The 144,179-nt window shown below is 36.9% G+C and overlaps 3 protein-coding genes, 4 long non-coding RNA genes and 1 other non-coding gene across 8 annotated transcripts; 2 read left to right on the top strand and 6 right to left on the bottom strand.

Annotated features, from left to right (window-relative positions):
* Positions 1–1,799: 1,799 nt before the first annotated feature.
* On the bottom strand, positions 1,800–1,906 carry LOC145560946 (small nucleolar RNA R71). The gene has a single exon (XR_014093537.1). It is a non-coding gene; the product is annotated as a small nucleolar RNA R71 (small nucleolar RNA).
* Positions 1,907–26,545: 24,639 nt separating this feature from the next.
* LOC145557434 (uncharacterized) lies at positions 26,546–27,078 on the bottom strand. The gene is made up of 2 exons (XM_081618617.1): positions 26,704–27,078; positions 26,546–26,563 (listed from the first exon to the last, which is right to left on the bottom strand). The coding sequence occupies exons 1-2, from the start codon at positions 27,076–27,078 to the stop codon at positions 26,546–26,548; spliced, it is 393 nt and encodes a 130-aa protein (XP_081474743.1).
* An 18,773-nt stretch (positions 27,079–45,851) lies between these two features.
* On the bottom strand, positions 45,852–47,221 carry LOC145559545 (uncharacterized). Its single transcript, XR_014092761.1, has 3 exons — positions 46,972–47,221; positions 46,663–46,737; positions 45,852–46,072 (listed from the first exon to the last, which is right to left on the bottom strand). It is a non-coding gene; the product is annotated as an uncharacterized LOC145559545 (long non-coding RNA).
* A 2,563-nt stretch (positions 47,222–49,784) lies between these two features.
* LOC145558387 (uncharacterized) lies at positions 49,785–59,411 on the top strand. Its single transcript, XR_014092454.1, has 3 exons — positions 49,785–50,236; positions 51,033–56,820; positions 58,956–59,411. It is a non-coding gene; the product is annotated as an uncharacterized LOC145558387 (long non-coding RNA).
* Positions 59,412–61,425: 2,014 nt separating this feature from the next.
* LOC145559546 (uncharacterized) lies at positions 61,426–64,299 on the bottom strand. Its single transcript, XR_014092762.1, has 3 exons — positions 64,132–64,299; positions 63,229–63,290; positions 61,426–62,193 (listed from the first exon to the last, which is right to left on the bottom strand). It is a non-coding gene; the product is annotated as an uncharacterized LOC145559546 (long non-coding RNA).
* A 1,558-nt stretch (positions 64,300–65,857) lies between these two features.
* Positions 65,858–77,423, top strand: LOC145558388 (ABC transporter A family member 7-like). Its single transcript, XM_081619615.1, has 18 exons — positions 65,858–65,995; positions 66,739–67,102; positions 67,186–67,262; positions 67,342–67,486; positions 68,326–68,445; positions 68,519–68,643; positions 69,693–69,851; positions 70,899–71,061; positions 71,159–71,284; positions 71,380–71,463; positions 72,068–72,435; positions 72,963–73,163; positions 73,624–73,733; positions 73,835–73,919; positions 75,150–75,278; positions 75,370–75,475; positions 75,758–75,846; positions 76,997–77,423. Exons 1-18 carry the CDS (start codon positions 65,918–65,920, stop codon positions 77,294–77,296), a joined length of 2,829 nt encoding a protein of 942 aa, XP_081475741.1. The 5' UTR covers positions 65,858–65,917; the 3' UTR covers positions 77,297–77,423.
* Positions 77,424–77,511: 88 nt separating this feature from the next.
* LOC145558389 (4-hydroxy-3-methylbut-2-en-1-yl diphosphate synthase (ferredoxin), chloroplastic) lies at positions 77,512–89,085 on the bottom strand. The gene is made up of 20 exons (XM_081619616.1): positions 88,886–89,085; positions 88,068–88,298; positions 87,251–87,408; positions 86,034–86,140; positions 85,804–85,904; positions 85,635–85,711; positions 84,241–84,360; positions 83,865–84,095; positions 83,241–83,357; positions 83,069–83,143; positions 82,902–82,979; positions 82,289–82,348; positions 82,107–82,169; positions 81,828–81,972; positions 81,575–81,713; positions 79,418–79,495; positions 79,165–79,324; positions 78,961–79,059; positions 78,754–78,858; positions 77,512–77,867 (listed from the first exon to the last, which is right to left on the bottom strand). Exons 2-20 carry the CDS (start codon positions 88,273–88,275, stop codon positions 77,766–77,768), a joined length of 2,223 nt encoding a protein of 740 aa, XP_081475742.1. The 5' UTR covers positions 88,276–88,298; positions 88,886–89,085; the 3' UTR covers positions 77,512–77,765.
* Positions 89,086–94,042: 4,957 nt separating this feature from the next.
* LOC145559547 (uncharacterized) lies at positions 94,043–95,576 on the bottom strand. Its single transcript, XR_014092763.1, has 3 exons — positions 95,275–95,576; positions 95,124–95,183; positions 94,043–94,281 (listed from the first exon to the last, which is right to left on the bottom strand). It is a non-coding gene; the product is annotated as an uncharacterized LOC145559547 (long non-coding RNA).
* Between the last annotated feature and the right edge of the window lie 48,603 nt (positions 95,577–144,179).

The raw sequence follows: 144,179 nt of genomic DNA on the forward strand, positions 1-144,179 counted from the left end.
TGTTTTAGTTTAGGATTTTTGTACGGAGTATAAATACTCCTCCGTAATACGATTTTAGTAATTTCTTTCGGAGACTTTCTCTCTCTACTTAGTTTTCTCTCTCTTAATCTCTCTCTAAACCTTTGTTCTTAATTCTTTCATTAATTCCAGATTTATTTTGGTAACGATTTCTCTTCCCTTAATCTTAGTTATTTATTTTATTCCTCTCACCATGATTTATTTTATTACTTTGATTAGTTTAGTTTTTAATATGTGTGAGTAGTTTAATTTCTAGGGTTTATGGGGATCTAATAAATAATATGAAGGGGTAAATTATTGTTGTTGATTATCAATGCTAGATTAATTTCCTATTGATTGATTTAATGCTCTGTGACTAGATTAGGCCTATCTTTTATGCATGAGTTTGACAATATTGATTCAAGAATCGAGAGATGAGAATTAATGTTTAGGTCTAACTTCAATAGGCAAGTTAATTTATAAATGGTTAAGTCAAGATTCGAGAGATGAGATTTAATACCGGTAAATTAATTGTGTGATTGCAATACGTAGCGAGAGCCCTTTACAATCTGGTTAATTGATGCATTGATGATTGACTATTATTGATTATTGGTATTGCATGATGATTTCTTATTGGATTGTTTTAATGTTTTACAATTGCGGCTTGTAAAAGTATAGCAATATTAAATAGATGAATCGAGCAGATGTTAATTTGATATTAAAGGCTATTTTCAATAAGGACTTAGATCTAGTAAATTGCGAGAGCCTGTTAGATCTATGTTGATTAATAAATTGCGAGAGCCTGTTAATCATGTTATTTATGCAATGTCAATGATTGATTACTATATTTTACCCTGGAATATTATTTATTAGTGAACCTATGCCCTAGATCCTTTCATATATTATTTTCTTCCTATTCTCAACCTTAGTAGTTTAGTTTCTTGCTTAATTATAAATATTGGTTACTTAAATAATTTAGATTATAATAATTAATTAGGAGTAAAAAGACTTGTTTCCCTGTGGAGATCGACCCTACTTCCCTATCTACCTTAGTTAGTGATTTAGGTATTACTTTTGATTAGGGGATACGACTTTACCCTGTCAAAATTTAGCGCTGTTGCCGGGGAAACGGTTTTATTTTTATTTCTGATTGTTTTTGTAGTCTAGATTATTTCCTTTTTTTTTGTCTCAGAGAGCGTTAGTTCTCTGAGACAAATCTCATATTTGCTTCTAGTTTTTGTTTATGCCCAGGTGTTCCAGATCAGGTTACATCCCTTTCGATCCTGAGATCGAACGTTCCTTCCCTAGACAGAAAAACTTCTACAAGCAAATCCTGGCGGATTCTGGTGATACTAACAATAATTTTGGATCCTCCAACTGATTCTAACAATTCAGAGACAGCATCAGACGCAGAATCAGAGATGGCGGCTCCAAAGAAGCTTAGTGATTATTCACAACCAAAGCTCAGGGATTTTCCACATCTCACCCCTACTCCGGCTCTTGATGGAGTTCAATTTGAGATTAAACCTCAATTTATAACGATGATAGAGAGGAAGCAATTCGGTGGAGCCAAGGGTAAAGACCCAAATCTTCACATTGCCGACTATTGTCAATATTGCAACACCATCAGGCAAGCCGGGGTCACTCAAGACCAAATCAGGGAGATTCTCTTTCGATTCTCTTTAACTGGAAAAGCTAAATTGTGGTTTAACGACTTAAATAGAACTACACTTGGTAAAACTGACTGGGAAACTCTTGTCTTGAATTTCTATAACAAGTATTATCCTGCGGAGAAAACAGCAGTACTACGAAGTGCGATTCAGAACTTTGCCCAAGAAGCCGATGAGTCTTTATATGAGGCTTGGGAGAGGTTCAAGGACTTACAAAGAGAATGCCCTCACCATAATTTAGCCCAATGGCAGTTAATCCAAGCCTTTTATAACGGCATTGGAAATTCTTCTAGAATAATTTTAGACTCTGCAGCTAGTGGGAGATTTATGAATCTTAATGTTGATGATGCACGTCAGGTTATTGAAGATATGGCGATACAAAATTCCCAATATGGGAATCCCAGAGGATTTGCGAACAAAGGGAAACATAGTGTCGACTCAGTATCCTTTTTGCAAGCTCAACTGACCTCTATTTGCCAAAAATTAGATAATCTGAGTACTGCTAATGTAGCCAATGTTTCTACGATCAATAATAATTCTAATGAGGCTTTCTGTGAAAATTGTGGTATTGTAGGTCATTGGGAGCAGGATTGCAGGAGTTCCGTGGAGCAAGTTAATGCCTTCCAAGCTTATAGGCAGAACAACCCATACTCCAACACTTACAATCCTGGGTATTGGAATCATCCATACCTTTCCTACCGGAGCACTAATGTTCAAAATCCACCACCACAAGAACCACAGGTGCCACAGCAACAGCAGCAGAAATATTATCATCCCAATGCTAGCCAGAAGAACCAACCACAACAACCCCCCTCATCTTCCGACCCTTCTTTGGGGGAAATTAGAGCAATGTTGGTCAATATGCAAAAGCACATGGAGAGCAGGGATGTGACAATTGATCAAATTCTAGCGCATAATAAAATTGTAGATAATCAAATTTCGCAACTCTCCGCTACTCTACAAGCACGCCAACAGGGAGCCCTGCCGGCACAACCGACTAGGCCTACGGATCAAGCATTTGCAATTACTCTAAGGAGTGGTTCAAACTATGAAGGGCCCTCTATGCCCAGAGTTGATGAACCTATTTTATTAAATAATGCTAATCTTGATTCCATTAAACCAAACAATGTAGTTGATAGCCCTGCAGGGCTAAAAGATAATACTAACATATCTAATTCTACATTGCAGGGTAAAACTCCAGAGAAGGTGGCTACTCCAGACAAAGATAAGAATGCTCCAAAGCCAATCATCAAACTTCCTTTCCCCAATCGTCAATTGAAGACAAACTTGGATAAGCAGTTTGGTAAGTTCCTGGAGGTGGTAAAAGATTTGAAGGTAACAGTCCCCTTTACTGAATTGATCACACAAATCCCCTCATATGCAAAATTTATGAAAGAAATTTTGACGAGAAAAAGGTCTATTAGTGAGGTAGAGACAGTAGCTTTCACTGCAGAGTGTAGTGTCATACTTCAAAATAAGTCTCCACCTAAATTAAAAGATCCGGGTAGTTTCTCTATCCCTTGTCATATTGGAAATCTCTTTATTGATAATGCATTATGTGATTTGGGTGCTAGTGTTAGCGTCATTCCATTATCCGTGTGTTCTAAGTTGAATATGGGTAAATTAAAAGCTACCAATATAACTCTGCAAATGGCCGATCGTTCTTTCAAATACCCCCTAGGTGTTTTAGAGGATGTCCCCGTTAGAGTAGGTAAGTTTTATATACCTGTAGATTTTGTTGTTCTTGATATGGCTGAGGATATACAAACCCCAATTTTTTTGGGTAGACCATTCCTTAACACTACAGGAGCAGTCATAGATGTAAGAAGTAGTAAGTTAACACTATCAGTAGGGGACGATAAAGTTGTTTTTAATCTGAATAATGCCCCCAAAAGCTCCATGATTGAGGAGAAATGTTTCAGTGTTAATGTGGTTGTAAATTATTCTAACAAGCCCCAAGCTCTTGAAAAAGATCCCTTGGAGGCGGTATCTTGTGTTGCATCCTTTTCAAATGAGATAGAAAAATGGCAGAAGGAAGTCGATGCAATAGAAAGGGCACTCTACAATGTTGGTCTTGGTTTCGAGGATGAACAAGTGGAACCGATCGAGCAAGTTGTGCAAATCGAGCCTACGGTAAGTGTTCCGCCAGATCGAGTTGCAAGTGTTGAACGCAATGACAATTTGAAGCAACATTCGATCGAAGAAGGGTTTTTAGTGCGTAGCATTGAAGATCCCCCAATCCAAGTCAAGGAGGATCCTCCTGATAAGGTGATTTGGCGTCCCACAGGGTATGTCAGGAAGCCGCATCGTAGCCTAAACACCGCTAGACCGGGTGAGAAACCACCCGATCAAGCGTTAGGCCAAGGGTCCTAGACATTGTACTTGGTAAGAAGGTCGTGCGGGACCTAGATAAACCAGCGCTTTGCGGGAGGCAACCCGTATTTTTAATGTTTTTTAGACTAGGTTTTCTTTTCTTTTTCTTATGAGAGGAGAGATGAGGGAATTTAATGAGTTTTATGAGTATTTGTACAGATTTGAAGGAAAGAGTTAGCCAAATTTTGGAGAAAAGAAGAACATATCGATTGGACAATTTAGCCTCGGGCCCGATCGGGCGAAGCTCGCCCGACCGGGCGCGAGAGCATGGTTCAAAAATAAAGAAATTTCGCCCGACCGGGCGAGAGTCGCCCGATCGGGCGCGAAACTTGACGTTTACAGACTTAATTGTCCGCCCGATCGGGCAAGCCCCGCCCGACCGGGCGCGAGAAGAGCAAACTTTTGGCATAAAGATCGCCCGATCGGGCGAATGGCGCCCGACCGGGCGCGAGAGCAAGAAGAAAATCAGCTTGAAGATCGCCCGACCGGGCGAAGGCCGCCCGACCGGGCGCGAGACTCAGACAAGAAATATCCCAGATCGCCCGACCGGGTAACCCTCCGCCCGGCCGGGCGCGAGCGAATTCCGCCCCTTCTTCTTCTTTCTTTCTTCATTTCTTCTTTCCTCCATTACTTTCTCTCTCTAAAAACTCAAATTTTCTCTAACTTCTCTCTAAGAATTCTCCTCCATTACCAATCCAAATTCAAAACTCTTTACATATTCGTGATCCTCTCTTCATCCTCTTCACTCTCATACAAAAAATTTTCAGTTTTAATTCAATAAATTTTCGACCCATTTTTTCTACATGGCTTCAAAGAGGGCAAGATCCATTTTTGGTAGGAGCTCCAGCTCGAGGGAGGAGTACGACCCAGACTTGCAGCTCCCGTATTGGCCGACGATCCGGATCGTGAGCCGGGAACAAAAGGAACGATTAGAGCATTTGGTCGGTCGTGAGGTAATTCCTTCTCGGTGGTTACACCGCCCTACCTTAGAATCATATGGTTTGTTTGATTTTGTTAAACGATTTTTGAATGATATTGGCATGAGAAAATTTGTTGACATGCATTATCCTACATACCGAGAACTCACCTGTGAATTCCTGTCCACTTTTCATGTTGTTAGTAGTAGGAATGGGCCTAATTTATTTTTCAGGTTAAATAATAGAAATATTAGTTTAACTTTTGTTGAATTTTGTAAAATTTTTGAATTAAATTCTGAATTATCTCACCAGTGGCATGCAGACTATAAAATGGGTGATTTATATTATTTTTTGACTGGTTTACCTGCCCCCGACCCCCAACATGCTAGTACCAAACCTATTCACCACCCTGTCCCGAAAATCTGGCAAAGATTTGCGGGTCTGTGTTTTCTAGGTAGGGCCGAGCCTCATAACGCTCAAACCAACGAACTAGCCATCATAGGACACTATGTATACGGGTTCGGGAAATTAAACATAGGGAGGTTTATAGTTCACCACTTGAGTCGGCATGCCACAGCCAGCACCACTTCCAAGTCCCCTATCCGTTTAGGTGGCCTTATCACTCGAATAGCGGTGAAAAAGGCCGGTTTTGTAGTAGACGGACCCCACCAGCTGACCAACTGCGGACCAGATATCTACATGACTGCTAGGTATTTTGAGGATGTGGGGTGGGTTAGACCGGATAGCGAGCAGACACCCTTTTGGTGTATACGAACTGGGAACGAGCAACCTTTGCCCATTTTTCCCCTTCCCAGTCCAGACTTGACCGCCTTTCCCTTAGGGCAACTTTCTTACACCTATGATGCTTTAGTTGCCAACGCTAGGGGGCAGGCTCCACCACCAGTTCCACCACCCCAGTCTCAGCCCGAGGTGGCTTTCTCTCCACCTCGTATGTCCCATTCCGTCCCTCATGTTGACTCTGACCCAGTTTGGGATTTTCAGAGTATAGGTCAGGCCCTAGGACGTATTGAGCATTCACAGACTGACCTTAGGAGGATGGTAGGCTCTATTGACCAGAGGTTAGGGTACCTAGAGAGGAACCAGGGTAGAGCTCTCTACCCTATGTACGATGATTATGCTCGTCGGGGCAACATTCCCGACGACGCTATTCACCCTGACTGGTTTCAGCCTCCACCCCAGGGATACGATAGGGATCCCACTGCCCGTGGTATTGACACTGACTATTCTTCCTTTTTCGGGTATGGGCAGGACATTCCTTTCGGGGGACCGACGGGGGGGAGTTTTCACGCTGATTATTTTGGTGGTAGCTCTTCTGGTGCAGGTGGTGCAGGTGGCAGTGGAGGTGCGGGCTTCGGCTCGATGGACGAGGATGATGAGGACTAGCTATGCTGGGCTAGTTTCCGAGCCAATGAGGACATTGTCTGATTCTGGCTTGGGGGAGATTTTGGTTTGGTATTTTTCCTTTTCTCTTTTCTTTTATTTTTGGTGTGTTTTATTAGATTAGTTTTCTTGCTTTCTAGGTTAGATTTCTTGCTTTCCTAGTGTAGTTTTTTATTGCTTTCTTTATTTATAAAAATACAAAAAAATTGAAAAATTAAAAAATCCAAAAATACGTTCCAGTGAATTATAAATTATGCTTCCCTGTGCCCCATACTTGAGAAAATCGTTTTGATTCTTGGTAGTTGATGATAGGCATTGTGGATTAGTTGATCATGATTTGATGTTTGATTGCCTTGAACCCTTAATATGCGTCAATTTCGTCCAACTACTTGTGAATATAGTGCTTGACTAGTTGATTTGGTAAGGAATGTGTGATAGTTCCATAGTTCCTGGTATGTCAATTAATTTGAGTATTGGTTTGCAACTATTAGTAATGTTTATATGATTCATTATTATGCACATTGAGGAGGATGAAGGCATTTGTTCTTTTAGGTGGCCTCCAGATATTGTAGATACATTTGTTCCCTTCTTGCTACCCATGTTGTTGCCTTGACCTTTTGTTGTTTATTAGCCACATTACAAGCCTATTTTGCCCTATTGGTTACTAGTCCCAAGCTTGGCTTGGGGGAGCTATTAGTGAGTGAGGTAAGGGAGTTTGTAGTGTCCTTATTATTTGCACAATTTGGGTGGGTTTTTGAGAAGTTGTTTTGTTGTTATTCATGTTTATTTTTGATGAGTTTGAGAGTTATATTTTCTTGAAAAAATAAAGCATGATGTTATGAAAAAAAGAGAAGTTCAAAGAAAAAAATGTGAGAAAAAAATTAGTGAACTTCGAAAGGAAAAAAATGTTCAAATGTTCTATTTGGAGGTTGATCAAAGGAAAAAAAAGAGCTTCATTGAAAAAAAATTCAAGTGTGGAAAATAAAGTTTGTTTATTCACTCTACTTCTTCATTATTATATCTTATGAGTGAAATTGTAAGTGTTGGGATTATTTATTATGATTGGAGTATATTTGGTTGATGTTAGAGTTGGTTATGTAGGAGATGTATGATCATTATTTGTTTTGATCATGGGCTTTATTAGGATATGGCTCCTTTAAGCATAGCTTTTCTCTCACTTATTCCCAAATTTATCCTACCCGTTACCCTAGCCTTACATTACAAGCTTTAAAGACCTTCCGACCTTTGTGCATAGAATTGTATGAATGTAAAAGTGTTGTTTATCAATGCAAGTTATGATTTGGCATATTTCAAGTCGACTAGTAGGATTGACCATTCATTGTTTTAAACACACGAGAGTGTGAGTTGGGAGGGCATTGTTCACATAAAGGGGTTGGATGGAGAACGATCGAGTACATCTTTTACTCGCCACATAAATGAGAGTTGAGTGTGTGAGCACTAGTCTTGAATTCTATATGCTCTTCTGGTTTGCTCTTTTTGAAAATTGTTAGGGAAGAAAGGTAATTAGATGGATTTGATTGGTTGACTTTGAAGCATGTTTATTTGATTTACCCTGGATCGTTTGTGCTTGATTTTTACTTATTGGGGTGAAGCATATTTATTGATTCATTGATGAGATCTTTGCTTAGGGACAAGCAAAGGTTTGGCTTGGGGGAGTTTGATGTGTCCATTTTATATATTATTTTACCCCCGTCCCTTGGTCATAATTAGTAGTGTTTTTGGCTCTTTAGAGCCACTTTTATTACTAATTGGTGTTTTCCAGTGTTTTCGTAGATTTGGTTGACTTTTTCAGGGATTTATACTTTTGAAGTATTTTCCCGAGATATTTTGGAGCAATCACGAGCATTGGAGAAGCACGACCAGAGTTTATAGCCCAGGGCCGGTTAGAGCCATCGAACCAGTGATTAAGGGCTCGGTATAGGTGATACCGGGGCATTTGGACCGAGTATTCAAGACCCAAAGAGGAAACCCAGATTGGCCCGAAGAATTGGAGCCCAATCGAAGTCCAAATAGTGGCCCAAATGAGCCGCCCGGCCAAAGTGGCTGGCGCCCGGAGGCGCGCCCGGCCGGGCGGGAGAAGCTTAGTCTGGCGCCCGATGACGCGCCCGGCTGGGCGCGAGATTAGTGTTAGAGTCAAAAAGGCGCGCCCGATCGGGCGGTGCCTCGCCCGATCGGGCGCGTGTATTTTTAGGAGATGATTAGTGTCGTTTTAATTTGTTTTAGTTTAGGATTTTTGTACGGAGTATAAATACTCCTCCGTAATACGATTTTAGTAATTTCTTTCGGAGACTTTCTCTCTCTACTTAGTTTTCTCTCTCTTAATCTCTCTCTAAACCTTTGTTCTTAATTCTTTCATTAATTCCAGATTTATTTTGGTAACGATTTCTCTTCCCTTAATCTTAGTTATTTATTTTATTCCTCTCACCATGATTTATTTTATTACTTTGATTAGTTTAGTTTTTAATATGTGTGAGTAGTTTAATTTCTAGGGTTTATGGGGATCTAATAAATAATATGAAGGGGTAAATTATTGTTGTTGATTATCAATGCTAGATTAATTTCCTATTGATTGATTTAATGCTCTGTGACTAGATTAGGCCTATCTTTTATGCATGAGTTTGACAATATTGATTCAAGAATCGAGAGATGAGAATTAATGTTTAGGTCTAACTTCAATAGGCAAGTTAATTTATAAATGGTTAAGTCAAGATTCGAGAGATGAGATTTAATACCGGTAAATTAATTGTGTGATTGTAATACGTAGCGAGAGCCCTTTACAATCTGGTTAATTGATGCATTGATGATTGACTATTATTGATTATTGGTATTGCATGATGATTTCTTATTGGATTGTTTTAATGTTTTACAATTGCGGCTTGTAAAAGTATAGCAATATTAAATAGATGAATCGAGCAGATGTTAATTTGATATTAAAGGCTATTTTCAATAAGGACTTAGATCTAGTAAATTGCGAGAGCCTGTTAGATCTATGTTGATTAATAAATTGCGAGAGCCTGTTAATCATGTTATTTATGCAATGTCAATGATTGATTACTATATTTTACCCTGGAATATTATTTATTAGTGAACCTATGCCCTAGATCCTTTCATATATTATTTTCTTCCTATTCTCAACCTTAGTAGTTTAGTTTCTTGCTTAATTATAAATATTGGTTACTTAAATAATTTAGATTATAATAATTAATTAGGAGTAAAAAGACTTGTTTCCCTGTGGAGATCGACCCTACTTCCCTATCTACCTTAGTTAGTGATTTAGGTATTACTTTTGATTAGGGGATACGACTTTACCCTGTCAGTTTCACTCCTTTTGGAGTCTGGACTGAAAACTTCACGTTTTGTGAGAGATTTTAATTCAACCTGAATGGCTTCTTTCCATTTTGGCCAATCACTCCTTCGTCGACATTCATCTACAGATGATGGCTCGGTGTCCTCAACATCAGTGATGATTTCTGTGGCAATTGAGTATGCGAACACATCATTGATATAGGTTTTTACTCTATCCCACTGTTTTCTAGTGTGGATGTAATTTATTGAAATTTCATGATTGTCGACAATTTCGTTTTCACGCTCCCCCTCAGATGTACTATCCGACTCTTTAGATTCATCTTGGGGGTTGATGATATTTTCATCAATTTGGATTTGATCCACTTTATTTGAGGAGTTTTCACTCTTTTAATTCCTCATTTCCATTCTTTTAGATTTTCTCGGCTTTAGATCTTTAGCTCCGAGGGGTCTGCCACGTCTTTTGCGTGCTGCAATTTTATCTGAAAGTGGATTATCCATTTTCTTTGTTGGGATTTCAACCCTAGCAGGGGCATTCAGTGAAGGTATATGTGACTTTGTCACTCCTTTTGTATCAGTGAATGCGTCTGGCAATTGATTTGCGATGTTTTGCAAATGTATTATTTTTTTGCACTTCTTGTTCGCACGCATTTGTCCTTGGATCAAGGTATGATAGATTTTGGGCATTCCATGATATTTCTTTCCAGCATGGGCCCTCTTTATCTCCCCTTAAGGTTGGGAAGACTGTCTCATTAAAGTGACAATCTGCGAACCGAGCTGTGAAAAGATCACCAGTCAATGGTTCGAGATATCGTGTGATGGAAGGCGATTCATAGCCAACATAGATTCCTAACCGTCTTTGTGGGCCCATTTTAGTATGTTGGGGCGGTGCTATGGGAACATAGACTGCACATCCGAATGTTTTTAGATGTGCCAAGCTAGGTTCCTTTCCAACTACTAGTTGCATTGGAGATAACTTATGCGTCGCGCTTGGTCTTAGTCATAGCAAAGCAGCGGCATGTATTATAGCATGTCCCCATGCAGAAGATGGGAGTCTTGATTTCATTAGTAATGGCCTAGCGACTAATTGTAATCGCTTTATTAATGATTCTGCAAGGCCATTTTGTGTATGAACATAGGCTACTGGGTATTCCACGTCTATCCCAATTGACATACAATAGTCATTAAATGTTCGGGATGTAAATTCTCCGGCATTATCTAGCCTAATCCTTTTGATCAGATAATCCGGGAATTGAGCCTTTAAACGTGTGATTTGCGCAAGAAGTTTTGCAAATGCAACATTCCTGGTGGAGAGAAGACTAACATGTGACCAACGTGTTGAGGCATCAATTAACACGAGGAAATGTCTGAACGGTCCACATGTCGGGTGTATTGGCCCGCAAATGTCTCCTTGTATTCTTTCTAGGAATGCAAGATTTTCACCTTCAATTAAGTTTACCTTTTGAAGGTCTAATGATCAGTTTGCCAAGTGAACAAGCTTTACAATGAAGTTCATTTGATTGTGGGATCCATATATTATTTAAAGGATGTCCATTTGAACTTTTAATTATTTTTTATCATCATGCTTGTTCCAAGATGACCTAAGCGGTCATGCCTTATATTAAACATTTCCTGGTTGTCTACCTTGTGGTTAGACACCAAATATGTTTCAATTGGGCTGATATAAGTAAAGTACAATCCTGAGGAGTATGCTTCTAATTTTTCAAGAGTCTTGTTATTGCCAGATTTTCTTTTGACGAGGTACATATACTCCTTTTTATTTTTATTAACGGTTTCCATGTGATAACCATTCAGATGTAAATCTTTAAAGCTCAATAGATTACGTCGTGTTTTGCTAGAATATACTTTTGTACCTTTTGGTAATATTACGCAAGCTTTTCCTGAGCCCTCAACCATATTGACGGTGCCGGTAATTGTGTTGAGATTGGTATTTATTGGCTTGATATGAGTAAAGTATGACTTGTTGCTCAAAATGATGTGTGTGGTTGCGCTATCAATCAGGCATTTTTCAGCATTTGTGTTTTTATTTTCCATTGTCTTCACATGATTAGAGAAAAGATCAGTAAAACTATCATCTATACACATATGAGAAAAGACATCTTTATTATAGCATATTTTACAATATTAAAACATACTTGATACTAGGAAAACATGCTTAAAGAAAAATTAGGATTCTGGATGAAAAGGAAAAACAAATACAACAGACAAAAAACTTGAAAAAATATGACAATGGCGATGAAGCAAACACCACAGGACAAGCACATGATCGATATGTAGTCTAGACATTTTCTATGTCATCAACAGGATAATCGGCTACATCGAGTTCTGGTTAGGGGAACTTTGTGTGACAAAATTAGTTTCTGCTTGTTTCCCTTGGCCTCCTCCTGAGACAACATATAGGTCCACAAGGTGTTTTTCCGTATGACAATCCTTAGCCCAATGGCCTTGTATTCCGCATTAAAACACTTTTCTTGTGGCCTTCCTTGGTTTTGAAAATTTCCCCTTCCTCTACCGCCTCTACCTCTACCTCTTAGGGTGGGAGTATTGGAAGTATTTTGACGCCAGTTTTGACATCCTCTACCCCTTCCTCTACCCCTATTGTGGTACTGACCTCTGCCCTGAAAACCTCCTCGTACAATATTGTTATTCCCGCGCCTGCCTCTTTTTGTGGCATTTGTTTCTGATATTGCACTGGTACCTGTTGGTCTCTGATTATGATTAGACAACGGGATTTGACTGTTTTGTTTAGCGACTAATAGTATGGAAATTAAGTCACAAAACCTTTCACAAAGCCTTTCTCGGTATTGTTCTTGTTGTACCATATTATTTGCGTGCATTGTAGTGAGAGTTTTCTTAATCATGGCTCTTTTAGAGATTGGTTCTCCGCATAATCTCAATTGTGAAGTTATGCGGAGTACAACGGAGTTATATTCACGTACTGAGCTAAAATCTTGAAGTCTCAAGGTATACCGTTCATGTTGGGCCCTTGGCCCAATTATTCTTTGTAAGTGTTCGAATCTGTCTTGGAGGCAAACTCAAAGTTCTCTGGGATCCTTAATGAGAATATACTCAGTTTTTAATTCGTCATGAATGTGGTGTTTGATATACACCAAAGCTTTAGCTTGTTCTAGAGGAGTAGGGTTTCCCTCTTCGGCGATAGCGTGTTCTAGGCTTTGTGCCCTTAGGTAGGTTTTGCGTCCACCCGCCATTCCAGGTATCTTCTTCGGAAAAGTCTAAAATTTCAAAGTCCCGGTTTGCAATTCGAGCCATTTTTTATTACACGAAAATTTTTAGAAATTAGTAAAAGAGAAGTCAAATATTTTTGTATATATAAGGTTTTAAAGATTAGAAAATATCACTATAGAATGCAAGTTGTGGTGGTCCGAGTACCCAACTTACAAATAAAAGGTTGGGGGTTCGAAACTTGGTAAAAGCATAAACCCCGCAAAAATTAATAAAGGCTGCATATTTTTATTTATTTTTAATTATTATTAAAACTTTGATTATTTAATATTGTAGGATTATTAATTGATAAAACAAAGTTTGAATTGTGTACTGTTTGGGAGTTAAAACACAATGGGCATTATATAATCGTTGTAAGCTGACAACGCATGCAAGTTATAACACAAAACGAGAATATATTTGCATGTTGTAGCTGACAATACATACAAACAACAAAAAAAACAAGACAATGCATGGTGTAAACCAACGCATGCAAATTACAATATTACATGCACATGTATACATACTTCCAAGACAATTGTATAAAAGCATGTATTTATGCCAGACAAACCACACATATGCGGTTGAAATATATATATATTTGTAACAGTTTTATTTCCTCTCTCTTCATGCATTCTTATCCTTTCTCTTCATTCATACTCATCCTTACTCTCTTCCTTCCTTTTTAAAGAAATATTCATACAAAATAATCAGGAGAAGAAAATTGCTTATAGTCAAAAATAAATTTGCTTCATGAAATAATAGGCAAAATTAAATTCATAATAAACGGAAAATTTGTCTTCGTACTTCCGGCCATAAATTGCCTACCATTTTAGGTGGCCTTGTTCTCAAAATAAAACATAAGCTGACCATCAAGGCGGCAATTTAAAGTTTGGCCCGTCCATATAGGCGGCTTAAAATGCAAATCTTGCCCTCCATAAAGGTGGCTAATTTGCTTAAAGTGGCCTATTAGTCGCCTTGGCGACGTTTACTACGAGTAGTAGCGGTGGTGGCGGTATCTGTTTCATCTCTTCCTCTCTTACTAATATTTGGAGAAGGGGATTCGGTTTTGGTTGGTGGTATTGGGGGATTTACATTGAGGTTAAGGACAACTTGTGGAATTTCGACAGCTTCGGCGGCGTTAGTGTTTCGGGCTTGATTTGTACTTTCTCGAGCTGGGTGTATTGTACCGCAAGGTATGGCATTACGCTCTACTACGAAATATATATGCGAAAGTGATATATTATTCAAAAATGTATTAACGCCATTATATTAGTGTTCCATTTTTAGTAATGAATAATTTTGGTAGTTAAATTTAAAATTTGAAAAGCAAAAGTACGTTTTGAGTAATTTGAGCAAATTGGTGCTGATAACGTGTTTTACAACAAAGGATTTCAAAGAGATCAAAAGAAAGCTTTTAGATACTCCGATAATTGTTGTGTATATTTCCTTCAGATTATGCGGGGATTTATAATACCCTTGATAAACAGTGTTTACTCGATATTTAAATACGCAGTGAAATTAAATGTCTAATCGAGCATGAGGTTCTGAGCGGCGATATTTACTTTTGCATGGGAAGCTAAACGGTGATGTTTGGCGGTATTCTTAATCCGTTCATATTACGCAATACGGTGCGTATTACAACAATATCTAATAAGTAGTATTACTTAGTTCCTCTGTTCTTTTTTACTTGACCTGTTTCTTATATCACGCTTGTCAATGCAAAACTTTACCGATAAATAACTTTAATTCTTCATAAGTAAAAATTATAAATTTTGTATATTACAATAGTACTTATTGAGACGAATTAAAAAAGATATTGTAGACACCCATTTGTGTCTCCCCAAAACCAAACCCGGTGATGAATACCTTTCACGTCGAATCATAATCGAATGAAGTGAAAGTGTAGAAAGTTTAGTGTTGCGGATAGTTTTAATTTCTTTTCTCTTCTCTCTATTTTTGAAAACTTATTTTAAGAAAAAAGCCAATCCAATTTGGTTGGTCCATGATATGGGTCCAATAGTAGTGTAATTGGATGGGGCTTGACAAGAGCTTTCTAACGATATATTATAAGCCAAATTCCGATGAATATTGAGGAAGTTATGGCCAATTTACTAAACTGGGCCCGTTTTGAGCCTTATATGCGGCCCAATGATCTAGGGGAGGACCTAATATAGATTTATCATTCCTAATGTAATTGGGAATGGTTTTAGTCTTCTAGATTCTTTTACAAGGTTCTTTTCATTCCTAATTCGATTAGCATTGATAAATTGACTTTTGTTGACTTTTTAGAGTTTTAATTAAAATCAAAGAGCATTTTTGAGGGAAATACGATTTTATCCTCCTGTACGGCAATTTTTATCTAATTTTAAGAAAACGCGTGATTTTCTGAATCAGCGCCAAACGCCAGCTGTAGCGCCTGGCGCCAGCATTGGCGCCTGGCGCTAGTGTTGGCGTCTGGCGCCAATGGCCAGCGTTGGCGCCAGTTCGGTTTTACGTGCGCCAGACTCTGTTTTGATATTTTATCTTTTTGGCTGATTTTCTTTATAAATAACGTCGTAAAAACTCCGTTTTCGATAACCAATTTTCATCTAATAACCAGTGCTCTCTATTTTTCACCAACTCTCATCAAGATTCTCTTGATTACTCTCTCTCTCACTTTTTCTAAACTAGCTTTTCTCAAATACAAAAATTCCGCATTCATTAGATCTAGATACACCTATCCATATTCGAAGTTGCCTTCGCCCTAGACGTGAAAGGTTTAATTTCTGAGGGTTTGGTCCCAAATCTCTATTTCCATTATTTAATTTAATTGTTTTGTTTATTATTTTCCTTGAAGTTACTAACGTGTGTATTTTGTTATTAGAAAGAGGTACGAGACATCAAAGTAAGTACTTTAATGGTTTTTATTGATATTATTATGTAGAAATCATGTTTAGGTTGTTATTATGATTCCTAGTATCATGTCTAGGGTGACTTTAATATCAAATATGATTATTACGATGCTTCTTATGTTCTTCCTAATATTTATGATTGTTAGTATCATGTTAGGGTTAAAGATTTGATTTTTATTGCTTAGTGACATGCTAGGGTTTGTTATTAATCTTGTTAGTATCATGCCTAGGATCTTGCTATGCTTTAACATGATTATTATTATTGTTAATATGATTGTTATTATAACAATTATTGTTTTGATTATTATTATGATTATACTTTATGATTTATGATTATAATTGATATAATTATTGTTATGATGATTATTTTTAATTATGATTGTTATGGTTATTATCATTATTTATTATGATCATGTTGCTTGATTATTTATTGTTATTGCTTGATCACGCCTTTTATGCATGTTTAAAGGAAATTGGTACTTGTAATCACGCTTAATAAGATAATTAATAATCTTGTTAGGTTTAATATGGTTATAATTCAAGTGATCGCCAATAATAGATTTATTTGTGCATTAAATTCAACCAACATAGATAAACAGGTTTAGGGTTAATCCTATTGATTGCATGTTAGTCAAAAAGTGCACATGAATACGATCAGAATAAAGTAGAGGCCTATTGTTAGGGCAGGTTCAATCTCTTTTAGGTTGGATTTGTACCTTCATCCCCGAACCCTTATTTGGTTCAAGACCTTATGGAGTTGACGATCTCTTGGATCGTTAAGGGGTGTAACCTTCACCCTGTGAATGGTTTACAAGTTCCTAAAACTTGTTGGCGACTCTTTTGCTCTATCTTCTTCCCTTTTGGATGCCACCGTACTTTAATGTATGATCACAGTGGGGTTCAAGCTAGGGGTTAACACTTGAAATTATTCCCTACATTTTTTGGCGACTCCACTGGGGAGGATTTCTATTTTAATTCCTGAATTTGTTTCGGCAATGATTTAAAATGAGTGGATGAGACTCGAAACGTTCTAAGTATTTCATGTGCGTAATTTTGATTAACATTATTGTCATATGCATAAAAAAGATCTCATTGGAAAGACCACCCGTAATGAGTTAAAAACATAGGATTTTACACGTAGGAAATTTGAGAAATATCTTTCACAACTAGGACCGAAATAACACTGCGCGAAACTGGAAAATTTTATCGAGCACAGAAAGCTGCTGAGGCATGTAGGAATTAGCGCCAGAGGCCAGAGCATTGGCGCCAGAATTTTAACTGTAGCGCCAGACGCCAGCATTGGCGCCAGGCGCTACAGCTAAAACCTGGCGCCAGTCTCTGTTTGCTGGCGCCAAATTCTTCCAATACCGAGCCAGAAATATGCGTTCTAATTTCGACTAGTTTTTCGTATTGTTTGCTCGATCCTACTTCCTGATTAAATTTTTTTCTCACTTTTCTGAAACCCATATGTGTTCTACATATGGACATAACCCTCTGGGAATTCATGCTCCATCTACCTGATTGAACGCTCTGAGCAACAAAGGGTACATCCGAGATTGTTGAATTCACCAAACCATGGAAGCGAGTTTTTTCTAAAAACTCGCGGTGTCCCATCCACTCGCGCCAACCCTTCACGGTTAGGCTTCCGCGCGGTGCATCCGGACAATTAACCATGGACCCTCTATTGACTAAACCATATCCCGAACTTTAGAGAACTAGAGCCATGGTTAGGTTGCAAACTCATTGCATCATATTGTGCCTACTTGACTAATTGTGCATTATTTGTTGTGCATATATTATATGTTTTCTTAACCGTTTGTTTGACTTGTGTTGAGATTAAATAAATTAACGACTTAAAGAACTTTGCCTAATTAATTAATTAATTAATTTGAGTCATTTAAGTCTAATATTTTTATCAGAATTGACCTAGTACGACTTTAGGCATACCCCTGTTGATTAATAACACCGAAAACAGTCCCAGATTGAAGCTCCAGCATTGGCGCCAAAGTCTGGACTTTAGCGCCACTCTGTGGAGTGTGGCGCCTGGCGACAACTCTGTCATCTAGCGCTACGCTACACAGTGCGACGCCAGTCCTGTCGTTTTGCCGACAGTTCGGATTATTGGTCGAGTCATCACCTAGTGTCTAATTAACCAGTTTGCTAATTAATTTGGTTAATTTTCGCTGTCAATAGTACTTGGTTGAGTCATTAATCGATTTTAGGCACTAAGTCCCATGGTCTTAAACAAGAGTCCAAACATGTCACTTACACTCAATGCACACACCAATACACACACTTTGACCGTGTCTAAGGGAGTCTTGCATGCGCGTTTTTTCCGTCATTTTTTTAGGGGGGTAAGTCGGATATTAATCCTCCAATTTAAAAACTATACTTAGTTCCCTAAAAATAAATATGTACATTATTTTTGGCAAAAATATGCACCCATTTTTTTATTTTTTCCTCTTTAAAAACTGTAAAGTCAAGACGATTTGAGTCAAGTAATTAAAACGCAAAATGGTTTAAATTACAGCGCGTGGTCAAGAAAGGAAGGACGGTTAATCAAAGACAACCTCTTCGTACAAGTCCAACTTTTCGATAAACCCATAGCTCGTAAGAGGAAAGCTAAGACCATAATGGCAACACAAGAAGAAGTCAATGAGCTTAGGAACCAACTGGTTACCGTGACTGAAACACTGAAGCTCCTCACACTTAAGATCGATGATCCCGTGAAACAACAACAGATGGACCTCATGCAAGAGAGTCTAAGAAAGCTATCTAACGACTACAAGTTTCAAGGGCTTACTTCACAAGGGGTCTCGGTTAGGGATGTCAACGGGGCGGGGCGGGGCGGGTTTTGGCATTTCCATCCCCATCCCCGCCTCCCATTTTCATCCCCATCCCCACCCCCATCCCCGCAGCGGGTCTGGAAACTTTCCCCATCCCCGCCCCGGCGGGTCTAACTTCAAAACCACCCCCGCCCCATCCCCATGTGGATATCCATCCCCGTTTTAGCCCCACATAATCCCCGCCCCATACCCACCAAATCCCCACCTGAAATCCACCACAAATAATATATTTAAATCAATTCCAAAAAAAAAAAAAAAAAAAAAAAATTCTATACTACAGCAGCGTACAACTCAAATACAAAGAATGCAGTACATACTTCACATATTGAAAAAAAAAAATAACAGTAACTCAAATTGTCCAAAGTCCAAAATTAAAAATACTACAAGTTTACAAATATTAAAATACATAATAAGAAATCCATTATTCGGTGCAAACTCCACTTGTTCCGGAATCGATATCCCATGTTTCAAATTCTTCCTCTAATTCACCCACTAATTTGGCATACTCATCATTCCTGAATTCTCCACAATCTGCAAATACAACAATGTGACTTAATTAAAAAATAATAATAATAATAATAATAATAATAATAATAATAATAATAATAATAATAATAATAATAATAATAATAATAATAATAATAGTAATAGTAGTAATTAAATAAAATGTTATTTTAGCTATCTACCTTTAAGAGTAGCCCATATCCAATTTTGAGTACACATTAAAGCTTCGACTGCTTCCGGTAAAAGCCGACTACGATAAGGATTAAGAACCCGACCACTTGTGCTAAATGCGGACTCCGATGCAACAGTAGAAACAGGAATGCTCAATATATCTCGTGCTATTTGCTGAAGAATGGGATATGTGCCTCCATTTGTCTTCCACCAATTAAGAATATCAAAATCTTGGACTAGAGGCACATTAGCAGCATCTAAATACTTATCCAATTCAGAAATTTCATTACTTGGATCCTTATCTTGTTGCAAAAATTCTGCAAATTCTTGCATAAAGGCCTCTTCATTGGCTTTGCTACTACTACCCAAATCAAAAGGTTGTTGGCTACTACTACCTTGAGTTTTACCGATCTTAGAGCCATATTCTTCAACCAATCTTCGTAGAAGATCACTAATTCTACCAACCTCAATTTCAAAGTCATGCTCATCAAAAATTTTTGCAAAATAAAACCGAATAAGAGCCATTTTGTATCTAGGATCTAGTATTGTTGCCACTCCCATTAAACCATTCACATTAGCCCAATATTTGTTATATTTCAGCAACATAATGTCAGCCATTTTCCTTACATAATCATGAGGAGATAAAAGCCAACCAGAAATAGCAATTCTCAAAGCACAAATTTTAGGAAAATAAAGATTGGCAGTGGGGTAATTTGTTCCTGAAAAGTTAAGGGTAGTTTTACTAAACACTTCTAAATGTTCACATATTTTCTCAACTTTTTCCCAATCTTCAGGTGTCGGTGGATTCTTATATAAATTATTTCTTGCACTTAAAACAACAAACACTTCTCTATAACAAATAGCAATAGAAAGCATTTCATAAGTAGAATTCCACCGAGTTTTGCAATCAAGTGCTAACTTTCTAGTACACTCAGGAGCTATTTGCTTAGCAACTTGTTCAAACTTTTGTACTCTCTTATCAGAAGCAGTCCAAAACACAACACTATCCCTAATCCTTTGAACACCATTTGATACCACAGCACTTAAACCATCTTGAACAATCAAATTTAAAATGTGAGCACAACAACGCATATGAAAAAAATCACCTCGCAATAAAAGTGAGCTATATGGAAACACTCCTTTCAAAATTTCCATCATTGCATCATTAGTCGAACAATTATCCACAGTTATAGAAGACAACCTAAGATCAAGATTCCATGATTGAATGCTTTCTTTCAATGCATCAGCAAGGACTTCGGCAGTATGAGGGGCAGGGACATATAAAAACCTATCAACACCATTGAAATTGACAAATAAAAACCTATCATCATCACTTATAATTACTATGATATTTTCCAGGGAACATCAGTATAAAGGTATGTTTTCATTTTAAATCTCACACAAAAAACTATAACAATACAAAGGCAACCAAAAAAATAAACAAGTTATAAGTAACTAGAAAACAATACCTTATGATCCGACTTTGCAACTTCCATGTATTATCAATGAAATGTGAGGTGACCGCCATATAACCTTTTCTCTGGTTGTCAGCAGTCCACATGTCAGTAGTTAAGGCAATCTTGCCCTTTGCTTTCCTCAACAAGGTTGCAACATTCTCCTTCTCAAGCTCATATCTTTTCATAATATCTTTTCTTGTTGTGTTGCGAGATGGCACTTTAAATCCAGGTTGGAGTGTCTTGCTATACTTTCTAAAACCCATATGTTCAACCATGCTAATTGGATACTCATGCAAAATAATCATCTCCGCCAAGTCTCTTCTTCCATCTTCTTGGTGGAATTCATAAGGGGCCAATGTCATCGTTTCATTCTTATCATTCAAGTTTTTTTGTGTACCAAACAATCTTGATTGTCGAATATCTTGACATACTCTCTTTGGACATATTTTTAAATGATCTTTCAAATGCGTAGTTCCTGCTTTCGACCCACCAGCAAGTAGCTTAGAGCAATGGTTGCACTCAGCTTTTACTGCATCACCAACCCTCTTTCTCTTAAAGTCAGACCACACTGCTGAAGTATGCCTACTAGTTATTGGTAGGACAGAAGGATCGGAATTAGTCTCCATGGGACTTTCATCGTCATCCAATGTAATTGGAGTATTACTAGCTGAAGTGGGAACACTAGCATTATTGTCATTCTTTGATGTCATTCTCCCCTAAAAACAAATTGCAGTAATTTAATGGTCAATTCATGAACAAATTAAACTACTACTTTCAACAAGTCAACACAAAACTTTTGTAAAAAAAAAAAAAAAAAAAAAAAAAAAAAAAAAAAAAAAAATTGACAATCACGCATCATCAAGTTAATCTTTTTTAATATCTATCCTATAATATCCATCCTAATATCTATATGACTTTCCTTTTTTACCAAGTTAATCTTGCATATAAATAAGACCATCACGCATCATCAAGGACATCAACCCCACAATTTTATTTTATTTTTTTTTAAATAATCTCCAAATTTTTTATTTTTAAAAAAATTGACAATCTCAATTCTCTTTCTCTTCTACAATGAAGAAGGACGCAGAGTTGAGTGTTTCCTGTAAAATTTCTGGTGCAAATGAAGAGAATGAAAGGGAAGATGATGATTGGAGTATCTAACCCTTGAACCTCCCAATTTCCCATACAAATACAAATTATCAACATATACTTTGAAATTATCAACATCTATGGTTAACAGTAGACATAATTGAACATACAAGTACAAATTATTCTATATCATGCAACTAGAAATACAAATTATCGTCATACAAATACAAATACAAAATAAAATGCAAATAGACACATGCAACTCAAAAAACAAGTAATCAAACATAATAGCAAATTATTCAAATTATTTTTCATAAAAAAAAAAATGTTTTTGTTACCTAGGAGTCTAGGACATACTCACAGACGCAAATCAATTTAATGAACTCATACATAATCAAACTAATGGCTTCTTAATTAATTTCTTAGTTGATTATTTAATTTATTTTTCATATGATAAAATGATAAGGGAAAAAATAATTGGGGGAAAAAAAAGAGAAAGAGTTAGAGAGATTACCTGGAAGAAATTCTGGTCAGATTCTTCGTTTACCGGCGACGAGATTCACAGCCTCAAAGGTGGAAGTAAGGTGACAGCCTGAGAGGAGTAGATCTGTTTTTTTTTTTTTTTGACGGAAAGGAGTAGATCTGTAGATGATGGAGGAGAAAGTGAGAAATGGAGGAGAAAGTGAGCCTGAGTGTGTGACGGCTAGGGTTGAAAGTTTGAGAATGAGAAATTGAGAGTGTGTGGGCTTTTTCCAGAAACTTCATTAATTAGTTTTTTTTTTTTTTTTTATATACATAATAAATAAATTAATGATATATGTACATATGGGTCGGGTATAATGCGGGTATGGGGCGGGTATGAGATGGGTCAGGCGGGGCTGGGCCGGGTATGGGGTGGGTCAGGCGGGGCGGGGCGGGGATGGGGTGGGTCAGGCGGGGCGGGGCGGGGATGGGGCGGGTATTGCCTAAAATCCACCCCCGCCCCATCACCCATGGCGGGTATGGATTTTAGACCCATCCCCGCCCCGCGACCCGCCAAAGCTATACCCATCCCCGCCCCATCGGGGCGGGGATGGGGCGGGTCTCCTACTAGACCCGCCCCACTGACATCCCTAGTCTCGGTGGACAAAGATCTTCTTCCGCAGAAGTTCAATGCCAATGACATCCCGAAATTCAGAGCAACTGATAATCCTTATTTTCATTTAAGAGCATTCGAAACGATAATGAGTATTAAGGGTATCGATAAGAAGGTTTTACCCTCTCTGTTCTCACTATCTCTCGAGACCGTTTGCCAACAATGGTTTTTTTTCTCTCGAGAAAGAAAATACCTCTACCTGGGAGTCCATAGCAAACGCTTTCGTTGATAGATACAAGTGCAACATTCAAGTTGAGACTGACCATAGGGAACTTGAAATCCTCAAGCAGAAAGAGAATGAAGGCTTCACCTCTTTCTTTAACAAATGGAGAGAAACCTCAGCTAAGATGATTGAGGTGCCAAGTGAAAAAGAGTCTGTAAGGTTGTTCATCAAGAACCTTCAAGAAAAATATTCCAAGCATCTCAAGTATCAAAATAATCTCCATACCTTCAAGGCCGTCTACGACATTGGGATCAATATTGAAGAAGACCTGGCTAAGTTAAAAGCTGTCAACAATAACTCCAACAGTGGCTGGAAAGGAAAGAAGAACGACAATCCTTTGTAACACCCCAATAATTCTCTCTTAAAAACCTGTGAGAAACCTGTATATAACCTGAACAATTTCAAGAGAATTACTGGCGTGCTACCGCCACGTGTTCAAACGTTAAGGCTATCTCAGAAATTTGCAGCGGAAAACCAAAACAGTTTTAAATAAACCTCAAAACAAAGGAATTAAATCAAAATAAGTATTACAAGTTGGAACCATTAAGGCCCTTATTCAAACCCCAATAAAAGTAGTAAGTGATTAAATTCAGAGTTCCAATAAATTCAAACCCAAAAGAATTAGTGTCAACTAAAATCGAATTAAAATAAATTCAAACTTTGCAAAATAAATAATATGGAAACAACCAACTCTCTACTCAAGATCCCACAACCCTGATGAATGCTGCATGTGTAAGAACCTGTGGTTATTCTACTCCCCAATATTACAAGTGTAAAAATTGGATCGTCACAGGGTCATTGAAAGGCGAAGGCCATGACCAAAGAAAGACACACACAAAAGCACGCAGTCAGCAAAGTTGAGTACATACAAGCTGCGAAAACAAATTGAGAAAATACCTAACATGCTACTAATATTCAAGCACAAACATCATTAAATACAGACTCAATTCACGACTCGATTGTCAAATTTATTAAGACCTCACTAATTAATATTAACTGACTCATTTATTTATTTCATTGGATTTAGCAATAGACAAGGTTGTCCAACCCATGTCCCATTTGGAACATCAATAAAGAAAAACCCCATGCCTCCTTTCGGAAACATCAATAAACATCCAACGACCACGGGCGCGACTCCGTGACCGTAGTTAGTATGAGATCTCACCTAACTCCTAGTTTTTAAAAAAATATATTTGAAATAAGAGACTCGGAGATCAGACGGCCTCGAGAAAAGTACACGGCTAATACCCCATGTACCCCAACCCCCGATTGCCATTACTCCAAATGTGCACCATTCCAGAGTTTTATTGCTCTTCCATCTTTCACTTTACGTGATTTACAGGTTTAGACTTAGTAATGACTCATATACATATCAATACAAACATCCCAAAAGCAATTCAATCAAACATGGCAAATTCTCAATTTAGATTCTTAATTTATTAGTGACAAACAAAATTTATTAATTATTCCATTACTACCTCGGTGTATAAACACCTTGAGTGCATAAAGCACCCCAAAACCTTAACCTCGTCTTACAAGACTTGAATTTCTCCTTTACTCATCCTGTTTACATAATCATGAACGAGTAATAATTTGATCTTTACACCAATCACATACCTTTGCCTTTAAGCGCACCTTGCATAGTTAAAGCACAAATAATACTTGCATTATAAACTAGTGCACATCATTTGAAATTCACAATGTATAACCAGACAATTTAACCCAGTCAATCCTATACATGATACTAAGTTCTCGATCCGTCCTTAAACATGCACCTACAAGCAAGGTTTCGTATCTTGTACGTACCTTGTGTAAACAATCCGGTTGGCCACTTTAAAACTAGAAGTCGTCTTCTACAAAGTCCTCTCCTAAACCAAACAATTAGAAATAAATCAATACCAAAGCAATTAAAATTACAGCAATACTAAACTACTTTAAAACCTCTTAAATCACCAAAATAAAGTCTTTAGATTGTCCCCAAAAATCAAAGTTAGTAATACAACATCCCAACTTTAAGTTTACATGTTAGAATTATGAAAATATAGTGTTTATATCAAATTACAGCAACTTTAAAGTGGGTAAATAAATCTGGAATTTTGTTTTAAATATATAAAATAACCCCATAAGCATAATTACTTGAATTAGTCATTATATAGCAAGTTAGTGTGTTAAAAACCCAAGAATATATCAATTCAATGCAATTAGAGGCTTCAAAATAAAAGGTATGAAATCTGAAAATTATTTTTAAAGTTAGAATATAAAGTTCAAAGCTTTTTCAATCACAAAATACTCACAATGATTATTTTGTAGGTTTAGAAGCATAAAAACACGAAATTAACACTACTTGTTCATAAAGATTGAAACTTTAATAAATCTGAAAATTTATTTATGATTAAGATAATTATATTTTAATGTAATTTAAACATAGTATGATTAGATAGTTTGTTTAACACGTAATCAAGCCTTAAAACATGAAAAATCAATGTTTTAAACCCTAAAATATGCAAAATACATAATCTAAAATTTTATATAATAATTTAGACATACAAAATCCATAAATTTATAATCTTTTGTAATTTATACATACTATTAAAGCCTAATAACAATAATTTTATAATTTAAATCAAATAAAAATTGTATCTTTAATCAAATTAATAAGAAATAAAGGAAGAGAAATAAGAGGAAGGAGAAGAGGGGAGAGCAAACTGCAAGTGCGGCGGCAGGGGGGCGCGGCGGCGGTCAGGTGGCGCGGCGACAGTCAGGTGGCGTGGCGGCAGCAGGGGAAAGCTTCGGCTTTTTTTTTCTCTGTTTGAGGCTCGTGAATGAAGGGGAAGAAGAGAGTGAAAGCTTCTTGTTTTTTTTTTTTTTTTTACGTGAGAGAGGAAAGAAGGGTAAGGGTTTTTATTTGGGCTTTATTTGGCTTTGTGTTTCCTAATTAGATTAGGAGTAATATTTGGGTTTTGGGCTAAAATGTTAAAATTGTTGTAAATTAGTTAAAAACATATTAGTTTACTTAAATCTTTTCATAAAAAAATAACTTATTTAATGAAACTGACATAAAAATATTTGTAAAAATAATATATAAATAAATTATAATTAAGTTAAAAATATGGGGGATTACAATCTACCCCTCTTAAAAGAAGTTTCGCCCTCGAAACTTTACCCAAAATCCATAGTTCCTCAAAAGTATTCAAACCTATGCGTTTTGTATTGCTGTAAATGGCTTGCTTCTCAACAAACACACTTAACAAATCGAACTGTGTACTCAATGAACTCATATTTGGCCAGAGTTTACATACTTTTATTGTATGTAAACGCACTAATGATGCATAATGATAACCAAAACATGCAAAAACGTGCAAAATCAAGCAATAAATGGTATAATTGAGGTAAAAGCGCGCGAAATTACATCGCATTCTTCCCCCCTCAAAAGAAAAGAATTACGCCCTCGTAACTCACCTCGTCAAACAACTCGGGATATTTGTTTTTCATCTCTTCCTCGGCCTCCCAAGTTGCCTCTTTGTACTCATGGTTTGACCAAAGGACTTTCACTATCTTCACATCTTTGTTTCTAGTACTACGCACCTTGTGGTCTAGTATCTTGACTGGCCTTTCTTCATAAGTTAGAGACTCATCTAGTTGAATAGTCTCCGGCTGCAAAACATGGGTTTCACTAGGCACATACTTTTTCAGTTGGGAAATGTGGAATACATCATGCATTTTCTCGAACTCCATTGGCAAAGCCAATTTGTAAGCCACTTTCCCCACACGTTGGAGAATTTCATACGGACCCACATATTTTGCACTAAGCTTCCCTTTCTTGCCGAATCGCATCACACCTTTTGTTGGAGAAACGTTTAGAAATACTTTGTCCCCAACATTAAACTCATCATCTCTCCTCTTCAAGTCAGCATAACTCTTCTGTCTATCTTGTGCTGCCTTGATACGCGACTGGATTAGTCTCACCTTGCCCACCATATCCTCAATGAAATCTGTACCCAAAGTAACCCATTCACTGTAATCATTCCAGCAAACTGGGCTTCTGCACTTCCTTCCATACAATGCTTCAAAAGGTGCCATCTTGATGATTGCATGGTAACTGTTATTGTAGGAGAATTCGATCAAGGGTAGGTGATCCTCCTAATTTCCTTGGAAATCTTAAGCACAAGCTCGCAACATGTCCTCCATGGTTTGGTTTGTTCTCTCAGTCTGACTATCGGTTGCAGGGTGAAAGGCAGTACTCATCTTCAATGCTGTCCCAAGGTTCTCTTGCACTTTTTGCCAAAACTTTGATAGAAACCTCGAGTCTCTATCTGACACTATGTCCTTGGGAACTCCATGCAACCGAACTGCAGGTGCGGCGGCAGGGGGGCGCGGCGGCGGTCAGGTGGCGCGGCGGCAGTCAGGTGGCGCGACGGCAGCAGGGGAAAGCTTCGGATTTTTTTTTCTCTGTTTGAGGCTCGTGAATGAAGGGGAAGAAGAGAGTGAAAGCTTCTTGTTTTTTTTTTTTTTTTTTACGTGAGAGAGGAAAGAAGGGTAAGGGTTTTTATTTGGGCTTTATTTGGCTTTGTGTTTCCTAATTAGATTAGGAGTAATATTTGGGTTTTGGGCTAAAATGTTAAAATTGTTGTAAATTAGTTAAAAACATATTAGTTTACTTAAATCTTTTCATAAAAAAATAACTTATTTAATGAAACTGACATAAAAATATTTGTAAAAATAATATATAAATAAATTATAATTAAGTTAAAAATATGGGGGATTACAATTCTTCTTCCAAAACCACCCACTCAAACAACGTTAGCACTTTTAATTTAGGAGAAGTCCTTGCTATGAATAATCAAGGACAAAAGAAACCATTTAGGAGAAACTTTACTCCTATTGGCATGAGTTATGACACCACATTTGATCGATTAAATGCAAAAGGTCTTATAACTCCTATTGGACCATTTGGAGACCCACCAGTCGAAAAGAGGTCGGCTAATTGGAACCCCAATTCACACTGTAAGTATCACCAAGGTAGGGGCCATCTCACCGAAAACTGTTGGAAGCTTAAGGAAGCTATCCAAGACCTAATCGATAACAACAAGCTGCCATTGCCCCCTGCCAGTAAGAAGCCAAGCATTGATAATGCACCTCTCGCTCACGCCTTGGCTATCTCTGATGAGGAAAACGATGTTGACCCCTCGTCTCTCATTAAACCTGTCAAAGAAATCCATGCCATTGAAAAAGACGAGAAGATATTCTTCGACGCCATGGATAGCCTTCTAGAACCGGCAAGTAAAGAAGACATACAATCGCTCACACTGTCTATGATTGAAGGGTCGCGCTTGCTACGTGAAACTCTCAAAGCTATAAAAGAACTTCAAAAGAAATATGACGAGGTTCCACTCCTGAAAGATGAACCCAAGAGAGAATTCACACCCATGAGAACGACTTATGAGGAAAAGTGTTTTCCTTTACAAGTCACTGAAAAAACCCAAGAAGAGTAATAGAATTTACACTCCAATTGGGGTCCCATATGCACAAATGTTCTAAATGCTCTCCGAGAGTGGCGAGATCAAACCTCTCGAACCGAGACCATTCGAATCATTGAAAAGGACAGATAGATATTACTGTCAGTATCATCAATCAAGGGGTCACACTATCAAAAACTGTTTTAAATTTAAGGATTTAGTTCAGAAAATGATTGATGAAAAGAAACTAGTCCAAGTTCCACAAGAGAACGATACAACCATTAATGGAGTTTGGGACAGTGATGAAGAAGACGTTTATTTAAAAGACGTAGTAGGATCTCCACCTTCTGTGTCGTACGCCATGGATGACTTTTGGGCTGAAGAAGACTCATCGATAGACGTCCTCACAAGATCCGGGAGAATGCAACCTCCCGTTTCAACACAACCTATGCCGACCACACAACAAGTTCCTATACCTATCATTGAAGACAATGATATTGTTAAGCAGTTTAAGAAGACAAAAGTTGAGATGAACGTATGGAAACTTTTGGCGACATCTCGAGAACATAGGTTGGCTGTAATGAATGTCTTGGACAAAATAGGGATAGATTCTAACACTACTCCTGAGGGGTTAGCCAACTTCCTCACAAGTGATCTTCCTAGTCCAATTAATTTGATCACCTTTTCTGACAAGAAATTACCTCCAAAAGGTGACAAACATTACAAGGCATTAAACCTCACAGTAGTTTGCAAGAGAATGAATGTTCCTATGACTCTTGTAGACAATGGATCGGCCATCAACGTATGTCCATTAGAACTGCGAGGATGCTAGGCATAAGGGATGAAGATTTAACTCCGTCTACACAAGGAATAAGGGCCTACAACAACACTCGACGTCAAGCTCTTGGTAAAATTACCCTGAACGTAACGGCATGGGCAATAGAACATGCTACTACTTTCAAAGTTGTATACATTAAAGCTTCGTTCAATTTACTGTTGGGGCGCCCTTGGCTTCATGACCTAAAGGCCGTCCACTCATCTCTCCACCAACAAGTAAAAGCTATAGTTGGGGGAATTCCTATCACCATCGATGCTTCGCCTATGAGGATCAAGTCTATAGAAAATCCAATCATTAATGTGGAGCACGATGAGGATGATGAAGACTTATGGGGCTTTAACGAAGAAGTCTCCTTAATCTAAGAAAATGAAAGGACCCCTCTTTGCCATGACCCCCATTCCAACATGGTTGTAAATGCTATGCTGAAGAAACAAGGACATTTCTCTTGGATGACCCTAGGAAAGAAGAAAGAAATAGCAAAGTCGCTGGAGTCACCTGGCCTCCCTAAGTTAGACACTTTCGGACTTGGTTTCCAACCGACTCGGAAAGATCTCAAGCGAGCCCAAGAAAAGTCAAAGGCACGTAGAGACGCTCGCATTCAAAAGAAAGCAATCCCAATGGATCAGTACCCTCTTACACTTAATGGCCAATTTATAAAAGAAGGAGAAGACTATCCATGCCATGAATTTCCCGAGCCATTTGTTGTAAACGGCATAAGGCCACCGGGATTTGAGATTTTCTTGGATTGTTATTTCACAGATGAAATCCCAACTCCTGTCCATAAGGAGAAAGCACCCCCATGCTTTGAATTTAACATCATGGGATTACTATTTGGGCGAGAAAAGAATGAGCCAACTTACAGAGAAGACAACTCCTCGCTCATTCAGACAGTCCTACAAAGCGAAAGCTTCGATCCCTCGAAGCTAATCACTCCAGCTGAAGGATCACTACAAGGGTGGCGCAAAACTATCAAGGTGACTACTCCAAGCGGAAGAAAAATATCCATCACAACAGGGCAAGGACCAATGTTTGAAGAATCGTCTGAGTCTGAGTCTAAGTCGGAGTCTCTCCCTATAGAGTCTTCTAGGTCTTTAGTAGAAGCACCTTCCCTTCCTATTTCTTCTCCTAGAATAGTTAGTGATCAATTCCATGAGGACATATCACTCTTTGATGTAATGATCTCATAGTATAATAATATTTCTCCTTCTCCTTATTTCTTGTGTTCTTCTCTAACCAAAGATGACGAGCATTGCTTAACTAACAATGAAAAAGACAAAGAACTTATTAAAGCAATGGAAACACTCGAAAAGAAAACACCAGTAATTGAAGAAACTGAAACGGTTGATATCTCAAATGATTCAACCAATAAAAGAGAAGTTAAAATCGGACTAACACTTAACGAACAAGAAAGAACCGATTTAATTAACTTAGTTAAAGAATTTATCGATGTATTCGCTTGGTCATACGAAGATATGCCAAGCATTAATAGAGAAATAGCTCAACACACTATACCACTAATTCCAGGAATGAAACCTGTAAAACAAAAGTTACGTCGAATGAAACCCGACGTACCTCTTAAAATAAAAGAAGAAGTCCAAAAACAAATAACTGCAGGTTTCATCAAGGTATCTAAATACCCCGAATGGGTCGCCAACGTCGTCCCAGTTCCGAAAAAAGACGAAAGGGTAAGAATGTGTGTCGACTATCGAGATCTAAATAAGGCAAGTCCAAAGGACGACTTCCCTTTACCACACATCGACATTCTGGTAGATAACACGGCAAATCACCCGCTCCTCTCGTTCATGGACGGATACGCAGGTTAAAATCAAATTCTCATGGTAGAAGAAGACATGGAGAAAACAACTTTTATAACACCATGGGGCACTTACTGCTACACGGTAATGCCATTCGGGTTGAAAAACGCTGGTGCTACTTACCAACGTACATCAACTGCCTTACTCTATGACATGATGCATAAAGAAGTCGAAGTATATGTCGACGACAGGATTGTAAAATCAAAAGACCGTCGAGGCCATCAAGTAGCCTTAAGGAAATTCTTCGAAAGGCTAAGAAAATATAATATGAGGTTGAACCCGTCTAAGTGTGCTTTTGGAGTCACCTCAGGCAAGCTTTTGGGTTATGTCATAAGCTCTAGAGGAATATAGATAGACCCAACCAAAATCAAAGCGATCATGTCGATGCCACCGCCCAAAACCGAGAAACAGATTCGAGGATTTATTGGCTGGTTGCAATACATAAGTAGGTTCATATCAAAATTGACGGCAATATGTGAACCAATCTTCAAAAAGCTCAAGAAGAATGTACCAGTAATATGGGATGACGAGTGCCAAAAAGCCTTTGAAAAGATCAAAGCATATCTCGTAAATCCTCCCGTATTAGCACCGGCACTTCCCGTAATACCTCTTAGGTTATATTTGACGGTTACCAAAGAAACAATGGGAGCTATGCTAGCACAAGAAGTAGAAGGCAATTAAAAAAGCAATCTACTATTTAAGCAAGAAGATGCTCGAATACGAAGCACGTTATACACCACTCGAGAAGTTGTGCCTCGCCTTGGTATGGGCCACAACCAAGTTAAGACATTACATGCTAGTGCATACCGTCTTCATAGTCTCCCGATTAGATCCACTCAAGTATCTATTTGAGAAATCTACACTCAATGGACGCATATCGAGATGGATAGTCAATCTAGCCCAGTTTAATGTAAGGTTTATGCCACAAAAAGCTATCAAAGGATTCGTGGTGTCAGACTTTCTAGCAGACTTCCCAATAAAAGACTCGACGCCAATACAAGACAATGAATTTCCAGATGAAGACTTAATGGTCACTGAAGATGATACCTGGACCTTATACTTCGACGGAGCCTCAAACCAAAAGGGATATGGCGTTGGAGTATTACTAGTATCACCTAAAGAAGAGCATGTTCCAATCTCCATAAAGCTTTATTTTGACGTAACCATCAATGCTGGTGAATATGAAGCATGCGTGGTAGGCCTTGAAACAGCTTTGGCATTGGGAGTAAAAAAGTTAAGGATATTCGGAGACTCTTCTTTAATTATCAATCAAATATCTAAAAGGTGGAAAGTAAGGAGCGAAAGTCTAGCCCCTTACCAAACCTATCTGGAAACTCTCACCGATCAGTTAGAGAAGGTAGAATACACATATCTACCTGGGGAAGAAAATCAATTTGCTGATGCCTTGTCAAGACTAGCCTCAATGGTTAGGATTCCCACGGAAATCGAGCAAATGCCTCTAACTATAGAAAAAAGGCAAAAACCAGCATACATCCAGGCTATAGAAGACGACGAAGTAGTCCAAGACGACGAAGAAGAAGAAGAACCGTGGTACACGGATATACTCAATTATGTCACCAAAGGAAAATACCCTCTCCACGCTGACAAAAGAGCAAAACGAGCATTAAGACTCTTGGCTTCCGAATATGTACTTATAGGCAACGAGCTACATAAAAGGGTACCTAAGGGTCGAGCTCTCTTATGCGTAGGAAAAAAGGATGCATAAAGAGCAATGAGAATAGTCCACGAAGGAATCTGTGGCACTCATATAAATGGCAAAATGTTAGTCCAAAAAATAATGCGAGAAGGATATTATTGGACTACAATGAATAGGGATTGCCATCAATATGTAAAAAGATGCCCTAAGTGCCAAATCTATGCCAATTTACAACATGTTCCTCCATCCTTACTCTACACCTATACGTCGCCATGGCCATTCTCTACGTGGGGAATTGACATCATCGGCAAAATCACTCCCCCAGGAATAGGAGGCCACGAATATATATTAGTAGCAATTGATTACTTCACGAAGTGGGTCGAAGCGCAATCATACGCTAAACTCACTGCAAAACATGTAGCACTCTTTATTGATAGGAATATTATTTGTCGATATGGAGTCCCACATGAAATGATAAGTGACAATGGAACTCACTTTCAAGCCGAATGTGAAGAATTGTTACAAAAATATAGCATTCAACATCATCATTCTTCCCCTTACAAACCTCAAGCAAATGGAGCAGTCGAGGCAGCTAATAAAAATCTAAAGACTATCATCGAGAAAATGACGGAAAATTATAAAGATTGGCCTGACAAACTTCACTTCGCATTGTGGGGTTACCGCACGTCAATCCGTACGTCAACAGGAAATACGCCATTTTCCTTAGTATATGGAATGGATGTCGTACAACCTGTCGAACTAGAAATTCCATCTCTACGCATCGCGTTAGAGAGCAAACTCGATGAAGTTGAATGGACTAGGGCAAGATATGAAGAACTAATTTTACTCGATGAAAAACGACTAGAAGCTCTACATCACACTTAGTGTTATCAAACTCGTATGGCTAGGCATTTTAATAAGAAGGTCAAGACAAGAAACATCAAAGTAGGAGACTTGGTGTTAAAAGCATTAAGGAAAAATGTTTTAGATCCAAGGGGAAAATTTAGACCTAATTGGTCTGGACCCTACATTGTCAAAACAATCCTGTCAGGAGGTGCAGCAAAACTATCTGATATGGATGGCAATAAGTTCTCGAACATGACAAATCTTGACTAACTTAAGAAGTACTACCCATAATTACTTGAGTAGGATACTCAAGAGAGCTACGTTTGGCCTGATTTCTTAAGAAAGGATACGTAGGCAACCCTTTACGGGTGCGGCCACTTTATTTTTCGACATTCTCGCGTCCCAGAATTAATTAAAAATTCGACAGAAGATCGGCAAAATATCGGCGTCGCAGAGAAAACTCTGGCGCCAGCCAACGACCGTCAGCGCCAGCCGACGGCACTGTCGCCTAACGCCAGACTGCTGTGGCCGGCGCCAGTCGCAGATAAGCGACGCCAATTCACAGCTAAATTCTGGGCATATTTCGGTGTTTTTCGGAAAATTTTCGACTTCCGTACTCGAAGAAAGTCTGGAAAATTAATTTTTTTCGGTTTTCATTGCTTTAATAAAATAAATTTAAAGTAAATAATTAATTAAAAGCTGAAATTTCATTAATAAAATAAAATTACATTATTGATGGAATTTTAATAAAGCTGAAATAAATTAACTTTAAATAAAAAAATATAAACTAAGTCTAGTAATTGGAAATCAAGCAATGCTCCTAATCTTTCTTTTCTTTCCTAGCCCTTTTCCAATTTTTGTCTGCTTCCTCCTCCTCATCCATAACCTTAGCTAGTAGGCATCCTTTAGAGGACCTACATTCAATCTTAGAGTAGATAGTTTCCCCTTCAGCTAGGACTTCATGCTTCTTTTCTACCCAAACCTTTTTATATGTGGTGTCAGCTTTCCTTTTTCCCTTATCTTTTGTAGTACTTTTCTTCCTAGGCATTGCAGGTGTTTTGAATTCAACTCTTTCACCTAAGCGTTCCTTGGTAGGAATCACCCTGTCACCTAGACGACTCTTCACATCAGTTTTACCCTGATCTTTCTTCAAGTCCTTTGAAGGTTTCCTCAGCAACCACTTCTTCACATCATTGGGCAAGGAAGGAGGAACATTTTGGGAAATTACTTCCCATAAAGGTCTAGTACTCCAATAAGCATCAAATCTGTCTACTTCCTGGGAGACAAAGAACTCGTAGGGAGGACGAAGATCTCTGGAAGGAATATTCTGAAGTAAGCCGTATTGTCTTTTTACCCTGCAGGGATAGTAATAAGTCATACGAGACAAACTTGGAAGACGGCAGAAAGGTTGCTTGTTGACACCAACCATCCTTTCTATTTTCCACCATGAGATGACTCACTTGATAGCAAAATTGCGAGATTCGAAGACCCTTCTCCACTCATGGCGCCCCATTTTAGAGAAGTGTTTCTTCCTCCTCACGAAGCAATTCGGAGTGTACTTCTCAATCTTGTCCGGAGGGCTAATTAATTCTAGCCTTTCCATTAGCCACATCTGTAAAAAAAAATTTGCAATGCAAATAAATTATTATTACTATACAAAAATATATTTTTTGATTTCTGTAATTAAAAATATTATTTTTCTACCTGTAATAAAATTGGCCTGGAGAGCCTCGAAAAGGCGCTTTTGGGTTCCTTTTCAATTCATCAAGACTAATCATAGTCTCTCCAACTATCAATGGCATTGGATTTCTCCCTGATTCAATTTGTTCTAGTACGGTGGTTATAATTGATTGACCCTCATTATTTTTACCACTACTAAGGAAAAATTGATTAAGCATGCAAAATAAGAAAGTCCTTCTTCTATAAATATGAAAAGATTCAGAAAGAGGTTTATCAAAATAATGGCGAGCAAATTCTTTCAAATTAACTATGTTGCCATCTACTATTTTTGATAAATCCCTTTCTTTTAAATTGAAGAAGCGTTCAAAATCCTTGTAATAATATGCATCTATTCTAGGGATTACTATGAGGTCAATTGCAGGGAAACCTAAAATAGCACCAAATTCTTCCGGCAAAGGGCTAATTTCATCATACCCTATTCTAAAGCAATGAGTATGTATGAATGAAATCTAAGTCAAGATCTACCCCTTTAATACCATAAATTCCCCCCCAAGTGAGACTGTAGACACCTAAAAATGTCTCCCCAAAACCAAACCCAATGATGAACAACCTTTCACTGCCACTATTGGTTGGGTTTAGTATTTAATCCCGAGAGTGCTTAAAAAATCGTATTTTATTAAATTCATATTTTTTAACAGTCCATGGATTAGTCTTGATGTTTGGTAAAAGCATAGTTTTAATTTCAGCCCAAACTTATTAATTAATTTTTAGCCCAAGCCTTTTTTATTTTATTGTTTTATTATTTATTTTGGCCCAAACCCTTTATTTATTTTTATTTAATTATTTTCTTATTTTATCCCGAATAATAAAAAGTCAGAAAAGGCCCGAAATTATCAATCGGCACTTAAAATGCCGAAGGAAATTAGGGTTAAAAATGTATTTAGACGGAAAAACAGGCTGGAATTTCCCGCGCCACGGCAGGTACCTACCGTGTCACGGGAATCCTTCCCGTCTGATGGTGGGATTTTCCATGACACGGGAGGTATGCCGTGACACGGGACATTCCGTGTCTTTTCCGCGTAAACCCTTAACGCGTTTTTTATCCCGTTTTCTGAAAATTTCCCGCGTCACACCAAAAATGTACCGTGTCACGGGAAAGTGTACCGTCTGACGGTGGAGCTTCCCATGTCACGGTACAGTTTGACCGTGTCACGGGATACTTTTTTAGGGTTTTTATCATTTTAGGGTTCCGTGTGCTCCCTCAGCATATTTTCCCTATAAATACCCCTTCATTTCTGATGAACGGGGCACCGAGTAATTCGATCATTTTATTTTCTCTCTTCTATGCTTTAGCCTAAATACTAGTCTACCCTTTTCTACTTCAAAATTCCTTCTTCAAGTACTCAAAGGAGTCCATACTTCACTCGTGGTTCCATCCTTAAGCCAAGGCGTGAAAGGTAGAATTGTTTGAGGGTTTGGCCCCAAAATCAACTTTACTTTATTTAATTTAATTTAATAATTGCTTTATTATTTTCTTGAAGTTACTAACTCGTTTATTATTTTGTAGTTGCAAACAAACAGAATCAAAGTAAGAGTCATGCTCCTTTTATTTTTATTATTTTTCTAACGATTTTATGTTGTTGGAATTGTGATTAATTTGGTTTTGATATTAATGTTGTTCTATTATTTTATGATCACTATATTGCATGTTTAAAGGGAATATGTAATTGAAAATCACGCCTAATAAGATAATTTGGACAACCGGTTTAGGTTCCTTTTTAAGCTTGTTATTAATTCAAGTGATCACAATATTTTAGAATTATGTGTTGCATTAATATTCAACCAATTTAGCTAAATAATAGTTTGGAGCAAATTGAATATTCTGTTTGTATGCCTTTGAGATCGCATGAATGCTTTTCACTATAAGAATCGAGTAGAGGCCAATGCGGGCGAATGTGACTCCATGACTCACTTCGTACCATCATCCCCGATCCTCCTTTCGTGGTTCCGAACCATATGGAGTTAGTAATCTCATGGATTATGAATGGGGTGTAACCTTCACGGGTCAATCGTTGTTGCCTATCGTTGTCCCTTATCGTGGTTGCCTTTTTATGATCCGTGAACGGTTTACAAGTTCCTTAAAAAACTTGTTGGCGGCTCCCTACTTTATTTGTCCCTAATCGTTGTCCCTAATCGTAATGTCAATTCCCACTTCCTATGAGTGCCAAGCATATTCACCACATGCTTTTAACGTAGGCGCACTTCGAGCGACGCCTACAGAGACAAATCTAATTCTTTTCTTTCTTTGGCATTAAGAGACCGACACCATTCATGGGTGTATTGGGTAAAAGTTTTGGTGACTAGAGACATGATATTATTTTTCTAAGGCTAAGAATTATTTTATTTGCTGAAATTATGAAAAGAATCGGTTGGACAGGGGGCTATTTATGCACGAATTAGGAGCAGTTTTAATCGGGGTAGAGTACGGAGTCAGCGCTAGACGCCGCGATTGGTGCCAGACGCCAAAGCTTGGCGCCACACGCTAAGTGTAGCGCCTGGCGCTACACCCAATTGGGTGGCGCCAGCTGGCGCCAATCTGCCACGTCATGCGCGCTTTCTAAAACCGCGTTTTTACCTTAATTCGAGTCTACTAATGACTTTATAACTCCCTTATCTTTTCTAAACATCTTTTTATTCTTTTTTAATTAATATAGCTATTATATTATTATATTATTCTTTTTTGGATTTTATTTAGGTTAATTTCCAAGTTTTTTATAAACCCAAGCTTTTATTTGACTTTTCCTTTTTTCATTTTGCTTTTTGGGGGAGAAAGTCGGATACCCTCCATCAATAATAAAATGTTGGAATTTTTGCGCAAAATTACTTGTCACACTTTTCTTGCACACACAAACATGCACATAATAATAACAATAATAAAAAATGAAAAATAAAACATGATAAATAAAATAAACTAATAATAGTATATATATACAAAATATGTCTAAAAAAATGAGTCTAACTAAAAGGCAAAGTTCTATACAAAGTAAAAAAAAAAAAAAGCACAGGAACAAACTACGGCGCCGGGGGACGTACACCCATCATCTCGTAAAACTGCGCCGTACGAGGAGTAACCTCTCCACCAGCTCCAGCTCCAGTATCCTCGGGAGGAGGAAAACTCAGTACGGGTCCACTCCACCCAAGATCAACCTGAGGCTGAGGCTGCGGAGGCTGCTGCGATGACGAGCCAACCTCGTACATCCCACCACCTCTAAGAGCTGAGGTAACCTCTCCCTGGCCTACCGGTGCAGCATGAGCACCCTCAGAGGAAGAACCCGAGCCCTCTGCCACATCAGCACGGGCAGCCTCAGAGCGACCGCCTCTACCCCCTGACGTAGTGCGGCGACGTCTCGAGCTAGACCTCGCCGGATCCCTCCGCACCTCATGTCTCGTGCGGGTATGAGAAGCAATAGGCTGACCCTGCAAAAAAGAATTAAAATCATAAACAAGGCAAAATCGAAGCGGTAATGCAAAACATATGAAAGAAAGACTACCTCCTGAACGGCGTCGTCTCGACGGCAGGTAGCCGCATTCCTCATCCGGACAAGCTGGCTCCGGAAGGCATCTATACATCGTGCCATCACCGAAACCACCTCGCGCGAGAACTATCAAAGAAATAAGTCAGTAAACATGCATAATATATATGGACAAAAGTTGCAAATAAATAAGTTTACCCGAGTCTGGTGGCGAGGAATCGACCGCTCTACGAAGCGCTCGTCCTCGGGAGCCGGAGGAATCATCTCCTCAATCGGCCCGTATGTCCCCTGGTAATGATTAGACATACGGGGTGGCACGAACTCAGCAGCATCGTCCTGATAAAGCAAAAACCAAGTCAGTAAAGCATTACTTGGGGGGGCTACTTAACGAAAAGTGAAAGCAGAAAAATCGTACCGCCACATCCTCTGCCGGTACAGGAACTGGAGCTAACAACGGCAGTAGCTCCTCCGCATAGCATCGCCCAGGGATCGTGCAAGATCGCCAAGGGGTACCAGCTCCCTCTGACATGCTCAACAACCTCGCGGCGTCAAACATGTGACGTGGTGGAGGAGCAGGAACGACAAAAACATCGGAGGAATGCTGTCTAGCAACCCTCTCTCCCAGGTATGTGATCGCTCTGTAAGTCCCCAGGAAATAGCGACGCTCAGCAGAATACTGTGCGGCTAACCCAGGGACTGCCAAGCCAACCTATGGCCGGTACACCACCTCAGGCTCCTGCAAAGAGCATCAATCAGGCAAGGATCTGTCTAGAGCATCACAAAATGGAAAATAAGAAATAATTGTACCGCGATAATCCAATCTCGGACATACGCAGTGGACATCCCCACACGGCGGCTGCCCTAAGAAGCACTCACTGGAAACCCACGCGGCGACGGTCTCGCCGGCGCAGCTGAGGGGAAATACTCGTAGAACCATATCTACAAGGAGTTAAAATTATAAGCAAGTGCTAGCTAAAATATAGAGCTAAACCTTATAGGGAATAATGTTTACCTCTACGACCCTCCAAAAGCCGGACAAAGCAACATTCGTCCCAAAGGACCGGTGTCGACACGAGTCCCTCAGCGCACGAATGAAGTCAGCATAGGCCAAGCTGGCCCAGTCATAAGTCCCCATCCGGTGTAGATCGCGGACAGCAGGAAGGTAGTAAAACAGCGCCCTACTACCCTTGTCAGGGGAGAACGTCCCTGACAACAAAATAAGCGCAAAGATGCGCACCCGCTGCTCTCGGGTGGTCACACCATCATCGAAAGCCGCTGCTAGAGTCGAGCGGCGAATCCCCCTAGCACTGAACTGAGACGACTCGACCTCAGCTCGTGCCCGAATGGTAATCGGCCCCAACAGCTCCTCGACCTCGGGAGAAAAGACGTCGATCCCACTGTCGAACGGCAGTGGCACAGAGCTGAACTCCAGTCTTGTGATGAGACTGAAGTCCGTAGGAGTGACCATCATCTCACCCCAGGGAAAGTGGAAAATTGTTGGTGGTGTCCCAGAAGAACTCCACCAGAGCGCGCACTACATGGTGACCCCCGCTGGAGGCAACCATCGCCTTAGAGGTCTCAAACAACGCAGCGAGACCGCAGGACTCCCATAGGAGTCTCGTCTCGACATCCCTGGCAATGTACATCTTGTACAAATCGCCCAGGCCATCACAGCCGAAACCGTGACAACGCGTCCTTCCAACAGTGATGCCCCGTCTCACCCTCTCAGAAATATGGTGGACGGGGACAAAGAACAAGGTCCGCTCATCCCACTCGGGGAGTCGACTAAGCGAAGTGGACGGCGCGGCGTCGTCCTCCACGGGCTCATGCTCCCGTCGAGTGTCTCGGGACCGTGAACCAGAGCCTCGCTGTCTAGCCATGCTACATTGTGCAGAATTATCATAAATTAAGGTTCTATAGTATCTAAGGTTCGCCTAACCGCATGATACTATGTTCGCAAAAAACAGAGTACGTAGTACTAAAACAGAGCATAAATTCAAATTGAGCATATACGACATTTTTCAAGCAATCAAACAATTTCTTGCAATAATATAGTAATTATTGTGACAAATTGGACAAGAATTGCTAGCAAAAACATCAAGAACAAGTCACATTGCATTCCCGACCTTGAGGTCCAACAATGGCAATTTGCTCATTTCTTCACCAAATTGAGTCAAACAAGTCTCAAATTACTCCCAAGGCAATATATAAACATAATCAAGCAATTTCATGGCATAAAATTTGATAAATAAAGAGAATTAAGCATTCTAAATTTCGAAATTTCATGAAATTTGAATATAAACATGTGCAAAATTCATAAAAACCGGTGTGAGTTTGAAGAAAACTTACATAGATCGGGAAAATGGATGAAAAGAGCTTTGATTTGCAACAAATTTGAGTGAATTTGGTTGAGAAACGAGCAAGAACGAAGCAAATGAAATTCTGCGGTTTTTCGAGCAAAGCACGACGAGCAAAACAGCAAAAATGAAGAAGAAAGGGGTATTTAAGGAAAATCCCGTTCTGGCGCTAAGCGCTAGGCTTTGGCGTCAAAAATCAGGCTTGGCGCCTGGCACCAATCCTAGCGCCTGACGCTAAGGCTAGTTGTGTGGCGCTGATGCTTTTTCAGCGGCGCCAGAACACTCAGCCACTCAGTGGGGTTGTTCTACCTTTTTGCAACATATTTTGGGTTCCTTGGTACGCTAGTTTTTAGTAATCGGCTTGATTGCACAAAGTGATCGACCTGATGAAAGATCATCTCACTTAGCTTAAAGCGCCTAAGCATTGGCTCATTAAAAAAAGGCACCGACATAGTGGCTCATTCGCAAAAGGCACCGACGTACAGGTTCAAAGCAACAAAAGTGCCGACGTACAGGCATAGCGGGAGCAAAGTTCAAGCGAGCTTTTAAAGATTGACAGGCGGAAATCTTCTGTAATTTCCTTTGGAAAATTATCGCAACAATGAGGATGGCTTCAAGTGAGGATATCTTCGACGGCATTCCTTATATTGTGGAGAGTTGTCACAAACAAATGAAGGTAATTTCAAGCGAATTTGTCTTCGACCATGTTCTCTTAGACGTGGAAGATGGTCATAAAGCGGAAGAATATTGTTTCAAGCGAAGCAATCTTCGATAGTATTCCCTTGGACGTGGAATGTTATCAATGCGGAAGAATATTGTTTCAAGCGAAACAATCTTCGATGGTATTCCCTTGGACGTGGAACATTATCATAGCGGGAGAGGATCGTTTCAAGCGAAGCAGTCTTCTATATTGGAAGCAGTTACAAGCGTAGCAGTTTTCAAGCGGGGTGGCATTCTCTTGGCGGGAGGTCATCAAAATAGCAGTAAAGCAGCAGCAAATCGGTTACTTTCAGAGACGTGTGCTCGACGGTGCAAGATACGCATTTCTTAACTCTTTTATCTGTTTAACAAACGCTAGTTTGCAGGTATCAGCGTTACAAGAGTGATTTAGGATCGCAGAACGTTCTGAATTATTCTCCGTCCCTATCAATACTTTGACTTTTGTTTTCGAAACTTGCATTTCTCCAAACTCAGTCAAAGTGGGGGCTTCTGTAGACACCCATTTGTGTCTCCCCAAAACCAAACCCGGTGATGAATACCTTTCACGTCGAATCATAATCGAATGAAGTGAAAGTGTAGAAAGTTTAGTGTTGCGGATAGTTTTAATTTCTTTTCTCTTCTCTCTGTTTTTGAAAACTTATTTTAAGAAAACAACCAATCCAGTTTGGTTGGTCCATGATATGGGTCCAATAGTAGTGTAGTTGGATGGGGCTTGACAAGAGCTTTCCAACGATATATTATAAGCCCAATTCCGATGAATATTGAGGAAGTTATGGCCAATTTACTAAACTGGGCCCGTTTTGAGCCTTATATGCGGCCCAATGATCTAGGGGAGGGCCTAATATAGATTTATCATTCCTAATGCAATTAGGAATGGTTTTAGTCTTCTAGATTCTTCTACAAGGTTCTTTTCATTCCTAATTCGATTAGCATTGATAAATTGACTTTTGTTGACTTTTCAGAGTTTTAATTAAAATCAAAGAGCATTTTTGAGGGAAATACGATTTTATCCTCATGTACGGCAATTTTTATCTGATTTTAAGAAAACGCGTGATTTTCTGAATCAGCGCCAAACGCCAGTTGTAGCGCCTGGCGCTACACTTGGCGCCTGGCGCTACACTTGGCGCATTGGCGCCAGGCGCTAGTGTTAGCGTCTGGCGCCAATGGCAAGCGTTGGCGCCAGTTCGGTTTTACGTGCGCCAGAATCTGTTTTGATATTTTATCTTTTTGGCTGATTTTCTTTATAAATAACGTCGTAAAAACTCCGTTTTCGATAACCAGTTTTCATCTAATAACTAGTGTTCTCTATTTTTCACCAACTCTCATCAAGATTCTCTTGATTACTCTCTCTCTCTCTTTTTCTAAACTAGCTGTTCTCAAATACAAAAATTCCGCATTCATTAGATCTAGATACACCTAGCCATATTCGAAGTTGCCTTCGCCCTAGACGTGAAAGGTTTATTTTCTAAGGGTTTGGTCCCAAATCTCTATTTCCATTATTTAATTTAATTGTTTTGTTTATTATTTTCCTTGAAGTTACTAACGTGTGTATTTTGTTATTAGAAAGAGGTACGAGGCATCAAAGTAAGTACTTTAATGGTTTTTATTGATATTATTATGTAGAAATCATGTTTAGTTTGTTATTATGATTCCTAGTATCATGTCTAGGGTGACTTTAATATCAAATATGATTATATGTTCTTCCTAATATTTATGATTGTTAGTATCATGTTAGGGTTAAAGATTTGATTTTTATTGCTTAGTGACATGCTAGAGTTTGTTATTAATCTTGTTAGTATCATGCCTAGGATCTTGCTATGCTTTAACATGATTATTATTATTATTAATATGATTGTTATTATGACGATTATTGTTTTGATTATTATTATGATTATACTTTATGATTTATGATTATAATTGATATAATTATTGTTATGATGATTATTTTTAATTATGATTGTTATGGTTATTATCATTATTTATTATTATTTATTATGATCATGTTGCTTGATTATTTATTGTTATTGCTTAATCATGCCTTTTATGCATGTTTAAAGGAAATTGGTACTTGTAATCATGCTTAATAAGATAATTAATAATCTTGTTAGGTTTAATATGGTTATAATTCAAGTGATCGCCAATAATAGATTTATTTGTGCATTAAATTCAACCAACATAGATAAACAGGTTTAGGGTTAATCCTATTGACTGCATTTTAGTCAAAAAACGCACATGAATACGATCAGAATAAAGTAGAGGCCTATTGTTAGGGCAGGTTCAATCTCTTTTAGGTTGGATTTGTACCTTCATCCCCGAACCCTTATTTGGTTCAAGACCTTATGGAGTTGACGATCTCTTGGATCGTTAAGGGGTATAACCTTCACCCTGTGAATGGTTTACAAGTTCCTAAAACTTGTTGGCGACTCTTTTTCTCTATCTTCTTCCCTTTTGGACGCCACCGTACTTTAATGTATGATCACAGTGGGGTTCAAGCTAGGGGTTAACGCTTGAAATTATTCCCTACAGATATCATATAGATATATTTTTTTTTACATATCATTCACAAAAGACGGTCAAGGGAGAGGTGGTGAATAATGTAAAAGTCAAAGCGGGTCAAGTAAAAAAGAACGGAGGAAGTACTATATACTAGAGTGTGTTCAAAAAAAAAAAAAAAAAACTATATACTAAAGTAATTACCAGAGGGGACACTTGCATGATTTTGTGAAAAAAATTTCCCTCCAAAATGCTCTACTTTAAAAAAAAATTATATTTAAAAAAATTTAAAGGATAGACATTAATAAATTCAAATTTAAAAAAAAAAAAGTGTTACATAAGTCATTTAATTTCAATCAACTTTATTTTAATTGACTATTATTATATCATACTGTATAAATCCGTGCATTGCACTGGGCCAAAACTAGTTTATTTTAAGGTGACACTTTCCTTTATGAGTAAGTTTTATACCTTGTCTTTTAAGAGACTCATTAGCTTATCATTCTCTCTCCTTTTCTTAATATGTGTTTAAATTAAACGTGTTAAGAAAATTAAAAACGAGGACCGAATAAATACCCTTTTAGGTTAATACTCTCTCCCAGCTTTTAATCACCCCTTTCAATTATATTAGGACTCTTTTATTTTTCTGACTCTTAGGTTTTTAGAATTAGGGTCTGTTCTCATACTTTTATTTTCAGTTCAGTTCAGAAAGATGGAAAATTATTTGGTGACAAAGATGATTCGGAGATTCAACAAACCATCAATCAATTGAGCATTTCTTATTCTATCTCTTTATTGCTTTAATTTACTTGTTTTTCCTAGTTCAATGTTTATGCTTTGCTTGTTATTTGTTTTGCTTTTTAGTTGTTATGGTACGTTCTATTCACCTGATTTTTACTTATCTGATCTTATCTGAACTTATCTTATTTTATGTGAACTTATTAGTCCTTATTAGAACTTATTTTAGTTATAAATTGAACTCCCTGATTAACCCTTATCACAACTTATCTGAACTTATTTTTCCTGAATTTATCTTATCTGAAATAATTAACCCTTATCTAAACTTATTTTTCCTGAAATAAGTGGAAATAAGGTGTAACGCCCCGACCTCTAATTCAGTTATTAAGATAATCTTAGCAGCGGAATTAACCTAACACGGTCGGGACGTCACTGCCGTAAATCCCTCACGAGATTTACAAGGCAACAAACATACTTAATTAACAAACTTGATTTATAAAACATAGTAATCTATTTATTACAAACATTATTCTTTTTTTTTTATATATATAATAGCAAATCCTATCTTATCTCAAACTTTACTAAGTAGCTTAGTCTTACTATTCAAATTAAACAACTTAAAACTATAACTACTATTAAGTGATAACTGAAAGTAAAATCCTCGCTACTACTCGTCTCCATCATCCCCAACAGTACCTAAAACATAAAAACATAAAAACGGGTGAGCCGAAGACTCAGTAACGAACTACTCTAGTAGTGTAACATCATTTCAATTCATTTTAGTTAACAAAACAGGGAGAATGGAATATCTTAAAACATTTAATAAAATTCATATAATGATACATATAACGTTCATATTAACATGCTAGTCGCTGGCAAGTATGACATGGCGGAACGTCTTCCGCGATGGGACGGTGCCCATAAAATAGAGCAGATGCTCAACATAGTTGGGCTAATGCCCCATGGGTACATGCATGACCGAGAAGTAACCTGTAAACATATACTGCCAGACGGACTAGGTCTTTCACTGTTATTTATCATGTTGTGTAACTTTTACATAAGTCATTCATAGATTCATGACATACTTTTGTAAGATCCAAAGATCAATAAAACAACGTTTATCAATAAAATCATTCATATAAATCATTAAACTGAAGTACATTAATAAACACGTTCATCATCCCGGAAGTCATTAAATCCAGAGATATAAATAACTTTCAAAAATGACATCATGATTTTATAAACACATTTCAAAGGGAATTGCGGGTACTAGCAATAGCCGTTACCTCGATTTACAGTCTGATAACCTTCCTTTTAGCCTTTATTCTATCGTTCTCACTGAGCTCCGAGGTCCGATTCTTCTTGAAAATATAAAGTATTGCATTAGTAGGAAAAATTATTAAAATTATAAACTCTTAATTATTTTAGTACGAAAACAACATGAAACTCATTTTTTTAGAAATAGGTGTTACGTAACTTTTTGATAAAAGTAATTTAATCATAATTCCTTCAAGGAGCTAGTACACAAGTATACTTCAATTAACTCAAATTCTTTTTACAAAACATAAATCATAAACAAGTGCCACTTAACTTACTTTGGGCTTAGTATTATATGAAGGCAACAGTCTCAATGGATCTTAAAAGATCATTTCCATTAGTTTTGACAAGAACATGGTCATGAAAGAAGAAGAGTCTATCTAGGAAAATATAGTATATGCTTTATGGGGACAAGGTTTTAGAGCGATGGAGATGTTGGCTTGGATTAGTGGCGGTGATCGACCCAAGTAGACGGTTGGGTTTTTCTTTAAGGAGTGTATTCATGGTTCATTCGTTGCTAGTAGCTCAATATATATATATATATATATATATATATATATATATATATATATATATAAAGAGAAGGGAGGAGATAAATTTTTGCACATGAATTGATGATAAGCATAACATGAATAGCAAATAGGAAGGAAGAACTCTTTGACTAACTTTCATTTCTTAACCGTGAAGAATAGCAATGAAGAGGTGGGTTTTGTCTTCTTATTGCTAGAACATTAAGAAAAGGATGATCAAATTTCTATTGTGATAATCATGGGGTTATGAGCAACTAATTATATAAAGAAGCAAAATTAAACTTTGTACCATCAAATTCTTAACCGTGAAGGTGGTAATTGAAGAGGTGGAATTTGTCTTCTTGTTCCCTTTTATACCTTAACCTTGAGGGAGTAGGATAAGCTCAAGCTAAGTTGGCAAAGTCTAATCAATTATCCTTGATTGGTTTAGCAAGACATTAAGCAACAAGTATTAGGAGACGTAAAATAAGTTTGATCTTCATAACTTAATCGTGAAGGAAAGAAGATTGAAGAGGTGGGTTTTGTCCTTTTGTATGAATAAGGGTATTTTGGTCATTTTATTCTCTCGGGTAAAAATACTGATTTTGATATAAATCTTCAAACATATGGAACATAAAAAATATTACTTACACTGAAATACATTTTAAAATAAATTATTTTCCTTTGAAAAATTAGCTTTCGGAATAGTATAATATGATTTTAAAATAAAATTTAAGACTAAACATTCGTTCTTGTTAAAATAGAGACAAAACCTTAATTAAGCTAATAAAATAAATATTAGAGTATGATAAATCGGGTTTTAAAATCTCGGGTATTACATAAGGTGAGCAAAATTAGGCCTTAATCATTGTATGAATCTTAATTGTTTTTGTTAATAATCTTACTTAATTAGTCTTATTAAGTTTGTGGTTTTGTTCTTTGTTTATCATGTTTAATCTTTTATTTTTAGAGTAGGTTATAACTTGGGGAGGAGGAGAAGAGTACAATGACAATTGATTTCAAATGTTGATGATTGATTGTTGATGATTCATGCTTGTGTTGTTGGGTAATTGGTTTAATTCCTTAAGGCTTTTTCGGTTAATGGTTTCAATTTTTTTTGCACACTCCTAGATAAACACCCACCCTTCCCTTTACAACATATTCATGCTTTATTTTATTTTATTTTTTTTATAAAAAATGGTTTACTAAAAACTCAATACTTAGACAACTTTAATGGGGTTGCCAAGGCCCCAATTAATCTCCATGATAAACAAATTTCATTTAATAGTGGTTTTGAGCAAAACCGCTATTTTGTCTTAAAATCGCGTAGCAATATTTAGGCAACATCGCTACCCTCAAGTAGCGGTTTTATCCATTTTCACCGCAAAAATTACACTTTTCCCGTGATAAATAAAACTTGTCCATGGTTAGGAGTTAAGAATGACCGGTAACTTTCAAAAAAAAAAAAAAAGTGATCAGTAAAGCCTTGTTTAGTTCAATTTATTTTCTTATTTAGAAAAAATAAGTTAATATCAAATCCGATCAGAAAAAATAAGTTCAGATCAGATCATCGTTTTATGTGCAATATTTTATCGCTAAAAATCTTTAATTTGTAGTGAAAAATATTGTGAAAATAACATATTACTTCCTCTGTCTTTTTTTTTTACTGGAGCTGTTTCTTTTATCACGTTTGCCAATGCACAACTTTAACTTTCAATAATTCTCTATAAGTAAAAATTATAAAAGTTACGGAGTATATATTATGATAATACTTATTGGATACGATTCTAATAAGATCTCATATGAATATAGTTTTTCCTTGCATATTATTCACAAAATACGGTTAAAGGTGGGGTAGTGAAAAGTGTAAAAGTCAAAGCGGATCAAGTGAAAAAGAACGGAGCAAGGTAATAAAATACACATTATTACGAACCTTACAAGACTCCACTTGATATATTTTTTCCTTTTATATTATCGTAAGGTCAAAATTTGGTTAAATTAGACCATGGGGGTACTAAATGCAGGACAATTTCACCTAAATGTAGAATAAGTTATTTTTAAAAAAAAATTATATTCCAAATTTGTCCTTGTTTTAACTTAATCCTCTACACTTTTTTTTAAATGATTAAAATTAATCTCGTGTACTCCTAACTATATAATCATCCATATTCCCTGCTGTTTGATTTACAACCAAATTCTAACGTATTTAGTCTTGTATCCTATTTAATATTGAATACTATACAAATTCAAAGACAATAATAAAATGCACTATGAAGGTTTTTTTTTTGAGGTATGAAAATTATGTGCTATAATAGATAAATAGTCAAACAAAATAAAATTTTCATCTTGTACGGCAAAGATTTTCAAAGGTCTCCAGCACCCCCGTATACGATTTTCGGGGGTCTCTAGTACCCCCGACTAAGATTTCCGGGGGTCTCCAGTACACCCCGGGTAAGATTTTCGGTGGTCTTTGGTACCCACCGGATAAGATTTCCAGGGGTAAACAGTACCCCCGAAAAAATAGGCAGGGTACTTATAATGAAAAATTACAACAATTCAACAAAAAAAATTAACAAAAAAAAAAACTTAGACCGGATGGTTTATGAGCGGTGAATGACTTCTTCGTCTCTAAAGCTCAGGTTGAAGAATTTTGAGGGGAATGGTCAAATGAAATGAATTGAAAAAAAATTAAATTAAATTAAATGGTGACTAAAATGGTGAATGAAATGGAAAAAATTGGCGAGTGAAATGAATTGCAAAATAAAAATTGTAAAAACTGAAAGCCTGGTGAAATGGCGAATAAATTTTTTTATTTTGGAAAAGGCTATTTCAGTCTTTTGATTATTTTCGTATCATTAATTAATTTCTGCATTTAGGTTATTTTGTACCGCATTTAGTACTTGCGTCATTTATTTGATTTTTGTATATTCTCTTTTATTTTTCTTTCCTCTTTCCTTTTATAGATGATTTTTAGAGATTGCTCATCTTCAACCTCACTTCCTTCGTGGATTTTCTAGGTTTCGACGACAAATAGGTAAGCCAATAATTTCTCATTTCTATTTAATTTTTTTGTTTATGGTTTTTGTTCAATATTTAGTGATTAGGCTTAGGATTCTTCTATTGACTAACTTTTCCGTAGTAATCTAATATAGTTAGTTTTTTATTTTTATTTTTTTTAGAGAAATCTAAAATAGTTAGAGGTGGTTTGATTTGATTTATGAAAATTGAAGTTAGGTGTTTCATTTGGGAATTCTTCGTGTGTAATTGTAATGCTTTTTTAATGCGGAAAATTGAATTTTCGACATTGTTGTTTCTTTGAGCAAGTTAGATACGGAGTATTGATTTAATTCCTGTAAATTTGTGCCTTTTAATTTTTTTTTTTGAAAAAATTGTGCCTTTTAATTTCTAGTTGTGCTTTTTATGCTGTCTATGTTATAAAGATTTCTATGTTTAGTTATGAAAACAATTTTTTTTTACTGAGAAATTGAATTAAGGAAGGTGTATTCAGCCTTAATTCTTCTTGTAATGGAAGGATGATGCGGTATCGAGCTTCATATAATCGTACCTAAGATGAGCTTGATCTACAGGTTTTCGGGTTTAAAAAAAGTGGTTTAATATTTAGGTTTAGGCTTTGGTATGTGCTGAATTAACAGTTTTAGTGATCTATTTTGTATAAAGTATTCTTGAGTTTCCAAAAAAGTTTGAATTTGGGGTAAGTGGATGTACATGATTGAAAGACGAGGGTTTTGCCTGTATTTAATTGCTTATCTGCAATCATATTTGCTTCTTTTTTCTATATATATTAATATCTCTTTGTATTTATCATGTAGATGCTCGGAGTTGAAAACGGAAAAAGAGCCTGTGGTCATTCATACAAAGGTGAGAATGAAGATTATGTGGCTAGGTTTCATTGGAGATTATAGCACTGGAGGATCTCAACATTGTTATGGTATGTTCCTTGTTCTTCCCTATCCCCCTTTAACGTTTAATTCAGCTTACGTAGTATAATGGGATTGATGCTTAAGGTCATTTCCTTTGTCTTACCTCTTCCTGGGTATATCTTTATATTTTAATGTTTCAGTTTTCGTGAATTGTTGTGTGTTTGTTTCTTTTATGTAGCCTACATGTGGCCATGATTGTTTTCTACGGGCCAAAGTCATGACCTCAATAATGTAAATAGAAGATAAAGACTACAGATCTAATTGGTCAGTTAAACACATAGTGTTCAGTTTTAGTTAAGTTAACAATCAAGTTACATCCAATTTAATTTAATCAATTTTAAAGCTGTACTAAGTTGTCGGTGATCGAGTCACAGCTTATTTGAAATTATTTTCAAGGTAAAGCTAGTGTTTCATAGCAATACGCAGTTCAAAAATAGGGTTTTACTTATTTAATTTGATGATAAATATGACACAAGAACATAGTTACGCACGCTCTTGCACAAACATATTAGCTGCATCACAAATTTACAGCATCACAACCACATTATAAATGATTTTGGGCTTACCGTGATTGAGAATTAGACCGCAATAGCCAGCCGATTCCACCTCATCCCTGCAAAAGTCGTTAGCGACCATGCTTACGATTGTGATACTGTATCCGATATTTAAAACCATGATTAGATTGGGTAATAATGTTTAAACAAAGGTAAAAAAAAAAAGTATAACTTTGTTAACAAACTTTAATTTTTATTGTGTCAAGTATCATGCAATTTTTAGGAAGTGTTGCAAGTAAAAATAGAGGAAATATAGTCCTTACAATTGTACTTTCTTAACCACTAAATAAAATAAAAAAAGTATTATTGATCACATGCATTTCATGTTGTCATCCTCATCAAAGGGACTACTAACACCCTTGTATTTTATATATAATTTAACATCCAAAAATATTCCTCAAAAAATATAGAAAGATGATCTTGGTTATTTTGATGCATGGTAAATGAGAATGATTATGAAGTTTGGAGGGATTATGTGTGTTTTTTGGATAAAATTAAAGGTAGAATTAGATAAGAAATAAGTGGTGAGTGGTACATAATTAAATAAGAACAATCTAATGCATTAATCTGTAATCATATATAATCATATAATAAACTAACATATTGGCGATATTAGACATACAAAGAGTTGAGAAATCTTATGACTCACATTAGAATGTAAAAGTGATCTATGTGATGATGATAAGAGTAAATACTAAATAGGAAATGGATCACTAATCACCTTTCAGTTTCCACCTTAATTTAAATTTTTTATCATGTATTAGTTTTTTTTTTTAATTTTTTATCTATTCAACCACTCACAATTTATTTCTTATCTCATTCTATATTGAATTATTTTCGAAAAACACAAAATATCATTTAATATCATCGCTGACCATGCATCCCAATAATCAAGATTATTTTTCTGTTATTCTCCTTTGTGGAAAAATTAAGGGCTAAAAATATGTTTAATTTTTAAAATTTTGTTAGTGAACCTTTTGATGAAGATGACACTTTTCATTAGATTGGAAAAAGATTTATGGAGGTTTCCAGCAAGACAAAAAATTGTGTGATTTTGGTTGTATTTCGATTCTCAAAATAATTTAAAGTATTATTTATTAAAATTCTATGTATTTTGATTATAATTAATAAAAATTCATTATTAACTGTGTTTATTCATTATTTTACTTTTGCATTTTTTAATTAATCTTCACACTAACTTAAAAATAGAGTTTATTTGATTTTGTTTTCTTATCAATTACTCTCTATGTATCGGTTTAATTTTTTTTTTTATACTTTCTTTGTGATCGTCCTGTATTAATTTTACGCTTTTATTTTGGATAATGACCCTACTAATCCCTTATTTTGAAATAATAAACATAATTTGTCTTTTCATATACTTCTCTCCGTTTTCCTAAGTTTGACTCATTTTCCATTTTCATCCGTTCTAAGTTCTACTCACTTAGTCACTTTTACTTTACTCCATATACAACTTTTATATATTTATTTTTTATCATTCACAACCCCACTTAGGTGAGGCCCAATATCGTTTCATAAATCTCTTACTCTTTATCTCTCTCTTCTTTAGTACAAAAGTACCAACATGCGAGATTTTCATTTCCACTTTTCCTTAATTAGGTTGCGTAACTATTATTAATGTTAAGTAAATTGTTGTAAAATTAATATTAATATATGCTTCCTCCATTCCTTAAAGATTGTCTCATTTGGAATCTTTGGCACTTTCCAATGCATTATTGTAATAAAAGAATATTTCTAAGATATGTATTACAAAAGTTGACATGTTTGGAAACTAAATATTGAGACACTTTTAAAAAGATCTAAATGGGACAATCTTTTAGGGACGGAGGGAGTTATATTTCAATATTAATTTTTTTATATATATATAATTAGATATATATTAAAGATCAAACTTGGATCGTCAAACATGCCTAATTAACCACTTTACTTATATTCTAAGATAGGTAAGTATTTTTTCTATGTGTATCTTTTCTTCCACTATGAAAAAATTAGGTTCTACACCCTCACATTCAAATTATAAAACTGTGTGTCAATTTTATTTTTCAACAATGCAACATCTTATTATTTGATTTCAAAATATGCTTTTATGGTGAAATTACAATTGGCAACCAAATAACCTATCTTCTATACATAATCTACTTTTAATTTGATTAATATTCTCACTATTCTCAATAACCTAGGACTTGGTTTAGGATTATATAATATTTTTTTAGTTTTTAAATAGTTGCATCACTTCTCTAGAATAGAAATGTCACGATACTTGCAACACATTATAATTAGAAAAAAAAAATTTCTTGGGTTGAAATTTGTATTATTACTCTTATTTTAATCTCATGACCCACTAAATTATATTCCTAACAGCCTCTCACACTTATTTTAAGTGTATTTAATCATGTGAGACCCACTTTTCTTAACTATCATGAAGAAGTGTGTTACACGTATCAAAAAACAGAGGAAGTATAGTATACTTTGATTATTGTAGAAGGTGTGGTTTGATTTGATTTATGAAAATTGAAATTTGGTGTTTCCCCTACGAATTTATCATATGCAATTATAGTTGCTCAATAATTAGCATTTTTAATGGTAAAATAGAATTTTGACCTTTGTTTTTAAACAATTTTGTTGATTATTTTAAATTTGCATTTTTATTATCCCTCTCTTAATTTAATCTTCATACCAAATTACCAACCTTAAAATAGATTTTATTTGACTTTGGTGACCTATGAATTACTCCCTATGTATTGGATCACTTTTTACTTTTTTTTATAATACTTCGGTTTTATATTGTTTGAACCAAATGAGTTTGCACGGACTCCTCGGCAAAATTTATTCATTAGTGTTAAATGAAAAAAAGAAAGAGAGGTAATACTTTCCTTATCATTATCCCATATTAAATTTTACACTTTTATTTTGTCTACTAATCCGTTTATCTAATATAATTAACACAATGTCTTTTTGCAATTTACTTGCAACCAAGTTGAATGGACCACAAACCAAGGAAAAGGTGAGAGGAGATGAAAAGGCCAATATTACTCTCATTAACCCATTGCCCACTAGAAATTTGCACCCAATATTGTCAATATCTAACTTGTATCTAGCATCCCATTCCAATCCTAACCAGCACCAAGATCCCTTAAATCATCGCATAGGAATTCAAATCAATCCCTTGCATCTTTCGTGCCATCCTCATTGTCTAAGTGATTCTGTCGTTAGTAGGTGGTGCATCTGAGTTATTTAATTGGTAAAAAAAAAAAAAAAAAAAAGAGGCGAGTCTTGGATGCATTTTCACTTGCTTGCTGTTAAAAGACAACCTATTGATAAGTCTATTTTATATATATTTTTATCCCTCGTCCCACGGTCATATTTGTGCTTATTTGAGCTCTACGGAGCTATTTTTATTACTAATATACGTTTTCTAGTGTTTTTGTATAGATGATATTATTTTGCAGGAATTTGCATAATTATGGCAATTCTCTAGCTTTTTGAGCCACTACAAAGCATTGGAGTCCGATTGTATTTTATGACCGAATATTTAAAGCTCAAGACCAGATTAGTGAAACTGAGTTCGGTGATTAATGGCTCAATTAGAGAAGAGAAACGTCCAAAACTCCAAATTACAATTATGAATTAACGGACCAAGAAAAGTCGAAGATACAAATCCAAGAAACAAAGCAGCCCAGCTCCCTGAACGGGCCCAATCAGTGGCCTAATTACCGATGGGCTAGTGTGCTGTAAGTTGTTTATTAAGTCATTTTTGTTGTTTGATTTGGGCCTATTATAGTGCTCCGTATCTAATTGGGGTTGCAAGCTGTCATACTTGTTAATAATCCTTGTTTTATTGGGATGAGAAAGTGGAGTTTATCTAAAACTCTTTTTCCTTGTTATTAAAGGATTGGAGTACGTAGGTAGTGAGGGGATTAGTTTTTAGTTTTTTAGTTTTTGTTCTTTTATTAGTTTTAGTTATCTTTTTCTTTAGTTTTACTTAGCTTTCTTTTCTCTTTCCCTCTCTAATTTCTCTCTCTCTCTCCTCTTAATTAAACTCTTAGTATTACTTTTTCTCTTATTTCTCTCTCTAAACTCTTAATTTATGCAATTTAATATATCTTTCTTTTAGTATTATTTCTTCTCTCCTTTATTACTTATTTTCTTTGCTTTGATCCTTATCATGTCTCCTTTAATTGCTTTGTTTAGTTTATATTTAATTATGTGTGAGTAGTTTTATTTCTAGGGTTTATGGGGATCCATAAATAATATGAAGGGGTAATTTATTGTTATTAATTGTCAATGCTAGATTAATTTCCTTTTGATTGATTTAATGCTCTGTGACTAGATTTGCGCAGATCTTTTATGCATGAGTTTAACAATATTGATTCGAGATTCGACATATGAGAATTGATGTTTAGGTCTAGTTTCAATAGGCAGGTTAATTTATAAATGGTTAAGTCGAGATTCGAAAGATGAGATTTAATACCAGTAAATTAATTGTGTGATTGTAATACGTAGCGAAAGCCCATTATGATCTGATTAATTATGCATTGATGAATGATTATTATATTCAACCCTGGAGTATTATTTATTGGTGAACCTACGCCCTAGATCCTTTTATATATTATTTTCTCCTTGTTCTTGATCTCCGTAGTTTAGTTTATTGTTCAAATATATATATTGGTTACTTCATAATCTAGATTATATTAGTTAATTAGAAGTAGAAAGACTCTTTTCCCCGTGGAGTTCGACCCTACTTCCCTATCTACTTTAGTTAGAGGACTAAGGTAATTATTTTTTATTAGGGGATACGACTTTTCCCTGTCACCTATGTTGTTAGTAGAAGGTGTGTTTGGTACTTATTAGGAGTTCAAACTAAAAACTGTTTTTTCATAGACTTGTATCGTCTAATACAACTCAAGTGCAAATAAATAGAATTTTCCTAATATTCTTAAGATTTGACCTAGGTATTTATTAATTAAGTTCCATTTCTAGTTTGCCACTTCATATAGTTCACATGCATGGTTTTCATCTCTTAGACCACAGGATAAGAGAACTAAAGAGAGTGATGAAGATTTTTTGGTGAACAAATAGGTCTCGTGAGGGAAATCTTTGGCAAGGTTAGTCACTTTTTTTCTTCTGTTATAGGCCACAGCTCCATGGATTGTTTGATATATTGTACATTTTTAGTTCGCATACTCAAGCTGTTTCAGGCTTTCAGCTATAAGTTTTTATCTGCTTGCATGTTGGCTGAAGTTGGAAATATGTTAAGTTAATACTTCTTTCAGTTTAACTTTGTTCCTCACTTCCCTATAATAAGTGCTCTTTGGGCTTAACTGTCTTGCTAGTCCATTTGGGGCATTGCCATACTTATTTTTAATTTCTTACAAAAAGTTATTTTACTATGTAGTACAGCTGTACAGTGTCATTTGCAAACCCTTAATTATATTCAAGGAATTTTAGCTCTTATTTCAATTTTATGTTATAAAAAAAACTACAATTATTTGCACTATTGGCTTTCTTGATTTTGTTTCATAATCTCTCTCTAAGTTTTTATTTTTATTTTTTTTATTTATAAAAGAGGTCTTTTTTATCTTTTGTGTTCTAGTGTTATAAGAGTGTACTACTACTTTTGTATTTTCTGGGAAATTTTGTGAAGAACTACCATTTAAATGAAGCGTTTTGGAAACAACTACCATTTATAATTTTTTTTTGAAACAACTACAACAAAAACCAAAAAAGTTTGAGTAGCACTACATTGACTACTATTCCGGCGAGAAACTCCAGCTGTGGGGCCCACCACTTAAAATTTCCCTCCTAAAATCCCACTTAAATTGACGCATATACCCCTAATTTGATTTCTCCCCCAACTACCATCTTCCTCCTCATTTATTTCCCGCCTAACTCCATTCCTCACTATCTTCATCTACTCATCTCTGAAGTTCAGAGAATATTCCCCCATTTGTCTTTCCAGTTATCTCTCTAAGTTTTCCATTTTCATTCACCCTCTCTCTCTTACGATTGTGGTCCAAATTTTGCTGGAAAGATTATGCCTTTTCGTACTCTTGGCTGCTTTTTTGGGTAAAAAGAGAAGTTGGTCCTTTTAATGGAGCAATTAGAGATGGCGACAGCTCATGAACGACAAAAAGTGGTCAAGACGAGGTAAACCTCCTCCCAGGATTAGTGCTTGTCCAAGAAGTCTCAATTTTGGGGGGAATTCCACAATAGCATTTTGAAGAAAATGGTCGAGCTGATTGATATGATGAATAATGATGCATGGTTGGAAGCGATTAATTGCTGCAAATACAACAATAGAAGTTCAGTAATGAACCCCAAAATAGACGTACAGAAGAATTACCCTAAATCTCACAATTTTAGAAAACCCTAATTTTATTTATTCAAAACCAAGAACCCTAATTTCAACATTAATGGCAGAAATTGAGTAAATTAAAATGGAAAATTAGAAATACATTACCTTGATTTGAGTTCGCCAACCAATTTCCCTTGTTCTACCGCTCTGAATTGAAGAGATTCAACAAATTAGGGTTTTAATTTTTATGAACAAAAGCAAAAAAAAAAAAAAAAAAAAAGAACTTTAGTAGTTATAGGCAGAGGAGAGAGAGATTTTAGGGGGGAAATTGTAAATGGTGGGCCCCACAGCCGGAGTTTCTCGTCAAGGTAGTGCTACTCAAACTTTTTTTTGTTTTTGAGGTAGTTGTTTCAAAAAAAAAAAAAAAATTATAAATGGTAGTTGTTTCCAAAACGCGTCATTTAAATGGTAGTTCTTCACAAAATTTCTTATTTTCTTTAGATATAACACATTAACTCATTAAGGGTCTTCAATAGCTAGTAATTAGCTTTTCCAATGGCAAGGGTAAGATATATATTTCATACTTAATCCATTCTTCTCCTGCTTGGTCTTTTAATTTTAATTATGCTATTTTGTTCAATTCATTGTAAATCCAATCTTTTAAAAAAGAGAAATTATGTATTGACCGTGCTTATTAGCCCAAAGTTAAAGATTTGATCATGAAATGATGTGTTATGTGATCTGACAAGGATAATTTGTTAAATTGCATTTTTGTATTATGCTAGGAAGCAGAATAAGATACAGAGGATGAAAAGATAGTATTTTGATGTCTCAAGATTTTAAACTACATTGAAATTGATTTATGAGAATATTTTATATTTTATCAAACTAACACTACTCTTTGTTTTTGCTGCATTCAATAACTCATTTTTTTTATATATTCAGAAAGTGTTGAGCAATTTGAAAGTGGAAGAATTGTTGATCATTGGAGGTTGATGCATGGCAAATGTGTTTTTTGTGCTTAGTTTCTCTATTTCAAATCATTATATTTGGTTTGTATCTACCCATCTATTGAGAATGAGAAAGTTGATGCTGGCATAGTCGCATAGGAATTATTCATTAGCTAAAGCACTATTGGTGTGCCATGAAATGTATGTGTATCGCCGGATCAATGTATATTTACCAGTAGTGGGGTTTTATCAAGTACTCTGTAGTCTGTACTAGATAGGCTATTAAGCTCAATTGGTAGAGCAATGTGCCTATAGTTGCACATGATATGGTTTCGACTCCCACAGTCTAAATTAAGCTTGTTTGTTACTCATTACAAGCAGGAAAGTCATAAAATAGTAACAATTGTTATGTTTTGGCCAATGATTTTGTTGGTAGAGTTTGAACTTGTGACGCAAAGCCTTTTCATCTCACATCTCATCTTCTTTTTATATATATATATATATATATATATATATATATATATATATATATATATATATATATATATATATATATATATATATATATATATATTTCTTGCACATTCGCACCTTAATTTTTTTTTTTTTTATTTTATTTATTTATTTTTATTTTTTTACTTTTTTAATTTACATTCCAAAGTAAATGAGTACTACTACTCCCGTAGTTTTTTTGTATTTCACATGGAGATCGTATATATACTGTAAATATTTCAGGAAAATTAAGGGAGGGAGCAAGATAAGCATTATTAGAATTGTCTTTCATGTATAGATCTTTCAATCTTTCAAGCAATAAAAGTAGTAACTAATAAGTAGTAATACCGTGGAGGCTCCACCTCGGGTTCCACCCGATTACCCGATTCACACATAATGGAGCCTCTTAAAACATCATGAGCACGTTTCTGAAAGTGATATTCTCCGCAGCATGCGGCTGGGATTATTGCTATATTGAACATGTACTACTATTATACGCTTCTTCTACGTAATCAGTTATCTCTTATAAAATAAACATTATAGATTTAAAAATTAAGGTCCAAGTCAAACTAAAATCTTACTAATATATGTATGATTTTTTTACTTAGAAAATACAAAGATTGTACTCAAAATCTTAGATATGCAAGCAAGCAATACCTTACGTCCTTCCGTACTCGCCTATTTATTTAGTTGCATCATTATATTGAGTATCATTGAAAGAAGTACTTTAGATCTGATGAAATGGTAATAAACTTAAAAAGTTAGAGTAACTTTATGAACACTGATCCTTTAATGAAATATTGTTTGGGTGTTGATGAAGCTTTGAATTGTAGCCTCAAATTAATGCGTTGAATTGGTTACTTGGTTTTGCTTTATTTACTTAATTGGCTTCAATCCTTTATCTTCACTGCTACCATTTACAAATATCTTCCTATCCTAACCGAATCGAGGGGGAAAAAAAAGGAGAAATTGCACAATATGTTTTGTTTAACTGGATAGTATGTAGAAAAAATAAGTCCACAAAAAAAAAAAAAAAAAAAAAAATGGTCAAGGTGATCATAAAAAAAAGAAAAAGAAAAAAAGAAAAAAACTGCAAAGTATGTTTTGCTTAACATATTATAGGTCAAAGTGATTGTTAAATGATCCCTGCTAAAAGTGGGGTTGTATTGGAATAATCTGAATATGAGATTGTTTAGAAAAGACGGAGCAAAGGTGAGATTATTTATTTCTATTTTTTCTTTATATTATAGCAGAAAAAGATGGTCTAATAAAAAAAGTCAAGTGCCCTTGGATCGAAGGGAAGAATATTGGTAAGAAAAATATAATCAAAGTAAGCATATGAATTGTGCAAAAGTCAAATTGTTTCGATTATTACAAATCAAAGGGAGTAATTAAAATAATTTTTTATAAAACCTAATAAGTTAAAATACGTTTAGTAAATTTAATTAAGTTCTTTAACACCATTAATTTTACAACTTTTCACTACAACCTTTCAATATCTCAATACTCAAAATCTATGTATTTCATTTATTAAAAAAAAAAATCCATACCAAGAACTATTTATCCAACTAACTTAATAATATATCTCGTGCGTTCTAATGTCACTAATTTAATAGATTAACTTCTTTCAATAAATATTTTTATACTATATTATTTTCTACTCAAGCATATTATTGAATAATACAAACAATTTAGTGTGTTGAATTGTTGTTGATAGGTATGAAAATCAAAGTCTTACAAGTAAACTTGAAAACTTTTCAAGGTGTCTAGAGTAGCCTATTGATTTTATTTTGTTTTGGTTATTTGATGTTAAGTATTCCTAACTTAAGTTGACAAAATGACAAATGACAATAGTTGTTTAAGTTGCATGGTCAAAAAAAATTGCATGGTCAATAATGATCAAAGAGAGGCTTATTAATCTTTCTATGGTCAATTTATCATACCCAAATGAATTTTTTTTATTAGGTATCAACTTCAAAAAAGGATGATTCTACATTTATACTTCGTATTATTCTTCCATATCAACTTAAAAAAAAAAGGAAATAATAATAATAATAATAATAATAATAATAATAATAATAAAAGTTAAAGATGGATATGTGATTAATTAGACATGACATGAAAATTGCTTGATCCGGTATAAGAGACACAACTTGTACATAGATACTATTTTCAAATTTGAAAGGAGCTTATAGGCTTGTATGCATGTCACTCAACATACTTTTGACCAATTTACAAAAATATAATAACCATTAAGGGGCTCATTGCTTAGCATGACACGATATGTGAATCAGGCCATGCATGAGCTTCGATTATGAAAGATCGATATTGTAACACCCCAATAATTCTCTCTTAAAAACCTGTGAGAAACCTGTATCTAACCTGAACAATTTCAAGAGAATTACTGGTGTGCTACCGCCACGTGTTCAAACGTTAAGGCTATCTCAGAATTTAGCAGCGGAAAACCAAAACAGTTTTAAATAAACCTCAAAACAAAGGTATTAAATCAAAATAAGTATTACAAGTTGGAACCACTAAGGCCCTTATTCAAAACCCAATAAAAGTAGTAAGTGTTTAAATTCAGAGTCCTAATAACTTCAAACTCAAAGAATTAGCGTCAACTAAAAACAAATTAAATTAAATTCAAGCTTTGCAAAATAAATAATATGGAAACAACCAACTCTCTACTCAAGATCCCACAACCCTGATGAATGCTGCATGTGTAAGAACCTGTGGTTATTCTGCTCCCCAATATTACAAGTGTAAAAATTGGATCGTCACAAGGTCATTGAAAGGCGAAGGCCATGACCAAAGAAAGACACACACAAAAGCACGCAGTCAGCAAAGCTGAGTACATACAAGCTGCGAAAACGAATTGAGAAAATACCTAACATGCTACTAATATTCAAGCACAAGCATCATTAAATATAGACTCAATTCACGACTCGATTCACAAATTAATTAAGACCTCACTATTTAATATTAACTGACTCGTTTATTTATTTCATTGGATTTAGCAATATACAAGGTTGTCCAACCCATGTCCCATTTGGAACATCAATAAAGAAAAACCCCATGCCTCCTTTCGGAAACATCAATAAACATCCAACGACCACGGGCGCGACTCCGTGACCGTAGTTAGTATGAGATCTCACCTAACTCCTAGTTTTAGAAAAATAATATTTGAAAGAAGAGACTCGTAGATCAGACGGCCTCGAGAAAAGTACACGGCTAATACCCCATGTACCCCAACCCCTGATTGTCATTACTCCAGAAGTGCACCAATCCAGAGTTTTATTGCTCATCCATCTTGCACTTTACGTGATTTACAGGTTTAAACTTGGTGATGACTCATATGCATAACAATACAATCAAGTAAAACAACTTTTCAATTTCAATTCTTGATTTATTAGTGGTAAGCAACATTTATTATTTATTCCATTACTACCTCGGTGTATAAACACCTTGAGTGCATAAGGCACCCCAAAAACTTAACCTCGTCTTACAAGACTTGAATTTCTCCTTTACTCATCCTGTTTACATAATCCTGAACGAGTAATAATTTGATCTTTACACCAAACACATACCTTTGCCTTTAAGCGCACCTTGCATCAATAAAGCACAAATAATACTTGCATTATAAACTAGTGCACATCATTTGAAATTCACAATGTATAACCAGACAATTTAACCCAGTCAATCCTATACATGATACTAAGTTCTCGATCCGTCCTTAAACATGCACCTACAAGCAAGGTTTCGTATCTTGTACGTACCTTGTGTAAACAATCCGGTTGGCCACTTTAAAACTAGCAGTCGCCTTCTACAAAGTCCTCTCCTAAACCAAACAATTAGGAAAAGAAATCAATACCAAAGCAATTAAAATTACAGCAATACTAAACTACTTTAAAACCTCTTAAATTACCAAAACAAAGTCTTTAGATTGTCCCCAAAAATCAAAGTTAGTAATATAACATCCCAACTTTAAGTTTACATGTTAGAATTATGAAAATATAGTGTTTTGTATCAAATTACAACAACTTTGAAATAGGTAATTAAATCTGGAATTTTGTTTTAACTATATAAAATAACCCCATAAGCATAATTGTTTGAAATAATCATTATATAGCAAGTTAGTGTGTTAAAAACCCAAGAATATATCAATTCAATGTAATTAGAGGCTTCAAAATAAAAGGTATAAAATCTGAAAATTTTTATTAAGATTAGAATATAAAGTTCAAAGCTTTTTCAATCACAAAATACCCACAATAAATATTTTATAGGTTTAGAAGCATAAGAACATGAAATTAACACTACTAATCCATAAAAATTGAAACTTTATAAATCTGAAAATTAATATACAACCAAAATAATCATATTTTGACATACTTTGAACATAGAATGATTAAGTAATTTGCTTAGTACGTTATCAAGCCTTTAAAACATGAAAAATCAACACTTTAAACCCTAAATTTATACATAACCAAATCTGAAAATTAACATAATAATTTAAACATACAAAACCCATAAATTTATAATCTTTTGTAATTTATACATACTATTAAAGCCTAATAACAATAATTTCATAATTGAAAACAAATAAAAATCGAAGCTTTAATTAAAAATAACAAGAATAAGAGAAGGAGAAATAAGGGAAAAGAGAGGGGGAGGAAGCAAACTGCAGGGGGCGGCAGCGGTGGTGCTGGGCGGCGCGGCAGGGCGGTGGTGCTGGCAGCGGCAGCGGTTGTCAGCAGGTTTTTTTTTTTTTTTTTTTTTCTTTGCTTCGTGAATTCAGTAGGAAGAAGGAGAAAAAAAAATATGAAGGCTTTTCCTCTTTTTTTTTTTTTTTTTTTTTACGTGAGAAGGAGGAGGAAAGTGAGGGTTTTTGAGGGTTTTAATTGGGCTTTGGGTTTCCTAATTAGAGTAGGAGTAGTATTTAGGTTTTGGGCTATGTTAGAATTACTTGTAAATTAATAAAAATACACTAGTTTATTTTAAATCCTTTCATAAAAATAATTTATTTAATGAAATTGCCATAAATATAATTGTAAGAATAATATATAAATAAATTATAATTAAATTAAAATATGGGGGATTACAGATATCACATGACTTTTTCTTGGTCCTTTCTGACACGAGCTGTCACAACACAACCATTTCTTTGAATAAAATATAATAAGGTAAAATGCGTGAAAAGGTAAATGAATGTAAGAAAAGTGTGGATAAAGTAAGAGAGAGTGTGTGGAAAGGTATAAATATGGTTGCTTAAGTGGAGTAAGTAAAAGGGATTATCCAAAAATGAAATAAAGTGATATTGGTACTCCTAATAAATAAAAATTTATGAAACTATGAAAAATAAAGAATTGGATTGGAGTTTTATAATAAGGTGCAACCTTGTTTAATTAGGATCTAAGAATTTTGTATTACAAAAGTATGAAAAAATGGATAGAGGGAGCTTAAATTAAAGTGCAACTTTCGTGTTCAATAGACAAAAGTCAAAATTGGTCATAATTATAGAGAAGCTAACCGAGTAACAACTACAATGAAACCAGATTGACTCAAAAGTTGATCATGTTCTTAACGATCCCAAAGTATCTTCAACTCATTTTATTGAATGACCTTAGCAGTGTAAAGTGGCCTTATTTATTGCTGGTTTGTAGGGGTAGATTCGATTTTAGTTCTACACAATGGTTGAGGTTTCAGAGGTTACTCAATCAATTGGTTAGGGGTTGTTCAGTCACTCGGTCAGGGTTTACTCAATCGGTCAAGGGCTACTCGACTAGTCAATGGTTACTTGGTTAGGGGTGACTGTTAGGGATTACTCGGTTGGTTAGTGATTACTCGGTCGGTCAGGGGTGACTAGCCACACACAAAAGTTGTTGTTAGAACAAAAATTGTTGTTATTTCTGTATGTTATTCTGATCATTATTTTGTTTCATTAAAGTTTGCTTGTTTTGGGCTTTGCAGCTCTCCTTCACTAAGAAAAATGACACAAGATTGAGGACTTAGGCCTTGTTTTTGTTCACCTTAGTTTTACTTATTTCAGATAAGTAAGTTTAGATCATAAAAAATAAGTTCAGATCAGATCATCGTTTTATGTGCAGTTTTTTATTGCTAAATATGTTTAACTTTGTAATTAAAAAAATTATGAAAATTACATATTAATAAAGTACACAATATTAAGAATTTAATAAGATCCCACTACCCAAGAAAATTAGATTATCGTATATTTAATGTCAAAGTTTATTCAAATTAAATCAAACCAAATCACATCAGATTAAATCACATCAGCGAAAATACGGTGAATAAAGCTTATGAAATTATCTACCCGAAAGAGCATCCGATATATTGCGTAGGAAAAGTACTTCTGTACTTGTATATTTTAAAAGCCCAGAAAATCACAACTCTAATTATAACGGTCAAACTCATCTCCTCACTTTGAGTTTGTTAGTTTCACAGAATTCCATGACAATTCCTTCACATGGGCGCGCCAATTTTTCTACCCAGGCCAATGCTCTTCTCCGGAAAAACTTAATCTTTCAGGTACCTTTTTTTATGCTTTTTTTAATGGGTTCAATTCATCTAATTCATTAGTAATTTGGTCCAGATTTGGGTTTTTATGGTGTTTTCAATTCATGGGTATTTGTCACTTTGCGTGATTATTACTATTTTAATGGAGATTTGTTGAATATAGTGTTATTGCAATTGTTCTTGATGGTGATGGACCTAATGGTAGTAGTGGTGTTTTGTTGTTCTTATTGGGTTTGTGTGGTTTATTGTTTATATTAGCACAATTTGCTATGTCCTCCTTTTGGGGTTTATAGTCACGTTGAAAGTGTAATTATAATTTGAACTAGTGACGTGACAACTGAATTTGGTCGATTGGGGGGTAAGTAATCCTTATGGTGGTAGATGTGGCTGAATTAGTGAATATGGGTGTATATATTAGTAGCTGAACCGTGAAATGTATGATGAATGAGAATATTTTGTGACATTTTTAGCGTTAGATCATTTTAGAATTGTTAGGTGATCCATGACATCTGAAAGTTTGAGATTTTTTTTTTTTTTTTTGATGTAATAATCATGCATATATTATACTCTATATGAAGTATATTGTAGGCATGATAATATAATCTTGCAGATTGTTTGCTTCAATTCCTACATCTACCTGTCCCTTATCAACGCTTAACCTTTAGATGTCGAGTTATTTGAAATTGAAATGGTTATTATGTTTGTGACTTGTGAGTACTCTCTTAACGTTAATGTTGTCTGGCTATACACTGCAGAGACGCAATAAACGTTCGAATTGTTGTCTTGTAATATTTCCGGTTTTACTTTGTATTCTTCTTTCTGTCTTGCAACGAGTGATAGACAATGAATTAAGCAAAGAAAAGTTCAAATGTGGTTGTGCTCAAGTTAATGGTAAAACTGAATGTGGGATTCAATATTCAACATTGGATCAAGCTTCCAGCTGTCCAATTCCTAACCCCCAAAAATGGCCTGCATTGCTTCAAGTTCCAGATCCTCAAAGTCGTGCTGTGAGAACTAATGGTTTTACATTTCCAGACCTGCCTAGTAAATCATGTAGACTGACAGGTACTTGTCCTGTTACTGTACTCGTGACTGGGAATAATCGAACATTGGGGCAAGGTATATCTCCTTCGTGTATATTTTTTTTACTTCTAGTTGTTTCTTGGAACCTGGTTTAATTATGTGATTTTGGACCTTTCTAGGCTTGGCCAGCAACCTGTTTCCGACATCCCCTGTGAATACCTCCAACCTTTTACTTAGTTTGGCCAACAATGTCTTGGTAAGTGGTTAGGAATGCACTCTGTCTCCGCTAGTTGCTATGGAAGGATATCAAATATTGATGCATTAAACTGCTCCAGGGATCAGCTTCGAAGCCTGGAACTCAAAATTTTCTTGATCCTGCTTACACCTCAGGCCTTCCCCTGTACTTTGTTCAACCACTCTGCCTGTCGAGCTTGTCATTTTCATTGCCTGTAGATATTGTATCGTCAACTTTACAGCAAGGTACTACCAGCCTATTGGATTTCTATAGCTGATTGTATATAACAGTGAATTCTGTCACAATTTTAACTCTTTGATTCAATGGATGATGGGGGCAACAACTAGATGTATCATTATATCTGTTATGTGCCCTGCAATCTTCAGGAGAGATATTGCTATCATTTTATCTGTTATGTGTCCTGCAATCTTCTGGAGCAATATTGCTTAGAATCTCATATCATGTTTAATTGCTTATAATATTGCATCATTTCGTAAGTTAAACGTTCTTTCAAAATTTCTGTCTCCGTCTTGAATAACTCTTGATAGAAATACATATCCAATTGATAATTACAAAATTACAGAGAAAGAGAACAGCTTTGCTTCAAAAAAAGGATATATCTCTTTGTTAACTATGAAACAATTAAAATGATGTGATAATTTTAGCACTAACAGTTTCATGAGGTTCACAATATAGTATGCTGAATATTGGTGGCCACCAATATCCTTCCTGTAGTCAACACTCAAAACTCATATTCAATTTTCTCAACTTAGGATTATGAAATCAATTTGTGACAAGGTTTTGTAAAATAATTTTTTGCACGACTTGGAAAACGATATTAGAATAACTTGAACTTGTCAATAACCATGGTGCCATGTATTTTTGGTGATTCCCTCGATGACAAAGACTTAATGACTGATATGCCGTAGACCCTTCAGGTAATGGAAGATTCGTTAAAATAGGAATCCCATTTATAACAAGTATACAATCTTATCTTCCCTAATGTTATTTACGCAGTTTTTCTGTCTTCCCTCCTGAATTATGGTGCACCATTATGAATATATAATGGATGCTTTTTATACAGATGTAGAATGTGCTCAAGGTCTTTCACTATGGCGCAATAGTTCTTCTGATATAAATCATGAGCTGTACAAGGGTTACCGTAAAGGTAACCCAGAAAGGAAGATAAATGAATTTGTCACAGGTTGGTCTTTAACAACTTTAATTGTCTAAGATATTCTTCTTTGCACATATTTATGTTTTGTTTCTTATGACAGCATATGATATCCTCAACTCAGACATGAACAACTTTAACGTGAACATATGGTATAATACAACATACAAGAATGACACTGGATTTTCTAGAATTGCATTGCTACGTGTACTACGCTCTATAAATATGGTAATTGCTCTGAATTCACGGTTGCTTGCTTGTCATTTTAGACTCTATAGACTATAGTCATTGACATTTTCTCTTTGTTTGTTGACCTTGTTGGATTTTTTGTTAATGTTCTAGTATGGTGGCTCATTATGTTCTTGCCAATTATACTCCACTTTTATGTTTTTGTGTTTCCAACTCCATGACCATGCATTGGAACTTGTTCTCCCTCAACTGTAGTGGCATGATTTGTCCAGTCCTTTATACCAGTCTATCTTATACAGGGTTAGAAATCTATGGACCTGATATGGATGGAAGTTTAACTGTTAACTTTATGGCAAGAAAATTATTCATGTAAAAATTCAGGGTTGCTGCTAACCTTTGGGAAACTGTTCTGTTTGATATGTTTTTTGTTTGTTTAATCTTGTTTTTGTTTGTTTTCTTTTTAAACTGGAAAAAAAAAAAATCTCATCACACATATTTGTACTAATTTGGGACATCAAAAAATATTTTTTACCTTCCTTGAAGTAGTCATTGTATATTTCGGAATGTTGCAATGTAACCTTTTTAGACAATTTGATGGTAAGATTGTGAAAATAATTCAATCAGTTAAAGGATTTTATAGGGAGTAGGGACTTGTTATATCTTCATTAATGAGGGATCAGGACAATTTGACGACTATTTCTAGACTGTGGGTGTAGCTAATGTTTAATGTAGTATGTTGAGTCTCTAGTAATTATAATCTACTTTATTCAACCAAGAGTAAGGTTTTTTTGCATGGATGTATGAATTTAGCATTGAAACTGAAGAGTAAAACAGTTGCAATGGCAATTTTTTATACCATCTACTAATTTTCTATACATCCTTCTAAAATAAAAATTATTTATGGGGTTGAGTAACTCGAGACTTGATGCTCTGGTACCATTAATCATTGTCACCTAAGATAAGAGTTGAACTCATTGTGGGAACAGCCTCTAGACTTAGCTTAATCTCAAAGTCACAATTAACTATACTTTTTATGTGCATTTTGGTTATTTCTGTAAAACTTAATACATTCATTTTTTATATTACAGGTGTCTAATGCCTATCTACAGAGGCTGTTCGGTGCTAGTACAAAAATTCTTCTTGAGTTTGTTAAGGAAATGCCAAAACCTGGAACCCGACTAAGAATTGATATTTCATCTCTTCTCAGTGCTCAGTTTTTTACATATGTCATTATAGCACTATTTCCGGTAAGTATGCATGACATTTGCTAGTGGTGGCTTACAAGCATTCCTCTTGGAGTATTTCTTGGATTTTCTTTTCCTTACTGTCTTGTAGCCATAGTTCTATAATGCTTGAAATACTTAGCTATTGGTCTAGAATGTCTGATAAGTCCAGTTTAATGTAAAATATACTTCCTCCGTTTCTATTTAGTTGACGCATTCAATTTAGGCACACATATTAAGGAGAGGAGAGAGAATGAGAGAGACTGACAAAGCAAGTGGGGTACACTAGTAAATGCAAGGTATAAAACTTACCCAAAAAAGAAACGTGTCAACTAAAAATAAACTTCCTAAAAAGGAATATGTGTCAACTAAAAAAAAAACCCGGAGGTAAGTAACTTGTTTTTAGCAGATTGAATTGGATATAATGTAATGTGACTATCAGAGCTTATATCTTATTGAGGGAAGCAAATTAAAGATGTTATTGGAGCACCATCTGACTTGTCTGGTGAAAGTTTAGCTAATAAAATAGCTCCTGTAGTCCACATTTAATGTTATATAACACAAAGTAAATATACAGTGCAAAGTAGCTTTGTCATCGTGTTTGCATGAAAATGCACTCTTTTCATTTTATTTCTTTCCGGAGATTTTAAAACCCAATTTTGATGCCGGCATAGTATAACTTAAGGTTTAGAAGGCAATGTGTTTCTGAGAGTGTTCAGGTTGCTTGGCAAAGACCATCAATAAGAATTTTAAATTCTACATATTCCATATTTTAAAGTTGTTCCATTTCCTATTTAGTAATTGATTTAAATCGCATATGCTCAGCCTATACCATTTTTTTGTGCGCCCTTACTTTTGCCTCATTGTCTTTCTTACTATTTGGATTCTCACACGTGCTTACTTGTAAATAAATATTTTTCCATCAATATGGCAAATTCTAAGTTTCTATACATTGCATGTAGTGGTAGATGTTATGCATGCAGTTTGACATAAGAATTATTTCATGATGTTTGGCAGTAACTTATTGAGAATTCACATCAAGATATTTAAGAATTCTGTAAATTGGCACAGGTTGTATTGACTGCTCTGGTTTATGAAAAACAACAGCGATTGCGTATCATGATGAAAATGCATGGGCTTGGTGATGGCCCATATTGGACAATTTCCTATGCTTACTTTCTAGTTTTATCTGTAATCTACATGACCTGCTTTGTGATATTTGGATCTGTTATTGGTAATTATAACTTAACTCGATTTTTTAATTCTTTTATATTACATGGCAAGTGTTGTGATATATTTGATCCTCATGCCCTGTGTTGTTTTCTCTGTAGGACTAAAAATCTTCACAACAAATGACTACAGCATCCAATTTGTATTCTATTTTATTTATATAAACTTGCAGATTTCAATGGCTTTTCTTGTGGCCCCTTTGTTTTCAAATGTTTTAACTGCTAGAGGTTAGACCCTGGGCTCAATGCTACCTTCTTTTGATGTAGTGGTGTACTGAACTGTCTTCTTGTGGTCCTAATGTTTTGTCACCAATTTCTTACAGCTGTTGGGTATTTACTGACGTTTGGCACTGGGCTGTTAGGAGGATTTCTATTTCAAAATTTTATTCAAGATACTTCATTTCCAAGTAAGCTAATATATGGTTCTGTTTATATTCAACAACTTCATTTTGGCCATATGCCATTTTTTCTGAATAGTAGGTGCATATCTATTATTCTGTCAAGGTATAATTCTTTAGCATTGTCAAACCCCTTTTCCTCTGGAATGAAGTTGATAGCACATGTAGGGGGTTGTTATGATTACTACATAATGTATGTGATGGATCAAGTGGATTTATGTGTAATGTATTGTATACCATACACACTAAACCTCATTGACATGAACTATGGTCCAACTACAAGTCTACATTCACTTGAATGGGTTTTCAGTAACCAATTTCTTGTCAATGTGTGTTTTTAACGAGTAACCCATGTCATTGAATGTATTTAGTGATCAAGTTTGTTCTAATATAATGATACAAATAAGTTCATGTCATTGAGTGTAATTTTGCCAAATGATTAATACTGAGTATGATTGCATTTAACAGCATAAGAAGCCATATTTGGTTTTAATTTAAATATTGCGTGGGTTTATATTGCTTCATCAAACTTGGGAATATGCATCGCTTCTTGGTTGTTTAATCTTGATATCCATATGTGTTGTGCTATTCTTTATTGACCTTTTCATTACAGGAGGATGGATTATTGTTATGGAGCTATACCCTGGATTCTCTCTGTTTCGAGGTTTATATGAGCTTGGACAATATTCTTTTCTTGGGGATTATATGGGAACCCATGGTATGCGGTGGGAAAATTTGGGTGACAGCATGAATGGGATGAAAGAAGTTATGATCATCATGTTTATTGAGTGGCTGGTCGTACTCCCTATTGCATTCTATGTTGATCAAGTTGTATCATCTGGAAGTGGTGTGAAGAGAACTCCTCTAATTTTCTTCCGCAGCTTGCTGAGAAAGTCCAAGTCTGTTTCACAGAAGCATAGTTTACAAAAGCAAGGATCAAAAGTCTTTGTTGAGATGGAGAAAGCTGATGTTGTGCAAGAGGTCTTTCTGTTTCTTACCATTATATGCACAGCTTTGAAAGTTGGGGAGAAATTTTCATACTGGCTTTTGAGTTTAGTTGATTTTACTGCATCATCTTTTGAGTCTCTTTTACGGTGGCCATTAGTTAATTTATAGAAAACATTAGGGGTGTTATGTTTTCTTTCTCTAAAGATGATTTGTTATGTAAATAAACAATTCATTGTTTTGGTCTTTTAGCAGCTCTTCTTTAAGCTTTAAGTTCATGTTTCTCCTTGGTGCTGCATGACTCTGTCTAGCTTTCCACATTTTAGATGTCAGTTTGCTGAAGCACTCAAATGCAAATTGTCAATAAGTAGTCTTTGTTATTATAGAAGTTCGTAGATAATTTGATATATGAATGCAACTACAGTATTAGGCACCTAGCATGTGTTATGTGCTTAACTTAGTTACTTACAGTAGAATAGGAAATAGAAAATAATCAACAGATGTCTTTAGTTGCGATCTTTTAGTTGTATACTTTTGCTCATGATTTTTTCCTTACCAAACAGAGGGAGAGGGTGGAGCAATTGTTGTCAGAACAAAGTTCTAGCATTTCCATAATTTGCAACAACCTGAGAAAGATCTATTCTGGAAGGGATGGAAATCCTCCAAAGCTCGCAGTCAAAGGAATGTCTCTTGCCGTGCGACGTGGCGAATGCTTTGGGATGCTTGGCCCAAATGGTGCTGGGAAAACCTCCTTCATCAGCATGGTGAGAACACTGCACTGTTTGTATGCAACATATGTACATGACTTCTTATTTATGTATCACCTTTTAACCTATGTTTGATAAGATTGAATCTTTTTAGTCTGTGCTTTTCTTATAGCACCCCCCCCCCCCCCCAAAAAAAAAAAAAAACCGAAAACATTGCATTATCAATTGCATATGTAATGCCTGTTCTTTTTTTTCAATTATCATTGTTTGCTCTTGTAAGCTTCGATACTAAAGGACCTGAGGTTTATTTTGGAAATAAAAAAAAATCTACTAAGCACTAAACTATACATTAATAAATTAGCTGAGATTTATTTTGGGAATACTAATATATAAGAAGCACTAAACAATGTGAGTGGAAATAAGAATGAGGGACTTTTTGTTAAGATAATACACTTATGGACAGATTGTTTACAGAATGGAATAAATGATTGTTAATGTCTGTTTTCTATTCCTTTAGATGATTGGACTCACAAAGCCGACATCTGGTGCTGCTTATGTCGAGGGTTCAGACATTCGTTATCAAATGAATGAAATATATACCAGCATGGGTGTTTGCCCCCAGCATGAGTATGTTTTTGGTTTTAAATCCTTGTTAAGTATGTGTTATTTCAATTGTATTCCAAATATTTACAGATATGGACTATGCCTTTTCACTCTTTTGAATTCAGCTTACTTTGGGAGACATTAACCGGAAGAGAGCACCTGATTTTTTATGGCCGCCTGAAAAACCTGAAAGGTTCTGCCTTAATGCAGGTCAGTTTTTTTGGCAACAATGCAGGTCAATGTCTTATATGTAGTCATGTTGGTTTTTGGCAAAACTTTTGTCAAAAGTATCTAGATGGTCAAAAGACTTGAGTACTCTATGTATCTTGATTAAGAATACGAAGGCATTCTTGATGAGTTGATGAAACATCTGAAAGGATAGAAGAGTTGCATCCTGAATTACATTCCCCTAGGAATTCAATTATCTTAGTATTCTCTTTGTGTGTATGTGTGTGTGTTTTTTTTTTTACCCCTGGCATCTTTGATTGAGCTTGTAATTTGTGATCCTAGACTCAAGAGGTTAAATTAACAACTTTTGCAAAACAACCACTTTGGTGGGATTGGAGTTTTTCTAGTTAGCCCACAGGAAAAAAGAAACAGCTATAATTCTAAAAGAGAAGGCCTTGTTTCTGTATTACGAGGGCCAAATATGGTTAAGTCAATCTTTTTTCTCGCCAATGTGGGACTTGGGAGTGTTATGCGAGAAATGCACGGCTGCACGCAAGCCCATCATTTGTACTATCAAAACAACATCATTGTTACAGATTTTGTTTTGTGTGTGGAACTGCTAGTTGAAAATATAGTGTCATTGCAATACGGATGGCAAGTTCATACAATTTTGTGGAATCCGCATCATACCCACCCCAATTAGAGTGGGTATGGTTTGAGTGTTTGAATTTGGTTGGTAAGGGTCTGGTATGGCTGTATGAAAATCAAAAGTTCATATCCGCCATGGTAATGAGTAAGTGATAGATTAAAAATTCTACCCTTCCCATATCTTTCCACCCCGCCCCACATCTACTCTCCCGCTTGAACCCCACCATGTATCCACAACTATTATACGGAGTAACTTTTCAAAAAAAAAATATTAAAATTATTCCCAAGTTGAATTTGGATTTGTAATTGGCAGATAATATGCGGGCATAAGCGTGGACATGGATATCCACTCGGGTGGTAGAGCAGTTGTGAATATAGGTTTATACTTGGGTAGGTAAGGATGTTGAATATGTAGAGCCGTAGTGGACATCCACTTGGGTGGTAGAGTGGTTGTTAATGCCTACTATGGTGGATATGTAATTATATATCCATCCCCATCATAGGTGGTCAGTATAGAAATTTTAGCTGGGTCTAAAATATAAGGTGGGTATGGTTATGGGAAGACTAGCAAAGCTGCCTTATTGAATGTAATTTCTTCATGTTGATGTGATTATGTTACTGCAGGCAGTTGAAGAATCTTTAAAAAGTGTCAACTTATATCATGGTGGTGTTGGTGACAAGTTCGCTGGAAAATATAGTGGAGGAATGAAAAGGAGGCTTAGTGTTGCTATTTCCTTGATCGGTGACCCTAAGGTTAGTTTTTTGTTCCCAGGACTCTGTTGCTTGTACCTCTTAATCCTCTTATGACTTGAGGTGGTCTAAATGATACTGTTACTTATTTAAGGTTGTTTACATGGATGAACCAAGTACTGGATTAGACCCTGCTTCAAGAAATAATCTGTGGAATGTTGTGAAGCGAGCAAAACAAGATAGGGCAATTATTCTTACAAGTACTCTCTCTCTCTCTCTCTCTCTCTCTCTCTCTCTCTCTCTCTCTCTCTCTCTCTGCAATTCTGTATGCAAGAAAGCTCCTATTAAGATTTTGCCGGTTGCTCAAACTCTTATGTATATCTATTGTGTATGTACTCGACGAGTACACACACATCCTATATTTTTGTTTTAAAACCTAGTGTCTGATTTTATGAGTTTGATTGTTTATATATCTGGACCATAATGGTTAATCTTCTGAATATAATCCCCATTATTCTCTCTGTTTTTTTCTCTTCTTCTAGCACATTCTATGGAAGAGGCAGAAGTTCTGTGTGATCGGATTGGCATTTTTGTTGATGGCAGCTTGCAATGTATTGGAGGCCCTAAGCAGGTAAATCTCTACTTCTGATGTGAACAAGTTATTAATGCCAAAGTTACTGTAGTACCTTGAATTAGGGGATGTTAGATGAAGTCCAGAAAAGTACTTTATTTTTCCTCGTGCTTAGTTATGGAGCCGAAATCTGTTGAACTAGAAATAATTGTGCTGTAAGACGGGATAGTGGCGGGATCTCTCCAAATGGCCTAATATTCATAGGTCACGTGTTATCCTTTGGCCATCCACAAAGCTAAGTACATATAGTGCGCTACTCTACATAAAGCTTTAGCACCTGCAAGGCGTCCCTTCAAAGCAATAATATTACTCTATAAAGTTCGCTTCTGTCTTTGTTCTCGCAACTCATTTAGACACAAAGAGCACATCATCATGTATCAAAGCAAATGGAGAGGCCTTGATTTCAACGAGTGTATGGAGCAAGCGACCCACACATTTGACTAGTGTCACTGTGTCAGAAGGTCTGCACGTGACAAGTAACTTCGTTATAAAGGTTTTGATTTATGAGCCCAGTACTCTAAACCTCATGCCTAACCCAAAATTTCTGCCAACACCTTATGGTCCAACACCCGCATATCTCACAATCACACCCAGGGTGTTGCTTCAAAGGAACTAAATTTCGACATTATGTTTTTCTGATCACTAATCAATTATTGTCATACAAGTATTTTGTAAGGTTTTAGTACAAAGGCATGACCATCCACAATTCAGTGCTGATTCATAATTCTAAGAATAAGTTTTTTACATAATTTCCTTTGTGCTGAATGGATTTTAGCAAGCTTCAGGTAATAGATCTGAACTTCTGAAGTCTTGGTGACTTCATAAGTGAGACAAGTTTGGAGCAGATTACATTACATTTTTCAAACAACAAATGTTCCCATTATAACAAGATCTGTCAGGCTCAAGGCTTGAGTATAAACTTCAGTGCAGTCACAGAATATAGTACCCTAATTGGTGGTACATCAGTCACAGGACGTTGTTAGTTTCCCCTGATTTGTGGTACATCAGTCACAGGACAAAGAAAGTTACCTTCTCAGGCTGGACCTTGTTAATATGAGATTCATTAATTGACATTATTATCATCATGGTTTCTTACAACAATTTTTTCTCTAAGATACATAACTAGTGTGTTGTTTTTGTAATATGGCAGCTGAAAGGAAGATATGGAGGATCCTTTGTGTTCACCATGACAACCTCTGCAGAGCATGATGCAGAAGTGGAAACAATGGTGAGAGGCCTCTCTCAAAATGCTCAAAAGATATACCACATATCAGGAACCCAGAAGTTTGAGATCCCCAAACATGAAATTCGGATTTCTGATGTTTTCAAGGCAGTTGAGAACCTGAAGAAGAGATTCACAGTCCAAGCATGGGGTCTTGCAGACACCACTTTGGAGGATGTATTCATCAAGGTTGCCCTTGGGGCTCAATCTTCTGATATCCTCTCATGATCATATAGTTCGTTCATCAAGTTTTGTTTGTGTTGCATATATTATTTTCACAATTAAGTTACTGAAGACGAGATTCACAGTGTAGGCTTCCTTTGACAGCAGTTTAAAGGATGGTTGTCCATGAGGCTCAATTTTTTGATCTCTTATGATTATAGAATAGTTTCACAATTAGTTTTACATACCAAATTACCAATAGCTACATTTATACAAATATATGATTACAAAGCACAAGCAAGAACAATTTATGTAATGCAACTGTGTATTATTCAAATTACATTCATATATAAGAGCCTGTACAGCAAGAACAATTTGTCAATTTTCCTAATACTTTGTAATAAATATGCCCCCCCAAAAAGTGACACGGGGATATATTCTTATAAGTTAATCTACAATATGGATGGGACTCTGAAAATTGCTTTCTTTTTTCATGATTCTAAATCCTATAAAAAAATCCTCAATAATTATTTGTCTACTCTTCCACTGGAGGATCCACCCAACGCCCATGCTCTTTAATTAGATCGATTAAAGCATCTGTAGCCTGCTCCATTGCTATTCCTCGTTTCACTACCGTCTGCAAGAAATGGGAATTGTTTTGCAGAGTCATAAACTAATTATTTACACAATTTAATAGTTATGTAATACTGTGCAAGCCAGCAGAAAATTTATACAGCAAGCTTTTTGAAGACTAGTATACAATAACATATGTTTAGGGAGGAGCCACAACAGTGTCATAAATGTGAAGGAGAAGAAACAGAAGACAGACTAGAAAAAAGGGATGCAGCATAGCTTTAACCTCTGAAGCAGCAACTATCCACTTCTAAACATATTTATTACACCTTGCAATCTTTTGTTCAGTCCCCCTTTGTTGAATTGCCAAGCAGTTAAATTGGTCTCAGTTCAAATGATTATTTTTCCATGTTCAGTAGAGGGCCGCTTATATATTGCATGTGATAAATTACTTCACAGCTCATACAAGGCCAGGCTACTCGAACTATAGGAGTAATATGTAAACAAACACCAAGCAAAGGACTCCCACAACGGGGTCAGGCTAGGGTTGAAAACACAGAAACTGACAATTCTGACCCATGCAACAGGTTTTTGTTCTTAACACGACACTAGGGGCTTAATTGGGAATTGTATTCATTTGTACATAAGAAAAATTTTGATTATTAAATTAAAACAAAAGCTACATTTCAGAGACAATGACAAGAGGATGCTGGAAATTCTAGGTCCAAAGCCACATACATCTAACATTCTAACCCAAACCTGGGCCATAAGCAGGACCAACTAGAGTAGGAACTGTAAATAAAGTTTGTTAGTATGTTCCATCAAGAAGGATTTTCGAGATGCCGGAAAAAGAGATGTAACACTGTACAACCTCACTAAGAAGGATCCCACAGAAGAATCATATGAAGTACTCTGTAACTAAATAACTCAAGTCTCAATCATTGCCATACCTTGCCAACATAGAGGTCAATTTTTCCAGGAGAACCACCAACATATCCAAAGTCTGCATCAGCCATTTCCCCAGGACCATTCACAATGCAACCCATGATTGCAATCTGCACAAAACAAATCGCTCATAAAATAAATCTTGACTGCTTTATCTTTTTTATTTTGATAGTCGTACAAGCATCATTTGATGACGAGTTTTAGAAAATTACAGAAACGCCAGGTAAGTGCGATGTCTTCTCCCTTATTTGTGCACTTATTTCTTGGAGGTCGAAAAGTGTCCTCCCACAGGATGGGCAAGACACATATTCCTGGACCAAGGAACAAAAACATAAATTGCCTTCAATTTTCTACAAACTATAGAAACTAACTAAAAAGTACTAAAGCAAAAGAGCATTTCTCATGAGAAACTTTACCGTTTTGGTATTTCTCATTCTGCAACCTTGAAGCAAGTTAAAAGATGTGTTTCTCAGAAATTCAACATCTTGGCCAGGAGCTTCCAAGAGTACACCGTCTCCTAACCCATCTACAAGAAGACATCCAGCATAGGTACCAGCACGAATGACTAGATCATCCCTGATAGAGAACATAAAATTAGACAATATAGAAAATACGGGAAGAGGAATCTTGTAATGGTGCCTTCAAATTAGAAATTGTATTATGAAATACCTGTGAATCCCAGAGGGGAACTGGATGTGGTGTATTACAGGGAAGTTCAAAGAATTATCTGATAGGTACTCAAATAGCCTGCAATGGTGTGAACATCTAAAATGATGAACCCAGATCTCTAATAGTGAAATGAGAGTGGAAAGAGGGCAACAGTTACAATAGGAAAAGAGTGGCATTAGATATGAAGCTCAAACTCGAATGAGTTTCATATGTGGCAATGGACCAATGAGTCTACCACTAATAAATTCTTACCTTACAAACATGATGACACATTCATTAGAATCCAAAGATATGAGCTTATGATTTAATGACTCTTTTAAGTATCAATATTCCAAAAGATGGCCAAAAAGGAAGTGTCCAAGTTATAAAACCCATCTAGACTGTCACATATCTAGCATAAATGCTGGAGCTGAAATAAAGAATCGAAGCATAATATTACTCAGTATATGAAACAATATACAAGTAGCAAATTTTAGTACCAAATTGTAGCAACTTAGCCCATTTAATCTTGTGACCGAAGAGAGAAGAAAAGCAAAACGAATACAGTAAAGCCTCATTTGTAATACAATACAAGTATTACACATGACTGCATCAGTTAAAATTTGAACCAATTGAGTTCATTTTGAAATGCGCACACATGTCAAATTTAACTAAGTGATTGATCAATTTGTAGCTAAGATAGAGATATACCGCTAAGAAAGGAGTCCATAGCCTCCATACAGTTCATTACGAGACATTCATCACACCATAGCCACACCGTTCAACCAATAAATAATCATGACAAAGTCGTAGAGATTATTAGGACTTCACATATTTCAAGAATCACGTCCTCATATAGTTACAATGTGCAAGGATAGTAGTTATTGGTAAGTGAAACATAACAAGATACAAGAAATTGACTCTTGGATATCAAGTAAAATTCAAACAAACCAAACTATGTCCAAGGGTCACACCTATAAAATTAACAATTTAATAATCACCAACCAATAACTTGTCTACCGCATTGAAAATACAGAAGAGTTTGTACTCATTTATCCACCAACAACTCATATGTCACAAGTGGCAGAGCTAGGAACTTCAAACCGCGGGGACAAATAAAAATCGCTTAGTTAGACAAAAATGTTTGAACATACATATACTTGAATAGTTAAAGTATTACAACTCTAAATTTCCGAAATACGGAGTACTTAGCTACATAATCCAACATCATGTACAAACTCCTCCTCCATTAATATATGCTTATTGGAATACTATATTTTACATTATAAAATAAGGGAAAAAAGAAAGAAGATGGCTGCAACAAGAATTTGGGGTATTATTCATGCAAAACTACAATTTAAATTATTCAAATTAAAAAGGAATACTGTATTTTACATTAAAAAATAAGGGAAAGAAGAAAGAAAACAAGGTTTCATCCCACGTCCTCGCTACAACAAGTCTCTATTGTTGGAACTTTGACCGCTGCTCTATCTTATTTAGTATAAATCATTCAGCAAAATAAAAGCATATAAACAGTTTTATTTATTTATTTATTTATTAAAGTGGGGGGACAGCCCCTTGCTGGCTCCGCCACAGTTTAGCATTTGCAAGATTTCAATTTAGGATTATCGCATAAACAAATTTCACACTGACATTCTGCATTTCTGGCACAAGAACAACCAACATAAATGCAGCAATGAGAAGTAAAATCCTTCATAAAATTTTGCATAATTGATGCCTTAAAACAAAGAAGCTAGCCTGCTATACATACATTTCAGATCATATAGCCGAATTAATACCCTTTCACTCTTTCAGGTATAGATAGCTATGAATCATGTAATTTTTTAATCTACTAGAAAAAGAGAGTTAACTATGAAAGCCACAGCATCAATAAGGCTTTTTTAATAGAAGCTAGATTTTGTACAGTCTCTCTCTTCCTCCTTATTTGCAAACAGATTTTCCTCTCTCCGATTATGCTCTACTGTATCTTTCTTCTCTATTAGTCCTACGGCAGTTTATTTGTCTTTGTGATTGCCTTTTGCATTGTCTCACTCTTTATTACACAAGCTCTGATGATCAGACTTCATAAACGGTAGATTTGCTAAATTCTATTTTGTTTTTAGAAAGGTCAGTCAAGTTTTCTTTAGATAATAATGTAGCTCACGAACAAGAAGATACCTTCGAGCTGCATGGATTCTGCTGACTTTCTCTTCACTGAAAGGCAGTTCATGCAGAATCATTGTAGCATCTATGTCTTTAAGAATCTCCAATTCTTCATAAGGTTCATCGCCCCGCAAAGACACAACTAAGCGCGTTCCTGGAAAATTAACAATCTTGGAGTTTAATGGAATACTCCAATTCATGAAAATCAGCGTATACAAAGAAATAAGAACAGAAGGGTGGGGGGATGGAGTGGGGGAAAAAAAACAACCTTCAGGTAAAAGCTTGTGTGCACCAGTTGATAACTCCTTGAGGTTCACCAGGACAATCGCATTAGGCAGGGGCTTCGTAAGTTGCTCAGACAAAGGGGTTATAATCCCCATACTTATATCAATCAATCTCTTGAGGGCTAGCCGCTAATCATAAAAGGCAAAGCAGATCAAGTCATTGATTTGCATTTAAAAAACTTGTTGTAAATTGACGCTTTCTTGAGCTGATCGAATTAACAAACTAAAGAAAGAAATAAAGCGCCAAAAAGGTGACTGCTTACTGCATCAGCATCATCTACTGGGGGAAGCTGCCTCAGTAAAATGGAATCTACAGTGGCCAGATCCTAATTGACAGATATATGGTCAGGAAACTACCATAGTAATTATAAAAGTTATCAGGCAATTAGTAGAGCAATCATCTTTGGCCTGAGTAATTAAATTTCAAATTTCAGTTCTAATTTACCTTGAAGGGCATGCCAACAATAAGCTTTGCAGCTAGGGACTTGTAAAGGAGTTCTGGCGTCTGAAATTAAATACAATGAACATAATTAGAACTAAGGATTCAAAGTAGCTGACAAAATGTTTGTTAGGTTTTAACTCAATGAACTTTTAAAAGGTTCTGGAATTTAGTATCTGGGACAATCAAACCACATTTCGAAGAAATAATTACAAGAATAAAGATAAGGCCTTAGAACCCACATTTTTCACGTCACAAAAGATTTAATGAAATGCTTACAGTTTAAAAGATGAGTGCATAAGTTTATGAGAAAAAATGACACAATTATCCTACCAAACAAAAATAATCATGGAATATAAATAAAACTACAGCGCAGCTACATGATTGAAGTATTACAAAGGACAAAGTCCAACAATACTAGAGATACCTGATAAATGGCATATACTAATTGTCAAGAGAGACCCAAATAAGCACTTTTATAGATTAAATATTGACTTGTAACAGAACAATGATTACAGTGTACAACTAAAATTAATGAGCATATACATACTCCTAAAATATACACAAAGACACTATAAAAAAACAAACACAGAATAACATATCTGATGGAGAATTTCACCTTCAATTGATCCAGGGAAACAGTCATGAGAACAGAACCATCACGGTGAAGTACACCTCTGTAGTCCACTTCTTCACCCTATGCACAACAAAAGAAAACATATTCAGATAATGAATGAAATAGTAACTAAAGACTGTGCTAACGTATAAAAAGATTCTTAAGAGGACCTCTTTTTGAATTGGCAATTGACCGGTTCTGCGTTGAAACTCAAAATAATGCCGATGTTTTTCTTCAAATGGTGCCTGGAAGAAAATTATAGCCCCAAACAGAATTTTTATTAAATATTCAAACTTTGTACTGTCCTAGCATCAAATCAACCCCAGAAAACTTTAATCTTACCACTCCTTGTTGAATTTCAGCTGCTCTCATTCCGAGGTTGGCCAGCCTATTGCAGGGGTCTATTTCCTCTTCTGGGGCCTCTGTTAACGAGACCCTGATTGTGTCTCCCAGGCCATCCTACAGAAGTAATATCTCCTAAGAGTTATGACAATAAACATCTCATATATTGCTACTCATTGAATAGATACAAAGAGTGTAAGGATAAAGAATACAGTTCTTTGCTGAAATAGTGAAATGAGATGGAATCTCATACTTTAACAACCTTGCTCTTCAGTAGAGAACAGTCCAGCACACTAGTACAGTATTTAAGTTAATGATACCTTTGGAAAATTGCTAAAAGTAAAGAAAGCACATAGGAAGCAAATATCCGCGATAAAACTCATTCACCTTGATTCAGTACAATGCACCTAAGCAACAACTAATCTAAACTTATTGAAATTCCTTTTTTTTTTTTTTTTTTTTTTAGCTGGCTAAATAAGTGTAAGTTTTATTTTACAATGGATATATACACTAAAAAAAAAAAAGCATCTCCTTAAATTATATCAATTCCTTGATTCCACTGATGACATTAATCTTTCTGTGGGGAGGACATATATCAGCAACAAAAAAATTCTCACTCTGTACCTGAAGAAGGGTCCCGATTCCGATTGCAGATTTCATCCTACCGTCTTCGCCTTCGCCGGCTTCTGTGACTCCCAAGTGCAATGGATAATCCCATCCTTGCAGATACATCTCTGCAACCAATAACCGATAAGCTTCAACCATGACAACTGGATTGCTTGCTTTCATGGAAAAGACAAAATTATGGTAGTCTAATTTCCGGCATATTCTTGCAAACTCAAAGGCGGACTCAACCTGTTTCAATGTCACAGGCGGAAAAAATAAATGAATAAAAAGAAAAAAGGCCAACCTCGACATTAGATTTAGTTCACTTTGATCCAGCACCTATCTTACTCTATACCAAACTACAGATGAATACATAACAGCATGTGATGCTTACCATTCCACGTGGAGAATCCCCATAGTAGCTCATAATACGATCAGAAAGACTTCCATGATTTGTCCCAATACGCATTGCTCTGCCGTACTTTTTACATTTCTCAACCAATGGAGTAAAAACCTTGAATAATGTTGAGAAACAAAGAGTACAGTCAACATATTAGCCTAATTCTTATCCTCTGCCATGAACATTTTTGAGTAACATGAAAACATAAGAATCATCCATGTGAACAAATATCTTAGAACAAATTTGATGCTATTGTGAATTTACCAAGTACTTCCTCTGTTTCCAAATTCCTGCAACACAGCCCCCTTGGCAATTGGCACACAGTTTAAGAAAGAGGATAAAGAAGGTAAGAGGACAACTTATTAATTTACAAAACTTAAAACCTTAATAATGCAACCCCTTTATTGGTATTTAGGTTATTTTAAATGAAGTTCTCCTACTCCCTGAATTTCTCTCTCTTCTTCCTCGAACTGTGTACCAGTAATTTGTGTTGCAGGTAAAATGAAAAATAGGAAGTACTATACACCAACATAATAAAAACAATAACAATATTAATGACTTAATCCCAATAGATTAATTAATTAATCAAATATACTATTATACTGTAATTAATAAATACAAACGAAACCACAATATAAGAAAATTGAATAAACAGCAATTCTATCAATACAATGATTTTTCATGTGTGATGTATTATATGTATGTTTATCAAAGCTTAAATCTTGGTTTGAAATTTAAATGTGAAATCTTGAAATGTAAGTTGTGCATAATTCCTGTTATTAGAAAGTAGGATTGGACAAAAGAATGCACTTGTCACCGTGCATTTAGAATTCCTCAGACCCAACCTATGGGGAAATCCAATTAGGTGGTATTACTGCTTTTATTTGTATAAAGCAGGTTACAGAAATTTCATATTTCTAATATATCTTTGTTATTATTCCAATACACATGTCTAAAGAACCTTCAGAGACACAAGATAAGATAAAAAACAATATTCATATCTTAAAACAAGATAAATAACAGTAGCTCTGAAAGACATCTTCTAAGAATTCCCTAACCTCCCTCCAACGAAAGCTTTCAAGAATTGAGACATAGATCTTTGAAAAGTATCTATGAGTCTATGGCAGCGCACCTTATTACTATATTGATCGTTCCCTTGAGCAATATCAAAGGTGGCACACCCAACAATGTTGGATTGATATGCATGCAACCAAATTACATTAACTTTAGACAAAACATAACATAATAGACAGTGGCATCAACAACTTTCAGAGTAGAACTTACAATCTTCATAAACTTTTCATCAAGAAAACAAAAGTTATCATCCCTCATATTTCTAACTTTGTTCTATTGTGCATGTTTTGGGTGACAACTGCATGAGATTTTACCTGCTCAATATGCTCAAGTTCCTTCTGATAATCCTCATCTGTATACTCTAGAGTCTCAAACTGGGCCCTTCGATCAGCTGGCACAATGCCCACAAAGTAAATTATATAATCAAGATTATGGGGCTTACATACAAATACTATAATTACAGGACCAATGCTGAGAGTATACCAAAGTTTCCAGGATTGACACGAATTTTTTCAAAGCATTCAGCAACACGCAATGCAACTGAAGGAGCAAAATGAATATCGGCTACCAAGGGAATATTGTAGCTGTTAAAAATACATAAATAATAAATTAAAGCAAGTTGATAGATAATTTCATATACATCAAATTATAGATCAAAACTGAACAGACTATACAACCAAAACTAGGGAAAATTAAGATAAGCAAAGCTTTACTTTTTCTGGACAAGCGTGTTCTTAATTTCAAAGCAAGCATCTGCCTCTTTCTTTCCCTGCACTGTTATTCGAACAATATCAGCTCCGCTGTCCGCAATTTTCATGACCTGCCAGTAAAAGTGAGGAAAAAAGACCGGCTCTAAGAACCAAAGAAAATTTTCTAACTCATATAACGAGTACAGAATCTGCAATGGCCATCTATATGTACACGACACTTCAAAGTTTTTCATGCCTTTCTAGCCATTTGTATATCAAACTCAAAGTAGACCAAGTAAATTTATACATAAGTGAAGCCTGACTATCACTAGGGGAAATCTGCACCCTATGCGTAAATAGAATTTATTTTCAAAATAGGATTTTTGGTCGACTATATTCGTATCTTGAACTTAATTTTCATTATTTGTTAGTGGCCATGATAGATTTAAGTCAAGAAGACAAACCAGAGCACAATACTATAAAAGGATAGCACTTTCAGAAAAGACGCTTAGTGATCATATGCACCCCTAATTAGTTTTGCTCAGATTATTAATGAATTTAATGGTAGATTAGCAAGAGAATTTTAAGGCTACTGCTCCAACAATTGGCTTTCTTAACTAAGTGCACTTGAATTCCAAATGTTGAAAACCTTGGGTGCCACAATTAAAAATTTTATTCAACACAATTTTCAAACAACTGACAAAGAAATACATTACGCCATCACTAGATAAAGGATTGAGGACATTGATCAGAGATATGAAAAAATAAAAGATAGTAGTGATTACAATATTTATTTTCTCATTAACTATTGAACTGATCCTCACCTGTACTATCTTATCTCTCAACTGACATACAACGGGTCAAAAAACAACTACTGCCTCTGTTTCATATTATTTGCATTGTCAAAAATGGATGTTTCATATTCTTTACAACAAATGATTTCTTTCCTTTTTAAGTAGTCGTTTCTCTCTATCTCTCTATCACAAGCATCTCTATCTTTCTCTCCATTTAACACTCATAGACAAAATTTGCCCAAGTCTATACAAACTCATCTGTTGCAAATAATATGAATCAAAGATAGTACAAGTATTAGATTATTCAAGACAAACATTCACTCCATTAGTCCAGCAGATGGAGCAATATCCACCGACATAAGAGATATCTATCTTTCCAATATAGGATATTTAATTCAAACTAGCCACATACTAATATTAAACAACAAGAGTATAGTGGCAGGGAACCTGTTCAACTGTTGCAGCAACATCTTTAGTATCCGTTGTTGTCATTGTTTGTATTCTGATTGGGTGGTCGCTTCCAATGGCCACATTTCCCACCATCACTGTGCATGTCTTCCTCCTCACAGTTTTATATGGAGATTCACAATACTTTTGCCGAGGTACTGCATCCAAATTCAAGACGCATCAACTAAATCAGTGTTGGGAAAACAACATCAATCTTAACTTTTCAATGGCAGATCAGTTTAATACCCTCAACATAGATGTTATATTTACAGAAAAAGTAAGCAATGGGTTCATGTAAGGGATAACTAGACTCAAAATTCATACATATTTCTTTCCCCTCCATCCTTTCTCTTGTGAGATGGAGACGTAAAATGTTAGGAAAATCTTGCATCATTGTTACTTATATGTTCCTAGAAGCTACATAAAAGAGTTAGGCAATGCACAGTACATTCTTTTCTTTTCTCCTACCAAGACTTTTGAAAACAAATGCTAACAAAAACTATGGTGAATAGCCAATACATTTGGCATAATTGAAAAGGACATAACTGCAAAGTCATATGCAATTATTCAAACTTAAAAAGTAATGCATCAATGGATTTCACCAGAGGAAATTCTTCAGCAATCAGTCTTGTTCTTAATGCAAGTGAATAATATGTTCAGAACAAGTTATACTGTGGACCTGTGGTAAACCAAAAGAATTAACAAATCATCCCTCGAATTTCATTCTGTCAAAAATGGAATCACATATGACATTCAAAGAGCTAGATTTTGAGAAAATTCATTTTGTCACTGCAATAGACTGACAGAATGGTTTTACCTAGGAGACTGCTTCCTTCTGATGCGGGCTGAAGCTCAGCAATATCAGATCCCTGGTTCGAACTCTTAATAACCAAAAATTTACTTCTTGAAGGCTTAACCCTCTTGATACTTGAAATCTTTACAAAATCTACATGTTTAGCAAAACCCAAATGATAATCCTTGTTCCTAATATGGCAAACTGGAGCTTGAATTATCCCCGTCGCCATCGCTCAAACTAATCAATTTTCTCCTGCACAATTTACAAACAACACGAAACCCCCAACAATTAACATCAAATACAAATAACAAACACCAACCAATTCCTCAGTTGCATCAAACATCCTAATTTCCTCCTTCTGATAGGATCAATTGGCAACTTTTGAGCCCTAAATACTTTGTAAATCATTAATTTGCCAAAATCAAATTTTAAAAAACATGGGTATTAAAACACCACGAATTTGAGTGTCGCCTTTGTCTTTGATTATTCATATGTACATCCAAACTAGTAGTACTGAAGTTCATCTTTGATGCAAAGTGCTCAAAATTAATGTATCAAGCATTTTTTTATTTGATTTTTTTAATTTTAATTTGGTGTTTGGCAATAACATACCACACAATTCTTCGATACCCAAATCATAATTCACAAAATAAATCGATGAAAAAAAATCCCAAAACAAGATAAACCTCCAAAATTCTACACCAAGAAAACGACAGAAAAATGCACAGAAAATAAAGGATTACCCTTCAACAAGTTAAACAAAAATTTGCAGCAAAATTAAAAAAAAAAAAAAAAAAAAAAAAAAAAACAATAAATTAAGTTAGTGAAAGGCAACTTACAATTATAATTGGGCAAGCAAAACAGCATAAACGATCTGGAAAACAAAAATTAGTGGTGGGTATGATGCAAAAGTGACTTGTTGAATTGGGAAATTAGAGAGAATTAAGAATGACAGAAATATATATGAAAATTTTTCTGGGACGAAAATGAAAGGAAGCAAATAAGGAAGAAGACAGAAGTGTATTTGGTTCAGTACCTTAGCTGATTGTGCATGCCACACATTTGGGTAATGCACTAATTACAATATTAAATATTGTCATCGAGGCCAATTACTATCATTTAGAGTCAACTACTATCATAATTTATTCATTTGTCCTAAACTTAGTAAACCCCAATACGAAATCATGAAATGAAACGATGTTTTTCCCGATTTTCACAAGTGAACGATAGTGAGAACGCCCTTTTTTTTCATTTTAGTTGACTAAATGTGTGATTGACTTAATATAGCACGGTTGATGTTTCAGTTTCGATTCAGGTTAAAATGTGTTCATTTGGTTGATGGATTAGGGTGGGTCGATTTTGATATTATTTTAAATAGTGGGTTGATTTCTTTTGATTTATATATGTATATTTTTTTATTTGGGTAGAATCGTAATCGGTTGGGGCTATAATCGAGTCGGTTTGGGAGCAGGACTATAATTCGGTTAGAGCTTTAACAGTTTGAGTTAATCGAGTAATGGGTCAAATTGGGTTGCATTATACAAGTCCTATTGGTTGGCAAGTCGGTTTGGGTCCGGTGAAAAAAATTTACGAGGCATTTGTTTTAAGGGAAAGGAATGAGGGAGGATTAGGTAGGGAATTGGAATATGAGATCTGGATAAATAATTCTTATACCAAATTTGGTATGTATTGCAATATTGGAAGCAAGTTTGGGATAGATGACAAAGTTACAAAACTACCCTTACTAACTTTTATTCTCCCCTAATACTTTCAAATTCGTTAGAGTACCAGCATTTAAGAGGATTACCAGCATTTAAGAGGATTACAATCCTTTTACAGCATGAATATCAAGGAAGATCGAAAAAGCCAAGTATAGACATTCACTATAATGAATTTTGATTGGTTGAATGAGTGGGTCCCAATAAATTTGCTTAAAAAAATTCAATTTGAAAATTTCTGAAAATTTGAAATTCAAACCTAAAAATTTACTACAAAAATTCAATGAATGGGGTTGGATTGTGAGTGGTTATTAGAGACCATCATGGCTGGTGTTTTGATACAAGCAAGTTCCAGTAAATTCGACAATCGTGAATCGTGAGTATATTGGAGGCAAAGACAATGTTGTTTTTACTTGAATATGGCTCTGCAATGCTTTTGTAGTTGGGTTGAGGTAGAAGGTGATAGTCCACAAGTGATTGAATTGCTCCATTCAAGACAATGTAAGGGGTCATATCTAGGAACCATTGTCGAAGAAGCTTTAACACTTGCAAGTAGCTTTGATAGTATTAGTCTATTAATAATGTGTTCAGGGAAGCTAATAAAGGATCTCATGTGATGGCTCACCTTAGTCCTTTAGATCATTCGATCTAAAGGGCGTGGGTGGAAGGATGCCCAAATAATTTTGATGATATTGTTGATGTTGATGCTTGCTTTTATAATAAATAAATTACGATAGCTTTGGCTGCTTTCATAAAAAATGTGTACAAAAATTATTTTTTTAGTATCAAATATGGATTTATTCTACATATTTTTAAATATTTTGGTATCAAATTATTAATTATAATATAAAATGTACTTATTTAATTTCAACTTATAATATATTGATGATAAAAATAGCAAAAATATTATTATTATTATTATTGTTGTTGTTGTTGTTGTTGTTGTTGTTGTTGTTGTTGTTGTTGTTGTTGTTGTTGTTGTTGTTGTTGTTGTTATCATCATCAAAAAACCTACAAAGTCAATCAATTTACAAGAAATTGGTAGGAAGCCGAGATACAATATGGGCCCCCACCCTTCTAGCTATAGCAAACCCGATCTTGCTGAAAATGTGAGCAGCTGCACGAGCACCAATATCCTGAGTCTTAGCGAACGCCTGTACATGCTTCAGCAACGCAATAGCATCTTTCTCTAATTCCCCCAAGGAAGAAAAGGAGAAAGGAAGAAAAACCTATCCAATAGCCCTGCAACGCGCCCCATACTTGTCCCGCTTCCGCTGAGCCGCCGCCGACACAACACGACCAGGAACGAAGTTAGTGAACCCCGATTGTGTTAAAGGTGAAGACCTCGTCAAGTCAACACATACATCAAGGCCTCTATCCCAGGAATAAAGCAGCACATCTGCTGGTCGTAGAGCCCCATCGTTCCCTCCAGTCAACCCAACGTTAGCCTCCTTTCTAGCAGAAATCCCATACCGAAAACAAATGTCAACTAGGGTGTCACGAACAACGTTGTGCTGATGTTTAATACCCACAATCCCAGCACTGCATGATCCCCATAAATATCCCCATCAAAAACCCTTGAGCAAGCAGAACACGGTGTTGAAATGGAGAACAAAGGAACACCCAACCGGTAGCAAAGAACACTACGACAAGTCTTACCATTCATAGTCTGACCTAAACCCGATGTCGGGACCGTCCACAACCAGGCCGAAGAGTGATCCCCCTGTTGGGACTTCCATAAGGCTACCTAATGCGGAGATAAGAAGAAAGTGGATTCTGCAGGTGCAGTGACCTTTGTGAAATATATATCTGCCAATTTTTTCATGAGTCTGGGGGCAGCGATCTCACTAGGGTTACTCATAAGGTCAGCCTCCACAGTCCTGTTAAAAAGACTTAGAGCACCATTGAAGGCCGGTCCCGGACCAACAATACCAAAATTGCGAAGAAGCGTAGCCTGTAGACTAGAAGTCTAGAGACACGACGCAAGGAAAGAAAAATGTCGAACATCACCAGCCGAATAGACACCCAAACCACCATAAGCAAAAGGTAAGGAGGCAAGCCGCCATTGCCAATCACCAAACCAAGCCCCGAAGCAGTTATAATGCGCTCCAAAGAAGCCTGAAGGGCCACGTCAAAAGAAATATGCGCCTTCAAAAAGACGAGGAGGACAAGTGCGCATAGCAAATTGGAGTTTCGAAACCCCAGTACACGCACGAAGAAGCAACAACTCGCATTGGGATCATTGAGCTTAGCAACAGCATCTATTAGCACAATGTTCTTCGACACTCTCTGCGAAACAAGCTCACCACAGAAAGAGGAATCAGCACTAACATGACCACCCAACAACTTAACACCATGCACAGGACGACCAATATCTGGAGGAAAGACACCGACAAGACGGCTACGAGGGTCCTCTGAGGGCCAAAATACCTCTGTTTTCTCAACGTTGACATGGAGTCCGAGACGAGGTCCCTCTGCTAAAATCAACTCCAAAACCTTTCCTACCACTAAGGTATCACCAATAATAGTACCATCATCTAAATACCAAGCTTGCAAAAATAAGTTAAAAGAATCCCTGATTTGGCACACTAACGGGTGAAGAACCAAAGCAAAAAAACAAAGGGCCTAGAGGATCACCTTGTTGCACTCCCTGACATGACCATAAGATACGGTCCTCGTAAAACAACCTGGTTGAAGTATAGTAACAGAATTCAAGCCATCGCGAGAGAGAAGGACAACGGAGATGAACCTCACGCAACAAATTACCAAAAACCTACAAAGTCAATCGATTTACAAGAAAATACCGGGGAGCTGAGATACAATCTTAGCCTCCACTCCTCTAGGAATAGAAAATCCTATCATAGTGAAGATATGAGCAACAGCATATGCCTCAATTTCTTGAGTCTTTAAGAACTTCTAGACTCGCTTTAGCAACGCAGCTGCCTCCTTCTCTTATCCCCCAAGATAAGAGAAAGAGAAAGGAAGGAAATCGTACCCAATCGTCTAACACCTAGATTCATACTTGACCCACTTACAATGAGTCGCATCAGTCACAACCCCGCCACGCTACAAAGGCAAACAACCCAATATGAGTTTAAGAAGAAGACCTAGTCAAGTGAATGCACACATCGCGACCATGTTCTCAAGAGTAAAGCAACACATATGCAAGTTTGAGGGTCCCGTCGTTCCTCCCAGAAAACCCAATGTGATAGCTAATACTTTCGTCGTTTTTTTATAACAACATTAGGGACTTTGCACTTATCGATGCACATTTTATAGCTCAAATCTCTTAAATTCGATTGTTGTAAAAATTATAAAATGTTAATATTAATAAAGTACAAAAATTCTTATACGTGGTCAAGCGCGATGTGCCCAATCATTATGGGGATTACTACGTTAGTGTTACTAGATTAATCTCGTTTGATGCACAATTTGAACGAGATAAACTTTTCTAAATTTGTTTATTTTTTTATACCAAATCAAGACAAAAAGAAATTTCCGAAAATAATAATGCATCATATTTAAATAATAAATAAAACAGGATTCGTAGAAAAATTGAATGATGAAAGGAGTACTTGAAGGAGAAAAATTAAATTATTGTTGCGATAGAGTATAGACTAATTTTCAGAAATTAATACTTCTAATAATATAATTGATTAGAATTTTATAAAGTAAAATAAAATTATAAAATGATGACATCAATTATAGTTTTGGAGGGAGAATATTTAGTCATAACATGACATGTGTCTAATTTTATTATAGGATGATGTCAGCAGTTGCTACTTTGGTATTCCTTCCGTTTTTTTATATGCTATTGATGAGATTGCGTGGAGTTTAGAAGATTTAATAAACCCTTAATAAAATAAGATGTAAGTGGGGTAATAGATAAGGTTATTATTTATACTTTGTATATTGAAAAGTAATTAAAGTGGTGTTAGAGGGAGTGGGACCATTAGAGGAGTGAAAAACGATAAAGTAAGAAAGAGTACTTAGGGACAATAGTGGATAAAGATGCATTATTAAATTAAACTGAATGAGATTTCAAAAAATAGAACTCTAGCTTATTAAAAAAAAAAAAAGAAAAAAGAAAAAAAACCTAACAAAAATAGTAACTCAATCTTAAAAAAAAAAAAACTGAGGAAGTGAGTATTGGTTATAGATATTGGGTTACTCGGACAGGCATTACAGGGGTTACTGTAACACCCCCAAAATTCGAGTCTTTAAAAACAATAAGTGTAACTTTTAACTTTTAAAAAACCAACCATCGAACTCTGGAAGTGTTACTGCTACACTTATTTTCCGTAGAAAATAAATGCAAAGCAAAAATAACATAATATTTAAAATAACTAAGTGGTCTAAGTTGTGGCAAAATAAAATAGTCATTACATCAAAAACTGCAATTATTTGAAACCAATAACTGAGAGGAAATAATTAAATTCGGGGATAAACTAAATTGTCTTAGCTATGTGATTATTCTAACGTCTCCTCACACGTAACCGAGTACCCTTTCTACCAACCTGCAAAATAAATCAGAAACAAGAAAAGAGAGAAGACTCCCAAAAATCAGATAAACTGAGTAATTCCAACTCCATCCCGTAAAATAAATAAATTTTAGTTTAAAACAGTTTATACATAATATAGACTCATAAATATTTTAATACTCAACCAAGTTCAAATAGTCACATAACATATTATTACTTTATTTAAGAAAGGGAAAGAGAACGCCAGTAAGCCGGGACTAGTCCCTGTCACCACCTACTTTACAGAGGATCGCACGTCACCCCAATTGGCCATAAAATAAAACAGAATGTCCCTAGTGTGCACACCCCTCACTAATACCCAGTGATTAGGAGGAAGACTAACAGCAATATACAATAAATTAAACCAACTAGTAGCAACCATCACTACTAGTGGGCAACCTGTTCTTCACCCTTTCGGGTTTCATTTCCCTTCTTAAATTAAAATTCACTGTACATTTTATTAGATTATATCATCCAATTACACTGTACACAAGTATTGCACAAATCAATTTAATTTCAAGTAACAACACTTCAATTTCAGTATTATTAGACCATAGTCATCCTACATGACATATAGACCATCAATCACGTATAATCAATCATCCAATACCCAAGATTATATTTTAAAAAAAAACTCATACGATAACAAATAATCATATTTTTTTTCGAAATTACATATACTAGTATACAAAATAGAAAACTCATATATAATATATGATTCCATAATAACATACGATAACACACTCATCACATATAATTACATAAGCACGTATTTGACACATAATATTTCAAAATAATTTCCTAACGGGATTCTAAAGATGATGGACATTGAAAATTACCTCTAGGACGCGTGGATAAAGGTTAGTAGTTCCCCGAGTAATCACCTATACGACCTTCGTCTACAATTAAACAAATAAGTAGCCTAAATTAGATAATTGTACGACTAAAGGAAAAAAAAAAGAATTGAGCGTAAAATTGATTTGTCACCACCCATAGTCTAATCACCCCAAAAATAGACAACTAGATGAACTAATTGATGAGTCAAACGTGAGATATTATATATCATCATCATCATCATCATCATAATCACCTACCAAACTTTCGAACCCAAGAGCCAGAACATCCACCACAAAGTCTAATTAAGTGGACCAAGGAGAAGATCAGTAAGTAATTAAATAAAGTAGATAGTAATGATCAATTATCAAACCCAACAATGAGGAAAGTGACGAGTTGCTTTCCAAAGTCGGTATTTCGGCTTCGAAACTTTTTTTTTTTTTTTTTTTGAAATCGTAATGATAGTATTAGAAAGATGAAACATATATTTATAAATCAATCTTGAGAGTCTAGAAAGTTCATGGGATAGGATCAAAATTTTAACTGATTTTGTTATCAGCCTTTATCCACCTTTGCCAACTTTTTTTTTTCCAGTATGCAAAATTAGTTTTTGTAAATTATCCAAAGTCAATTTTTTTTTTTTTTTTTTTTTTTTTTTTTTTTTTTTTTTTTTTTTTACAAAATCAGTTTTCGAAAGTTATCCCAAAATCAGTTTCTGAAAATTGTCAATTTTCAGTTTTTTTTTTTTTTTTTTTAAACCCGAAAATATTAAATAATTAATATATATATATTTTAAAATAATAAATTTAAAAGTTTATACTAGCAAGGAAATTTTGGGGTATTACAGTTACTTTGTCAATATTACTCGATCAAAGCTATAGGAGTCACTTCGTCAGTGTTGTAGAGGAAACTCGTTACAAGCGGCCACACAGTGTGACCATTTGCACACAAAACATGCTGAATAAAGTATCTTTCAAGACAAATATAGAAGATCTTACATGACTAATTCGTTTCGTTATAATCACAATAATTTTTTTATATCCCCTCGTTAGTCATTAAGGACATTTGGTGAATTATCTAAAAGCTCAGTGACATTTGGTCAATTTTAAAAAAATTCAATGGTCGAATTTGGTGAAATCAGTAATATTTAATTGGCAAAATTGGTCTCAACACTCTGAATTATATGGCTTGGGTGCACCCAGCACCCTGTACTTTGCTTAGTGGCCAAAACACCACAAACTAATGACTTAGGTGCTAAGCGCACCTTTAGTGAGTTTTTCGGCCACCATTCTCACCGGTGCCGGTGAATTAAATTTTTATCCTTCGATTTACGTGCCGAAAAATATCCCTTAAAGGTTTTGGGGGTCATTTTGACCCTTAAAGAGTTTAAATTGAGCTCGAAACAAGCAAAAAAAATGGCATACATGATTCGTTTAACATGTTATAAAAAATCTTGATTTAGGTGTCATTGATTTTAAGTCGAATTGAGTCATTAACGCTATTCTTTTCTTGTTTCGAGCTCAATTTGGAACCCGAGGAATCAAAATAACCCCCGAAACTTTTACATGACATTTTTCGGCATGCAAATTGAAAAAATTCACCAGCTTCCGCGAGAACGGTGGCCGAAAAACTCACTAAAGGTGTGCTTTACACCCAAACTTTTAATTTGTGGTGCTTTGATTACTAAGCAAAGTACAGGGTGCTCAGTGCACCCAAACCATAGTTCAAAGAGTTGAGGCCAATTTTGCTTATTATTTTGTCTTTTTCCCTTATTATGTTGCCATAATCAGAAAGAGCTCTTCGGAAATGTATAGATATGGCGCACACATCACTCGTGTTAGCCTCCCTAACATTTACAAAATTCGAAATATATAAGATGTTCAATATTGTATGAATTAATATTGGATTTTCTATGATTCAATTCAGTTTTAATGGCTGAGGTTAGAGGTGTTCAAATTCGGGTACCCGGAGTTTCGGGTACTTGTTAATTCGTCCCATGTCCCGACCCGAATATCTCGGGTACCCGGAACCCGGGTACCCGAGATATTCGGGTCAGGACATAGGGTACCCGGATTTTTGAATGATTGTAATTAATTTTCTCCCAACAGATAAAAAATTGAAAAACAATTTAGATCTACTACCCAAACTCCACACAATCGAACAACTAAGATACAAAATAACCAATTACATGCTTTGTTTCAATAATAATAATAAAATTTGAAATATACAAAGAATTAGAAGAAAAAAAATATAACTAGAAATTGCATTAGCATCAAGGAATTGGATCTTACATATGCAAATAAATAAATTTATATATATATATAAAAAAAGAACATATTCTTATTCAATGGTCATGGTCTCTGTACATGTATGAATATCCTCTTCTTTACTTCTGCGACATTGTTGGGCGGCAGTTGCAACATAGAAACGGTTGATTCTAGCGACCACCGCGACATTGTTGAGGAAGTAGCTCGCAAAGACAACCGACGACGGAGTAGGGCGAAGCAGCAGCGAGCCTTCGACAGAGGTGGGCGGTTGAAAAGAGGTTTTGATAGTTTGAGAATAGAGAAGTAGGAAGAAGCAATGGAATTAAACAGAGAAGGAACTAAAGGAAGAAGAAGGCAGGAAGAGAGAGGAAGAGATGAGCGGCGGAGAGAGAAAGGAAGAGAACCCTAATTTTTAAACTGGTATAGTGGTATACTATGGGCTGGGCTTACTGCTTATTAGTAGCGATTTTTTTTTTAAGTTTAATTTGTTATCGGGAAATCGGGTACCCGATAATGGAATAATGCGCCCCATGTCCCGCCCCGGATAGAAGGCGATTTTCCCGGGTCGGGTCCCCGTCCCGGAAAACAGTTTTTTCTCCTAAATTTCCCATCGGGTAGTTACCGGGTCATCGGGAAATCGGGTCGGGACAATCGGGTCGGGTTTTTTTGAACACCCCTAGCTGAGGTCCATTTATTAATTTTGGAAAAAAAATATGAATAGAACTAGGGCATGTTTTGTTCACCTTATTTTCACTTATTTTAGGTCTAATAAGTTCAAATAGTTTAATAAATTTAAGATAATTTCAGCTCAGTAAAAATAATTTCAGATATAATAAAAGTTACCCAAGTTCAAATTACGACTAAAATAAGCTTTAATAAGTTCAAAGAATTTGAAATAAGTTTAAATAAGTTCAGTTAAGCTCTGATAAGTTCAGTAAAGTTCTAATAAATTGATGCATATAAGTAAAAATCAGGTGAATAAAACATAAATATTTGAAACATATATGATTAGCTAGGAGTGTATGTTAGGAATTGGAATTTTATCAGTCAATGTCGACAAACAGAGTTCAATGGTTTGTATTCGAAAACAGATGTTCAAGTCGTATGTGAGTTGTACTTGATCTGTCTTCTTCTGAGGGATTTCATCAAAAACCTTAAAACAATCCTTTTTTTCTTTATATCCTTTACAATTATAAGAGCTTTTGTATCGGACAAAATTTTGCCAGTCACAAATAAGAAATTTCTGTTACGGGCATTAAATTTGGCCGTTACAAATACATTTTTGTAATGTATATTATTTATGCCCGTTACAATCAGGGGGTTACAAACTTACAAATAGAGTTTTTTTCCACTAGTGAAAGTCATGGGAAAATTTTGAAAACTCTTATTAGTTTTTATCTAGAGAAAAAAAAATATTTCTTCTACTTGTGGCTCATGTGTTGTAGATTTTTTTTTTCACACTCAAGAACAACTTCATTAATCATTAAGATGAATACTCATAAAATCAAAAAATAATAATAAAAAAAAAACTTAATTCTTTTAAATTAATCTCAAAGTTCTTCGTTATCCATACTCTACCATTCTTAAGATTTTAATTAATGTGTTATGATACGTGAATAACTAATGTGATACCAAAATAAATAATATGATACCCACATCACAAGAATTAATACTTGAATAAATAATTTGCTACAAGCATAATAATTGAAAATACTTTTTTTTTTTCTTTTTTACATAAATATATTGTAATATCATTTTGAAAGTATTTATCTAACTATCATCAACATATATAATCATTCATCAAAATTGTTAATCTATATTCCTTATCTCCATACACCTACATGTGAAATCAATCACCAAACACAGAAACGCTACTTTAAGAACTACATCAAATTTGGAATTTCAAGGTACAGTTGAACTAATTCCTCTACACCATGTAAATCAAGCTAACTTAGAGGATAATTATAAAATTGCCTTCGCTTTTGCCTCAAGGTCGTTCCCTCCCGCAACACCATAGTCTTACTACCGTAATTTGAGATATTTAAGCATTCTCTTTCACAAATTACTCTGTAGCCTACATGAATTATGGTTGCAAAGTTTTGATTGATGATTGTTCACTGATTACCAACCATATTACTATTCATGAGTACTGTCTATGGTTATAATAATAACTGAATATGCGTTATTATAATTAAAAAAATTCCCGCTTACTTATACGTAGGCGGTAAAATACCAAATGCTTCCCTCTCAATTTTTCCCTCCTATTTTTTCATTGAGCCATGTGTTGTCAATTAGATATTGGTTGTCTATATAGGGTTCACATAGACTATGTCTATGCGTATCATCTTTCAAGGAGGATGGCTTTATCCTCTCATTCATTCTCTCTCCTTACCCTATTTTGACATCTTATACTCTCTTTCATGCATCCACCTTATTCCCCAATATCTCTTTCCTCTTTTCCATCCTTTACCACTTATTTTTCCCACATCATAGGGTACCCTCTTGATATATTTTATACTATAAGAGCATGAATATCCAGGAGGATGGCTTTATCCTCTCATTCATTATCTCTCCTTACCCTATTTTGACACCTCATACTCTCTTTCACCCACCTCATTTACCACTATCTTTTTCCCCTCTTCCATTTATTTTTCCCACATCAAAGGGTATCCTCTTGATTTCTTTAATGACAATAATAATAATAATAATAATAATAATAATAATAATAATAATAATAATAATAATAATAATAATAATAATAATAATTAGTATTCGATAATTATCATACATAATAAAAATTACTATACTTTACCAACATTTTGATACAATAACATATGGAATTAGGAATAAAAACAATAATTGATACACTAAAGTACAACAAATATAAGAAATTAAATACAAATAACTAATTATTCTTATTTTTCCTTACCGATTACTAGTATGCCCAAATCCTGCCCACAAATGTTTTACCAAATCTTGTTTAAGTGACATATGAGTTTGTTTATCGTGGAGATTTTCTGGTGTTGCCATAAATGTGGTTAGATTAGGATTTTGGTAACGCGGGGTTACGGTGAAAGTTGTTGCTCTTCTGTTTGAAGTTCCCGCTAAATACTCGAGTTGTTCAGTAGCAAACTCATTAGAGCAAGTTTAGCCCCAAGTCTTAAGACTTGAGTGTGATATCATTTTTGGTGGTCCCGATGTCATCAAGTTCTTGTTAAGACTCACTAAGACTTACACATATTTATCACTTTAGCCCTAAGACTTAAATATTTGACCTATTATATGTTGAAAAGTGTAAGAAAAAAAAAAGGGATAATAAAAATAAAATTGAGGTGGGAGTAGTGGATCCCAATCTCAAGTCTTAAGTTGAGTCTTGAAATTTCAAGACTCAATTTGAGACTTGCTTGAGATTTTTGAAGAAAAATGGGAAAAGTCTTAAGCATAAGTCTTAAGACTCAAAATGATGATGTCACCCCAAGTTTTAAGACTTGGGGCTAAACTTGCTCTTAGGATCCCAATAGTTAAGATAACTATCGGGCTCAACTTCCACGATCATATTGTGCATGATAATACACGCCATAACAATTTTCCACAACACTTCGACACACCATGCTAAAACAGGACGTCTTATAATGGCAAATCGAGCTTGCAACTCTCCAAATGAACGTTCTACATCTTTCTAATACTCTCTTGTTTGGTAGTAAACAATCGTTGTTTAGGGGTTTGAGGTGCAGTTATCGCATCTATGAATGTTGCCCATTTTGGGTAAATCCCATCTGTGAGATAATACCCCTAATTGTAAGTATTTCCATTCACGGTGAACTGAATTTGTGGAGCAGGACCATTTAAAATGTCATCAAAGACGGGTGAACGTTGAAGGATATTTCTATCGTTGCAGGATCCAGGTGTTCTAAAATGGCATGCCATAGCCACAAATCCCAAGATGCAACAACTTCAAAGATAACCGTCGCTGTTTTTTATCGCCCTTGATACATCCCTTCTTACCCCGCTGGATAATTTATCCACTCCCAATGCATGCAGTTGATACTTCCTAACATATCAGGAAAACCTCTTTCCTCTCCTTCTCTTAGAAGACTATTCATATCTTTAGGGGTTGGTTTCCTCAAGTATTCTGCTGAGAATTTACGAATCACCCCGTCAACGAAGTGCGTGATACAATGCCTAGTCGTAATTGCCCCAAGCTGGAGGTACTCGTCAACTTGATCAGCTGCGCAGCCATATGCTTATTATAGCCGCTATGCACTTTTGTATTGTAGAACCACTCAAACGCATACTAGCATCTGGATGTTGCTGGAAGAATCGATCAGTTTCACTTAGTTGATTCACTATATATCTTCATAAATAGAGGTTTTCGCATGCGAAACCTACGTCGAAACTTATCATTACCATACAATGATTGGTTGCTGAAATAGCCAGCAACCAACTAATCATGTGCTGCTTCACGATTACATGGTATAACTTCCCTTCGTTTTCTCTAACGTGGAGCATCTTCTTGTTGTTGTTTCATGGTGGTATTAACCACATATATCAATGCATCTTCTATGATTTGTTGTTACCGATTTCTCTCAATAAAATTAAGCAACATGTAGTCATAGATTTCATCACTAGAAGTGGAAGAATTTGAATTACTATTTTTTTAAAAAAAAATTAGTAATATTTTGAATTACTAATTATTATAATATTAGTAATATGTAGTTGTAGTTGTGAAAGTGTTGTAAGTGAAATAGGTCAATTTATAGACAACTGAAATAAAAGTTACAAAAATGATTTACAATCTAGTAAGATAAGATTTTCTAACAGAAGATAAGATTTTTTTAACAGTGGATAAGAAAAAAAATTTAGATAAGGTTAGATTGTGTGGCAGATAAGATAAGATTTTTTGGCAGATAAAATGAGATTTTTTAACAGAGGATAAGATTTTTACTAAAGGGATAAGATTTTTGGTAAATAAGGTAAGATTTTGTTATTAACAAGAGTATTTAACATAAAATAATTTTCATGATATGAAAACTTATATAAGATTTACTTAATAGAAAATTACATTTTTTTTTGTAGAAATATAATATTATTACTCCAACACATTAGATTACAAAATCTAATATCATTTAAAAATGTCATAAAAAAATATCATTTAAAAATACATACGATTAAAATTACTACTACGTATTACGTACGATTACATCTTAAGTACTACAACAAGTCTTAAACATAATGTTGTTAGTTGAAAGACAAACTCTTGATACATCAATTAAAAGATGAAATAGTTAATACATAAAAATAACAAGTACTTAACTTATATCTTTTAAAAAACCTGTTACTAAATTCCTCTCTAAGCTTCTTGTACATTTCGGCTTCAAATTCATCGAGGACGGGTTTTTCCATCAATGAACGTAACATGCCGACTTTCATCTCCTCCACCATCTCCTTTTGCCTTTTCTTATCTTTGCTCCTTTTGCTTATCAAGTCGATCATTCTTTCTCCTTTATCAACCACTTATCACTACATTCGTCAAGAGTTGTATTGAAAGCTTCAAGGTTTATCGATGTAGAAGAATTACTACCTTCTGCAGCTAAACTCTTTGTTTTTTTTAATCGATTTGCTATAGCTAGAGGAGTGGGGCCCAAATTGTATCTCGTCTTCCCTTTAATTTTTTGTAGGTTGTATGAAGTCGTCTATTTTTGAGAAATAATAATAAGGACTTTTTAGAAAATAAAACCACAAAATGACTCAAATTTTGGTTATAACACCACAAAAAAAAACCCTTTTATTATAACACCACAAAAAAACCAAAAAATTGGTTTCACCACCATTTAACTTTTTCATCCAAATAAGCCGTTAAGTGGGTCCCACACGGTACACATGTCAATCATCTACTAGATAAAAAAAATTAAAAATAAATAAATAAATAAAAATAATCCCTAAAATGCTAACCCAGCCACCACCGAGCCCAAGAACCACCGGCGATCTACCATAACCCATACTAGCCCCTAAACCGCCGAGCTTCCGAAACCATCGCCAATCCACGTCACCCATACACAGCCCCTGACCCTCCGAGCCTTCGAACCGTCGCAGATCCACCGTAACACCCTGAAACACCTTAGCCCCAACCACCACCGCTAAACCGACGCTAAAACCCATAGAAGCCGAAACAATGATCGAAACCACTGAAATCGACCATGGAAACCGACCTAGAAAACGGACCATGGGAACCCTTCACCCTCTAACCGTCGAAATCGACCATGGAAACCCACAATGGTCTATTTCCATGGCCGATTTGGCCGATTCAAGGCTGGAGAAAGGGGGGTTTGCGGGACGACCAGATTGTTTTTGCGGTGATTTGATGGGCCTGGGGTGGTTTTCGGGGAGGGGAAGAAGAAGCGATGGAGTCAACGGTTATAGAGTGGAAGTTCGACATGTTCGCCGGTTTTAGTGGGGGTAAGAGGTTCCAGCGGCTGGGGCAGGTGGTGTCGGTGTAAGGGTTGGCTGGGTTAGGGGTTAGGTTTTTTTTCTTTTTTTTTAAATTTATTCATTTAAACCAGTAGACACTTGATACTTGTCTTTAAAGGCCCCACTAACGGATTTCATCTAAGAATGGTGGTGAAATAACAATTTTCGGTTTTTTTAGTGTTATAATAATTTTTTTTTTTGGTAGTGTTATTATCAAAATTGTTTTTTTTTTTTTTTTTTTTTTTTTTTTTTTTTTTTTTGACAATATTTTTTGTGGTGTTATATTGCAAATTTTCCTAATAATAATATAATTGGTGTTATGAATTTAAAAAAAAAAACAAATTATATTTGAAATCAGCTCTTATCTTGTAGACCTTCTGGATAAATCTACCCACGCACCCAGATTGCCATTAGAAAATATTAGCTCCAAGAAGCTTTCTTTTCCCTCAAACCTATTCTTCTTTAGTTTGTGCCATTTGCTAAAACACCAACTATAATTGATTCAGTATAGTGGCAAGCCATGTTTCTTCTTCACCTTCATCCTTCTTGATAATAATTGTTAGACAACCCACTACGAACTACGCCTTCGTTCCTTGACCTTGAGTTATATTTCTATGGCTTCTTCCGATTTATAGTTTAAGGAGTATGGTTTTTATTATTTATTTTTAAAAAAGGGGTTTTTGTTTGGTCTTCTGTAAACTGTAAGATGATTCTTTCAATTACAGACAATGGTTAGGCGAGAAACAAATGGTGGGAAAGATGAGTAATTATTTTACAAAGTTAGAAAGAGTTGGCAGACATCTTTTTATATTAAAAAAAATACTTTCTTTCTTCTTACGTAATGGTGCATTAGTGATAGGCATCAAGTATTAATGATGTTACCTAACTAATTCGATTAGTATACTAAGACTAACTTGGACTCATTTATTTGTAGACGGAGGAGGCTACTAGGTGAATGTTTCAAGGTAATTTTCAATGTCCATCATATTTAGAATCCCGTTAAGAAATTATTTTGAATTATTGTGTGTCAATTATGTGCTTATGTAATTATATGTGATGGGTGTGTTACTGTAGACACCCATTTGTGTCTCCCCAAAACCAAACCCAGTGATGAGTACCTTTCACGTCGAATCATAATCGAATGAAGCAAAAGTGTGGAAAGTCTAGTGATGAGGATGTTTTTATTAAAATATCTCTTCTTTCTGTTTTTGAAAACCTATTTTAAGAAAACAGCCAATCCAGTTTGGTTTGGTCCATGGCAAGGGTCCAATAATAGTGTAATTGGGTCGGGTTCGAAAAGAGCTTTCCAACGATATATTATAAGCCCAATTCCGATGAATAATGAAGAAGTTATGGCCAAATTACTAAACTGGGCCCGGCTTGATATTTATATGAGGCCCAATGATCTAGAGGAGGGCCTAATATTGATTTATCCTTCCTAATGCAATTAGAATTGATTATAGTCTTCTAGATTCTTCTAGAAGGTTCTTTTCATTCCTAATTTAATTAGCATTGATAAATTGACTTTAGTTGACTTTTTAGAGTTTTAATCAGAATAAAAGAAGTGTTTTTAAGGAAAATACGATTTTTCCCTTCTGTACGGCTAAATTTTATCAAAATTAAGAAAACGCGTGGAAACTGTTTTCTAACGCCTAACGACAGGATTAGCGCCTGGCGCTAGCCTTAGCGTCTGGCGCTAATGTCTGGCGTCTGGCGCTAATGTGTTTATTCTCTTCGAAGCTCTGATTCGTTTTTTTATCCATCCGACTGATTTTCTCTGTAAATAGCGTCCTTAGACCTCCGTTTTTAATTATCAATTTTCATCAACAACTATCAATTCTTCTAATGATCAACTCTCTAATTCTCTCTCAACAACTCTCATCAAGAAACTCTTGATTACTCTCTCTCTTTTCTAATCCAACCCTTTTGCATACAAAATTCCGCATTCACAAGATCTAGCACCTAGCCAAGTTTGAAGTTACCTTCGCCCTAGACGTGAAAGGTTTGATTTCTGAGGGTTTTGGTCCAAATCTAGTCTAAACTTTCTTTAATTCCTTATTTCAATTATTGAATTTAATTCTTTGATTTTATATTTTCCTTGAAGTTACTAACGCGTGTATTTTGTTATTAGAAAGAGATACGAGGCATCCAAGTAAGTGCTTTAATCGATTTTATTGATATTATGATATAAAAATCATGTCTAGGTTGTTATTATGATTCCTAGTGTCATGTTAGGGTGTTTTGATCTTCCTAGTATCATGTTTAGGGTAACAACTATAATTTCTAATATCAAATATGACAATTGTGATTCCTGCGATGCTTCCTATTCTTTTCCTAATATTCATGTTAGTATCATGTTAGGACTATATATTTGATCTTTGATGTTTAGTGACATGCTATGGTTTGTTATTAATCTTGTTAGTATCATGCCTAGGATCTTGCTATTATTATGCTTTAACATGATTAATTTAATTGTTATTATTATTTTGATAATTGCGATTGTTATTATTATCATTATTATGTTGCTTGATATTTATTGTGATCACTTGATTACACCTTATGCATGTTTAAAGGGAATTGGTACTTGTAATCGCGCTTAATAAGATAATTAATAATCTTGTTAGGGATAATATGATTATAATTCAAGTGATCGCCAATAATAGTTTTATTTGTGCATTAATATTCAACCAACATAGATAAAAAGGTTTAGGTTAATCTTATTGATTGTATGTTAGTCAGAAAGCGCACATGAATACGATCAGAATAAAGTAGAGACCTATTATTACGGCAGGTTCAATCTCTTTTAAGTTGGATTTATACCTTCATCCCCGAACTACCAGTTATGGTTCCAGACTATTGGAGTTAACGATCTCCTGGATCGTTAAGGGGTGTAACCTTCACCTCGTGAACGGTTTACAAGTTCCTAAAACTTGTTGGCGACTCTTTTGCTCTATCTTCTTTCCCTTTGGACGCCACCGTACTTTAGTGTATGATCACAGTGGGGTTCAAGTTTGGGGTAATTCTTGAAATATTCCCTACAGTTAATATATGATATTATGGTATTAAATGTTATACTAGTTTTCTGTGTAATAGTATGCGGATTTTCAAAAAAAAAAAAAGGTATCGTATGAGTTTTTAAAATATTTAATCTTGGGAACTGGATGATTAATTATATGTAATTGATGGTCTCCAAGGCCTATTGGGAAACGAGTCGTAATTGGTATGTCATGTAGATTGACTAAGTTATAATAATACTGAAAATGAAATATTGCTACTTGGCATTATATTGATTTGTTCAATACTTGTGTGCAATGTCATCGGTCAATTTAATCTATTAAAATGTACACTGAAATAAAGAAGGGCAATGAAACCCGAAAGGGTGAAAAACAGGTTGCCCACTAGTAGTTATGGTTGCTACTAGTTAGTTTGAATTAATGTATATTGCTTTTTAGTCTTCCTCCTAATCAATGGGTATTAGTGAGGGGTGTGCACACTAGGGATATTTTGTTTTATTTATGGCCATTTAGGGTTATGCGCGACCCTCTGTAAAGTAGGTGGTGACAAGGACTAGTCCTAGCTTACTTGCGTTCTCTTACCCTTTCTTAAATAAAATAATAAAGTGCTATGTGACAATTTGATTTCAGTTTAGTGTTATAATGTCTTTGAAACAATATTATGTATAAAATGTTTTCAGACTAAAATTATTTATTTTACGGGATGGAGTTAAAATTACTCAGTTTATCTGATTTTGGGAGTTTTCTCTCTTTTCTTGTTTCCGATTTATTTTGCAGGTTCGTAAGAGGGTACTCGGTTACGTGAGAGGAGACGTTAGAATAATCACGTAGCTAAGACAATTTAGTTTAATTCCGAACTTATTTATTTTCCTTTAATTGATATTTTAAAAATAATTTGCAATTTTGATGTAATGACTATTTTATTTTGCCACCACTAAGACCACTTAATTTATTTAATAGTATTTCGTTTTGCTTTGCATTTATTTTCTACAGAAAATAAGTGTAGCGGTAAAACTCCAGGGTTCAATGGTCGGGTTTTGAAAGTTTAAAAAGGTTACACTTATTGTTTTAAAAAGACTCGAATTTTGGGGGTGTTATAGGTACTGTTTGGTGGCGTCTGGTTTTGAAGGTGGGTGATGTTATGGTTGGCCAGTCTTTAGGAAGTTAGTTTGGTGGTCTTCAATTTGGTGTTGGGGTATCTTCAGATGGTGAGGCAATTCTTCATGCAGTGAATTGGTTGATTGAGGACCGTGGTTCTGATGGTTGTCTTTCTATGTTGTTGGTGGATTTTCAAAATGCCTTCAATCTAGTTGATTGTTCAATCATGTTACTTAAATTTCGTATTCGTTGTCCTGGCATTTCGGGATGGGTTGAATTATGCTATTATAATCTAGCTAGACTATATTATAGGGACTGTAGACACCCATTTGTGTCTCCCCAAAACCAAACCCAGTGATGAGTACCTTTCACGTCGAATCATAATCAAATGAAACGAAAGTGTGGAAAGGTCTAGTGTTGCGGAAAGTTTTATTTCTTTTCCTTTCTCTTCTCTCTGTTTTTGAAAACTTTATTTTAAGAAAACAGCCAATCCAGTTTGGTTGGTCCATCATAAGGGTCCAATAGTGGTGTAGTTGGATAGGGCTTGCAAAGACCTTTCCAACGATATATTATAAGCCCAATTCCGATGAATATTGAGGAAGTTATGGCCAATTTACTAAACTGGGCCCGATTTGAGTTTTAAGTACGGCCCAATGATCTAGGGGAGGGCCTAATATGATTTATCATTCCTAATGTAATTAAGAATGGTTTTGGTCTTCTAGAACATTCTAGAAGGTCTTATCATTCTTAATTCAATTAGGATTCTTTAGAGTTTTAATTAGATCAAACAGCATTTTCGACTGAAATTATATTATTTTATCTTCCAGTACGGTAAAATTATCAAACGTGTTAAAAGCCGGTTTGGCGTCCAACCCCAGGCCTTGGCGCCTGGAACCAGGATTGGCGCCAGACGCCAGCCATTGGCGCCTGGCGCTAGCCACTGGTCCTGGCGCCAATGAGCCAGGGCTGGCGCCAAGTTGTTTCTGTGATCTTCAGACTCTGTTTTGATAAATTATCTTTTTTGGCCGATTTTCTTTATAAATATCGTACCAAAAACTCCGTTTTGGATCATCTACAATCAGCCATCACCAATTATCTCCAATCACCGATTATCAATTTTCTACAATCTACAATCAATAATCATCAACATTCTCCAATTCTCTTTATTCATCATCTTTCTTTCATCAATTCTCAATTCTTAATCTTTTGGCATTCTTTCTTTCTTTCTTTCTTGCTTTTTCATACAAAATTCCGCATTCACAAGATCTTGAAACGCCTAGTCATATTCGAAATTGCCTTCGCCCTAGACGTGAAAGGTTTTAATTTCTGAGGGTTTGGTCCCAAATCTCTCTTTCAATTATTTAATTTAATTGTTTTGTTTATTATTTTCCTTGAAGTTACTAACGTGTGTATTTTGTAATTAGAAAGAGGTACGAGGCATCCAAGTAAGTGCTTTAATTGATTTATTGATATTATGATGTAGAAATCATGTTTATATTGTTGTTATGATTCCTAGTATCATGTCTAGGGTATTTTTAATATTAAATATGATTGCTATGATGCCTTTTATTCTCTTCCTAATATTTATTCATGTTAGTATCATGTTAGGGTTAAAGATTTGATTTTTATTGCTTAGTGACATGCTAGGGTTTGTTATTAATCTTGTTAGTATCATGCCTAGGATCTTGCTATTTTTATTATGCTTTAATATTAACATGAATATGATTATGATTATAATTGTTATAATGATTATGAATATTATTATTTTGATGATTATTTTATTTATGATAATTATTTCAATTATTATTAATATGATGATTATTTTCTTTTATGATTATTATCATGATTATTTCAATTATAATTTATTTTTATGATGATGATATTCATTATTATGTTGCTTGATGATTTATTTATTTATTGCTTGATCACCTTTATTGTATGTTTAAAGGGAATTGGTATTTGCAATCACGCTTAATAAGATAATTAATAATCTTGTTTAGGGTTAATTGTGATTATAATTTCAAGTGATCGCCAATAATAGATTTATTTGTGCATTAAATTCAACCAACATAGATTAAACAGGTTTAGGGTTAATCCTATTGATTGTATGTTAGTCAGAAAGCGCACATGAATACGAGCAGAATAAAGTAGAGGCCTATTATTAGGGCAGGTTCAATCTCTTTTAGGTTGGATTTGTACCATCATCCCCGAACCCTTATTTGGTTCATGACCTTATGGAGTTGACGATCTCTTGGATCGTTAAGGGGTGTAACCTTCACCTCGTGAACGGTTTACAAGTTCCTTAAAAACTTGTTGGCGACTCTTTTGCTCTATCTTCTTCCCTTTTGGACGCCACCGTACTTTAGTGTATGATCACAGTGGGGTTCAAGCTAGTGGGATTTTTAAGGCTTGAAATTATTCCCTACAGTTTTTGGCGACTCCACTGGGGAGGATTTCTATTTTAATTCCTGAATTTGTTTCGGCAATGATTTAGAATGAGTGGATGAGACTCGAAAAGTTCTAAGTATTTCATGTGCGTAATTTTGATTAACATTGTGGCATATGCATAAAAAGGTTCTCATTGGAAAGACCATCCGTAATGAGTCAAAAACATAGGATTTTTACACGTAGGAAATTTGAGAAATGTCTTTCACAACTAGGACTGAAATAACACCGCGCGAAACTGGATGATTTTATTGAGCACAGAAAGCTGCTGAGGCATGTGGGAAGTAGCGTCAGGGGCCAGAGCTTGGCGCCATACTTTTTGTCGTAGCGCCAGACGCCAGTATTGGCGCCAGGCACTACAGTTAAAAGTTGGCGCCAGTCTCTGTTTGCTGGCGCCAATTTCCCCCAATACCGAGCCAGAAATATGCGTTCTAATTTCGACCGGTTTTTCGTATTGTTTGCTCGATCCTACTTCCTGATTGAATTTTTTCTCATTTTTCTGAAATCCATATGTGTTCTACATATGGACATAACCCTCTGGGAATTCATGCTCTATCTACCCGATTGAACGCTCCTGGCAACAAAGGGTACATCTGAGATGTTGAATTCACCAAACCATGGAAGCGAGTTTTTTCTAAAAAACTTGCGGTGTTCTATCCACACGCGTTAACCCTTCACGGTTAGGCTTCTACGCGGTGCATCTGAACAATTAACCATGGACCCTGTTTGACTAAACCATATCCCGAACTTTAGAGAACTAGAGCCATGGTTAGGTTGCGAACTCATTGCATCATATTGTGCCTACTTGACTAATTGTGCATTATTTGTTGTGCATATATTTTCTATGCTCCTCCTAACCGTTTGTTGATTTGTGTCGAGATTATAATTAATGACTTAAAGAACTTTGCCTAATTAATTAATTAATTTATTTGAGTCAATAAAGTTTTTTCTTCTTTTAATCGGAATCGACCTAGTACGACTTTAGGCATACCCAAGTTGACTAATAATATCGAAAACAGTCCCAGACCGAGGCTCCAATGTTGGTGCCGAAATTTGGGCTGTAGCGCCAATGTATGGTGCGTAGCGCCAGACATTTACTAAGAAGTCTGGCGCCAACCACCATATTGTGACGCCAGTCCTGTCGCTTGGCCGACAGTTCGGATTATTTGTCGAGTCATCACCTAATGTCTAATTATTCAGTTTCCTGTTTAATTCGGTTAATTCTGCTTAATTGAGTCAATATTCGAGTTTAGGCACTGAGTCCCATGGTTTTACACAAGAGTCCAAACATGTCACTTACACTCAATACACATGTCTTGACCATGATTAAGGGAGTTTTATGTGCACGCGTTGTTTTTTCGTCATTTTTTTTAGGGGGGGTAAGTCGGATATTAATCCTCCAATAAATAATAGTACTTAATTTCCCTAAACACATGTACATTATTGCTCCCTAAAAATATACATACCTTTTTTTTCTTCTATTTAAATAAAAGCCATAAAGTCAAACTGATTCGAGTCAAGTAATTAAAACGCAAATTGGCTTAATCTACAGCGCGTGGTCAAGAAAGGAAGGACGATTAATCAAAGATAACCTCTTCGTACAAGTCCAACTTTTCGACAAACCGATAGCCCGCAAGAGGAAAGCAAGAGTTATAATGGCAACTCAGGAAGAAGTTAACGATCTCAAGAACCATTTAGCTACTGTAACTGAGACACTAAAGCTTCTCGCACTTAAGATCGAGGATCCCGCGAAGCAACAACAGATGGACCTCATGCAAGAAAGCCTAAGCAAGTTGTCCAGTGACTACAAGTTTCAAGAACTCACATCCCAAGGGGTCTCGCTGGATAAGGATCTTCTTCCGCAGAAGTTCAGTGCCAACGACATCCCAAAGTTTAGGGCAATCGACAATCCCTACTTCCATCTAAGGGCATTTGAAACAATAATGAGTATCAAGGGTATCGATAAGAAAATTTTCCCTTCTCTGTTCTCGCTATCTCTCGAGACCGTTTGCCAACAATGGTTCTTTTCCCTTGAAAAAGAAAAGACCTCTACCTGGGAATCCATAGCAAACGCTTTCGTTGATAGGTACAAGTGCAACGTTCAAGTCGAAACTGACCATAGAGAACTTGAAATGCTCAAGCAGAAGGAGAATGAAGGCTTCACATCTTTCTTTAACAAGTGGAGAGAAACCTCAGCTAAAATGATTGAGGTACCAAGTGAAAAAGAGTCCGTGAGATTGTTCATTAAAAATCTCCAAGAAAAATATTCAAAACATCTTAAATATCAAAATAACCTTCATACCTTTAAGGCTGTTTATGATATTGGGATTAATATTGAAGATGACTTAGCTAAATCAAAAGCTGCCAACAATAACTCCAACAGTGGTTGGAAAGGAAAGAAGAACGACAATCCTTCTTCTTCCAAAACCGCCCACTCAAATAATGTTAGCACCTTTAATCTAGGAGAAGTCCTTGCCATGAACAACCAAGGACAAAAGAAATTGTTTAGGAGAAACTTCACTCCTATTGGCATGAGTTATGACACCGCATTTGATCGACTAAATGCAAAAGGTCTTATAACTCCCATTGGACCATTTGGAGATCCACCAGTCGAGAAAAGGTCGCCTAATTGGAACCCCAATGCACATTGCAAGTATCATCAAGGTAGGGGCCATTCTACCGAAAGCTGTTGGAAACTTAAGGAAGCTATCCAAGACTTGATTGACAGTAATAAACTGCCGTTGCCTCCTGCCAGTAAGAAACCGAGTATTGATAATGCACCTCTAGCTCACACATTGGCTATTTCCGATGAAGAAAGCGAAGTCGACCCCTCATCTCTCATTAAGCCTGTCAGAGTGACCGAAGAAGAAGAAGAGGAGATTTTTTTCGATGTCGAGGATAATCCTCCAGAACTAGCAAATGAGGCAGAGATACGAATACTCACACTATATCTGAGGGAGACATCACAACTGTTACATGAAACTCTCAAAATTCTGAATGAACTTCGCAAGGAATATGATCAAAAACCTAAGAGAGAATCCACACCAGTAAAAATGACTTATGAGGCAAAATGCTTTCCCTTACAAGTCACCGAAAGACCCAAGAAGAGCAATAAAATTTATACTCCAATTGGGATCCCGTATGCACAAATGTTTAAAATGCTCTCCGAGAGTGGCAAGGTCAAACCTCTCGAACCAAGACCATTTGAATCATTAAAAAGAACAGATAGATATTACTGTCAATACCATCAGTCAGGAGGACACACCATAGAAAACTGCTTCAAATTCAAGGATTTGGTGCAGAAAATGATTGATAGAAAGGAATTAGTCCAAGTTCAACAAGAAGAGGATATAAATGTTAATGGAGTATGGGATAGTGATGAAGAAGATGTCTATCTAAAAGACATATTAGAACCTTCACCTTCCATATCATACACCACAGACGATATTTGGGCTGAAGAAGATACATCAATAGATGTCCTCACAAGATCCGGGAGAATACAACCTCCTATTTCAACGCAATCCATGCCTACCGCACAACAAGTTCCCATACCTGTCATCGAGGACAATGACATTGTTAAACAATTCAAGAAGACAAAAGTCGAGATGAATGTATGGAAGCTTCTAGCAACATCTCGAGAACATAGGTTGGCTGTGATGAATGCCTTGGATAAAATTGGGATCGATTCTGACACCACTCCTGAGGGACTAGTTAACTTCCTCACGAGTGATCTCCCTAGTCCAATTAATCTAATCACCTTCTCTGATAAAGATTTACCCCCGGAAGTTGACAAGCACTACAAAGCGTTAAACCTCACAGTAGTCTGTAAAAGAATGAATGTTCCCATGACACTGGTAGACAATGGATCGGCTATTAACGTCTGTCCACTTAGGACTGCGAGGATGCTCGGCATAAAGAATGAGGATTTAACTCCGTCTACACAAGGAATAAGAGCTTACGATAATACTCGACGTCAAGCTCTTGGCAAAATAACCCTAAATGTGACGGCAGGAGCAATAGAACATGCTACTACTTTTCAAGTGGTAGACATCAAAGCCTCATTCAATCTGTTGTTAGGACGCCCTTGGCTCCATGATCTAAAGGCCGTCCCTTCATCTCTCCACCAACAAGTGAAAGCTATAGTTGGAGGAATCCCCATCACTATTGATGCTTCACCAATGAGGATCAAGTCAATAGAGAATCCAATCATCAACGTGGAGCACGACGAAGATGATGAAGACCTATGGGGCTTTAACGAAGAAGTCTCCTTAATCCAAGAGGATGAAAAGACATCTCTTTGCCACGACCCCCATTCCAACATGATTATCAACACTATGCTGAAAAAACAAGGACACTTCCCTGGGATGACCTTAGGAAAGAAGAAAGGGATAGAAAAATCAATAGAGTCACCTGGCCTCCCTAAACTAGATACTTTCGGACTTGGTTTCGAACCGACTCGGAAAGATCTTAAGCGAGCCCAGGACAAATTAAAAGCACGTAGGGACGCTCGCATTCAAAAGAAAGCAATTCCCATGGATCAGTACCCTCTTACGCTTAATGGTCAGTTTATAAAGGAAGGAGAGGACTATCCATGCTATGAATTTCCCGAACCATTTGTTGTAAATGGCATACGACAACCAGGATTCGAGATTTTCTTGGATTGCTATTTCACTGATGAAATCCCAATTCCCGTCCATAAGGAGAAAGCACCTCCATGTTTTGACTTTAACGTCATGGGATTAATGTTTGGGCGAGAAAAGAATGAATCAGTTTATGAGGAAGACAACTCCTCACTCATTCAAACGATCCTACAAAGTGAAAACTTCGATCCCTCGAAGCTAATTACTCCAGCTGAAGGATTACCGCAAGGGTGGCGCAAGACTATCAAGGTGATTACTCCGAGTGGGAGGAAGATATCAATCACGACAGGACAAGGGCCAATGTTTGAAGAATCGTCAGGGTCAGAGTCAGAGTCTGAGTCTGAGTCTTTCCCTTTAGAATCTTCTAAGTCTTTAGTTATAACGCCTTCCCTTCCTGTTTCTTCTCCTAGGATAGTTAGTGATCCAGTCCCTGAGGACATATCACTCTTTGATGTAATGATCTCAGAGTATAATAATATCGCTCATTCTCCTTACTTCTCGTGTTCTTCCCTAACTCAAGATGACGAATATTGCTTAGCTAACGATGAAAAAGATAAAGAATTTATTAAAGCAATGGAAACACTTGAAAAGAAAACACCAGTAATTGAAGAGACTGAAACAGTTGACATCTCAAATGATTCAACTCATAAAAGAGAAGTTAAAATCGGACTAACATTGAATAAACAAGAAAGAACCGATTTAATTAATTTGCTTAAAGAATTTATCGATGTATTTGCTTGGTCATATGAAGATATGCCAGGCATTAACAGAGAAATAGCCTAACACACTATACCATTAATTCCAGGAATGAAACCTGTAAAACAAAAACTACGTCGAATGAAACCCGACGTAGCACTAAAAATAAAAGAAGAAGTTCAAAAACAAATAACTGCAGGTTTCATCAAGGTATCCAAATACCCCGAATGGGTCGCTAACGTCGTCCCAGTACCAAAGAAAGATGGAAGGGTAAGAATGTGTGTCGACTATCGAGATCTAAATAAGGCAAGTCCAAAGGACGACTTCCCTTTGCCACACATCGATATTCTGGTAGACAACACAGCAAATCACGCGCTCCTCTCATTCATGGATGGATACGCAGGGTACAATCAGATTCTCATGGCGGAAGAAGACATGGAGAAAACAACTTTTATCACACCATGGGGCACTTACTGTTACACGGTAATGCCATTTGGGTTGAAAAACGCAGGTGCTACTTACCAACGTGCAGCAACTGCCTTGCTCCATGACATGATGCACAAAGAAGTTGAGGTATATGTAGACGACATGATTGTAAAATCAAAAGACCGTCCAGGCCATCAAGTAGCCTTAAGGAAATTTTTCGAAAGGTTAAGAAAATATAATATGAGGTTAAATCCCTCAAAATGCGCTTTTGGAGTAACCTCAGGCAAGCTCTTGGGATACTTCATAAGCTCTAGAGGGATAGAGATAGATCCGACGAAGATTAAAGCAATCATGTCAATGCCACCGCCCAAGACCGAGAAACAGATTCGAGGATTCATTGGCCGGTTACAATACATAAGTAGGTTCATATCAAAATTAACAACAATATGTGAACCAATCTTCAAAAAGCTCAAGAAGAATGTACCAGTAATATGGGATGAAGAGTGTCAAAAAGCCTTTGACCGGATCAAAGCCTATCTCGCAAATCCTCCCGTATTAGCGCCAGCACTTCCTGGAATACCTCTTAGGTTATATTTGACGGTTACCAAAGAGACAATGGGAGCCATGCTAGCACAAGAGGTAGAAAACAAAGAGAATGCAATCTATTACTTAAGTAAGAAGATGCTCGAATACGAAACCCGCTATACACCACTCGAGAAATTGTGCCTCGCTTTGGTGTGGGCCACAACTAAGTTGAGACATTACATGTTGGTGCATACCGTTTTCGTGGTATCTCGATTGGATCCACTCAAATACTTGTTCGAGAAATCAACACTCAATGGACGTATTTCAAGATGGATAGTCAACTTAGCCCAGTTCGATGTACGGTTTATGCCACAAAAAGCTATTAAAGGATCCGTGGTGTCAGACTTTCTGGCAGACTTTCCAATAGAAGACTCGACACCAATACAGGACAGTGAATTTCCAGATGAAGATTTGATGGTCACTGAAGATGATACTTGGACCTTGTACTTTGACGGAGCCTCAAACCAAAAGGGATGTGGTGTCGGAGTGCTACTAGTATCACCCAAAGAAGAACACGTCCCAATCTCGATAAAGCTTGATTTCGACGTTACCAACAATGCTGCTGAATATGAAGCATGTGTGGTAGGCCTTGAAACAGCCCTGGCATTGGGAGTAAAGAAGTTAAGGATATTCGGAGATTCCTCTCTAATCATCAATCAAATATCTAAAAGGTGGAAAGTTAGGAGCGAAAGCCTAGCTCCTTACCAAACTTATCTGGAAACTCTTACCGATCAGTTAGAGAAGGTAGAATACACATACCTACCAAGAGAAGAAAATCAATTTGCTGATGCCTTGGCAAGACTAGCCTCAATGGTTAGGATTCCTACGGATATCGAGCAAATGCCTCTAACTATCGAAAAAAGGCACAAACCAGCATATATACAGGCTATAGAAGACGATGACCCAATCCAAGACAAAGATGAAGAACAAGAAGAAGAACCATGGTACACAGACATCCTCAACTATGTCACCAATGGAGAATACCCTCCTCATGCTGACAAAAGAGCAAAACGAGCCTTGAGACTTTTGGCTTCTCAATATGTACTCATAGACAACGAGCTACATAAAAGGGTACCTAAAGGTCGAGCTCTCCTATGCGTAGGGAAGGTGGATGCACAAATAATAATGAGAATGATCCACGAAGGAATCTGTGGAACCCATATAAATGGCAAAATGTTAGTCCAGAAAATAATGCGAGAGGGGTATTATTGGACTACCATGAATAGGGATTGCCATCAATATGTAAAAAGATGCCCTAAGTGTCAAATTTATGCCAATTTACAGCACGTTCCTCCATCTTTGCTTTACACCTATACATCACCATGGCCATTCTCTACATGGGGAATTGACATAATTGGAAAGATCGTTCCTCTAGGGACGGGAGGCCATGAATTTATTCTAGTAGCGATTGATTACTTTACGAAGTGGGTTGAAGCACAATCATATGCTAAACTCACCGCAAAACATGTAGCACTTTTTATCGAGAGAAATATCATTTGTCGATATGGAGTCCCACATGAAATGATAAGTGACAATGGAACTCACTTTCAAGCCGAATGTGAAGAATTGCTACATAAATATGGTATCCAACTTCATCATTCGTCCCCTTATAGACCTCAAGCAAACGGAGCGGTCGAGGCAGCTAATAAAAAATTAAAAACTATCATCGAGAAAATGACAGAAAATTACAAGGATTGGCCTGACAAGCTTCACTTTGCATTGTGGGGTTATCGCATGTCAATCCGTACGTCAACAGGAAATACACCATTTTCTTTGGTTTATGGAATGGATGCCGTACAACCTGTCGAACTAGAAATGCCATCTCTACGTATTGCGCTAGAAAGTAAACTCGATGAAGTCGAATGGACTAGGGCACGATACGAAGAATTGATCCTACTCGACGAGAAACGACTAGAAGCTCTACATCACACTCAGTGTTATCAAACTCGTATGGCTAGACATTTTAATAAGAAGGTCAAGACAAGAAACATCAAAATAGGAGATTTGGTATTAAAAGCGCTAAGGAAAAATGTTTTAGATCCAAGGGGAAAGTTTAGACCTAATTGGTCTGGCCCCTACATTATCAAAACAATCCTGTCAGGTGGTGCAGCAAAATTAACTGACATGGATGGCAATGAATTCTCAAACATGACCAATCTTGACCAACTTAAAAAATACTACCCATAATTACTTGAGTAGGACACCCAAGAGAGCTACGTTCGGCCTGATTCCTTAGGAAAGGATACGTAGGCAACCCATTACGGGTGCGGCCACTTTATTTTTCGACATCTCCGCATTCCAGAACCTACAAATAATCAACAAAAGTCGGAAAAGCAACTGGCGTCGCAGAACAGAGCCTGGCGCCAATGAAAGGCCATTAGCGCCAGATGACAATATTGGCGCCTGGCGCCAGACCTCAATATCCGGCGCCAATTCGAAATTATTGACGCCAATTCAGTAATAAAATCTGGGCGAATTTCGGTGTTTTTCGGAAAATTTTCGGCTTTCGTACTCGACGAATTTCTGGAAAATCAATTCTTTCGGTTTTTCATTGCTTTAATAAAACAAATTTAAAGTAACAATTTAATTGAAAGCTGAAATTTCATTAATAAAATAAAACTGCATTGTTAATGGAATTTAAATAAAGCTGAAATAAATTAACTTTAAATAAAAGCTAAGAATCTAATAAATCGAAAGCTAAGCAATATTCTAATCTTTCTTCTCCTTCTTTGCTCTTTTCCAATTCTTTTCTGTCTCCTCCTCTTCATCCATTACTTTGGCTAATAGGCATCCTTTAGAGGACCTACATTCAATCTTAGAATGGATTGTTTCCCCTTCCGCTAGCACTCCATGCTTCTTTTCCACCCAAATCTTTTTGTCTGCAGTGGTAGCTTTCCTCTTCCCCTTGTCTTTAGTAGAATTCTTCTTCTTAGGCATTATAAGTGTCTTGAACTCAATTCTTGCACCTAAGCGTTCCTTGGCCGGTGTCACCCTGTCACCTAGACGATTTTTCACATCAGTCCTACCCTGATCAATTGAAGACTTCTTTAGCAACCACTTCTTTACATCATTAGGCAAAGAAGGGGGAACCTTTTGGGTAATCACTTCCCATAAAGGTCTAGCGCTCCAGTACGTGTCAAATTTATCTACTTCTTGAGATATGGGATACTCATAGGGAGGACGAAGATCCCCGGAAGGAATATTTTGAAGCAAGCCATATTGTCTCTTTACTCTGCAGGGATAATAATATGTCATGAGAGACAAGCTTGGAAGACGGCAGAAAGGTTGCTTGTTAACACCAACCATCCTTTTTATTTTCCACCATGGGATGACCCACTTGATAGCAAAGTCACGTGATTCAAAGACTTTCTTCCACCCATGGCGCCCAATTTTAGGGATTCGTTTCTTTCTTCTTACAAAGCAAGTGGGCGTGTAACTTTCAATGTCGTCCGGAGGGCTAATTAATCCTAATCTTTCCATTAGCCACATCTAAAAAAAAAAAAAAAAAGAGTTAGGAATGCAAATTAATTAATATTACAATACAAAAATATGTTTTTAATTTCTGTAATTAAAAATATTAATTTTCTACCTGTAATAAAATTGGAGAACCGCGAAGAGGTGCTTTTGGGTCCCTTTTCAATTCATCTAGACCAATCATAGTCTCTCCAACTATTAAAGGCATCGGATTTCTCCCTGATTCAATTTGTTCTAGCACAGTGGTTGTAATTGATCGACCCTCGTTAATTTTACCACTACTAAGACAATATTGATTAAGCATGCAGAATAAGAACGCCCTTCTTCTATATATGTGAAGAGATTCAGAAAGCGGTTTATCAAAGTAATAGCGTGCGAATTCCTTTAAATTCACCACGTTGCCATTCACTATCCTTGATAAATCCCTTTCCTTCAAATTAAAGAAGCGCTCAAAATCCTTATAGTAATATGCATCTATTCTAGGGATCACCACCAGGTCTATTGCAGGGAAGCCTAAAATAGCACCAGATTCCTCTGGCAAAGGGCTAATTTCATCATACCCTATTCTAAAACAATGTGTGTCAATGTTTCAATATTCTAAAGCGGTATGAATGAAGTCTATGTCTAGATCTACCCCTTTAATGCCATATATTCCCCCCAAGTGGAATAAATCCAATTCTTTTCTTTCTCTAGCATTAAGAGATCGACACCACTCATGAGAATATTGGGTGAAGGTTTTAGTGGCTAAAGACATGATTACTTTTTTTTTCTAAAGAGAAGAATAACCTTTTTTTTTCGCTGGAATTATGTGAAGAATCGGCTGAGCAGGGGGCTATGTATGCACAAATTGCGAGGAATTTCAACCTGACTGGGATACGTAGTCAGCGTCAATTGGCGTCACACTCCTGAAATTGGCGTCACCCATCTGCTCTTGGCGCCACACGCTAGAAATGGCGCCTGGCGCCACGCGCCACAGGTTGACGCCAGCTGGCGCCAAGTTAGCAGGACAGCCGCGTGTGCTCAGCTTGCGTTTTGATATTAAATTGGAGTCGGTTAATGACTTTATGGCCCCGTTTTATTCTAAATATCTTTCTATCCTTTTCTTAATTAATTAAAAATAGCAAATTATTTTTTTGACTTTTATATTAATTTTCAAAAATCAGCTTTTTTTTTTTTTTTTTTTTTCTCCATTTTTTTTTTCCTTTTTATTTTTCTTTTTGGGGGAGAGAGTCGGATAATACCCTCCATCAATAATAAAAATGACGGAATTTTTTCGCAAAATTGTTATCACATTTGCACACACTAACATACACTAAACATAATAATAATACATAATAGTAGATTTACAGAACAAAGTGTCTAAATAACAAGTCAAAGGCAAAGTTCTATAAAAAGTCAAAATAAAATGCATATACAGAAATAAACTACGGCGCCGGAGGACGTAGGCCCATCATGCCATAAAACTGCGCTGTTCGAGGAGTCACCTCTCCACCAGCTCCAGCCCCAGCACCAGTTCCAGTCTCCGTAGGAGGAGGGAAACTCAAAACAGGACCGCTCCAGTCAAGGCCAACCTGAGGCTGAGATCGCGGAAGCTGCTGCGATGACGAGCCAACCTCGTACATCCCACCACCTCTGAAAGCTGAGGTAGCCTCTCCTAACGGCGCAGCCGGAACCTCCTCAGAAGAAGACTCTGAGCCTTCAGCAACGTCGGCTCGAGCAGCCTCAGAACGGCCACCTCTACCTCCTGACGAAGTGCGACGACGTCTCGAGCTAGACCTCGTCGGCTCTCTTCGCCCCTCAGGCCTCGTACGGGTGTGAGAAGCAATTGGCTGACCCTGCAAAAAGAAATAAAACAGAAACAAGGTGAAAACTGAAGCATAAGTGCAGAAATAATAAGTAAAGGAAAAGTTACCTCTCGGACGGCGTCGTCTCGACGACAGGTAGCTGCGTTCCTCATCCGGACGAGTTGGCTCCGGAAGGCATCAATGCATCGTGCCATAGCCGAAACCACCTCGCGTGAGAACTGTCAAGGAAAGTTAAGTCAGTAAAAATGCATGATAACTAAATACAAAATTCTGGATTAGAGCTAGACTTACTCTGGTCTGATGACGAGGAATCGACCGCTCCACGAAGCGCTCGCCCTCAGGAGCCGGAGGAATCATCTCCTCGATCGGCCCGTACATCCCCTGGTAATGGATGGACATACGGGGTGGCACAAACTCAGTGGGACCATCCTGATATAACAAAAGAAAAAATCAGTAAGGTATCACTTGGGGGCTACTCAGTGCCAAACAAAAGCTAAGAATCTTACCCTCACGTCCTCGGCCGGCACGGGGGCTGGAGCTAACCAAGGAAGTAGCTCCTCAGCATAACTCCGCCCAAGGATCAGATGGGATCGCCAAAGAGAACCAGGCTCCTCAGCCATGCTCGACAACTCTCTCTCGTCGAACATGTGGCGTGGTGGAGGAGCAGGAACGACAAAGACATCGGAAGAGTGCTGTCTAGTAACTCTCTCTCCTAAATACGCAACTGCTCCGTAGGTCCCCAGAAAATAACGACGCTCAGCAGAGTACTGTGCGGCTAATCCAGGGACTGTCCAACCACCCCATGGCCGGTATGCTACCTTAGGTCCCTATAAAAATACCAATCGGGTAAGAACATGTGTGAAACATCGCAGAAGAGCAAGATAAGCACCAAGAATCATACCGAGATGATCCGACTCCGGACACGTGCAGTAGACAGGTCCACATGGTGGCCGCCCCAAGAGGCGCTCACCGGATACCCCCTCGGCGATGGTCTCGCCGGCGCAATGGAAGGAAAGTATTCATAGAACCAGATCTACAAAAGGCTAAATCATGAGTAAATGCTAATTGGACATATAGGTCTAAATGTTATAGGGAATAACGCTTACCTCTACAACTTTCCAAAAAGCGGACAAAGCGACATTCGTCCTAAGAGACCGGTGGCGACACGAGTCCCTCAGTGCGCGAACGAAGTCAGTATAGGCCAAGCTGGCCCAGTCATAAGTCCCGATCCGCCGGAGATCGCGAACAGCAGGAAGATAGTAAAGCAATGCCCTACTACCCCTATCAGGGGAGAATGTCCCTGACAATAACATCAGCACGAAGATACGCACCCGCTGCTCTCGGGTGGTCGCATCGTCATCAAGAGCCGCTGCAAGCGTCGAGCGGCGAATCCCTCTAGCACTAAACTGAGTCGTCTCGACCTCAGCTCGGGCCCGAACAGCAATCGGTCCCAGTAGTTCCTCGACCTCTGGAGCAAAGACGTCGATACTGCCGTCGAATGGCAGCGACACAGAAGAAAACTCCAGTCCTGTGATGAAACTGAAGTCTGTAGGAGTGACCATCATCTCACCCCATGGAAAATGAAATGTGTTGGTGGTGTCCCAAAAGAACTCCACCAAAGCGCGTACTACGTGGTGAACCCCGCTAGAAGCGACCATAGCCTCGGAGGTCTCAAACAGGGCAACCAACCCGCAAGACTCCCATAGGAGTCTCGTCTCTCGATCTCTGGCGATATGCATCCTATACAAATCGCCGAGACCATCGCAGCCAGAGCCGTGATGTCGTGTCCTTCCTGGCTCGGTTCCCCGTCTCACCCTCTCAGAAATGTGGTGGACAGGGGCAAAGAACAAGGTCTGCTCATCCCACTCTGGGAACTGACCAAGCGAAGTGGATGGTGTAGTGTCATCCTCCACGGGCTCATGCTCCCGTCTAGTGTTTCGGGACCGTGAACCGGAGCCTCGTTGTCTAGCCATGCTACATTGTGCAGAATCATCATAAATCAAGGTTCTATAGTATCTAAAGGTTTGCCTAACCGCATGATGCTATGTTCGCAAAAACAGAGTACGTAGTACTAAAACAGAGCACAAATTCGAATTGAGCATGACAAGCATTTTTCAAGCAATCAAACAATTCTTGCAACACTATGGTGATTATTGAACAAGAATTGCTAGCAAAAAACATCAAGAACGAGCCACATTGTTCTTCACGACCTTAGGAGGCCCAACAATGGCGGATTGCTCACTTCTTCGCCAAATTGAGTCAAACCAGTCTCAAATTACTCTCAAAGCAATATACAAACATAAACAAGCAATTTCATGGCATAAAATTTGATAAATAGAGCAAATTGAGCATTATAAATTTCGAATTTTCATGAAATTCGTGAATATACATGCCAAGAATTCATAAAAAACCGGTGTGATTTTGAGGAAAACTTACATAGATCGGGAATATAGGTGAAAAGAGCTTTGATTTGCAACAAATTTGAGCGAATTCGGTTGAGAAACGAGTGAGCAACGATCAATTGAAGTTTTCGGACTTCTCTCGGGCAGTTTCGCGACGAACAGAGCAAGAAATGAACGAAAAATGGAATTTAAAGAAGATTCCCGTTCTGGCGCCAGCCCCTAGGCATTAGCGTCACGTTCTGTGCTTGGCGCCTAACGCCAATTCCAGCGCCTGGCGCTAATGCCATATGGCTGGCGCTGATTGATTTTCAGCGACGTCAAAGCAGCCAGCCACCTGTTGGGGTTGTACTAGCCTTCTGCAATATATTTTGGGTTCCTTGGTACGCCAGTTAGCCCTTTGAGCAATTTGACATGATTAAGTAATCGGCTTGATTACATGAAGTGATCGACCTGATGAAAAGATCGTCTCACTAAGCTTAAAGCGCCTAAGCATTGGCTCATTAGCAAAAAGCACCGACATACAGGTTCATTAGCAAAAGGCACCGATATACAGGTTCATTAACAAAAGGGCACCGACATATAGGTTCAAGAGCAAAGAGCGCCGACGTACAGGCATAGAAAAAAGCAAAGTTCAGGCGAACTTTTAAAGATCGACGGGCGTGGATCTTCGGTATTTTCCTTTGGGAGATTATCGCATCAAATGAGGATGACTTCAAGAGAAGATGTCTTTGGCGTCATTCCCTAGCTTGCGGAAAGTTGTCACAAACAACTGAAGGTAATTTCGGGTGAAATTGCTTTCGATCATAGTTCCTAAGGCATGGAATGTGATCATAATGCGGATGAGAATTATTTCAAGAGAAATAATTTTCGATGATATTCCCTTGGACGTGGAATATTATCAAAGCGGAGAGGATCGTTTCGGGCGAAGCAATCTTCTAATTTGGAAGCAGTTACAAGGCGTAGCGGTTTTCAAGCGGGATGACATTCTCTAGCTTGCAGGAGGTCATCAAAACAAATCGGTTACTTTCAGAGACGTGTGCTCGACGGTGTAAGATACGCGTTTCTTAACTCTTTTATCTGTTTAACTAATGCTAGTTTTGCAGGTATCGGCGTTACAAGATTGATTTAGGATCGCAGAACGTTCTGAATCATTCTCCGTCCCTATCGATACTTTGGCTTTCGTTTTCGAAACTTGCGTTTCTCCAAACTCAGTCAAAGTGGGGGCTTCTGTAGACACCCATTTGTGTCTCCCCAAAACCAAACCCAGTGATGAGTACCTTTCACGTCGAATCATAATCGAATGAAACGAAAGTGTGGAAAGGTCTAGTGTTGCGGAAAGTTTTATTTCTTTTCCTTTCTCTTCTCTCTGTTTTTGAAAACTTTATTTTAAGAAAACAGCCAATCCAGTTTGGTTGGTCCATCATAAGGGTCCAATAGTGGTGTAGTTGGATAGGGCTTGCAAAGACCTTTCCAACGATATATTATAAGCCCAATTCCGATGAATATTGAGGAAGTTATGGCCAATTTACTAAACTGGGCCCGATTTGAGTTTTAAGTACGGCCCAATGATCTAGGGGAGGGCCTAATATGATTTATCATTCCTAATGTAATTAGGAATGGTTTTGGTCTTCTAGAACATTCTAGAAGGTCTTATCATTCTTAATTCAATTAGGATTCTTTAGAGTTTTAATTAGATCAAACAGCATTTTCGACTGAAATTATATTATTTTATCTTCCAGTACGGTAAAATTATCAAACGTGTTAAAAGCCGGTTTGGCGTCCAACCCCAGGCCTTGGCGCGTGGAACCAGGATTGGCGCCAGACGCCAGCCATTGGCGCCTGGCGCTAGCCACTGGTCCTGGCGCCAATGAGCCAGGGCTGGCGCCAAGTTGTTTCTGTGATCTTCAGACTCTGTTTTGATAAATTATCTTTTTTGGCCGATTTTCTTTATAAATATCGTACCAAAAACTCCGTTTTGGATCATCTACAATCAGCCATCACCAATTATCTCCAATCACCGATTATCAATTTTCTACAATCTACAATCAATAATCATCAACATTCTCCAATTCTCTTTATTCATCATCTTTCTTTCATCAATTCTCAATTCTTAATCTTTTGGCATTCTTTCTTTCTTTCTTGCTTTTTCATACAAAATTCCGCATTCACAAGATCTTGAAACACCTAGTCATATTCGAAATTGCCTTCGCCCTAGACGTGAAAGGTTTTAATTTCTGAGGGTTTGGTCCCAAATCTCTCTTTCAATTATTTAATTTAATTGTTTTGTTTATTATTTTCCTTGAAGTTACTAACGTGTGTATTTTGTAATTAGAAAGAGGTACGAGGCATCCAAGTAAGTGCTTTAATTGATTTATTGATATTATGATGTAGAAATCATGTTTATATTGTTGTTATGATTCCTAGTATCATGTCTAGGGTATTTTTAATATTAAATATGATTGCTATGATGCCTTTTATTCTCTTCCTAATATTTATTCATGTTAGTATCATGTTAGGGTTAAAGATTTGATTTTTATTGCTTAGTGACATGCTAGGGTTTGTTATTAATCTTGTTAGTATCATGCCTAGGATCTTGCTATTTTTATTATGCTTTAATATTAACATGAATATGATTATGATTATAATTGTTATAATGATTATGAATATTATTATTTTGATGATTATTTTATTTATGATAATTATTTCAATTATTATTAATATGATGATTATTTTCTTTTATGATTATTATCATGATTATTTCAATTATAATTTATTTTTATGATGATGATATTCATTATTATGTTGCTTGATGATTTATTTATTTATTGCTTGATCACCTTTATTGTATGTTTAAAGGGAATTGGTATTTGCAATCACGCTTAATAAGATAATTAATAATCTTGTTTAGGGTTAATTGTGATTATAATTTCAAGTGATCGCCAATAATAGATTTATTTGTGCATTAAATTCAACCAACATAGATTAAACAGGTTTAGGGTTAATCCTATTGATTGTATGTTAGTCAGAAAGCGCACATGAATACGAGCAGAATAAAGTAGAGGCCTATTATTAGGGCAGGTTCAATCTCTTTTAGGTTGGATTTGTACCATCATCCCCGAACCCTTATTTGGTTCATGACCTTATGGAGTTGACGATCTCTTGGATCGTTAAGGGGTGTAACCTTCACCTCGTGAACGGTTTACAAGTTCCTTAAAAACTTGTTGGCGACTCTTTTGCTCTATCTTCTTCCCTTTTGGACGCCACCGTACTTTAGTGTATGATCACAGTGGGGTTCAAGCTAGTGGGATTTTTAAGGCTTGAAATTATTCCCTACAGTTTTTGGCGACTCCACTGGGGAGGATTTCTATTTTAATTCCTGAATTTGTTTCGGCAATGATTTAGAATGAGTGGATGAGACTCGAAAAGTTCTAAGTATTTCATGTGCGTAATTTTGATTAACATTGTGGCATATGCATAAAAAGGTTCTCATTGGAAAGACCATCCGTAATGAGTCAAAAACATAGGATTTTTACACGTAGGAAATTTGAGAAATGTCTTTCACAACTAGGACTGAAATAACACCGCGCGAAACTGGATGATTTTATTGAGCACAGAAAGCTGCTGAGGCATGTGGGAAGTAGCGTCAGGGGCCAGAGCTTGGCGCCATACTTTTTGTCGTAGCGCCAGACGCCAGTATTGGCGCCAGGCGCTACAGTTAAAAGTTGGCGCCAGTCTCTGTTTGCTGGCGCCAATTTCCCCCAATACCGAGCCAGAAATATGCGTTCTAATTTCGACCGGTTTTTCGTATTGTTTGCTCGATCCTACTTCCTGATTGAATTTTTTCTCATTTTTCTGAAATCCATATGTGTTCTACATATGGACATAACCCTCTGGGAATTCATGCTCTATCTACCCGATTGAACGCTCCTGGCAACAAAGGGTACATCTGAGATGTTGAATTCACCAAACCATGGAAGCGAGTTTTTTCTAAAAAACTTGCGGTGTTCTATCCACACGCGTTAACCCTTCACGGTTAGGCTTCTACGCGGTGCATCTGAACAATTAACCATGGACCCTGTTTGACTAAACCATATCCCGAACTTTAGAGAACTAGAGCCATGGTTAGGTTGCGAACTCATTGCATCATATTGTGCCTACTTGACTAATTGTGCATTATTTGTTGTGCATATATTTTCTATGCTCCTCCTAACCGTTTGTTGATTTGTGTCGAGATTATAATTAATGACTTAAAGAACTTTGCCTAATTAATTAATTAATTTATTTGAGTCAATAAAGTTTTTTCTTCTTTTAATCGGAATCGACCTAGTACGACTTTAGGCATACCCAAGTTGACTAATAATATCGAAAACAGTCCCAGACCGAGGCTCCAATGTTGGTGCCGAAATTTGGGCTGTAGCGCCAATGTATGGTGCGTAGCGCCAGACATTTACTAAGAAGTCTGGCGCCAACCACCATATTGTGACACCAGTCCTGTCGCTTGGCCGACAGTTCGGATTATTTGTCGAGTCATCACCTAATGTCTAATTATTCAGTTTCCTGTTTAATTCGGTTAATTCTGCTTAATTGAGTCAATATTCGAGTTTAGGCACTGAGTCCCATGGTTTTACACAAGAGTCCAAACATGTCACTTACACTCAATACACATGTCTTGACCATGATTAAGGGAGTTTTATGTGCACGCGTTGTTTTTTCGTCATTTTTTTTAGGGGGGGTAAGTCGGATATTAATCCTCCAATAAATAATAGTACTTAATTTCCCTAAACACATGTACATTATTGCTCCCTAAAAATATACATACCTTTTTTTTCTTCTATTTAAATAAAAGCCATAAAGTCAAACTGATTCGAGTCAAGTAATTAAAACGCAAATTGGCTTAATCTACAGCGCGTGGTCAAGAAAGGAAGGACGATTAATCAAAGATAACCTCTTCGTACAAGTCCAACTTTTCGACAAACCGATAGCCCGCAAGAGGAAAGCAAGAGTTATAATGGCAACTCAGGAAGAAGTTAACGATCTCAAGAACCATTTAGCTACTGTAACTGAGACACTAAAGCTTCTCGCACTTAAGATCGAGGATCCCGCGAAGCAACAACAGATGGACCTCATGCAAGAAAGCCTAAGCAAGTTGTCCAGTGACTACAAGTTTCAAGAACTCACATCCCAAGGGGTCTCGCTGGATAAGGATCTTCTTCCGCAGAAGTTCAGTGCCAACGACATCCCAAAGTTTAGGGCAATCGACAATCCCTACTTCCATCTAAGGGCATTTGAAACAATAATGAGTATCAAGGGTATCGATAAGAAAATTTTCCCTTCTCTGTTCTCGCTATCTCTCGAGACCGTTTGCCAACAATGGTTCTTTTCCCTTGAAAAAGAAAAGACCTCTACCTGGGAATCCATAGCAAACGCTTTCGTTGATAGGTACAAGTGCAACGTTCAAGTCGAAACTGACCATAGAGAACTTGAAATGCTCAAGCAGAAGGAGAATGAAGGCTTCACATCTTTCTTTAACAAGTGGAGAGAAACCTCAGCTAAAATGATTGAGGTACCAAGTGAAAAAGAGTCCGTGAGATTGTTCATTAAAAATCTCCAAGAAAAATATTCAAAACATCTTAAATATCAAAATAACCTTCATACCTTTAAGGCTGTTTATGATATTGGGATTAATATTGAAGATGACTTAGCTAAATCAAAAGCTGCCAACAATAACTCCAACAGTGGTTGGAAAGGAAAGAAGAACGACAATCCTTCTTCTTCCAAAACCGCCCACTCAAATAATGTTAGCACCTTTAATCTAGGAGAAGTCCTTGCCATGAACAACCAAGGACAAAAGAAATTGTTTAGGAGAAACTTCACTCCTATTGGCATGAGTTATGACACCGCATTTGATCGACTAAATGCAAAAGGTCTTATAACTCCCATTGGACCATTTGGAGATCCCCCAGTCGAGAAAAGGTCGCCTAATTGGAACCCCAATGCACATTGCAAGTATCATCAAGGTAGGGGCCATTCTACCGAAAGCTGTTGGAAACTTAAGGAAGCTATCCAAGACTTGATTGACAGTAATAAACTTCCGTTGCCTCCTGCCAGTAAGAAACCGAGTATTGATAATGCACCTCTAGCTCACACATTGGCTATTTCCGATGAAGAAAGCGAAGTCGACCCCTCATCTCTCATTAAGCCTGTCAGAGTGACCGAAGAAGAAGAAGAGGAGATTTTTTTCGATGTCGAGGATAATCCTCCAGAACTAGCAAATGAGGCAGAGATACGAATACTCACACTATATCTGAGGGAGACATCACAACTGTTACATGAAACTCTCAAAATTCTGAATGAACTTCGCAAGGAATATGATCAAAAACCTAAGAGAGAATCCACACCAGTAAAAATGACTTATGAGGCAAAATGCTTTCCCTTACAAGTCACCGAAAGACCCAAGAAGAGCAATAAAATTTATACTCCAATTGGGATCCCGTATGCACAAATGTTTAAAATGCTCTCCGAGAGTGGCAAGGTCAAACCTCTCGAACCAAGACCATTTGAATCATTAAAAAGAACAGATAGATATTACTGTCAATACCATCAGTCAGGAGGACACACCATAGAAAACTGCTTCAAATTCAAGGATTTGGTGCAGAAAATGATTGATAGAAAGGAATTAGTCCAAGTTCAACAAGAAGAGGATATAAATGTTAATGGAGTATGGGATAGTGATGAAGAAGATGTCTATCTAAAAGACATATTAGAACCTTCACCTTCCATATCATACACCACAGACGATATTTGGGCTGAAGAAGATACATCAATAGATGTCCTCACAAGATCCGGGAGAATACAACCTCCTATTTCAACGCAATCCATGCCTACCGCACAACAAGTTCCCATACCTGTCATCGAGGACAATGACATTGTTAAACAATTCAAGAAGACAAAAGTCGAGATGAATGTATGGAAGCTTCTAGCAACATCTCGAGAACATAGGTTGGCTGTGATGAATGCCTTGGATAAAATTGGGATCGATTCTGACACCACTCCTGAGGGACTAGTTAACTTCCTCACGAGTGATCTCCCTAGTCCAATTAATCTAATCACCTTCTCTGATAAAGATTTACCCCCGGAAGGTGACAAGCACTACAAAGCGTTAAACCTCACAGTAGTCTGTAAAAGAATGAATGTTCCCATGACAATGGTAGACAATGGATCGGCTATTAACGTCTGTCCACTTAGGACTGCGAGGATGCTCGGCATAAAGAATGAGGATTTAACTCCGTCTACACAAGGAATAAGAGCTTACGATAATACTCGACGTCAAGCTCTTGGCAAAATAACCCTAAATGTGACGGCAGGAGCAATAGAACATGCTACTACTTTTCAAGTGGTAGACATCAAAGCCTCATTCAATCTGTTGTTAGGACGCCCTTGGCTCCATGATCTAAAGGCCGTCCCTTCATCTCTCCACCAACAAGTGAAAGCTATAGTTGGAGGAATCCCCATCACTATTGATGCTTCACCAATGAGGATCAAGTCAATAGAGAATCCAATCATCAACGTGGAGCACGACGAAGATGATGAAGACCTATGGGGCTTTAACGAAGAAGTCTCCTTAATCCAAGAGGATGAAAAGACATCTCTTTGCCACGACCCCCATTCCAACATGATTATCAACACTATGCTGAAAAAACAAGGACACTTCCCTGGGATGACCTTAGGAAAGAAGAAAGGGATAGAAAAATCAATAGAGTCACCTGGCCTCCCTAAACTAGATACTTTCGGACTTGGTTTCGAACCGACTCGGAAAGATCTCAAGCGAGCCCAGGACAAATTAAAAGCACGTAGGGACGCTCGCATTCAAAAGAAAGCAATTCCCATGGATCAGTACCCTCTTACGCTTAATGGTCAGTTTATAAAGGAAGGAGAGGACTATCCATGCTATGAATTTCCCGAACCATTTGTTGTAAATGGCATACGACAACCAGGATTCGAGATTTTCTTGGATTGCTATTTCACTGATGAAATCCCAATTCCCGTCCATAAGGAGAAAGCACCTCCATGTTTTGACTTTAACGTCATGGGATTAATGTTTGGGCGAGAAAAGAATGAATCAGTTTATGAGGAAGACAACTCCTCACTCATTCAAACGATCCTACAAAGTGAAAACTTCGATCCCTCGAAGCTAATTACTCCAGCTGAAGGATTACCGCAAGGGTGGCGCAAGACTATCAAGGTGATTACTCCGAGTGGGAGGAAGATATCAATCACGACAGGACAAGGGCCAATGTTTGAAGAATCGTCAGGGTCAGAGTCAGAGTCTGAGTCAGAGTCTTTCCCTTTAGAATCTTCTAAGTCTTTAGTTATAACGCCTTCCCTTCCTGTTTCTTCTCCTAGGATAGTTAGTGATCCAGTCCCTGAGGACATATCACTCTTTGATGTAATGATCTCAGAGTATAATAATATCGCTCATTCTCCTTACTTCTCGTGTTCTTCCCTAACTCAAGATGACGAATATTGCTTAGCTAACGATGAAAAAGATAAAGAATTTATTAAAGCAATGGAAACACTTGAAAAGAAAACACCAGTAATTGAAGAGACTGAAACAGTTGACATCTCAAATGATTCAACTCATAAAAGAGAAGTTAAAATCGGACTAACATTGAATAAACAAGAAAGAACCGATTTAATTAATTTGCTTAAAGAATTTATCGATGTATTTGCTTGGTCATATGAAGATATGCCAGGCATTAACAGAGAAATAGCCTAACACACTATACCATTAATTCCAGGAATGAAACCTGTAAAACAAAAACTACGTCGAATGAAACCCGACGTAGCACTAAAAATAAAAGAAGAAGTTCAAAAACAAATAACTGCAGGTTTCATCAAGGTATCCAAATACCCCGAATGGGTCGCTAACGTCGTCCCAGTACCAAAGAAAGATGGAAGGGTAAGAATGTGTGTCGACTATCGAGATCTAAATAAGGCAAGTCCAAAGGACGACTTCCCTTTGCCACACATCGATATTCTGGTAGACAACACAGCAAATCACGCGCTCCTCTCATTCATGGATGGATACGCAGGGTACAATCAGATTCTCATGGCGGAAGAAGACATGGAGAAAACAACTTTTATCACACCATGGGGCACTTACTGTTACACGGTAATGCCATTTGGGTTGAAAAACGCAGGTGCTACTTACCAACGTGCAGCAACTGCCTTGCTCCATGACATGATGCACAAAGAAGTTGAGGTATATGTAGACGACATGATTGTAAAATCAAAAGACCGTCCAGGCCATCAAGTAGCCTTAAGGAAATTTTTCGAAAGGTTAAGAAAATATAATATGAGGTTAAATCCCTCAAAATGCGCTTTTGGAGTAACCTCAGGCAAGCTCTTGGGATACGTCATAAGCTCTAGAGGGATAGAGATAGATCCGACGAAGATTAAAGCAATCATGTCAATGCCACCGCCCAAGACCGAGAAACAGATTCGAGGATTCATTGGCCGGTTACAATACATAAGTAGGTTCATATCAAAATTAACAACAATATGTGAACCAATCTTCAAAAAGCTCAAGAAGAATGTACCAGTAATATGGGATGAAGAGTGTCAAAAAGCCTTTGACCGGATCAAAGCCTATCTCGCAAATCCTCCCGTATTAGCGCCAGCACTTCCTGGAATACCTCTTAGGTTATATTTGACGGTTACCAAAGAGACAATGGGAGCCATGCTAGCACAAGAGGTAGAAAACAAAGAGAATGCAATCTATTACTTAAGTAAGAAGATGCTCGAATACGAAACCCGCTATACACCACTCGAGAAATTGTGCCTCGCTTTGGTGTGGGCCACAACTAAGTTGAGACATTACATGTTGGTGCATACCGTTTTCGTGGTATCTCGATTGGATCCACTCAAATACTTGTTCGAGAAATCAACACTCAATGGACGTATTTCAAGATGGATAGTCAACTTAGCCCAGTTCGATGTACGGTTTATGCCACAAAAAGCTATTAAAGGATCCGTGGTGTCAGACTTTCTGGCAGACTTTCCAATAGAAGACTCGACACCAATACAGGACAGTGAATTTCCAGATGAAGATTTGATGGTCACTGAAGATGATACTTGGACCTTGTACTTTGACGGAGCCTCAAACCAAAAGGGATGTGGTGTCGGAGTGCTACTAGTATCACCCAAAGAAGAACACGTCCCAATCTCGATAAAGCTTGATTTCGACGTTACCAACAATGCTGCTGAATATGAAGCATGTGTGGTAGGCCTTGAAACAGCCCTGGCATTGGGAGTAAAGAAGTTAAGGATATTCGGAGATTCCTCTCTAATCATCAATCAAATATCTAAAAGGTGGAAAGTTAGGAGCGAAAGCCTAGCTCCTTACCAAACTTATCTGGAAACTCTTACCGATCAGTTAGAGAAGGTAGAATACACATACCTACCAAGAGAAGAAAATCAATTTGCTGATGCCTTGGCAAGACTAGCCTCAATGGTTAGGATTCCTACGGATATCGAGCAAATGCCTCTAACTATCGAAAAAAGGCACAAACCAGCATATATACAGGCTATAGAAGACGATGACCCAATCCAAGACAAAGATGAAGAACAAGAAGAAGAACCATGGTACACAGACATCCTCAACTATGTCACCAATGGAGAATACCCTCCTCATGCTGACAAAAGAGCAAAACGAGCCTTGAGACTTTTGGCTTCTCAATATGTACTCATAGACAACGAGCTACATAAAAGGGTACCTAAAGGTCGAGCTCTCCTATGCGTAGGGAAGGTGGATGCACAAATAATAATGAGAATGATCCACGAAGGAATCTGTGGAACCCATATAAATGGCAAAATGTTAGTCCAGAAAATAATGCGAGAGGGGTATTATTGGACTACCATGAATAGGGATTGCCATCAATATGTAAAAAGATGCCCTAAGTGTCAAATTTATGCCAATTTACAGCACGTTCCTCCATCTTTGCTTTACACCTATACATCACCATGGCCATTCTCTACATGGGGAATTGACATAATTGGAAAGATCGTTCCTCCAGGGACGGGAGGCCATGAATTTATTCTAGTAGCGATTGATTACTTTACGAAGTGGGTTGAAGCACAATCATATGCTAAACTCACCGCAAAACATGTAGCACTTTTTATCGAGAGAAATATCATTTGTCGATATGGAGTCCCACATGAAATGATAAGTGACAATGGAACTCACTTTCAAGCCGAATGTGAAGAATTGCTACATAAATATGGTATCCAACTTCATCATTCGTCCCCTTATAGACCTCAAGCAAACGGAGCAGTCGAGGCAGCTAATAAAAAATTAAAAACTATCATCGAGAAAATGACAGAAAATTACAAGGATTGGCCTGACAAGCTTCACTTTGCATTGTGGGGTTATCGCACGTCAATCCGTACGTCAACAGGAAATACACCATTTTCTTTGGTTTATGGAATGGATGCCGTACAACCTGTCGAACTAGAAATGCCATCTCTACGTATTGCGCTAGAAAGTAAACTCGATGAAGTCGAATGGACTAGGGCACGATACGAAGAATTGATCCTACTCGACGAGAAACGACTAGAAGCTCTACATCACACTCAGTGTTATCAAACTCGTATGGCTAGACATTTTAATAAGAAGGTCAAGACAAGAAACATCAAAATAGGAGATTTGGTATTAAAAGCGCTAAGGAAAAATGTTTTAGATCCAAGGGGAAAGTTTAGACCTAATTGGTCTGGCCCCTACATTATCAAAACAATCCTGTCAGGTGGTGCAGCAAAATTAACTGACATGGATGGCAATGAATTCTCAAACATGACCAATCTTGACCAACTTAAAAAATACTACCCATAATTACTTGAGTAGGACACCCAAGAGAGCTACGTTCGGCCTGATTCCTTAGGAAAGGATACGTAGGCAACCCATTACGGGTGCGGCCACTTTATTTTTCGACATCTCCGCATTCCAGAACCTACAAATAATCAACAAAAGTCGGAAAAGCAACTGGCGTCGCAGAACAGAGCCTGGCGCCAATGAAAGGCCATTAGCGCCAGACGACAATATTGGCGCCTGGCGCCAGACCTCAATATCCGGCGCCAATTCGAAATTATTGACGCCAATTCAGTAATAAAATCTGGGCGAATTTCGGTGTTTTTCGGAAAATTTTCGGCTTTCGTACTCGACGAATTTCTGGAAAATCAATTCTTTCGGTTTTTCATTGCTTTAATAAAACAAATTTAAAGTAACAATTTAATTGAAAGCTGAAATTTCATTAATAAAATAAAACTGCATTGTTAATGGAATTTAAATAAAGCTGAAATAAATTAACTTTAAATAAAAGCTAAGAATCTAATAAATCGAAAGCTAAGCAATATTCTAATCTTTCTTCTCCTTCTTTGCTCTTTTCCAATTCTTTTCTGTCTCCTCCTCTTCATCCATTACTTTGGCTAATAGGCATCCTTTAGAGGACCTACATTCAATCTTAGAATGGATTGTTTCCCCTTCCGCTAGCACTCCATGCTTCTTTTCCACCCAAATCTTTTTGTCTGCAGTGGTAGCTTTCCTCTTCCCCTTGTCTTTAGTAGAATTCTTCTTCTTAGGCATTATAAGTGTCTTGAACTCAATTCTTGCACCTAAGCGTTCCTTGGCCGGTGTCACCCTGTCACCTAGACGATTTTTCACATCAGTCCTACCCTGATCAATTGAAGACTTCTTTAGCAACCACTTCTTTACATCATTAGGCAAAGAAGGGGGAACCTTTTGGGTAATCACTTCCCATAAAGGTCTAGCGCTCCAGTACGTGTCAAATTTATCTACTTCTTGAGATATGGGATACTCATAGGGAGGACGAAGATCCCCGGAAGGAATATTTTGAAGCAAGCCATATTGTCTCTTTACTCTGCAGGGATAATAATATGTCATGAGAGACAAGCTTGGAAGACGGCAGAAAGGTTGCTTGTTAACACCAACCATCCTTTTTATTTTCCACCATGGGATGACCCACTTGATAGCAAAGTCACGTGATTCAAAGACTTTCTTCCACCCATGGCGCCCAATTTTAGGGATTCGTTTCTTTCTTCTTACAAAGCAAGTGGGCGTGTAACTTTCAATGTCGTCCGGAGGGCTAATTAATCCTAATCTTTCCATTAGCCACATCTAAAAAAAAAAAAAAAAAAGAGTTAGGAATGCAAATTAATTAATATTACAATACAAAAATATGTTTTTAATTTCTGTAATTAAAAATATTAATTTTCTACCTGTAATAAAATTGGAGAACCGCGAAGAGGTGCTTTTGGGTCCCTTTTCAATTCATCTAGACCAATCATAGTCTCTCCAACTATTAAAGGCATCGGATTTCTCCCTGATTCAATTTGTTCTAGCACAGTGGTTGTAATTGATCGACCCTCGTTAATTTTACCACTACTAAGACAATATTGATTAAGCATGCAGAATAAGAACGCCCTTCTTCTATATATGTGAAGAGATTCAGAAAGCGGTTTATCAAAGTAATAGCGTGCGAATTCCTTTAAATTCACCACGTTGCCATTCACTATCCTTGATAAATCCCTTTCCTTCAAATTAAAGAAGCGCTCAAAATCCTTATAGTAATATGCATCTATTCTAGGGATCACCACCAGGTCTATTGCAGGGAAGCCTAAAATAGCACCAGATTCCTCTGGCAAAGGGCTAATTTCATCATACCCTATTCTAAAACAATGTGTGTCAATGTTTCAATATTCTAAAGCGGTATGAATGAAGTCTATGTCTAGATCTACCCCTTTAATGCCATATATTCCCCCCAAGTGGAATAAATCCAATTCTTTTCTTTCTCTAGCATTAAGAGATCGACACCACTCATGAGAATATTGGGTGAAGGTTTTAGTGGCTAAAGACATGATTACTTTTTTTTTCTAAAGAGAAGAATAACCATTTTTTTTCGCTGGAATTATGTGAAGAATCGGCTGAGCAGGGGGCTATGTATGCACAAATTGCGAGGAATTTCAACCTGACTGGGATACGTAGTCAGCGTCAATTGGCGTCACACTCCTGAAATTGGCGTCACCCATCTGCTCTTGGCGCCACACGCTAGAAATGGCGCCTGGCGCCACGCGCCACAGGTTGACGCCAGCTGGCGCCAAGTTAGCAGGACAGCCGCGTGTGCTCAGCTTGCGTTTTGATATTAAATTGGAGTCGGTTAATGACTTTATGGCACCGTTTTATTCTAAATATCTTTCTATCCTTTTCTTAATTAATTAAAAATAGCAAATTATTTTTTTGACTTTTATATTAATTTTCAAAAATCAGCTTTTTTTTTTTTTTTTTTTTTTCTCCATTTTATTTTTCCTTTTTATTTTTCTTTTTGGGGGAGAGAGTCGGATAATACCCTCCATCAATAATAAAAATGACGGAATTTTTTCGCAAAATTGTTATCACATTTGCACACACTAACATACACTAAACATAATAATAATACATAATAGTAGATTTACAGAACAAAGTGTCTAAATAACAAGTCAAAGGCAAAGTTCTATAAAAAGTCAAAATAAAATGCATATACAGAAATAAACTACGGCGCCGGAGGACGTAGGCCCATCATGCCATAAAACTGCGCTGTTCGAGGAGTCACCTCTCCACCAGCTCCAGCCCCAGCACCAGTTCCAGTCTCCGTAGGAGGAGGGAAACTCAAAACAGGACCGCTCCAGTCAAGGCCAACCTGAGGCTGAGATCGCGGAAGCTGCTGCGATGACGAGCCAACCTCGTACATCCCACCACCTCTGAAAGCTGAGGTAGCCTCTCCTAACGGCGCAGCCGGAACCTCCTCAGAAGAAGACTCTGAGCCTTCAGCAACGTCGGCTCGAGCAGCCTCAGAACGGCCACCTCTACCTCCTGACGAAGTGCGACGACGTCTCGAGCTAGACCTCGTCGGCTCTCTTCGCCCCTCAGGCCTCGTACGGGTGTGAGAAGCAATTGGCTGACCCTGCAAAAAGAAATAGAACAGAAACAAGGTGAAAACTGAAGCATAAGTGCAGAAATAATAAGTAAAGGAAAAGTTACCTCTCGGACGGCGTCGTCTCGACGACAGGTAGCTGCGTTCCTCATCCGGACGAGTTGGCTCCGGAAGGCATCAATGCATCGTGCCATAGCCGAAACCACCTCGCGTGAGAACTGTCAAGGAAAGTTAAGTCAGTAAAAATGCATGATAACTAAATACAAAATTCTGGATTAGAGCTAGACTTACTCTGGTCTGATGACGAGGAATCGACCGCTCCACGAAGCGCTCGCCCTCAGGAGCCGGAGGAATCATCTCCTCGATCGGCCCGTACATCCCCTGGTAATGGATGGACATACGGGGTGGCACAAACTCAGTGGGACCATCCTGATATAACAAAAGAAAAAATCAGTAAGGTATCACTTGGGGGATACTCAGTGCCAAACAAAAGCTAAGAATCTTACCCTCACGTCCTCGGCCGGCACGGGGGCTGGAGCTAACCAAGGAAGTAGCTCCTCAGCATAACTCCGCCCAAGGATCAGATGGGATCGCCAAAGAGAACCAGGCTCCTCAGCCATGCTCGACAACTCTCTCTCGTCGAACATGTGGCGTGGTGGAGGAGCAGGAACGACAAAGACATCGGAAGAGTGCTGTCTAGTAACTCTCTCTCCTAAATACGCAACTGCTCCGTAGGTCCCCAGAAAATAACGACGCTCAGCAGAGTACTGTGCGGCTAATCCAGGGACTGTCCAACCACCCCATGGCCGGTATGCTACCTTAGGTCCCTATAAAAATACCAATCGGGTAAGAACATGTGTGAAACATCGCAGAAGAGCAAGATAAGCACCAAGAATCATACCGAGATGATCCGACTCCGGACACGTGCAGTAGACAGGTCCACATGGTGGCCGCCCCAAGAGGCGCTCACCGGATACCCCCTCGGCGATGGTCTCGCCGGCGCAATGGAAGGAAAGTATTCATAGAACCAGATCTACAAAAGGCTAAATCATGAGTAAATGCTAATTGGACATATAGGTCTAAATGTTATAGGGAATAACGCTTACCTCTACAACTTTCCAAAAAGCGGACAAAGCGACATTCGTCCTAAGAGACCGGTGGCGACACGAGTCCCTCAGTGCGCGAACGAAGTCAGTATAGGCCAAGCTGGCCCAGTCATAAGTCCCGATCCGCCGGAGATCGCGAACAGCAGGAAGATAGTAAAGCAATGCCCTACTACCCCTATCAGGGGAGAATGTCCCTGACAATAACATCAGCACGAAGATACGCACCCGCTGCTCTCGGGTGGTCGCATCGTCATCAAGAGCCGCTGCAAGCGTCGAGCGGCGAATCCCTCTAGCACTAAACTGAGTCGTCTCGACCTCAGCTCGGGCCCGAACAGCAATCGGTCCCAGTAGTTCCTCGACCTCTGGAGCAAAGACGTCGATACTGCCGTCGAATGGCAGCGACACAGAAGAAAACTCCAGTCCTGTGATGAAACTGAAGTCTGTAGGAGTGACCATCATCTCACCCCATGGAAAATGAAATGTGTTGGTGGTGTCCCAAAAGAACTCCACCAAAGCGCGTACTACGTGGTGAACCCCGCTAGAAGCGACCATAGCCTCGGAGGTCTCAAACAGGGCAACCAACCCGCAAGACTCCCATAGGAGTCTCGTCTCTCGATCTCTGGCGATATGCATCCTATACAAATCGCCGAGACCATCGCAGCCAGAGCCGTGATGTCGTGTCCTTCCTGGCTCGGTTCCCCGTCTCACCCTCTCAGAAATGTGGTGGACAGGGGCAAAGAACAAGGTCTGCTCATCCCACTCTGGGAACTGACCAAGCGAAGTGGATGGTGTAGTGTCATCCTCCACGGGCTCATGCTCCCGTCTAGTGTTTCGGGACCGTGAACCGGAGCCTCGTTGTCTAGCCATGCTACATTGTGCAGAATCATCATAAATCAAGGTTCTATAGTATCTAAAGGTTTGCCTAACCGCATGATGCTATGTTCGCAAAAACAGAGTACGTAGTACTAAAACAGAGCACAAATTCGAATTGAGCATGACAAGCATTTTTCAAGCAATCAAACAATTCTTGCAACACTATGGTGATTATTGAACAAGAATTGCTAGCAAAAAACATCAAGAACGAGCCACATTGTTCTTCACGACCTTAGGAGGCCCAACAATGGCGGATTGCTCACTTCTTCGCCAAATTGAGTCAAACCAGTCTCAAATTACTCTCAAAGCAATATACAAACATAAACAAGCAATTTCATGGCATAAAATTTGATAAATAGAGCAAATTGAGCATTATAAATTTCGAATTTTCATGAAATTCGTGAATATACATGCCAAGAATTCATAAAAAACCGGTGTGATTTTGAGGAAAACTTACATAGATCGGGAATATAGGTGAAAAGAGCTTTGATTTGCAACAAATTTGAGCGAATTCGGTTGAGAAACAAGTGAGCAACGATCAATTGAAGTTTTCGGACTTCTCTCGGGCAGTTTCGCGACGAACAGAGCAAGAAATGAACGAAAAATGGAATTTAAAGAAGATTCCCGTTCTGGCGCCAGCCCCTAGGCATTAGCGTCACGTTCTGTGCTTGGCGCCTAACGCCAATTCCAGCGCCTGGCGCTAATGCCATATGGCTGGCGCTGATTGATTTTCAGCGACGTTAAAGCAGCCAGCCACCTGTTGGGGTTGTACTAGCCTTCTGCAATATATTTTGGGTTCCTTGGTACGCCAGTTAGCCCTTTGAGCAATTTGACATGATTAAGTAATCGGCTTGATTACATGAAGTGATCGACCTGATGAAAAGATCGTCTCACTAAGCTTAAAGCGCCTAAGCATTGGCTCATTAGCAAAAAGCACCGACATACAGGTTCATTAGCAAAAGGCACCGATATACAGGTTCATTAACAAAAGGGCACCGACATATAGGTTCAAGAGCAAAGAGCGCCGACGTACAGGCATAGAAAAAAGCAAAGTTCAGGCGAACTTTTAAAGATCGACGGGCGTGGATCTTCGGTATTTTCCTTTGGGAGATTATCGCATCAAATGAGGATGACTTCAAGAGAAGATGTCTTTGGCGTCATTCCCTAGCTTGCGGAAAGTTGTCACAAACAACTGAAGGTAATTTCGGGTGAAATTGCTTTCGATCATAGTTCCTAAGGCATGGAATGTGATCATAATGCGGATGAGAATTATTTCAAGAGAAATAATTTTCGATGATATTCCCTTGGACGTGGAATATTATCAAAGCGGAGAGGATCGTTTCGGGCGAAGCAATCTTCTAATTTGGAAGCAGTTACAAGGCGTAGCGGTTTTCAAGCGGGATGACATTCTCTAGCTTGCAGGAGGTCATCAAAACAAATCGGTTACTTTCAGAGACGTGTGCTCGACGGTGTAAGATACGCGTTTCTTAACTCTTTTATCTGTTTAACTAATGCTAGTTTTGCAGGTATCGGCGTTACAAGATTGATTTAGGATCGCAGAACGTTCTGAATCATTCTCCGTCCCTATCGATACTTTGGCTTTCGTTTTCGAAACTTGCGTTTCTCCAAACTCAGTCAAAGTGGGGGCTTCTGTAGACACCCATTTGTGTCTCCCCAAAACCAAACCCAGTGATGAGTACCTTTCACGTCGAATCATAATCGAATGAAACGAAAGTGTGGAAAGGTCTAGTGTTGCGGAAAGTTTTATTTCTTTTCCTTTCTCTTCTCTCTGTTTTTGAAAACTTTATTTTAAGAAAATAGCCAATCCAGTTTGGTTGGTCCATCATAAGGGTCCAATAGTGGTGTAGTTGGATAGGGCTTGCAAAGACCTTTCCAACGATATATTATAAGCCCAATTCCGATGAATATTGAGGAAGTTATGGCCAATTTACTAAACTGGGCCCGATTTGAGTTTTAAGTACGGCCCAATGATCTAGGGGAGGGCCTAATATGATTTATCATTCCTAATGTAATTAGGAATGGTTTTGGTCTTCTAGAACATTCTAGAAGGTCTTATCATTCTTAATTCAATTAGGATTCTTTAGAGTTTTAATTAGATCAAACAGCATTTTCGACTGAAATTATATTATTTTATCTTCCAGTACGGTAAAATTATCAAACGTGTTAAAAGCCGGTTTGGCGTCCAACCCCAGGCCTTGGCGCGTGGAACCAGGATTGGCGCCAGACGCCAGCCATTGGCGCCTGGCGCTAGCCACTGGTCCTGGCGCCAATGAGCCAGGGCTGGCGCCAAGTTGTTTCTGTGATCTTCAGACTCTGTTTTGATAAATTATCTTTTTTGGCCGATTTTCTTTATAAATATCGTACCAAAAACTCCGTTTTGGATCATCTACAATCAGCCATCACCAATTATCTCCAATCACCGATTATCAATTTTCTACAATCTACAATCAATAATCATCAACATTCTCCAATTCTCTTTATTCATCATCTTTCTTTCATCAATTCTCAATTCTTAATCTTTTGGCATTCTTTCTTTCTTTCTTTCTTGCTTTTTCATACAAAATTCCGCATTCACAAGATCTTGAAACGCCTAGTCATATTCGAAATTGCCTTCGCCCTAGACGTGAAAGGTTTTAATTTCTGAGGGTTTGGTCCCAAATCTCTCTTTCAATTATTTAATTTAATTGTTTTGTTTATTATTTTCCTTGAAGTTACTAACGTGTGTATTTTGTAATTAGAAAGAGGTACGAGGCATCCAAG

This window comes from Chenopodium album, chromosome 9 (assembly GCF_948465745.1).
Source record: "Chenopodium album chromosome 9, dcCheAlbu1.1, whole genome shotgun sequence".
Lineage (NCBI taxonomy): Eukaryota > Viridiplantae > Streptophyta > Magnoliopsida > Caryophyllales > Amaranthaceae > Chenopodium > Chenopodium album.

Bases quoted from the DNA above. Each gene is read 5' to 3' on its own strand.
- LOC145558388 (XM_081619615.1), top strand. From the start codon at position 65,918: ATGACAATTCCTTCACATGGGCGCGCCAATTTTTCTACCCAGGCCAAT. The intron at 72,436-72,962 runs GTCTTTCTGTTT...CTTACCAAACAG, and splicing joins AAGCTGATGTTGTGCAAGAG to AGGGAGAGGGTGGAGCAATT. The intron at 75,847-76,996 runs GTAAATCTCTAC...GTAATATGGCAG, and splicing joins GTATTGGAGGCCCTAAGCAG to CTGAAAGGAAGATATGGAGG.
- LOC145557434 (XM_081618617.1), bottom strand. From the start codon at position 27,078: ATGCGATTCGGCAAGAAAGGGAAGCTTAGTGCAAAATATGTGGGTCCG.
- LOC145558389 (XM_081619616.1), bottom strand. From the start codon at position 88,275: ATGGCGACGGGGATAATTCAAGCTCCAGTTTGCCATATTAGGAACAAG. The intron at 83,358-83,864 runs GTACAGAGTGAG...TTACTTCTGTAG, and splicing joins GAATCGGGACCCTTCTTCAG to GATGGCCTGGGAGACACAAT. The intron at 79,060-79,164 runs GTAAAGTTTCTC...TCCTTGGTCCAG, and splicing joins GAATGAGAAATACCAAAACG to GAATATGTGTCTTGCCCATC.